General features: G+C 39.8%; 4 protein-coding genes across 4 annotated transcripts in view; 2 read left to right on the top strand and 2 right to left on the bottom strand.

Moving 5' to 3' along the window:
• EDARADD (EDAR associated via death domain) overlaps positions 1 to 13,134 on the bottom strand; it is a 15,057-nt gene extending 1,923 nt beyond the window's left edge. Inside the window, exons 1-5 of the mRNA XM_040058363.2 lie at positions 13,020 to 13,134; positions 8,724 to 8,782; positions 7,470 to 7,509; positions 4,475 to 4,563; positions 1,570 to 1,615 (exon numbers count right to left, since the gene is read on the bottom strand). Of these exons, the coding sequence (XP_039914297.1) occupies positions 1,570 to 1,615; positions 4,475 to 4,563; positions 7,470 to 7,509; positions 8,724 to 8,782; positions 13,020 to 13,050 (265 nt within the window). The 5' untranslated portion in view covers positions 13,051 to 13,134. The remainder of the gene's footprint in view (positions 1 to 1,569; positions 1,616 to 4,474; positions 4,564 to 7,469; positions 7,510 to 8,723; positions 8,783 to 13,019) is intronic.
• A 6,922-nt stretch (positions 13,135 to 20,056) lies between these two features.
• ERO1B (endoplasmic reticulum oxidoreductase 1 beta) lies at positions 20,057 to 49,343 on the top strand. Its single transcript, XM_040059328.1, has 16 exons — positions 20,057 to 20,155; positions 24,565 to 24,684; positions 27,857 to 27,940; positions 28,321 to 28,362; positions 32,369 to 32,451; positions 34,303 to 34,376; positions 37,276 to 37,396; positions 37,487 to 37,533; positions 38,621 to 38,632; positions 39,423 to 39,449; positions 40,843 to 40,935; positions 41,090 to 41,336; positions 42,108 to 42,177; positions 43,307 to 43,393; positions 44,804 to 44,937; positions 45,637 to 49,343. Exons 1-16 carry the CDS (start codon positions 20,057 to 20,059, stop codon positions 45,695 to 45,697), a joined length of 1,401 nt encoding a protein of 466 aa, XP_039915262.1. The 3' UTR covers positions 45,698 to 49,343.
• A 2,037-nt stretch (positions 49,344 to 51,380) lies between these two features.
• Positions 51,381 to 76,546, bottom strand: GPR137B (G protein-coupled receptor 137B). Its single transcript, XM_058419997.1, has 7 exons — positions 76,024 to 76,546; positions 67,515 to 67,564; positions 62,446 to 62,668; positions 58,472 to 58,625; positions 56,373 to 56,497; positions 53,488 to 53,612; positions 51,381 to 51,988 (listed from the first exon to the last, which is right to left on the bottom strand). Exons 1-7 carry the CDS (start codon positions 76,390 to 76,392, stop codon positions 51,877 to 51,879), a joined length of 1,158 nt encoding a protein of 385 aa, XP_058275980.1. The 5' UTR covers positions 76,393 to 76,546; the 3' UTR covers positions 51,381 to 51,876.
• Positions 76,547 to 100,194: 23,648 nt separating this feature from the next.
• Positions 100,195 to 143,335, top strand: NID1 (nidogen 1). The gene is made up of 20 exons (XM_040058950.1): positions 100,195 to 100,401; positions 107,246 to 107,545; positions 108,628 to 108,857; positions 109,493 to 109,920; positions 110,819 to 110,968; positions 112,237 to 112,488; positions 113,601 to 113,801; positions 115,615 to 115,860; positions 116,784 to 116,927; positions 118,011 to 118,139; positions 120,893 to 121,036; positions 121,765 to 121,887; positions 129,054 to 129,278; positions 129,896 to 130,068; positions 132,096 to 132,222; positions 136,122 to 136,293; positions 137,062 to 137,219; positions 138,548 to 138,671; positions 139,863 to 139,975; positions 141,431 to 143,335. The coding sequence occupies exons 1-20, from the start codon at positions 100,195 to 100,197 to the stop codon at positions 141,550 to 141,552; spliced, it is 3,768 nt and encodes a 1,255-aa protein (XP_039914884.1). The 3' UTR covers positions 141,553 to 143,335.
• Positions 143,336 to 144,179: the final 844 nt, after the last annotated feature.

Here is a 144,179-nt window from a genome sequence, read left to right as displayed (position 1 = left end):
AGAACAGGCTATTGTTAGTTTTGTAACATTGCTCACCAGACTGCTTTTTTAGCAAGCCAAGGACAACTTCTGAAGTTTTCAACAAGTTAAGACGTGCAGCAATAACGCTGCCGAAGACACATAACTTCATACAAATGCTTAGATTCCCTCTTAAAGGGAAACATGTTCTGGTGACATCTTAGCTCACAGGTATTCCACAGGCCTTGCAGCTGTTCTCTACAGGAATATGTATGTTAACTCTTCTGTTCTTGTGCACTCTGAGCTCTTGCTGAAGTGAGACAAAACTTTCTTGCATCATTCATACCAACCTTTACTTATACAAACAAGGCAAAATGAATAAAATCCAATCAAATTTCTGGCTGCACTTAGAGGGCAAGAGAGCACCCTATCTGAATGTCATCTTATTTTCTCTGGCTTGGTTGCCAGGGCAAGTTTTGTCCTCCAACAGAAACAGGGAAGAAGGGGTAAAGAAAACACCTCTGTAAAAGGGCAGAGATATAAGTAAACAAAACTAAACCAACCTGCTTCTTGTGCTATACCATCTGGCAGACTATCAAAAGCATCATAAAGATTCCTGCTTTTCTAAGGTGCCCCTGTGTTAGATGCTGACAAGCACTACCCAACTAATTGCACGATCCTAATGCTACGTGATAGGAAAAGCTTTTTTACTAATAGGAAACTCTTAGTCTCTTACTGTTAGACTAAGAGAACTGTGTATCACACACACACAGCCCTCCCCAGCAGAACTCACACAATGATGGGATAAGCATTCATAGCCTACTGCCAGCTTCTGCTCTCTACTTATTATCGACGCCTTAATGAAGGGATGGGACCACTGGTGGGCTAAAAACAATTTATGACTCAGATAAACATCAGCCTCAAAGGTCCTAAGATTTTAGAGTAAGAAGTCAGCCATAGCTGAAATACAGTTGCAGGATCACAAGTTGCAAGTGGTTTTAAAGGTTAATTCGCCAATAAACTACTGCCACAAAGAATGTTTTTACTTTCACACCAATCACCAATTAACTTGTCTTATACATCTCTGTCTCAGCAGGGACAATTTTATCCAATCATACAGTGACACACAATCCTATAGAACTATATCTTAAAACTTCTTTTTACCTTTATAACTACTTCTATATCTTAACCTTTGACCTCTAAAACTTTCCACGACCTAGCTTAATATGTTTCTATCTAAACTACAAACTCACATTCTGGCATGTGGTCTCTAAATTTGGAAGCCTATTCCAAGACCTCTGATCGAACCCTGTATTCTACATGCACAAGGCTTTGAGAATTTTCTATGCCTGGATTTCCCACATCTCTCCAAAGGCAGAGGTACTAAATGTATTTGGAAAGCCCAACTCGCATATATTGTATGGCCTGCATTATTGATCACCATCCTCTTAGAACAAAGGGAAGCTGTAAATGACAGTGGTAATTAAATGAGCTCCATAAGCAGTAATTATCCAGGCAGTTATTTGTTATGACAAATAGCAGTTTTTAAAAAAGCACTTTCAAATAAAACCTAGGACTAAAATATGGAGAACAATAAAGCTGACATATTACCTGAAAGTGATTCGTCAGTATGGTTTTGTGTGTCTTTGTCTTCTGGCTACAAAGCAGAAAACAAATATAAAGTCACAATAAAACAATGTAATTGAATACCAGAATAAATATTTGACTAATTTACGACCAGCAGGAGATTACTTAAAAGAATCCCAAGCTACTTGTGAAGTCAGACAGAGAACATACATATAGTTTTGAGGAACTGCTGACAATCTGCAGTCTTTTCAGGCGGCATTTCCATGCTTTGGCTCATAAAACTGCCCTGTTGGTTGTATGCACTGAACAACAGCATTTTTATTAATGATATGCTATAGCTTTGCATCTTTTGACTAACTCTCTCTTAAACGCCCAAGACATGGTTTTTTTTAAATGTTTTGCAATTAAATAAACAAACAGCCTGTAACAAATGGCAGTAAGGTAGTGTTTTGCTGATCTAAGCAAAGTGGAGAATTTTTTTTTTACAAACTTCCTTACGTACATACAAAGCTTTTTTAGACAAGCTAAGGTGGACAAAGTAGATGTGAACATTTTTGCGGCTCACATCTAACCCTCCTCCTATTTGAGATTAACATACCCTCAGTGGTGTTTCATCTGCTAATCAAACATAATGAAATAACTTAGCAGCCTGAAACTGTAACGCACATTGTAACATTTAAATTCTACTACTTAGCAACCTCTAAAAAATGGAAGGACAGCCCCTTAATTATAGAACTACAGGGAAGCTGCAGCTGCCCTCACTTTAACTATGCAGGTGTGGAGCCAGGTGAAACAGCTTTCTTTTGTTGAGGATTTAAAGATGAAAGTAGAAGGTGATTCTCCCCTTAGACAGCTGCAATGAAGTATTGTTCATCTTTTTGTATTGTCATTCTTCCAAAACTGTAACAGCAAGCTTCTTAATTTTGCAGGTTGTGCATACAAACAAAACTCAATATGTGCGTAACAATATAGTGTAATAAGATACTCTAGTCCTACCTGCTACACCTTCTTTACTAAGAAATCCACTAAAAATAGAATACAGGCAGTTTCAGTTGCTGTGGTGAACTTGCATACATTCACAGTCTAATTATAAAGAAGGTGAACCCTCTCCAAAATATTTACAGACTTTGTTAAGAAAGGAAAAATTTGCATACTGTTTTCAGTATTTCTTTACTCCCTGAAAACTGCAGGACCACACATGCAACATCAAAATGTCTGCTCTGCTCAAGAGAGATCTAACACTGCACATGCCAATCGCAACTGAATAAGCCTTGCCATTATCTTCTAGTAGTTTACTTTTCTACCATCACAGCTTTATCTTGAGAGACCTTTTTAAACACAAACTTGGCCTTCATGGCAACATGTAACCACCCAAAGTAAAAAAAAAAAAAATCTGAAGTTCCTGATTATAGCAATTGTCTCCACTCCCACAAATTCCTGAAAAAGGCAGAATGTTATTACTGAGCCTCAAGGAGCAAATTCCCAGAAGGGTAACTCATTGAGGAGAATGAAAAACTTCCCAGGACAGCTCAGCCTCCCCAGAGATCTACTTCACAAGAAACAAATAAGCAAATTAAAAAACAACAACAAAAAAAGCCCCCCAAAACACAATCCCCCCCCCCAAAAACAACAAAAAAACCCCACAAACAAACAAAAAAAAACCCCACCACCCAAAACAGATACTGTTCACTTAAGTGCTGTCTTGACCTTCATTTCCCAGACTTTATCAATTCATTGAAGTTCAAACCTTATGTGAAAGCAAATGCCTAAGTGTCCTTATGTCATTATACATGCCTTATAAGGCATAAAATGTAAGAGGGGGTAGTACTGCAAAAAGTACAAAGAAAAGCAGCGATACTTACCTGTACCATACATCTGTTTTCAAAATTCATACTTTTACTGATCAGACATTATCCAATTTATCAAGTCAGATGCACTCAGGTTTATTCAAGATCATTTTCTTGTAATGTAATTGCAATAAGACAATGTAGTGTTACTGCCAGGGAAATGAAGGCATTAAGCAAGAATATTTTCTGCCCACAATGAAGATCCAATCCTCCTCTACAGGTCTAATCAAAGCCATAAATTTATGTACAGTCTGAAGATAAGCAGAAAGTTATCCAGCTCTGTGGAACCATTACCACCCTAATACGCCGAATTATCTTTACAGTGATTCTAAACTGCCAATAAATGCTCTCTTCTTGATGATGGTAAGGAACAGTTACCTCCATCATCTGTGAAATGCATACCAAACTCATGTTTGTTTCTGATGGAATTCAGCTGGGACTCTGGCATTAGGAACTCCTTTTAATTCTTCATCTTGCTGGAAAATGCTCATTCATTTCTCTTCTCCAAGTTTTCTGCTCAACCCAAAGAGAATCAATTTGAAATTCAGCAAATAACATTCATTTGAAAGATGATTACCATGGAGCATGGGAGTCAGTCGGCATTGCCCTTCCTATGGCAATGTAAGATTTCACAAAAAGTGGACAGTGTTTCAACTATGGGAAGAGCAGTGTCCCAAAATCAAAGTAAAACAATCTAATGCCTCCCTAAGGGCAAAATCTAGGATTCTTTATTTCTTCACTTCTTCTCTGCCTTATTTTCACCAGAGGGACAGCATGAATGACAAAACTTTAACTCTTTACTGGGTCTTCTTCAGAACATCTGTACATTGATCAAAACCTATTTAAACTAAAAAGTTAAAAAGTACACGTTAATGATAAAGTAATCGCTTTTTTTTTTTTTTTTCCACTCTTCTCCACAAAAGCTCCCTTCATTGAACTCTTGAAAAGAAAGCAAATTTCTGGTCTGTTTTACTGAATAATTTTGTGCTCTCCAGATATAGTCTGAAAATATACTTATTTGTTAACATACTTAATTAACAGCAGTAATAACTTAGTTCACATTCAAGTATTATTTTTCTTACCTGTTGGATTAGGCCAGAATCTGATGTAAGGGTCTTGATGTTCACAGATGCAATTTCCAGAGTAACTTGATCTGTTAGGTATTCCTCATCTAAGGCAAAGAGTGTGAAACACTGGTCTTCCACTCACACACAAATTTAAATAGTAAGACTATCAAAGATAAATAATAGTGCAGGTGTCTAACATAGAAAATTTAACTCCATAGCATGATCAAACCTGGGAATTGCTAGATTAAAAGCCCAAAGTATTACATCAGCAGAGTCTGTAACAATCATGCAGAGCACAACTGTGAGAAGAAATATAATCCTTGAGGAGATTAGATATTAGAGTAGCAGATGTTTTCTAAGCAAACATCACACTATTTTTAAAGCAAGAGTCATGTTGTTCTTTCAGAAAGCTGACTACAGAATATTAACTGAACCAATACAACCAAGTAGGCTGAAGATGTCACAAGTCACTCTAATTTTTGTTTTGCTTTTCTCATCACACTTAAAATGACAGTTAAAATATGTACTGCATAAATATTTATCTTTTATTCTGCCCCTTTGTGAACTGGACTCATCCTACTGATTTCTACTACACAGGAATTTGCTGAAGCACTGAAATAATCCATTTCAAAGTGTGTTTATCAACAGCCCTGGAGTCCACTGAAAAGCACAGCATTCCCTAGTACTGCACAAATGCTATTAACCTTTCAAGCATCACTTCAGCCCTCAAAATGGGATACAAGAGATACATAAACCCTTTGTGAATCTTGTGCAAACGGACAAATTTCACTCTGCAGTAAGGTCCTCCTCATCAAACTGTCTGCATAATTCCCCTCAATCAGGTGCTGACCAACCATCAACAAGAGCTTTAAAAGGGTTATATTCTACATGTTTTTACACACAAGAAAACTTCATGGGGTGACCACATTTGTAGTGCTGGTAGGTTTCCACTTGTTTGTTTAGTGGCAAGATTTCATTGAAGAACCTCTATTATCTTTATAAATCATCACATAACAGAAAGAAGCAATATTTTCTTAACTCACTCAAGCAATTGATCTGAATCAAAGAATTTATCCTTGCAAGAAAAAGAAAACCAAAAAACATTATTCTCCTCTTTGTCTGGTTTTATAAAACTGTTGAAAGATATTTCATTGCCAGTAATGTCAATGTTTAGTAGAGGATCATCATTGTTCTTTATGACTGTAGATCCAGAGACAACAACAAAAAAAACCCAAACAAAGTCTATCTGAAAATGCAGAGCATGGGCATCAAAACTGTGGAAATAATTATATGTGAAATTTGTTCTAAATTTGAGTGAAAACAGAATTATTATCTAATCATGCTAAACACTAAGGTGACCTCTGCAAGATAAAAAGTTCCCTCAACTCTGTTTTATTTCATAATTAGTAGAGGGTGCCAAGAACTTTAGTAAGTTATGGCTCCAAAGTGGCCCATTAATTAATTAACCAATAAAAACAACAGACAGCCCCTCTCACCAACGTACTGTCTGTTCAACCATTAAATCTGAAACACACATAATTGTGTGTTATACAGAATCAGACCAGCACATCTGATACAATATTTAGTTGACAGACTCATAATTCTAAGTTTGTATTTTTTATAGAAATAACTATGAAAAGCCATTCTCAGAGAAAGAATTAGATTCATAGAAATGAACAAAAAGCTAAGACGTATTTGTATCACATTCAACTTCAAAGGGGAAATGTCAAGCTGTATTAGTAACTATATCTTCTTACACTAAGAGGAAGCAAAAATGAAAATTAAATATAAACCAAGTGCACTTCCTCTTTACAGAAAGTGCTGACCTTTCTACTTTTGTCTTAGCTTTCCTTTTTAAATTAGGTGCATTTAGAATATGCAAATTTGGATTTCAAACAACCCTGAAAAAATTGAAATTTAGGAATTTATCTAACTAATTTTGAGGAGGATCTAATGTCACAGGTGAAATAGAAAACAGGACTGGAAAAAAATGTTCCAGTGTAATTGCTTTGGTGCTAATAAACAATTTTGAAGGACCAAACCACCTGCTGGCAAATAAACAGAAACTAGTTTATGACTTCAAATAGTCTTCATCCCACATGATCCTTCCCTGTTGAGCAACACTTCTGAAGAGTGCTCATTTCCTCTTGTCTGGCTTTCTCAAGCCCCAGAATAATCTCCAACTTTTCTTTAAACCCAGTAGTATACTGCTCCCACTCCTCAGCAGAAGTTTCCATTGTGACAAGCCTGGTTTCCTCTGTCTGTCCCACTGCAGACCTGCTGTGCAACACAGGATGGAGAACTCACTACCTGCAGAGTGCTCCTCAACCAAGCCCCTGCCAGTGCATTCCTGGACAAAAGTCAATGGTGAAGCCTGGGATGACAACAAAATACCCACCCCACATGTCAAGGAAACACAAGGAGGATATTCACACTGTAATCCATGTATTTTTCTTCAGAACCTGCACTCCCTCACTCAATTTTTCGAAAAGAAAGGCGGGAACTTGTGCAGAGTGGACTTAATAGTAGGTTCCCCAGTAGATGGTATTAACACCTGCTGAAGGTAAAAGATGGCACGAAGAGTTGAAGGTTATAAGGTTGGGAATGCAGTCAGAGGCAAAAGGCCTGAAAGGTATTTCTTGATTGTATTTCTAACAACATAAAGGCACCGATAGTCCCTTCAAAGTCACCATCTAACATTATGATGTCTCTACCATCTGTTGTCTGAACCCCGTCTTTCTATGGCACCACTGTATTTTCCTTTCAGATCAAGAACCCAGGTCTTCTGATGATAGTTTTAGAGTGACTTTTAGATCAAAACTAAACTTGGGAAGGAAATTTCAGAAGTTAGATATACACACCAAACTGACCTTAAAAATAAAGAGGGCATTGCATTTAAAACATAAATATCTAGCAAAAAGTATGAGTATTTCAATCTGTTGGGTAACACCACTGGTTTTATTGCAATAGCAACACAGATATATGAATAGACAGAATTCACAATACTTACCTTTAGGTAATCCTGTGTCTTGGACAGGATATTTTTCAGTCTGTCACAAAAAGGCAAGAAACACAGATGTTTGTTATTTTGCGTGTAATTGTGCTGGAGAAAGAGTATTTATATACTCTTTCTTTATGTACTTTTGTAAATGCTTAATTATAGTTGTATCTCTCAAGTTGCTACAAGTTGATCTGTTCACCATCACATACAGCAACACTTTTGTGGGAACTGAGATGTTACTAACACAACTGATTAGCACATGAAGAAGTAATAGAGATTGCTGCTTTGCTACAGTATTTTAAAGCTATTTTTCGTGAAGAAACAGGGTTTAGGAAAGAAATTTTGTACTGAAGTAGCAAGCTAATCTTGAAAAGGTAATGCATGCCAGGAGTAACAGACATGGCTGCCAATTCTCTTTTAGCAGATTAAGCTTCTAATAAAATGTTACTGCATTGAAAGAAAAAGAAATATTTTCCCCTTTTGCTCTAAATTTACATAGCTGGTTAAGATGAAACAGGAAACTATTATTACCGAGTTTAAGGAGACAGCTACTGATTCCTTGGCGTGACCTAACTTACGATATCCGAAACTTACCTGCTTCCCTGTGGCCCTCGCCCTTACGTCAGCGTAGGTGTGGCTCTTATACAAAGCCACATTCTAAACAGTTTTCATAGAATTTCGTATTACTTCTAATCCCACCTCGGCAGGAGCCTGGGATGTTTGAGATCCCGGCACAAGCAGGGCTCGTGCGCCAGCAAGCACCAGAGGGCGTGGTTTGGTTCCTCCCGAGGCTCAGCCGGGCTTGCCTAAGGCACTGCTCCTAGATCCTACCTTTGCATGACCTCAAATCAGCTCCAGCAAGTAATGATAGCTTAGTACTGTTGAAATTTTAAGCCCTAGGTGCGTTTTTTTATCCATCCAAACTGTGTAGACAGATGAAGATCAGCACCAATTTTTCTCAGTTGTTGGGACTTTTTTAAATTAAAGAGATAGCACTGCCACCGCCTTTGGAGGTTATCCCATGGACAGCTCCGCTGTTAATACCATCCGGTTCAGCTGATGCACCTGTTGGTATTTTTATTCACACTTTGACTGCACAGGTTAGTAAATTAAAGTTTGTTTGTGCAGTCATACACATAAGCAAAATCTTGTATACACGCTCACAGTTCGAGTTAGCATCCTTGAATGTTTTTTCTCACTGTGGCATTACATAGCCATAGAGAGCTGTAATGATTTCAACTGCTCTAGACCAGAAATACATACCATTGTTAAGGAAAGAGTGCTTGGATCCGTATCCTCCACTGGCTCTTTTGCTTCATGATCTGCAGAAAAAAAGAAAACTTTATCACTGCATAATCAAAGTATTTCTGGCAATTCATATTTTGCTTCTTTGTCTGACCAAAATAAAACCCAACTATGCAGCCATTTATATTTTTATGTCTTATTTCCACAAGAAAACATGACAAAATGGAAGATGTCAGAACTACTAGCACAGAGATGAGAAACTACATGTAATAAGGACATCCAACGCTAACCCCAACAAAAGATAGACTTAAATTAAGATCCTAAACTATATTAAGTGAAAAAAAAAAAAAATCACAAAACATGTCAGCAATAAATAATAAAAATTCAGTACATTTTCTAAAAGCTAAGTTCTGTTCTCCTACTGACAATTTTTTCGTCAAAGAAATAATTCAAACAGGAAACAAACATACCCACCACAACAAAAATTAACACTATAACGAACACCAAATTACAATAGAAAATTGAAAATACTAATTTAAAAATATTTGAGCAAAATATTAATTATTTGTTTACAATAGAACAGTAAAATTAAACTATATTAATATGAAGATAATAAAAAAATAAATCTTCCAAGTACCTGCAGATGAATCATGAAATGTTAACCCCTCTGCATCGATGGCTAAATTGACAAATACTAGTGGGACACTGACCACAAATGCACAGAGAATCTGAAACAAATCTCATACAGAAGTCAGGATTCACAAAACTACTTCTGTAATTTAACATTATTTTGTCATATTTTTCAGAAATCTCTTCTGTTGATAAGTATAAATGTTTTCAAAAATTGAAAACCATTTTAAATTATCTGGTAAAATCTTCATTCTTGTCACTCTTACTCTAAAAGTCACTTACAGCAAGTACACAAGTTTTCAGCTGCAACCAGTAAGAGATGATTGTAAATCAGTATTTGGTGATTACCTTCTATGGAATATAAAAACCAGTAGATTTAGAACAGAATCACAGAAATTAACTACAAAGCACACATTATAAACATTGATGCCCAAAACAGAACAGAAGTTACACAGACCTTATTCCACCCAGCTCAAATTTAGCATGTTTGCTTATTTGGGGACCCACTCCTAAAAATCCACTCAATACAAAAGAACAAGCTGGAGCATTAACCAATGCAAGACAGCACAATAAACTGAAAATAAAAATGGTGGCAGCAGTAGGACAGAGTTGTTCTCCCTCCTGTTTCTGTGAGGCAGCCCCACCAGCAGCAGTTCCTGGGTGTCCCCAAGATTCCAAGTAAAGCTTTTCTCAGTGCTACAGCCCCCAGGAAATCCACAGGCACAGTCCAGGCAGGTGGCGCATGACCAGAGGGGTAGATGACAAGGGCTGAGCACAGTCTTGCACAATGAATGTTTGAAAAAGGCAGGGGCCTATGAAAACACAGTTAAGCATTGTTCACAGTGCCAATTAGGAAGCCATATGCAGAAGAGAAAAACAAACAAACGAAACCTCAATGTTCTTGTCACATGTATTTTTTTGGTAAATATAAAATCCCTGCTCCATAAACATGGTATTAACAACATGTTCTGGATAAAGCCTGTCCTGATAGCAGCAGTCAGCACAAACTCTCAAATGCAGAGAGGCTGAGAGTCATTTGGATGGGAAAATACAATAAACTGGCATAAGACACTGCTTGAGGGTAGGGCCAAAAACAGAGACTCCTAGTGGGAAGTGCAGTGGAAAGCTGCAGAGGAACTGGGCAAAGAGAAGCCCACCCAGTAAAGGAAAGCTGAAAAACAAGGGGGCACTGGGAGCCAAAGATAAGGCTCTAGGGATGAACATCACACCAGGCATCCCTAGTCTCACTGTTTTTCCACTCAAAGCCAGTGGTAAAGCATGCAGTTGGTTTATTCTGGAGGCCTTTCAGCTCCTCAGCTCCTCCTTACAAATTCTTAGATAAAGGGAAAAAAAAGAAAAGAAAAGAAAAGAAAAGAAAAAAAAAAAAAAAAAAAAAAAAAAAAAAAAAAAAAAAAAAAAGGCAACTTTTTCCCATGTAAGAGGAGTCTTGAGGCAGATGAAAGCAGACCCACAGATCGTCCATGCCTTGGTGAACCTCACTGGCTACTGTAGCTACCATAAGGGCTCTGTCCCTTATTCTCTGTTACATCTCCATGACACCACCAAGGTATTTTTACACTGATAACTTACTTTCCACAATCCAGAGGGAAGCACTGAAAAAAACTGGAGAAGCTCAGAGAATACAGGCATTTGAAACAAGGACTTGGCAGACCCAAGGGCATCTCTACAAGAGATGATGGGGTATAAGGGTATACCTCTCATTCCTGCTTTCTAGGTCTCACACATAAACACCATCATGGGAATCTCCATCTTTCCTGCTTAGCATCCATCCTGGAAAGTATTTTAAAACTGTATTTCATTTCCTATATCTCAATTGCTTCCCTTTATTTAATAGTTCTTTATAAAGAATAGTAATTTCCATTGTTTTGTTTAGGTTGCAGAGCAGTACCAAGTCCCCAGTTTTCTTATAAGTGACATGTATGTGTATGAATATTTGCACCCAAGATTACAGACTCCACATATTGGGCTGCAGATGATTCACCAGGGTCTTGTTGACCCCTCATAGGAGGCAGATAATCAGAAAACCACATACCTAGTATTTTATTGTGAATAAGGTAATTCAAATGTCCTTTCTCTCATTCCCACATGCCTCTGTCCCAACATTCCACAGCTCGTGTCATAGAGCTGGACACAGGTGCACAAAGCAGTAGGGAGAAAAGTTTATCTCAGATTTAAACCATCCACAGTATTGCATGCTGAAAGGCCAACGGGAACTGAGGCTATCATCTGACTGTCTGATTTCATGGTTACTTTGACAGACAGCTTCATAACAACATTACCTCACAAAATCACTACCACAGTACTCGCCCCGAGAGGATACAGACACTGGACCACATTTAGTTCCCCACACTTCTGCAGGGAGCCACAAGTGAGTTGACCAAGATGGACATAAATCAGCATGTGGACATTGGGACAGATATAAATCAGGTTCAGTGGTTGTTCCTTTCTGTTCATTTCTGCATCCTGAAACAGCACCTGCACAGTGCTCAGCAGCTGCCACAGCTCTGCCAGGGCCCACCCAGTATGACCAGTCTGCAAGAAGAGCAGCAAGACTTGCACCAATGACCACCTTTTGCCTCTCTTCAATACTGCTACTGCAATGGGGATGCAATGCTCTGCACTTACCAGTGCGAACAGTTTTTCTGCTTTTCACCCTTGCCTTGGAAGGAAGTCTAAAAGTGAGTTTTTGAGACCTTGGCGTTTTGGCCTTTAAGCAGGAGGGGGTTCACAAAGCACCAAGCAGCGGAGACAAGTATTGCCCTGTTACAGTTTTTCTCTGCAATACAGTCTTGACACCACCAGTAGTGAGTGAAACACCTAAAGCTGGCTGTAGTTACATAGTTCAACCATGAACATAAGACCTTTTTCACACCAAGGCTGTCGGGGGCTTACCCTAGCCTTGGACTCCAACAAGGGCTGGGCATCCACACTAATAGTTTAACCTAGCACAACTTAAACAAGTAATCACTCTAATACTAATGTTTGCTCATAAAGATGAACTCTATGATTAAACACAAATAAAAAATGTTGCTTTGACTAGAGGCATGTGAATTCAGATTTGAATAAGAGGAGAAGATATGGCAAATTACACCAGCATCCTGAAGAGCCCAAGTCCACCAGCACTTGTGCATTTTTGTTTACTGTTAACTAATCAAAACTTTGTCCCTGTCTGAGCAGAGAGGTACGGAAAAATCTGTGATGCTGGCATACCACAGGTAAGGTGCTTAAAAGTCATTTGCACCATTACCATAAACGTAGCCACCTGAGCTCTGGGCTTCTAAAAAACCGATTTTTAAAAAAGGTATATTTGAGCGTCGTGTTAACTAGCGCAAACTAAACTACACACTTAATACTGAAGCAGGCTTGACAAGACAAGTTACACTAAATCCCATCAGCAGAGCACATGATAATTTATTACCATACTTAACTGGCGTGCGCGGAGGGGGAAGGGAGCGACTTAAAAACTCTTTTCAGCCCGGCCGGGGCTACGCTCCTCACCTGGCTCCCAGGAGCCACGGCCCCGGCTCTGCCCGGCCCAGGACGGGCGCCGCGGGCCGCATCCCGCGCACCGCCTGTCCCGGAGTCCCCGGGGCCCCGGCAGCGGCCGGCGCCCCTCGGGGCACCCCCGCCCTCGCACCCAGCTCCCCGCGGCGCCGGCCTCACCTGGGGGCAGCGCGTCCTGCGGAGCGGCCATGGGGCGCGGTGGGTCCCGCGGCGAGGAACGCGACGTGCCCGGAACCGCCGCCCCGCCGCGCCGCCCCCTTCCTGCGCCGCCCCGCCGCAGGTAGGGCGCTCCCGGCAGGGACGGAGCCAGGCAGGTCGGTCCCACCCACGGCCGTCCCGGGCGCGACGGCCGCAGGGGCAGAAAGCGCGTCCGCCGGGAGCCCGCATTTCCCAGCGGGAAATACCGCGCTCCCGCGGATACGTCGGGTTAAATCCTCCGTGCGGGAGGTGCTCCCCTGAGTGAAAACGCCGTGTTTCGCTGAGACCGCGGATGCGGGGTGCACATACCGCTCGTCAAGTAGCGCTAGTTCGGGTCTAAAAGCGAGCTGCTTCAGCAATACGAAATCAAGTGCTCGCTCTCCCGTTCTCGCGGACAATTACGCGCGTAAATCACCGCTTTCCGACAGGGAAGGGCGGTCTCCAGCAGGGCTCAAGGTGCAGCTGCAGGTGGCTCGACGTGTACGGACGGACTTTACAAGCGCAAGTACTGCAGAGCAACAATCATAAACTGGACTGCTTTCTCGCAGATATTTAGAATTGGTCCTCTAATGCTACGGGCACATCCGATAGCACGACGAAGTCAAATCTTTGGATGTAATTGATTTGGAACCCCACTGTTATCTCAGGCAAATTCTCTCACGGTTTCGATGTAAAGTAATACAGGCTTCTTAAGGAGGGTCTGTGCATGAAATCACTCTAAATAAGAAATATTATGTATTGCTACTTAGTGTACAGTACAAGCAAAAGTAGCCGGCACAACTGAATTTGCTATTATGAAGATCACCTTTGTGAGCCACCCGGCTCATTTATTAACGAGGTAAATTTGCAGACAGATTCTGTTCTGTTACACTGAGCTCCAGTTTAGCCAAATAGCTTACACTGGCATAACTAAAAGTAGCCTTTGGTCTATTAAGCATTAAAATTGAGTGGTTTTCCATGGATTTTTTTTCATCTCTTGTGCATGTTACAAATTATATTTTTTTAAAAAAAAGAAAGGTATTAAATTGCTCTTATTTCCACAATTTAAATTGATGACAGTAGCTGTCATCCTGTTGTCATGAACAAGCATTTCTCACACTGCAGCCTGGGAAGGCATGGGAGTTATGCACCACCACACCTGTCATTTGTTTTTAGCTAACATCAGTAATATTGATGTTTTTCAATGATTGTTCTTGTATCATTCTTTAATGAGTGTTGTCAAAATCTTTGTTACGTAGCTAACTGACCAGTGCAGAAAGCCAGCAATTATTTTGGCAAAACTAAATACAACTGTATCATAAAAGCTAAGACCAGAATGAGATAACTTTAGGAAATTGCATTCCATAGAACGCTGGATTAATTTTCTCATCAAATTTCTAAACCTAAGTACTATCTGTATCTCATCTTTCTGTAACCCTGTAAGCTACTAAATTCAGCATAACTGATCGTCATGGGAAGAGTTCAGAATTTTGTAAATTTCCACTCAAATGCAGAATTATTAATTTCAAATAGTTTTCACAAATCAAGTCTATGCAGATCTCCTCTCACTCCTTTCCTCTTGGCCCCATCAAAAATACCCAGCCATATCTGATGAGGACAGAGGGTTTTCTCAAAGATCTACAAACTATCTGGTAATATATAGGTGGAGAATTTGTTGTTTGAAATAGCAATTAACAGAGTCTCAAGGGACTTCATATCTTCTGAGCACAAGACTGCAGACAAAACCATGGACAATATATTCCTCTCCAGAAAAATACAACTTCTATGTCCCCATAACAAAAAGAAAAACAAAACCACACACAAAAGCTCCAGACACACAAACCAACCCACTCAAAAAAAAAAAGGCAAAACATTTTTTTCCAGTTGATCCTCTATAGCTTTTCCACATGGAAATAGAGAGCTTTTGTTCCAGATCACAAATGCTACTATGACACAGGAGATCAGTAACATTCCCCATGCCTCCACACGGGTTGCCAATAGTCATGGCAACTGTGGTCCTGCTAGAATTACATGGCAACCTTGTTTATTCTTCCTCATCTGTTTGCTTTCTACATTTCAAATATCTTCGCTTAAGGAAGTTCACACTGAGTAAAATACCTCTATGTCAAGATAAACTCTTTACCCTTCCTGTAGTTCAGGAGATTTAGGAAGAAACCTCCCTGCATTTTCTCTCCCAGTATCTTATAGATAGTTTTTAATTGTCAGCAGCTTCGGACTGCTGCTAGAAAAGTTCTTGAAAATTCTGAGACTGCTTTGGAGTAGGAATAATTAACCAGCAGCTAAAAAGTTAAAACTACTTTCTTTGCCGATAATGATATTGGTCTGTTCTTTTACAGTTCCTTTACAGGAACGTCACGATTTTGACATTTAATTGACAGAAACAGCAGTCTATGGAGAAAATGTAAGAAATGACACGTACCTAGACCATCTTATGTAAGCCTGTGGATAATTTGTTTGCCTGACAGGACTGCATGATATGGAAATGTTCCCACCACTCCAGGAGCTGTGCTGTGTCCAAGTCAAACACACGCCACAGAAACAGTGAAACAGTGCTTTCTCTAGATTGACATGTTGAAACCGAGCCTAATACGATTGATTTCAGGCTGCAGCTTATGCCTCTGCAGGGACTTTAGCACAGTCCCCCTGCCTGGCTGCTTGTTTCCATAGATGTACAATTTAGATGGGATCTGTACCTCATGGTCAGATTTGCTGACAAATAAGCACGCACACTGAAAGAGCAAGTGCACAAATCTCAGGTTTTTAAAACAAGATTATGTATTTTCATCACACCCACTAGCTCAGAAGTTTGACAGAGCTAGTAGACTCATTCCTGCATTGCTCTTCCTTCTTTAAAAAAGTATAGGTACTACAGAAATGACAATACTCTATAGATGACTTCTACTCTTCACTCAGATCATGCTGTTTTAAACTACACCATGCACTTTGTTAACATCCAGCTGTAACACACACACATGAAACATGGAAATAAGAATACAGGTGTACAGCTTTGTATTCACCACCTACAAAAACATCCTAACAAATGTACTTCCTCCCTGTAGTTTGCTATTTTTTTTAATTGCATTCTATCTTTCTTGCTTTTTCCCTCATAGTCACTGGGAAAATATTCCTGTATTTTCTTATTAAAAATTTACCTTTTTTACCACGATACTGAATTTGACATATTGTTTTGCCATTTACAGGTCACACTCCTGAGATAACCCTGGGCATCCATAGGTACTTTTCAGAAGATTCTTACACTCGTTACCACAGACTTGAACATAGGTTGTGGTTTTAAAGCAGACATCAGTAGGTGGGAACAAGATGTCAGCATGGCATGACTGGCAAGGAAACATAACTTGTATCAGGCCTAATGCCAGCAGAACAGAACAGGGGTGAGGGTGTACAAGCTCTTCACAGTAGGAGGCCTGACAGACCACAGAACTCATGTGCCCTGGTACTTGGCTGCTTTCTGTACTTACATCAGGTGGTTTACTGGAAGTTCTTACCCACAGCTGTGCCTTTCTGTATCATTTAAATCTAGACTACCACAAGATGTTCCATTGCTCAACAGGCACTGCCCTCCCACTGCTGCTGTTTGCCAGACTTAAACAGAAGCTTGTGACATATTGATTCTTCTGGTTTACTCTCCTAAGTTTAGGAAGGACTCACTCAAAAGTTAATTTGGAAAAATAAATAAAGGCAAAAGTTTCAAGGGCAAAAAGATTCAAGGGCAAAAAGTTTCAAAATAAAAATCCACATTTCAGATTACTGAAATCTAGTTAATGAACTTAACAGCTGGGATTTATCAAGTTTCTCCTAATGGGAAATGTGGAGCCACCCTGTTTTATCATGTATGTTCACTTAAATCAGTCCATAATAATGTCTTAAGATCCATTTTTACACAGTTGATGCCCATAGATCATTATTTCTGTCTACAACCAGAGTCCATAAGCCCAATTCTGGCAAATAAGAGCTGGCTAAAAAGCACCAATGGAGGTAATACAATAAAACTCGAAGGACTTGATCAGTTTCAGGTCAGAGGCAAGTTTGGTATTTGCTGCATCCACTCAAAGACTGTCTCTCCTGCACCCAGATCTGTGCCTGTGCTAGAGAACATCACAGAGTCACGAGGAAGAGGTGACTCTGACGTGCTTTACTTAATTCTTACTTAAGAATAGAGAATACTGTTTTTAGTTCCCCTGTCCAAGGCTTTCTTCGCTTGCTTGCACATACAAAAACGTTAGTACTTGTAAATGAAACTGTCAACATGTGTAACAGCAGTGCATATTATGAAATCACAGATGTTTGTTCCTATGACAACCACGCTGAAAATTAAATATATAGGCCAGAGTCTTCATGACCACAGCAACCTGTAAATTGTGATTATCCCTCTCCCCAGTAAGGGCTTGTCCTCAGCCCTTGCTAAAATTTCCTAACATCGTTGCAAATTTCTTTAAAAGAAAGAGGCTTAATAGACACTCACAGCTTTGTAATATGCTGTTGGGTTTTGATTGCAACTGTAAGACTGCTCCTTCTGCAGATCTTTCCTGAAACTGATTTCACACAGAAATACTATATTAGGATTTTTATGTTCAGAGTTTTTTAGACATTTTTATGCCATTAGCAAAGTAGCATTCATAGATTTAAATTGACACTAAAACATAAAACTGAAAATACCCTAGAGTCTAGAAAACTGTGTTAAGCTACATTCAGCTCTCCTATCTTAGATAATACTTATGTATAAAATGAATATTTCTTTTAATGCCTCTTAAAATTACCCATTATATATTTTTACAGCCAATTCCTTATCCTTCTAATACGGCAGTAAAAAGCTAAAGCACAACTGACTTCTGATACAACATTTCAGAGGTGAAGAAATAAGGCACCCTCTGTAACTAACATAGAGTGTTCTGAACTGAAAACTATGACTTAAAATTATTATAGTTTACTTCTAACTTTTAGAGTCCTTTCTGAAACCCAAGTGTGCAACAGTGCTTGATTCTTCCGAGGTTTTAGGACTTTTCTAAATACCAGTGATGGAAACTTCCAGAATCAAAAGCACAAAATGTAAACAAACACAATGAATTCACTTTAATCTGCTGAACAGAAACAGTTTCTTTGTGAGAAGTACAAACCACTTGTGATAAAGTATGGAGTACAGATACTGAGAGCAAACGATGGTAATGTAAACATTAACACCAGCTGTTCTGCTAATTTCTTCTCAGATATCTAGCTAATGTATTGCTCCACTGATGCTGGAAGTAGGAATAGGTTCTCATTTAGTCACCTGTTTCCAAATTATAGTTGTACTGCCTGTACTCCAAAGAGGAAAGAAAGGAGCATTTACATCATCTCTCTGGAACCAAATTACTGCCTACGTCATCTTATGGTCTCTGTAATTCCTAGACACCATCCCTTCGACACATTTTCAGCAATGCAAAAATCTGTGACATACTGGCCCCTTAAGGACAAATGTAATGGAAAGCTAATTTGAATTCATTTGTAAATAAATAACAAAGGTCAATCTTAAAACCTTTACGCTCTCTGACTGTAGTTACCCTAGACTTAAAGCTTGTCTCCACACTCCAGCAAAGGGGTTTTCTCCAAATGAAAGGTTATAAGAAGAACCTGAGTTAGCATCTGAATTCAAAATAAAATCCTAATTTCAGCAACCTTGCACATTGCTCACTGGAACACTCAAGTTTTTCACAGAAACATGACTTTTTGCAATTCTGGAAATTAATTATAGATGAACATTTCGCTGTTGGGAGCAAAAGATTGGTTCTGAGCTGTCCCAACAGTGGGGCAGTGGGTCCTGTGGCCCTGCCCAGCTCACCCTCATAGCGCTGGGGCAGGACAGCCCCAGCCTGCCAGGTTATACTGGAGTGCACTGGGATATAAGAAATATGTAGCGGGCCAAACTGGTTTATACAGGTCTGGACTGGGGTTGTAGGGATTGGTTTACACAGGTTTAGACTGGGGTTATAGGGTGATATGCTGAGACATACTTGGTTTGTTCAGTCTAGAGAAGAGGAGGGTGAGGCGAGATCTCATTGCGGTCTTCAACATCCTCACAAAGGAAGTGGAGGGGCAGATATCGATTCTTCACTCTCACGACCAGTGACAGGACTCAAGGAAATGGCCTGAAGCTTAGCTGGGGGAGGTTTAGGTGGGATATTAGAAACATGTTCTTTACCCAGAGGGTGCTCAGGCACTGCACAGGCTCCCCAGGGAAGTGGTCACGGCACCAGGCCTGACAGAACTCAAGAGGTGTTTGGACAACACTCTTGGGCCCGCCGTGTTACTCTTGGGGATGGTGCTGTGCAGCGCTGGGAGTTGGACTTGGATGATCTTTGTGGACGCCTTCCAGCTCGGGGAGTTCTATGATACTGGGCTAAACTGGTTGATACCGGCCTGGACTGCGCTATACTGGGATGGACTCAGTTTAGGCTGGGATGAACGGGGAACACTGGGACTTTCTGGGCCCGACCGGTTCACACGGCTCTGGACGAGACCAGACCGCTCTCGCAGCCCGGCTCCGCCGCCGCCCCTCGCGCGCCCCTCCTCACGCGGCCCTCCCGGCGCCGCGCGCACGCGCCCAGCCGCCCCCTCGCGCGCCGCCGCCACTTGTTTTGGAGGCGCGCGTGGTCCTCTCCGATTGGGCGCCGCCGCCCCGCCCCGCCCCGGCCCCGGGACCGGGAGGGGAACTACATCTCCCGGCGTGCCGCGCGACGGCGGCCCGGGAGCGGCGGGCGCTGGAGCGGGGCGGCGGCGCCGCTGCTTCGCGAGAGGGATCCCGGGCGAGCGCGGCGGAGCCGCGGACAGGTCGCGGGGAGCGCGGCCCCCGCCCGACGGGTCCCGCCGCCCGCAGGAGCGGCCGTCGCCGGGAGGAGACGCTGCTGCCGCCGCCGAGCCGCGGCGCGTCCCTCTCCTTCCTGTGCCGGCGGCGGGGCGAGGGCTGCCCCCTCGCCCGTGAGTCGACGGCGGCAGCAAGCAGCATGAGCGGCGGTGGCGGCGGCCGGAACGCGGCGGCGAGGGCACGGCCGGCAGCGCGGCTGCTGGCGGTGCTCGGCTGCGTCCTGACAGCGGAGGCCCAGGTAGGAACCGGCGGCTGGCGGGACGGTGCGGCGGGGCGGGGAGGGAGCGTGGCCGGCCGGGGATGCCGCTGGCTGTGGGCAGGGCTGCGGAGCCCTGCCGAAGGGGCAGCAGGGCAGAGGCGGAGGTGAGGTCACTTCGGGGGGGTCGTGGGGGCGAGGGCAGCTCCGGGCCGTGTCATGTGCAGGCTCCCCGCAGAGAAATCAGGGAGTCTCTTGTTGGAGTCTGTAGCCCGCGTCCTTCCCCTTCCACACCCTGCAGCTGGCACTTGCCGGGATCCAGCCCGGGGCCGGTGCCGCCGGGCTGCGGGGAAAAGCTGGTTGACCCGGGAACCCCAGGTGGCATCAGTCAGTGGGATATGATGAGCAGCTCTGGGTTGGGTCATGCCCGTGGCTTCAGGCGGAAAGTTCGGTGCCGTGATGAAGTCTGTGAGAAGCCATATGTTCCGATGGTGATGCCAGTGCCAGGGCTTGGCTTGTGCTTAGGTCGTGTCTGTTTGCCCACGGTACAGGCAAGGATGAGAGCGCTCCTTCCCTCTGCAAACTGCCTTCACAGCTTTAGGAGGGTCAATGTCTGTAGTTAGGAGCTCGCTGTTCATCCACCGTGACTGAAGTGGTAGCTGGTGTCGAGTAGGAGAGGCTTTCAGCTGGGCCAAAGGCGTTGGAGTGAGTTTATAGAGAAATACACCGTCCACATGGAGCAAAGCTTGTCCTCTGGATTATAATTTTTCTTATATTTTATAAATTTCCGTGTTGTATAATATGCTATACTGTAAGTGGCCATCCGAGGCAGTGATGACAGTAGCATAGATAACTTTTATTGCAGTTTTTTTGTTGTTGTTGTAAGATGAAGTTGTCTCTGATTTATATTATTTTACCAACTATTTTAGCATAACTAACTGTTAATTGAAATGGAGTTCTCGAATAAGCACTTAATAAAGCGGCATGGGTTTTTTTGTGCTGCTTGGCAGAGAGATTGGTTGTTGGTGTTTCATAAAATTGTTAGCATATTGTGTTCCGAGTTTGGCTTGTGCGGGGAAAGATAAGCTAGCCAGTAGTTCTTGGAGTCATGTTACCTGCGGCTGTTCTCTCATTCTGCAGCCATGGCAAAGTAAAACGTCTAAGGAACAAAACAAGGTGTCCCAGGTGGTCTTCTAATTGTTGAAGCAATTAAAGTACAACAACCTGATAACACTAATAAGGTTGTTTATATGCATAGATTGCTTATTATTATGTGCACATTTTCAGTTTTTTTTCCTTAATATTAGAGCGCTGACTGTGGGGTTTTTTTCAAGATTTTATAAGGAGAAATTGATGCAGGTTGGACATTGACCTTTCTTTCTGAAAGGCTGATTTATCTTGGAGAAGATAAGTTAAAAACTTCGCTTCTCCAGTATAGCTCTGATACCTTTTTGAGAACTAAACTAGTTTTGACAATACCTGGAATTACTTTGATAAGCATATTGGAAATGTAGAAAAAATAGCAGCTACGTAATATCAGATGACTTTTTGAACACAAATTATAGTGCTTTTATATTTTGTTGTAGAGTTCGAAGTAATTAACAGACTAAAAGAAACCATGATACTTGTCCATTGTAATAAAAGTGTGGTAACTTACAGTACAGTTTGACTTTATATTTGTGGACTAAGTTAACTATTGTAGTTCAATTAAAAAAAGGCAAAGTACCAATTGTTTGAGTAACAAAGTCAGTCTTGCAATATGTAGTTTTAACCATGTAGTACACTGTTCTTATTTTGATGTCCTCAATTTGAAAAAAACAAATTCATTGGAAGATCCAGATGTTGACAAAAATGAAACAGCTTTCTGCATGTTCTTGGAGTGTTCCATCATAAGTGAGAGCACTGAAGCCTGCACTTAGGCTAATTAGAAAAACCTCTGACTGGGGTACTTGAAGCCAGCGTTGCTGTTGCATCACTGTGCTGTGAACTGACTCCACTGCTGTGCAGTATTAGTGTTTCATGTATGCTGCTAAAGTATATTATAATTTGTGGTTTGGTACAGATACAGATGAGTTTAATTTTAGAGCATGCTTTCCAAGGATACATTGATTTTGCAATTTTATGTATACAGGGAGCTAACTGTTCCAGTTCTGAAAAAGTTGGGGGGCGGGGGGGGGGGAGGGAGGAAAAGTTAGCTTGCTTGCTCTGGTACTCTGAATAAATTTTTCTCTTCATAATTTCCTAGATCAGTTCTAGTTTTTGAGGAGGTTGCATTTCTGAAACTCCATTGCTCTAGGTAAACTGTATTGCATTTTCAAAGATGCTCTTAGAATTGAGGTATTAATTAAATAAAAAGGCTGCAGCTTTTTATTTTTCCACGAGGATTTTTCACTGAGTGTAACTATTGCATTTATCTGGGACATTTTTCCCCTGAAAAAGCATTTCCCATTTTGCATAGATGGTAAAATTATTTTTGTAAGAGTGGATAGTCTTATGAGCTGGTCATCAAAATAGTTTCCTACTCTTTATCTTCTCAGTCCAAAAAAACTTTCTTGTACTCACCCTATTTATATAGTTCAGTAATATTTGAGCAAAATGTTCAGAGTTATCTTTTTGCCTTTTTATATTATAATGAAATGTTAAGGTGTTTGCTTTGTGCTCTGGTGTTACCTGTAAGGGCTGCACCTTTACAGATTGCTGCCTGTGTGTGATCAGTAAGAAAATTCGAAATTTTAAATGAAATTATTCTAGACTGACATGCATGGGGGTTTTATTTCTGTAAGGATCGTTAATAATAAGTTTTTTTCTTCTGACTTTGAAGTTGGCAGTCATGTGGGCTGTGAAAAAACTATAATTACACATTGGCTCTTTGACAGTTGTTTGCCCGGGTTTGAAGTTGGATAACATTAACAAGACAAGCATAACAGCAGGAAAATTTTTTTGTTAAAGTAACTTTCCTTAAATTAATTTTACTTCATTGCCATATCTGCTCTACAGAATTATGAGAGCCTATTTAGTGCCTCAGGAGAAGTAGGATCTACATAAGGTGAATTTTCCACTGAAGTGCTTTATTGCCATATCCTCACCTCTTTATTCTCACAGAGAGTTGGGGGAAATCCATTTTCTAGGCCTCCTTTATGCTTCATAAAGGAGCAGAAACCCAAAATTTGGTTGGTAGTGGCTCTTTTACATCAAACCTGGTTATATAAGAGTATCTGTTCTGTAAAGTACGGGAGTGATTTATCATGCATAAAACAGATTAGATGTTTTCATAATCTCATCTATGTGAAATCTGTGGAGGGAAAAAAAAAGCCACATGTTTTTTGTCTCCTTTTCCACATAACATTTTTATAGTTAGAAGTTCTTCTAATCCCATGCAAGATATAAGATGTATGGGCATTTCTATTTTAAATAATTTCTGGGCCATAATGGATGTCAGTGAATTTCCTGTCTGGCTGAAGAACAGAAGCAGTAAGCACCAGTGTTTGGTTCCATTCCCTTATAAACATATCTGAACCCTTCAGACATGTTGGTAGTAGTTTAAAAAGCTGTGCCTAAGAGAGTTAGTTTAGATTTATGGGAATTTATTATGTAACTGTTCATAGAATCACTTTTAGTGTCTCACTTCAATAAGACACTGCCAGGGTCTCAGCAAGAGCGTTGCCTAGTCTGCAGCGTTGGTTGGAGCTGTCCTCTCTGCTACATTCACAGTCCTGCTTTCCCTTTCTGTGTTGGCAGTAGAACTTCTGCACTTTTCACAGAGGTGGTCTTGCCCTAGTGCAGTAGCAGTACAGCTTGCTGTCCTGGCACTAGGAGAGGGATGAGACCTGGAAAAGTCGTACTCAGTTTCATGATAGATTCACAGCGTTGCAATGTAGATCCCTGTGCCTGCTTTTCCTTGTATTTATTTGTTGAATTTCTTTGTGAAATTGCAAACTTCTTGGGTACAGAAGAACCCACAGTCCTTTTCCCCGTGCCTCTAAGGAAACTAGATAGTGTTTTCACACTTTGAGAAGAAATATGAAAATAAGATGGCAGTGTGTGATCGTAGGGTTTTTTTAGGCAATTCGACTTGTGAGCATCTGGTAGGAGAACAGTTGAAATGCAACTTTGCTAATATACCACGTGTTTGTAATTTGGAAAATCTTGTTGCTCATTCTTCAGAGAGTTCTATATGCTGAAAGCGTCAACAAATTTCAGGGGTGAAATTGTTAATCTTCCTAACATTGATTTAGTAATACATTTGGAGGTGGGCTTAAGCTCAAAGTGCTACAGTTTTACTTTGAGTTTGAGGTGTGTTACCAAATATTTTGTGATGAGCAATATTTGCTATGGAACTGCATTTCACTAGTATTTCTTTCAATTACCATATGTTTCTCTTGAAAGGATTTTTCTGCAGTTAATATTCTATTTCTATATTAAATATAAATGTTTATGTATTTTTTCAATAGCTCACAGGAGTCCTAGATGATTGTTTATGTGACATAGAAAGCATCGATGACTTCAATACTTTCAAGATCTTTCCCAAAATACAGAAATTGCAAGAACGTGATTACTTCAGATATTACAAGGTACACTTAGAATGTTTTTTCCCCTGAATAATTTAAATAAAATGCAGAAAATATAGGAAGGATTGTGTATCAAGTCAACTTGCCAGTTTTAAGCTGCCTATCAGAAGGCCATAGCTCTTTAATTTGGTTGAAGCAGGTTTTCAGTCCCTGACAGGTTGGTTATAAGTCTTGTTTGCTATATTCATCCTAGAGTCAGTGACAGTAAATCACGACTGCCTTCATTCAATTGAAAAGTGGTAATTTTAAAGATAGTGCCTTTGTACTGCTGCATCTTGAAAAGGATCATATTTTAGCAATTTTATGACAGCTTGCAGTGCTTATTTCCTAAGAAATGTGTGTAATTTGAAATGGAAATATTGCCATGATTTACTTTTCTTGTAAGTTGCTGTCTTATTTCTGATTTTAGTGTTTGCTATCTAGAGAACTGTTATTCCCTTGAAAAATAGGTAAAACTGTTCCTTTTTCAAATAGTATGTAGTATCACTTTTTTTTACTTGAAGCATTTTTTCTCTCTATTACTATCTGATGTGCAAATGAAGATTTAAAGCCTAATATTTCTGTTTTCAGATATGCTTAACTTGAAAGGTAAGTTGCATTTTGACTGAGCTAATCAGGTGGCTGCCTGCCACTGGAGAAAGGAGCTCACACTCCTCTAGGGCAGCATCCTGTCCTTTGCTACTCTTATTTCTCAGTTATGCCAATGCATCTCTTTAACCTGGTAGATATTTTGTTTGGATATTCCGGTTTGTTGTTTGGTAGGGGATTTTGTTGGTAAGATTTTTTGTTGGTTTTGGGATTTTTTTCCCCTCAGGATGCAAAGTCATCTAGCCAATCAGAAATGGGGTGACTATTAACCTCACTCAAGATGGGGTTATGAGTGTGCAGAAGGAGAAGAAAGCACTTGAGTCTTCTCTTTCTAGCCTGAGCAAGCAGTAATGTGTAACTGCACCTTGAATCTCCTGCTACATGAGATAGTTCTAAATTCACTTTTCAGGAGAAACAGGATATGTGCAACCTCTGTACTAATACATCACATAGACATACATAGCAGTGGTAATGACATTCTCCAGATGCAACAGAGAGACACAAAACAGAGTGTGTGAAGATGAGGAGCAACAGGTATATGAGACTTCATACAGCAGTAATTTCATCTTGCAAATTTAGAGCTGTTTGTTTCAATAGTTCTGCAGATCATACTCTAAAGGTGTGCTGCAATCCTGCCTCATCTTTTATGCTGATCTTCCTAATAGATGAAATAGATTGCAAGGGCCTGTGTGCAGTCCACCCAGCATCACACTGCTCTTAGTCCTTCCAGTGGTGGCAGGGAAGAATTTGTGTTGAACAAGCAAACTGAGTCAGTCAGTCAGAACATTCTTCACCCTTTCCTGTTTCAGTCAGCAACGGCTTTTTTGATATCCCTGTGCAGAAGTATGGAAGTGCTTTTCCACACATAAATGGATGTGGAAATCCTGAAGATAGTGTTGTGGTTTAGGAATGGTACTCCTCACCAAACCACGCACCATTCACTCTCATTCCCGTTTGCATCTCCCTCTCCATGCCACATCGGACGGAGATGAGAATTGGAAGCACAAAAGGTGAAGATCAAGATGGGTTGAGATAAGAACAGTTTTGTGGAAACAGCAATGAGATAAGAAAATGAACAGTAACAGCAACAGTCGTAATGACAGGGAGCATAAGAAAAGAAGTGATTCACGTGGCGGTGAAAAGAAATAATCGACAGTATCAGACGATTCCTTCTGCCACGTTTTCTTGACTGGAAAGAACCTATTCTCCTTGGAAGAAAGTCCTTTTCTCCTGCCCCTGGCAATGATGTGAGGTGGTATAGACCTCAAACCTTAATGTACAATTCGGAATGTATGAGATAGTTTTTATTTAAAGGCCAGAGAAAACTTCATAAAGTCTTGCAGAAATTGTGCTTGGTGGTTTCTAAATAGTAGAACACTTCCCAGTGAAAGAAATGAAGAAATAAACATTTGTGTCTCTAGTTTTATACATCAAAACACACAAACTGTGGAAACCTCATGATCAAGAATCTGTCTTTTAATTTATGAAAGGACTGAATAATACTCTGAGTGATAATAATGAAATCCAGTGCCTCATACCCTGAAGAAAATGTGATGTTCTATGTAGACAGTACATTATTGGCTTGATAAAAGTACAAGTGCTGTACAACCTCAGTTTCTGTGTGTACTGGCTTTTAGTGCTCTTCAGTCATTCTGGGACTAGTACATCTTGATTTGTATGTGTTCTTTCTGGATTAATCTGCAGTTTAGGCAGCAGCATTCTTTTATTTACAGCATTCTTCTGTGTAAAAACAGTGGCTGATTAGATACTTATATCTTCCTCTGTGTGTAAGCATTTTTTATTGTGAGAGTTTACTTTGAAGCAGGTTGTAATTTAACCATGTTAGCTGGTCCTTTTTGGTAGAAATTGGCGGGAGACAGAAGTTTTATATAATAGATCTTACTGTGAAGGTGATGTAGAATGTAAAACTATTTTGTTCTTTATTTAAAAAGATATGAGTGAACAAGTACAAAAAATCATTTTGCATTATTTTTTTCTTGGAACAGTGTTTGTGCATTGAATAGAGGAAATGGGGGGAGGGAAGCATCCTAAAATCTCTGCTTTTATTGTATTGGTGCTAGAAAGGTTTGAGCTGTGATGAGAAGATATTTGTCATCACTTCTAAGCAGACATTGTACCATCTGCTAAATGTCTTATCAGGTGTTTTTTTTTTTACTGAGGAATATCTTTAACATTTTAAAATAGTAATTGTTTTTAGTTTGATTTTGAAACCCAAAATCATCCAAGCACTTATTTGAATTAGTAAATTTCAATTTCAATTTAGTAGTGTGAGATTTCATTTTTGCTTTAATGTACTATGTGTTTGTGTTCATTCACTGGAGACCATTATCATTAACAGTTTTACTGGACAAAGCTTCATCTTAAGTATTTAGAGGGACAATTTAAAAGAAATCAAATGACAGACCAAACTTCCCCCCAAACCCCCTAGACTTAAAGTAATTTAGATAATACTTTTTTTTCTTTGTATCCTCTCCTTTAATTTAAAGGATTTCCTGATACTGAGAGCTTTCTTCTACAGTTGCCTCATTTAAGCGTGAATTGTAAACTTCTGGTTTTTTATGTTTAGGTCAACCTGAAGAGACCATGCCCATTTTGGGCTGACGATGGCCATTGTTCTATCAAAGATTGTCATGTAGAGCCTTGTCCTGAGGTATGGATCTAGTAATACATAATAGAAAGAGGGGGTTTGGTTGAAAATTTGCCAGTTTGCAGTGGCTAGTACTATAGTAACTATACTTACTAGTGAGAACTTAAGTAAAAGCAATGAATCTCTTTTCCATTCCAAAAGTAGAAATAGAACCAAAATATTTTATGAACAAAACAGCTTCAAGAATAAGCTCTAACCCTCTTCTAAGCTGTAGCACTCTTTTGCATATAACATGTTGAGAAGGTAAAGGAGCAAGTTCATTTTTCAAAAAATAAGTTTGCTTTGACCTCTATAGGAATGATACCTAATAAGTAGATTATAATCAAGCATAAACATTTCTATGAGCAATGTAAAAGCTGTGATTTTGTTGTTGTTGTTTTTAGAGCAAAATACCTGTTGGAATTAAGGCTGGCAGCTCTAATAAAGTAAGTACTCCTTTATTTTCAAAGTTCTTTCTGATTTTCTTTAAATCTTAATTTTATAACAGCTTTGTGACTTTTTAGTACAAACCTTCAGTGTTTGTATACTGATGAAGTAGTTCAGATAACTGATCAATTCTTGTACGTGGCTTTACCTTTATGTGTAGTAGTGTTTCTGACATAGCTGGTACTGTCGTGTCACTTTGAGTCTGTCGTTGCTGGAGAGCTGGTGCAGACTGAATCAATGAATGACAAGGGACAGCAGTGCATGGCCACAGAATGCCTGATGCCAAATTGGTGCTTTGTTTCTGAATACAGGACACCTTTTAAAAAGCTATAGGCTAAGATGCACAGAGGCAGTAGCAGCACAATCTTTTTTAACAATCATAAAGAATCACAACATCTAATATTGAAAGAACCCAAATGATTGCATTATTTTCAAGAGGTCATTAGTCTGGATATTATTTGGTCATTAGTCTAAAGACAGTTTAGGCCAAAGTGGCCAGTGCAAACTTAAGCAGCCAGTCTGTGCTGTTGGCTTTTGCTTGCATCTCTCCAAGCCATCCTTCCTAGATCACCAAGTGATTCTAGCAAAGCCAAAAAAATCAAGAGGCTATATATGCCTAAGAGGTCAGAGCAGAAATACTACCCTCACATCCTAAACACAATGCCCAGGAATGAGGATTTTCGCAGTTGATGGGATAGTGGTGCCCAAATGAGAGATCTTCCCATTAAACTTGACTGCGTTGTAGGCACTTACCTCTTGATTAAGTATCGTATCTCCATCCTCCCCAGCGCTTTCTATCTCACTGGGCAGACTGAGTGTGGTTCAGCATATCATAAAGGACTTATGGAAAGGACTGTTGGCATTAGATTTAGCTCTCATGCCACGAAACGTTATCAGAGGTGAATCCTTCATTGTGAATTGATGACTTGGGTGCTGCTGTCTGGAATAGAGCAGGCAAGTCTCTCCAAGCTTTAGCTCAAGAGGAAGTCTTGTTTCTTTTATACATACATTGTTAACTCACTCTGAAGTAAAGACTGCCTCTTCATTTAAAGGTTCCTGCAATCAGAGAAGAATATTTCTCACTGACATGACCTAAATGTCAATCGTTCGCCACTCCAGCACAAGCAGCAGTAGCTGTTCTAAAAAGCTGACACTATCTCTGGGCAGCAGATCTTGTGTTTTAGCTGAATAATCTGTTGCCGCTTTTCTTTTTTCCTTGACTCTTTTATCTTCCAAGCTTGATTGTAGAGAAAATGACTCCTGGAATACCATAATGCCTCCTAAAGAGAGGGCTCTAAGACTTTAAAGACTGTTTCAGACAGGATTCTTGTAGCAGGCATTTGAGCTTCCTGAATGATTACTCTTGAGAGCCATAAATAAGTTGTTAAATAGTAACCAAAGAGTGTGCTGTTCTTTAGATATTTCACATAAGCATATCAGATTGGATTTAGGAAGTGAAAAAATGGATGCCTTTTGCTTTCGCCACAATAAAGAAAGTGGGATAGATTCTTTGGGAAGCTGTATGTTTGCTACAGTGGGTTTCCTTTGAGTGGCCTTGCAGGTTGCTGAAGCCAGCTACAGAAAGGCAGGCAATTCTTTCTCTTTAATCTGCAGTAGAAGACACTAATACGTGCTGCTTGTCTGTTAGAGAGGCAGATATTTCTGGGTGAAAATTGTCATCAGAACAGACATAAATCTTACCCATGCCATTTTCTTACTTCTAATGGTTCAGTTAAATGATCTTTTATAGAGCCAATTAAAAATTGACAATCTCACTTAATATCCCTTTTAAGGAAATATCAAATTCATTTTGGTATGAATGCTTTGTTTCAAGGAGTGTGCAAGTACTGGGCTATTAGCTTGTGCTAATTTCCCATTTGGGGAAGTCTTGCACCTTTTGACTTATCTGTAAAGTACTGGGTTTAAAAAAAGGGATGGGTTTTTGTTCCCCCAAGGACATACATGTCTGGTTTCTCTCTTTCATCCTGATAGTGTTGGTCTTGGAAAGCTGAAAATTACCAAAGGCATCTTTTAAATAATGAGAGTTACAATCTCATGAATAGATACACTCATGCTAGAATCCTCTGGAGAGGTTTTCTGTGGCTTCTGTCCAGTTTCCCATTGCTGTTCTCACCTAATGTAGAGGAGCTTGTAAACTTCTAGCTTTATTTAGGCTTTTTTTTTTTTCTGAACAATGACGAAAACAGTTCCTTTGAACCCTCATCTACGGTAAGACCAAGGTTATACTTGTACGGCTTCCCCATAGGAGTGCAGTTAGAGGATGTGTTTTAAATTCTGGACACCACCATAAGACTTTTGAAATAGTGCTGTAGAGGCACGCAATAATTTCCTTTTCTATAGTTCTGTTGCATTTGTGTGGTGAATGTATATTTTGTGGCTAGACATTCAAGCTGTTTTAATCTGTGAAGCAAGGGACAGGATACAGTAACCCTAGGTTACAACATTCGACTTCATAATTTACTTCCTGCCCTTCTCTTTTCTGTTGTTTTTTTCTTTTTCCCCAGTAACGGGCCTTAGGAGATCCTGGTTGGCAAAACCAGATATTTTGTCCTAATCTTGTCAGGGGTCACAGAGCACTCATCCAACAACTGTTGCTGTTAAATACTGGAGAATAGGCAAGGCTGAAAACCTTTTGTTTGGAGACCTGAATGTTCATTTTGTTAGAAACCATAAATTTAGGATTCTAATCTTGGCAAGTAACCTTTTTTCACTTCAGGGTAGGGATTGGTTTGCAACTCTAGACATGCAGAATGTTTACTTCAGCATCTCAGTATGTTATTTCATCAGCAGTATCTGTTCCAGTCTAGGTTAAGGCCATTTCTTGTTCCCATTTTTCCATTTAACATCCATACAATGCTAAAGAATGAGGTCCCATGCCTGTCAAATCCAAGAAAATTGAGTGAGAAATCCTTCTGCTGTTTTTCCTTGTCTTGGTTCAAGCAAATGTGTTTTTAAAAAGCAAATAATTTTGCTTACTCATCTGAACAGTTTTAATTAAAAACTTTCTTTTTGGGGGCAATACATATTGTGGTGGTACTTTACCTCTGGCGTCTTGACCACAGAACTGTCCTCTTTCTTTTAAAATTTATCATTTATTTGTTTTATTAATTGACCTAAGGTTTAATCAGGAAAAAATACTCATACTCCCCCCCTCGCCAATCCAAGAAACCCCAAAAGGAGGAAATTGAGTTTATCTTTTAAGACAGTTCTGTTACTACTTTTTATGTTCCAAAACTTAGAAGAACTTTTTTAGCTTTAAGCTGAAAGACTTAAATTCCCTGCTTACATAACCATATTATTATAGAATAGTGGAATTTAATCTTTAATTCTTCAAGTGTTTTCCTTAGAAGTGTTCCAGAAGTAAGTATTTTAGTGGATTACTTTTTAAAAAATACTTCAGAATCACAGTTCAGCTTATATATTTCAATTCTGTCTTTAAAATAAGCAAAATTTGAGTTCAGCTGAAAAAGCTTGTCTTCCAGACCTATGTGCATCTGAAGCGAGCACATGAATTGGATTAAAGGAAACATGAGGGGGAAGTGGCCAAAACTAATAAATATGAAATTAAATAAAACTTGGGGTGTGATTATACTTGTAAAAAAATAAATAAATTGTGTTTATAGGTATGATGCTGTTTGTCTTTTAGGGTCCTTTTATGAGACTGTAAATAAGTGTCTGAAACACTTCATGTAGGGTGTTTCATAAAAAAGAACTCAATTTAAACAAAAGGCAAACCAAAATATTGACATCTTTAGCTGAATTCCCTGTTGCAGTTAAATTCACAGAGCGAAATCAGCCTGATAACTTAAGTGAAAAAACAAAAAAATTGAAGTAAGAAATGTTGCAGAACCATGTACTGCTTCTAGAATAAGATTTCCCCTAATACTAGGGAACTCACTGCTAAACTTAGAAATACCTTTCACAACCCCTGTTCTTGAGGGTTTCAGTAATTCATTTGCATATTAAATATGACTTTTTTTACAGTATTCAAAAGCAGCAAATAATTCCAAAGAATTGGAAGACTGTGAGCAAGCTAACAAGCTGGGAGCAGTTAACAGTACCTTAAGGTATGCTGTGATTTACATCAACAGTACAAAAATAGTAAGGAAGGAACGTTTTCTTTTCTCTGTCTGATGTGGTGGTTTTTGTTCTTCATTCTTCCCATAAGCCACTAGAAAGTAAATGAAAAATGGTACAAGAATATCTGAAGGCAAAGGTATTAAATGATAAGTAGATTTTTTTTTTTTAAAGTATGCTTTGATACTACTTAATAGAGGTATGTTACAGCATCAAGAGGCAGAAGAAACTTGGAAATTAAACCACCTTTTTTCTGTTCTTTGTTCTCAACGACTGTGCTGGATTAAGGGGTTTGGTCCTGCTTTGTCCCACTGTGGCACTGATGTGCCTGTTTGCAATCATTCAGTGAACCAGATCAGGGAGTTGAGTTACTTTTGTTGTTGGCAAAGTTATTTTTAGCCTGGATCATCTCTCTGATCTTGCTTATTGCATGGCACTGTCAAGGTTGGGTGGGAGGAATTCTGCAGGATGGTGTTGCCCCGGGTACAGAAGTCTGTGAACGGCATCTAGAAAACATAGCACTCTACTGGATTCCCCAGTTTTGAGAAACAGAAATAGAAAAATCAATTCTTCACTGTTAATGGAGGTGTGTGGTATCTGCCCACAAATTTCAGCAGTTCTGCCTGGTAAAGATGTTGAAATTCTTTTCTGTGCCATGAAAAACTGACTGTTTCTGCCTTGTATGTAGTATTTCAGGGGAAGTAAGAAACTATTCTGTTCCATTTCTGTAAGGCAAAAGAATGTGAGACTGTAAATGGAGAGCTAGAGAAAATGCCTTTATGAGAGTAGGGTAGATGATTAAAGCTGGGAGAGGGCAGGTAATGGATCCTGCAATTGGAGGACAAGTTTGTGCTTTGCAAGAAACCCTCCATGTTCTCTACCTAGCCATGGATTATCCTCTGGTTTTGAGTTGTTTTCCTTCATAAGTTGTATTTCTTGTGGTTATCAGATGTTGTCTGTTAGTAATTACCAGAGAATTTTCTCACCTGATGCCAAGTATAACGTCTCCTATTGTGATTTGGCAGAAGGTTAGAAATGTATCTTGTTGTGGAATTGCCTCTGTTTGTAGAGTTGAGCTGGTGCTCATTTGATCAAACAGAATAGGTTGTTTTTGTTATTTCAAGGTGCTCCCCTGCACTGGGGAGCAGAGTTCCCAATCTTAACTTTGCTTACATTTTGCTGTCAGTACTGTGGCATCAGTGGTTCTGTGCTGCAGAGTCACAGAGGAAAGGTTTTGGCACTGTTTGTGTTTCATAGTGTGAGAACTTCAAACTACTTGTCTCTAGTACAGTGCACCTTTGAAAATGCTAGAGTGAGTGGAATACCGTTATTATTAAAATGGCTTAGGACAAATCATATTCATAGAGTACTTTAGCTTTGAAGAGGGATTTAGACATCTAGTCTCCCAGTAAAAAGTAAGGCATTTACAGCTGTAGCTTTCATTGAAAATGCAGATGATGAAAACAGGGTGATTCCTCCCTCCCCCACCCTCAAAGTGACAGCTGCTGAAGTAGTACTTTGAAATGTGTTAAAAATGTATTCTATGAACATATTTTACCAAGCTCTTTCTGAAGGAAGAGAAGCCACTGCAGTTTGTTCAAATAATGGTGAAATCTTTGTCTCAACATTAAGCTGACTTTTGAAAGTATTGCAGTTGATGCCTGCTTGAATCTCAGTGCAATTAACAAGGGGTAGCTCCATATAGATCTCAAGTTTCAGATATACTCAGAATCCACTTCCAAGCTAGATGTGGGTTGTATTTCTTTCAGAAGCTCTTATTGACATTGTTTATTTAAAAGTTTAAGATCAAATGGTTTTTTGGTTTTTTTTTTTCCCCTCAGTAACCAAAGTAAGGAGGCTTTCATTGACTGGGCAAGATACGACGATTCACAGGATCATTTTTGTGAACTTGATGGTAAAATGTTTAAGCTTTTTCAGAGTGTTTGTTTCATTTGCTGTCTCATAAAAATGCAAAAGATCATGGTTTCTGTACAAATAACTACTTCTAAGAAGTTTTAAATTTTTCCCAAACAACAGAAATGTGACAGTTCATATCATACACACAAAGTATGAATTTTCGCAATTTGACAAGGAGCCTTTGGTAGCCTCCCCGGTGCACAGTCACTGTTACTCCTTTTAGAGTATTGAACTGGAGATATTTATGTAAGTAAAAAAGATGGTAAATGGGAGGGTGCTAACACTTTTTTAAAAAGCTTCTTAGAAAAAAAATTGCACCTAGCACAAATATAAGACAAGTGGCTTGCAGCTAGTTGTTTTTTTCTACTAAGAAAAACATTATTATTGTTTTGTTCCTGTTTTACTGTGCTTTGACTGAGTTTGTTCCTCTTCCAGCCTTGCTGTTTTCAAATCATCTCTGCACCCTTATTTGTAAGGACTTTCTTACTGTTAAAACATTAGGATACTAGATTGGGTCTTTCCTCTACTCCACATATGTGAGTGTTTTTATTTGCTTGTAGCATTCAAAGCTCAAAGGAATGTTTTTCAGATGAGTGTGAGAATTCCAAACTTCAGGATTGACTGCTAAAGTCCTTTTTAATAAATACCTTAGAAAGCTTTCTATGCTAGGAATATTTAGGGCATGGTGCTAGATGTTTTCATCTACCTTTAGGCTTATGTTTAGTGTCACCTAAGAAAGTAGCAGCTGCAGTTCTCTTTCAGTACTTCTGTGTCTGATCTGGATGCTTTCTACATGAGCTGTTTCTGTAACAGCTGATGAGCATTACTGTAGATCAGAACCGTTATGTGGAATTATCTGCTGTTGTCTCTACTATCTTCAAGTTGTCTACACGCATTTTTTAGTAATGCTGAGCTGTGAAAGGTATAGTTGAGGAGCATTTCTTTTAGAAGTAATACTATCTTAATATCTTAATACTATCCTGATTCTAACTCCATCTCTCTGTATATCATGCCCTGCTGAAGGAGGATGTCCCCAGCTGTGTTCTTTCAGTGTGGTTTGTTTTTTTGCACTGGCTCTGGTGTGTATCTTTCTGCATGGTAAGCTGATTAGGCTTACCTAAATAGCGGGAAAAGTAAGTTGCCCTCTCCCTGCCACCTCCCACACTGTTGTGATGAACCAGCTTGTCGGGCAAGTTTGTGATCTGGAGCAGGGACAGTGAGAGAGAATAACTACTGGGAGTCATGGGGAGGAAGTAGAAACCCTTGCTCTCTTCTCCTCTCTTCCTGTTGGCCTTAATCATAAACTAGCTAAGGGAATTGATCTTGCTGAAAGAACTTAGTAACCTGGGTCAGCTTTCCATCTCTCTGTTGCATGGCTCCACAGTGCACATAGACTCAGTTGTATGTGGATAACAAGAAGAAAAATGGACCCTGAAGTGATATGGGAGTGTAGGAACTGCTTAGGTTAGCCATACTGTCAAATAAATAAATAAAGCTGTAATTTGACTTCCTCTCATCTGGCACTTGTGTGTCTTTTATCAGTCTCCTTCCTTTGTTTTTGCTGCTGCTGCTGAAGCAATGCTTAACTGCTTATGCAGAACCATCTCTTCTTTTTTAGAGCAGCTTCACTCTCTGTTTCTGTGGCTTTTTTAGTATCTGAGGAAGTACTACGTGGCACTTCTTGGCCTATTACTATGAATAGGTCTCTGGACTTTCAGCTTGTACTGTATGTGGGGTTTGTTTAAGCATGAGTTGGTCTTGACCTAGAATTTCAAAGAATTTCCTCCTGCTTGTAGCTTGAAACTATTTCAGTTTCTACTGTGTGTTTAAGCAGTTTCTATGGTGTTTTTAAGAAATTGTTTCAAAATTTCTTTGGATAAGTTACCTGAAATTTGTAGAAAACTGTGGGCCTGATATTTCTGGGTCTGAAAGATTTTAGCCTCCTAGCAGCTGCTAACTTTTTCCCAGGGGAAAATTTCTCAAGAAAGCCTCTTCTGAAAACAAATTTGGCAAAACAACTATTCTTTCTCAAAACAATCTTTCCTCCAGGTGGTGTTTTGCTGTTTCTCTGGTTTAACCAAGGGGATTAGAGAGGTGTCGTTCCGTGTCACCAATCATGTTATGTCTGTATCAGAACACCTTATAGAAGGTGCTAAGAATTAGACAATAAAGCCTTTTTTCTATGCTCTTTGCCTTCTGAAATATTTGGAGTCTCTCATCTTTCTTTCATGTCCTACAATGACAGCGAACTTCCAAGATGAGGGTATAGCTTTTTGAAAGGCTGCTTAAGCAACATGCTTCTTGTTGTAACCAAGAGATTTGCTCTGCAGTATGCTGAAAGTTTTGGTCAGTTAAGCAGTGTGACAGCCTTTTCTACCAGTATACAAGGATATTTGGAGGAAAAATGGATTTAGCTAATAAATTTACTGTACATAGCCAGCTACAAGATGTACTACTTTTATCTTGTCTTTATTAAGAACCTACTGCATGCAGTATACTCATTTCATAAAAGCAACTCCCTCAACCAAATACTGACAGACAAACTCTAAATTTGGAGGCCATTTAAAACAAAACACTGTCTGTGTCTCAGCCTAGGGTCAGGGAATCCAGTGCATGTCAACTGCTTATGGTAGAACTAAAGAAGCCACATAGATGATCATCAGACATTACGGAAATTTGAGACACTCAGGAGACTTTAGAATAGATTATATACTTTTGAGCTTTTTATTTAGTGTGTATATTGCTGCATTTTTACATACATGGCACTTAAAATCCAGCTGGAAGACACAATAAGATTACATGAGACCTCTTGTTTATGTTCAGTTCTGTGTGAGTGGTTAAGTTAAATCTTTTGCAGTTGATCAGTTAGCATATGTAACAACATTTTTCCTGTTTAGATGAGAGATCCCCAGATGCACAGTATGTGGATTTGCTGCTGAACCCAGAACGTTACACCGGGTACAAGGGACCTTCTGCCTGGAGAGTATGGAACAGCATTTACGAAGAAAACTGCTTCAAGTAATTGGGAGGGAGAGGAAGCCTATTTCTTATACTTGTACCTCAGTTTAGCTAAAAACTGATCTTTGTGTTTTCTAACTTATTTTTTAGGCCTCGATCTGTCTATCGTCCTTTAAATCCACTGGCGCCTAGTAGGGGTGGGTCTTGCCTGTTTTTATTTTCCAATGCACTTCTTTTAACATAGTGACTGTTGCAGTACAAGTAGTACAGATAGAAGTCTTCAGTCTTTAGGTGTGCTTTCTGCTTTTTAAATTTCCTCTGTAGAAGTAGCTGTACATTTTTAATATTTAGACTAAGGCTTATGGTACTTTATTACATACATGCCTAATCTTATCCCTATTAATAGGCTTATTAATGTCAGGTAAGCTGATATGAAAACTAAATTGTATGTTTCAAACTGTTTACTAAGTGTCACACTAGTTTTTCCAGTTTGAATGCACTCCTGTATTCTTGTTTCTTTTTCAAAAAGCATTTCATTTAGTTGCTTCAGTTCATACTTATCCTGGTTTAACGTAGTTGTACGTTTTTCATCCATAGTGTGCAATGTATTTCAAGTGTGCAAGTAGTTGCATTATTTGAAGGACTGGACACTTAGGAAGAGTCAGTTATGTGCAAAAGTGTTTAGAAGAAAGTATTGTAATAACTTTGGATTTGTTTTCAAATTTAAGTTATAAGCTATAACCTGGTGTTTCAAATGAATCAGCTTTCCCCTGTCTGTGTGTCTCATTTCCCTGAAAAATTAACTAGCCAATAGATTCAGTTAAAATAATCACCATCCACTAGAAAATCAAGATATCTCAATATTTATAATTACTAAAAGCTGATATATTGCTGATACACACAAATAGAAAGAACTGTAAGAATGGTTGAATGCAGGGATCAGAATTTCAGGAACAAACACTGGACTGGTTGTTGAACAATGCAGACTAATGACTATGACTTCCTAACTTCTGAAGCTAAAACACAGCTTTAAAGAATATGTGAACCAGCTGCTACTAAAATTTCAATTTCTTAGTGATTTTCATTATTACAATGTGTTAAGTCTTGTGTGGTCTTGAGGAACAAGAATGGAGGGAAGGAACGTAGCCTGGGTTTTTTATATATTAAATAAGGTTTCTTGCACTTTTTGAGTGTTTGTAGTAAAGTGTGTGTTTCATTACTACTTTGTTGTGGAAATTATCTTTTTAATACCTATGCATTTCTTTTCTTTTTTCTCCCTCTAAGGAGGAGATGATGGTAAGTCCTCTTATTTTCCTTGACCTGCAGAAATGAAGTAACCATTAGAGAGTTTAGGATTTTGGATTTATTCACTTTACTGTTATTGAATTAGAGAGCAGGAAAGTTATATTTTTATGCAGATGATTGATCAGAAAATGTTTTTAATGGATTCATATTTTCATTTGGAGTAAGGGGAAGAAGTGGATAAGAGCAAAACACAATTCTCTTCTTGGTTCTTATTCTTGTAACAGAATGTGTTGTAATAATGTTACTATTTTTACCAGAACCCCATTGGTACTGATGTCAGATCCTTTTAAAGAAGAGGGACATTTTTGTGTGTATTTTCTTGAATGCCCTTGATTTGGGGAAGATTGGGAGAGAGTGAGGAGAAAGTACTTGATCTGCCTATGATGAGGCAGACTTTTAAGATTTTTCAGTCAACTGAAAGCTCTTGAGCAAAAGATCTAAGTCTAAAGGAAAGCTTTAGGCAGGTGAAGGCTGTCAGAATTGCACTCTGCCATCATGTCTTTCACCAGCAGTGCAAATAATCAGACTTGTGCTTCCATCCACTGCTGAATGCCCTGACCAGTAGCTTAGGCATGCACGTTCTTGGATTTCTCCTATTCTGTCCCCAGCAGATTTAAACCAACCTCCAAGTTAGCTGCTTCAGTGCCTATTCTCATTTTAATAGCTAAATTATTTAACTTTGTGTCTAGATGGCAGCTGATGTTGTATGCATAGTAACATAAAGATGCTGTAATGTTGAAAATGAATACTCTTCATTTAACTATGTACTTTGTATTTACAGGAGAATCTTTCTACACATGGCTAGAAGGTAATGGCTCTTGGATAGTGTTATATTGACTAGAAGGAGCACTGTAGCAGTTTTTTAATCTCCTCAAATATTTTTCATAGTGTAGAATATTTAGTAAATTGTGCAGAGCTTCCGAGTGTTGCTCAAATACTTCTTACCTTGAGGGTCTTTAAAAGTCTTCTCATTTACTTAGCATACTCCTTAAATATTTAAGTGTTTTATCTTTTATTAAGGGGGAGTTCACTTCATTGCCAATTACTTTGAGTTTTCTGGTTATTTTAGGCATTTAAGCAGAGACATTAGTAGTAATATTGGTAAGCATTATTACATGGAAACAAGCTTTAAAGAACATTAAAGATTTTGGTGGCTCTGTTCCCAGTTTATAATCTGTGTGTTCAGAAGGCAAAGCAATTTTCTTTTTATTCATGTTGAAATGGAAAGTATTATTGCAGTAGTAGCAATCAAAATCCCATTTTGGAGGTGTGCAAAAAATTAAGCCAAATGTACTTAATTTTAAAATGAGTTCATTCTGCCTTTCCTAAGCCTTTACTTGTCTGGTGGTATTGTAGGAAAACATAAATTTACATGCCTTTAAAAACGTAATGTCTGTAAGTGAGGACACATGTCAGGCTCACCGGTAGGCTTCACCATCTGCTATCCCTGCTTCCATTTGTGGAGACTGGAGTGGCAGAAAAGTTGTCCAGACATATTTTTGAGAGGAACAAGCTCTTAAATTTCAAGTGTAGTCTCTAACTTTGGTTCTAATTGGAATTATAAGTAATTTCTGCATATAAATTATATTCTGATATCTTAATGCCACTGTATTTCCGTTTATGCTGTGGACATCTATATTCATCAACTCATATTTTCCAAGGTTTTGTTCTGTGCATTTAAATATTCAGTGAATTTACAGTACAGCTATGAAGAGGTATTTTTGCTGTTTTCCAGTGCTGTAAGGTTTTCTGGGCCTTTCGGTGTTTTTCTTTAGGGGCCACTCCTCTAATTCAGGGGTCACAGCTCTAATTGTCATTAAGATGGGTCACAGTATATTTCTGATTTCTGGACCATCAAAATTCAAGATTATTTCAAATTTATTGCTCAAACAGTGTAGGCATCTTATTTTTGTGTAGCAATTTATCTGTGCCAGTTGAACAGATCTTTATTTGACTGTGTTTACTAGAACACTGAAATAGCAAGCAAAAATGTCAAATGACATTCTTAGTATTACTTTATATAAAAAATAGGATGTAAACTTTTTCCTATGATGGCTTATTAATAAAACTCAAGTGCTATAATTGTAATTCTCGAAAGTCAGCAATGCAGACTTGCATCACTAAAATGTCAGGGTATATTCATTTTAATAAATTATTTCCATTATTTAATTTGGGATCTGTTTGTCATTTTTCCTGGACAGGCCTGTGCCTTGAGAAAAGAGTGTTTTATAAACTCATTTCTGGACTCCACGCTAGCATCAACTTGCATCTGTGTGCAAATTACCTTCTTGAAGGTATGTCTAGGTAAAATTGCTGAACGGAATTCTGCAATATCTGTAGTATATATTTTGGTTTTCCTGAAAATAGTTGGGGTATGCTTAGTTGCTTTTATGTTCTAAATGTGTCTCTTCACTACCCCTGCCCTTTTTTTCTTTTCCCTCTGCGTAGAAACGTGGGGGAAGCCCCGCTGGGGCCCAAATGTGAAGGAGTTCACTCGTCGCTTTGACCCTGCTGAAACGAAAGGGGAAGGACCCAGGAGGCTCAAGAACTTGTATTTCCTATATCTGATAGAGCTGCGGGCTTTGTCAAAGGTCGCTCCCTACTTTGAGCGTGCAGTTGTCGACCTTTACACCGGCAATGGCCACGAGGATGCTGAGTCTAAAGCTCTCTTACTAGATATCTTCAGGGATACCAAGTAAGGCGTAGGGGGTTTTTATCAGTAGTTTGAAACTTTCAGTTATGTTTGGACATGAGAATAGGTGACTCCTTGATAAGGAGGAGAGTGGAACGGAGAAATAAAATTTAAGTAATGGGAGAGATCGAGGGGAGTTTGTGCATTTGATAGGAGAGATTAATAGTTTTGAGGTTTGAATATACCAATCTTTAAAAACAAACAAAAAGCATTCAAAATATCCCAAACAACTCAACACCCTGGGCTACTCCCTGTGTGTTCCGTTTTCTGATTCTTCAGTATAAGGTGCACATGATTTATTTTTAAAAGTAAAGTAGTACAGTCTTTCAATGGTCCACTGAGTAATCCAGCTTTTATCAGACTTAACCTCTGGTGGTTTTGCCATCCCTTCTTCCTTGTATTTATTCCATAATGTTCTTAAGTTCACTTTCTTTGCTCTCCTTTTTGCGATTAGTAACGTGTTGTGTGATTTCGCTGCTGTGCCTAATCGTGGTCTTGCTAGGTAATTGAGATCTGATCAGGCAATGATCAGCTGGAAGGCAAACATTAAGCCAATTTCAGTATTAATTTGAACAAAACTCTGAATAACAGATTTCAAGTTACACTGGTTGAATAGTAAAACTGATACCACTGAGTAATTTTTGGAGGCCTAATCTGCAAAGAATAGGAACTCTGAAAAATATTTTACATTGATGGCATCAGCTGCTCACCAAGCTTAATTGAACACTGTAGTTTATGCCAGCATTTGTTTTGATTGCATTTTGTCTTTATTAGGTCCTTCCATATGCACTTCGATGAAAAGTCCATGTTTGCTGGAGATAAAAAAGGAGCCAAGTCCCTAAAGGTAAAGCTAGTTTTCTGAATGACATCCAAAATACCCATTTTGAAATTAGGCTGTGTTATTTTGGAAAGCCCTTCTGCCTACCACAAACCCACTGCTGAGTGAGGTTTTATCCCTGCCTATTCTAGAGTTGTATCTGAGATGTTTTAATCAATGGTAAAGTTCTGTCCTGATCCAAGCAGGCTGAAATCTCTGGCTTTGTGCCTTGAGTCTGGCATCAGGACTGTGATGGGGCAAATGAGCATTACCAGTAAAAGCAATGGTGCTTATATTTAAGTAGAGTATCTGTTTCACATAATTATCTGGATAAAAGGAACCCACCCAGTCATGTTTGCTTTACAAAATGGTGACTTATATAACATAATATACAGTATAGTCTTGTCTCAATATAATACTTAACATTAGAAAACATAGTTCCTAGACATGGGAGCCTAATGGGAATGCTGTACCTACACATCAGCTTCCAGTGTTAACATGCCACTGGTATAAATTGCAATTCCACGGCTGGGAGTGGTGCTCGGTAACAAAGGTCTGTTTTAATATTTATTCCATGCCATCAGCATTACAAAAAATGATAGTAGAAAAGTGGCAGTGTTTTATCGGCCCAGCCAGTGTTCTTTGGACCTTAAAAAATTGAGATCAGCTTAATTAGTTCTGCACTTTGTTTGCTCCCCCTCTGTCTGAAGTTGCACAGCAACAATTTACCCATGTAGTTTTGAACAGGAAATATCTTTGTGAATTGTAATCTGTTTTTTAAAAAGATGGTTGGTTCAAAAGAGATTTGAATAATGGAAGAAAAAATGGGCAGGGACACAGATGCAGTACTTATAGCTCAGAAAATTTGGAGAAAGTTGATACGAAATTAGTGTACAGAATCCAAGCATTTCCCAGCATATTCTGGGGGGGGATTTTTTTTTAAATAATTAACTGTTAGAAGTGGCTTGGAAACCAGATTCTGGGTTTAGAGTATCTTTGTTATGGCCTGGCTACATAAAGCAATGGTTTTGTTCAGTTTTGGTAAGAGAATTGATATTCTAATGATATTAGATTTCTAATGGTACGGGGTTCTATGGTTTTGTAAAGCTAAGATGTGTATTAGCTTAAGCTTTTTTATTTTGTTTTGAACTGATAGGAAGAATTCAGATTGCATTTCAAGAACATCTCCCGCATAATGGACTGTGTTGGATGTGACAAATGCAGGCTGTGGGGCAAGCTGCAGGTACAGATTATTTTGTGTAGGTGTGTGTGTTCTGGTGGGGGCAGGTCCCAAGAGAAGCATCTATTTCATTTTGGCAGGACACCTCTTACCTTAGCATTTAGGCTTTCTGCACACAGTTGGTCCTTGGGATCCTTACCAAATATTAAAAGTATATATTTAGTTTACCATTAAACATTTAATTTTTTTTTCCCAAAATGTTTATTTCATTTAGTCAACAGCTGTTTACTAAAAGGTAGAGTTTGTGTTCTAAAGGAGAGACTTTTAAAGCAGATGTTTCACGGTGAGATATTACTAACAGTCAATATCTTACCTGTATTCAGTGATCAGATGAGCCTTTTAGAATCACTTATGGGAAACCTTCCTTTAAATACAGCACTTTCTTGTTAGGAAAATCCAGTGGGATATCTAACTCCACAAATTGAGGTCTAAGAAAAAGAAGTAATTCAGATTTTCACAGTTTATGCAGAGGGCAGCAAATGAATGCAAAGGTACACAGTTAAGCTGAAAGTTGAAAACCAGTTTCATTTTCTTGGCACTTACTATTTTTATTTTACTGACAACAGTATGTTGAGACTTGTGTTGAGTCCAGACTGAGAAAAGTTATTTTGGAGTGCCTACTGTACTGTACCACTGCATTGCATTAAACTTACCAGAGTGCAATTTTCAGTTTGTAGCATCAAAAATTTGGTGATCTCTGCTGAATTTCTGGAGTTTTGTTTATCCTGTCCTAGTTAATGCTTCTGATCTATTGTTTTTCCTCCTCGCTAAGAACTAAAAAAGGCCAGATTTCATCACCTATAAAGTTCTCTTGCAGCCAGCTTCTACCACTTTCTGTCAAAATCCAGTAGTTGCTTATGTAGCCTAATTAAAAATGAAAAAAAGAACAGCTACTTCTGTTCTGTTTCCTACATAGAAAATAGGGGTTGAAATTGAAATTGTATTGTTTGCCACGAGGATTGAAGGTGGAAAAAGCACATGTGTTGTGATAAGTCATTAAAAAAATTTAGTTTGACCTCAAAGAGAAAGGGGAGATGTGCTCCTGCAGGAATGGGGCATCTGTAAGGTAAGGGGCAGGAGGGAGCTGGAAGTGTTGTAATGGGCTCATTTTCATATGCATGACCGAAAAGAAAAGAGATGGAAAAGAAGAGATTAAAAGACAAGAATGAAGAGCAAGTATACTTGAGGAAACAAGTGTTCTTAAATAAGTGACTGAGCCTGGTACACAACTGATGTCTTGCTTTTGCATTCGTTCCCTGGTTTTTGTACAGTTATTTGGGTTGAGGATCAGTATGTAAGAGTTGGTACTAAAGTTTGCGTAGACTAGTGTGGTTTTTTGGGGTTTTTTTATGGTTTTATGAGTATTTGAAGGAATGATCTTACTGATGTTAAAACATTGGACTTTTCTTATAGACTCAAGGCTTAGGAACTGCTCTGAAGATCTTGTTTTCTGAGAAGGAAATACAGAGCCTTCCTGAGAATAGCCCTTCAAAAGGTTTTCAGCTCACACGGCAAGAAATAGTTGCTCTTGTAAATGCCTTTGGAAGGTAAAATATTACAACTTTAATAGTAGAAAAATATAAAAAAACTTCAGTATCAATACTCAGTTTCTGTGGGAAGATGGTAGTGTACATCTAGGTTTTTAAAGGCTGAATTACTATCAGCGATGTGTGATAAACTTAATGCCTTCAAACGGAGCATGTGGATTATTAGCCTTAGTCTTCTTTCTGTGTTTGGATCTAATTCATCCCCTCTATCTCAAGTCTCATTAATCTACCTACTACAACATGAAATTTAAGCCTCTTAAATTTGATTTTTTAAATTTACCCCCTACAAATGATGAAAGATTTTAACAGCTTTGAAAGTAGTGTACACAGAGCATGCTTTGCTCATTGTGTTAGTTCTTCAGATCTTGAATGTAACAATCTGTTCGTGTTTAAACAATCTATTTAAACAATCTGATAAAAGAATGTAATAAACTTTACAACCCGTGGTTAGGGATTTTTAGATGTTTAATGAAGGTGGGACAATTAAACATTTGTATAAAACTTTAATCCCTGTCATATATTATGTAAATGTAAAATGGAGAATCAGATAGTAGGCCTTTTGAGAGAAAGTGTATCTTAATTGTGTTAATCTTTGGAACAGATTTGTGTTTGAGGAAAAAATCTAAAGGAAAATGAATGGGATAATTTGTACCTCTTTTTTGCAGACTTGATAACACTTTGGTGGTTTTTGTTTTACAGGCTGTCCACGAGTATAAAAGAGTTGCAGAATTTTAAAGTTTTATTACAACACACTAGGTAATGAAGGTCTTTAACAGGCACAACCTGTTAGTGAAGATCCTTTACATGACTGCATTGAGCAGAAGGAACTGATCCTTACAGGACTCACATGAACTGATAAAAAGTAAAATCAAATCCCAACTTGAATATTTATGTTTAAACTAGGAATGGTTATTAATTAGAAAATATATTTATGAATGAAATATATAGTTTTTAAATGTGTAAATTATGCTGATCTGTTTATTTTTTAAGTTTTCTGCTCACGGTTCTGTTGTACTGAAACTTCATACATTTTCTTATTTCTTTGTCTTTCTGAGACAGCGGTTTTATATGAAAACATCTGTACCTCCACTCTGACTTTGCCTGTCTGGAAGGAGGGGAGTCACTTCTTGTGTCTCCCCATTTACTGAACTTCAGTATATTCTGAGGATTTGGTATGTTAGTTCTGACTGTCAAAAGGAAGGGGGGGAACCTCCAAACAAACAAAGCAACAGATAACAACAACAAAAACAAACAAACAAAACCATCTACTAAAAAGGAAATAAGGCTCTTGCTGAGTTTTAGCTTCTTACTGTAATAATGAAACTTACTTAAAAATAGCAAATTTTCTGAGCAGAAATTTTTTTTCATGCTGGGCTTCTTTGCATCATGGTGAAACCAACATTTTTTTACCCTTGTGCTTTTCAGCACCTTGTTTTTTTTTTTAATTACTACCTTGTCTTTAATGCAGCAGAGTTGACAGAGACTTTTCTTCAGCCCCTTGCTGCAGTCCCTTACCTGCATTTATTTGGAGGTAGGGGTCAGGACAGGGGGAGATGGTTAGTGGCATGCTGCTAGCTGAAAAACCTCAGTCAAACAAATTTCTGTTTAATCCATGTTATTTTCTAATTGTAATTGTAATCACAAGTTTGTTTTCCAAAAATTGTCTTTTTACTGTCTTAAATGTTAAAATAGCACACTTTGGTCTTTGAGCCATGGAAATAAATTTGCTCTTTATGAGTTATGTTTGAGTGCTATGTTAAAAGGTCAGTGTAAAAATAACTTGCCTTTGTAGTCACTTTTAAAAAAGATGCTTTTTAAAATTCATAATCATACTGACATTTAATACACATACTCTATCTATGCAAACCCTTACTGTATCTTCTTTAAAAGGATATTCAGCATATAAAAACGGGTACGTTAATAACATTACTTTCATACAATAAGAAATTACTCATGTATCATTGTCCACAAATGTCAGTGATAACTTACCAGTGTCAAAACAGAATTCAGAAACAGCATTACCATTAGTAGCAGCCAAATATTGGTCTAAATTTAAAATGAAGTAATAATTTCTTTTAAACCAGCATGTTTAAAAATGAAGTTAAGTGTTATGAATGTAGGAAGTGCTGGTGCAGTGTAGATACATCTCTTGTTTTTTAAAAACAAACCTTCGCAAAATTAAGTGCTCTTAAACATTTTTTCACCCTATTAGATACTGAGTGACCTATTTATATAATTGATTGTAACTGTATTGGCTTCCATAATGTGTTCCTTTTCCACTGAAATTTTCTGAAGGCTGGAATACACTCTGGCCTTTGTTTTGAGACTAGCCTCAAATTTTTACCTGACTGGAAATGAAATAGACTATTCTGCTGACACTTGGCTTTTCTTAAAAAATGCTGTTGCTTAAGAAAGTTAGCCTCTTTGTGTCAAACTAGGATATGCTAAATGAAATTTTTAAAAAATAGAAAGGGAAATTAAAAAAAAAAAAATCCAAACCACCCTTACGAAGTTTTGGTGGTAGTTGTACAAATTGGCAGTGAACTGATATCCCAGTGGAAGTTTCTGTTTAACCTCAGAGGTAATTGGACTTGTTGCTGGGGGAAGCTGATGCCAGTTTGGGGATGTTATGTTCTTCCCTAGCAGCCTCTCTGGCCTGTGGGCACCTGTGTCTGAGCAAGTCATCACGGGCTTTCTTTTTCTAGTTAAGCAGAAGCAGGAGGTTTCTAGGTGGATTCACCTGGCCTCTTCCAAGCTCTGTATTTACACCCTTAGAGTTTAATTTCTCTATTAAATTGAAGTGGGAATCTAGGTAAGCAGCTCAGATGTGAACAGCTGTGTTTGGTAGATGCGTTACACACTGAGTATCCAAATCTTCGGAGTAATTGTATGTATTGAAAGAGTGTAATTTTTAATTGGCTGTAAATTCTCTGCCTTTTGGGTAGACCTGCAAGGGCTAGAACTGTAGGCTCACTTGTGTGAGGAGTGCTGTGTAACTGGGATTTATGTGTATTGTTATATATTATAGTGCCTAAAGCTTTAGGCAGGATTTTCTAGTTAAAATAAAATCAAAACTGTATGACTGCGCTGCCCCAGGAAGGACCTAAGTCTCAGAAATATTTCTTCCTCTTTTCCCCTTGCTGTGTGGGGAAAGTGAATTGCTTCCAGCCTCCTCCTGGGGATGCAACTTGCTATTTTTTTTCTTTTTCCACCTGTGCCTGGGTAAAATAACAGACACTGAAGCAGAATCATGCACTTGCTCATGGGACAGGTGAGAGATTCAGGCATGCAGATCCTGGACACGTGGTCCTTGCAGCCCTTGTTTGCACAAGGTTAGTACTGTTAGCTAAGGACATAAAGAGATGTGAAGCTTTTCTTCTTTTCCTTGTGTCATGGGAACACAGGAATGCAACTGAACAGCAAATTGTGTGTGTGAGTTCTGTTGCACCTGAAGGTACATCTCTCTTGATGATGAAATCGGGAAGGCATTTCACTTCACTGTCATCCAAGAGTTAGGACATAAGATTTTTCCCGTAACAAATCTAGTAGAAATAATTCTCCTGTCACCATCTTTTTTACTGTATTTGATGTACATTCTGTGACTATGCTGCCTATGAAGTTTTGCTGTGTGAGTTGGATGATTTAATTCTTTATATGTTAAATTAAATTTTAAAACTTTACAGCTCTGTTTTTATACTAAAGGATAAGGTTAGTTATGCCGTCCATGACCTGTAAACTATTTTAAATTCCAGCTCCCTGTTGGAGATCAGCTTGTCAACACTGTCTGCCATTCATTTCAGAGCAACAGAACATTTTTTTGTACAAATGACACAATGATTGTAATCCCAGAGGTAGTGAGAAGACAAAAACGCTTAATTGTTCCCAAGTCATGAAGACTTGTGTCAAATAGTGAAAAAAGACTTGGTGCAAACTGCATAGGTAAAAAGTAGGGCACTGTTGCAGAGTAATGTGTTCTTCAGTGCCTGTGCAGGTAGGTCAGAATATATATTTAAAATAATGAAATATAGAGACTTGTGTAAGCTGGAATAATAAGTGTTTTCCTAGTTTTCAGCTGATGATCTGTGCTGTCATTGTATGTGCATGAAATACACTGTGCCACATTTTCTTGAGTTGTGTTTGATGGTTGGGTTGCCTTTATCTGACCTTGCTTTGTGCTTTTCTGGGAAATGACCTGTAATATGTTGTAAATAATCTTCATGCTCATGTTTATAAAGTAGCAATCAGCAATTCATCACTTGACAATTTCTTCATATAGCTATCCTATTAAAATGTAATATTTATTAAAATCAAAATCAATGTTGGAACTGCTTATTGAGATCTAAACACTTCTGAATTTTTGCTATGTTTGAAACTACAAAATGCAAATTAAAGTATTTTCTGCTACACCTTCTTTTAGTGGATATGATTTTTGGTGTTTCATTTGAAAATATATTTTTTGCTTTTCATTTACCTTTCAATGACACTTGGTAGCTATTGCATAAATTACTTCTGTGATAGTCATGTAAGGTTAAAATGATGAGCAGATTTTCACTCTCACTTAAATTTCATCCAAAAGATGAAGGTAACCTGTATATTTCTTGCTGGCTACATCGCACTCTGGTGTGTCTGCACATCAGGAATCCACTGTAGAAATATAATATGTTTCTGTATGAATATGGCCAAATTTAGCCCCTACTTAAGTCCAATTGTTTTAAGAGGCAAAAAGATTTATTTAGAAATGAAGTCTGTTCTGTCCCTTTCTCAGAATAGCTTATAAAATCAATTTTGTAAATTTTGTTTGTTTCTTTGTTCATCCAGTGGGGCTCTTCATCTTGAAATTATTTCCCTGAAAGGTTCTCTCTATTTCTTTCCATGTATTATTTTTAACAAATTATCTTACTGAAAACTTGATAGACATATTTCATCCCCAGCTTAGGTAAGTGCCTGTTACACAGGCATAAAATTCCCTCTCACATTGTTTAAATTAATTACTGTAATTGGTTACTGTAACCAATTAAATCCTCTAAGACACAGGAGATTTGAACAACAATGTGAGAGAGAAGATCTTAATTTTATTACATTTAATGATAAATTCCACTTTTTTGCATGCATACTATGGCATAGGGCTGAAGATTGTTCTCAGCGCAGAATTCTCGTTAAGTTTTTGCTGTGCAGTTGTAACTACTGTGAACAGAATGAAATTCCTGCAGCCTTCTCTTGCTCTGGGTCTTCAGGCAGTTTTGTACAAACATGATTGTAGGACTCCAAAGGATTTAATAAAATTTTGGTTCTTCTTCTAACCCTGTGGCACTTCTTTTAATCTGACTGATAGTGTAATTGGCTCTTTTTCTTCAATGAATATATGTGAAGAAGGCAATGTAAACTTTGGGAGGGGAAATAGTTTACTTCTGCTGGAGGCAAGGCTTATGCTTTGGCTTTACCACAAAGACCCCAAAAGCCAAAGATGCTGTGGAAGTCTTGATGTGGGAGTATGGCACTGCTCTGCCTTTGGCTCTCAAGCAGATCTGAACAGATCTACTCCCTATCCCTTCTTTTTTTCTACCCTGTATATTCTCTGTGAAATGTACACAAGCATTCTCAGCTACTTGTATTCTCTGAAGTCGAGCATGAGGAAAACATGAAACCCTTCTACCATTTGGGGATGCTGTAGCACACCTCAGAATGGAATACTTTTATAGAAGTAAAGATTACTAGAAGTAGCATGTTTTTCTCCTGGGGAAATATGGATTGAGTTATAGTATTTGTTCCACATAGGTAAGGAGAAAGAGATGCTGGGGATGCAGAGTTCTTCACTGCTGAGAACTGGGCAGAATAAAAAGACCTGAAATAGAGTCAGGATTCCTGTTTGCCTTAGCTTAGCAATGATTTTAGGCTTACTCTCTGCGATGTCACATCCTGGAATGGTATTTATCCACCATTTCCCCCCATACCTCACTACATTTATCCCTGAAGATACAAGGCTGAAGCACAGCTTTTCTGGCTTGCATGTTATATAGTAAGGCACTTTTGAAGTTTTTCTGCTTTACGTACTCCTGGCTCTTGTTCCATTCCCACACTGCAATTCCCAGGTTCTTAATAAATAAACAAGTCTGTAGTGTCCTATGTATCCCTCTCCCTGGTGAGGTACTTGACTATCTCTTCTATATAATATATAGATCTGATTGATGGACTTGATTGCATAACTTTTAATTTTTCAAGCCTACAAATTTTCAGCTTGTTTTGCAGTTCACAATGCTCCAGTTGGAGCAGATGCCCATCTCCACTCTTCTGAGACTGTCCCTAAAGCTGCTGAGATGACACAATTTTCTTACTTTCTTAGAAGAATACAGGGTACAGATAATTTCTAGCCTCCAACTATCGCAGCATACAGAGTCAGCAGTGATATCTAAAGAGTAAATTTTGTTCTCAGAACATAGCAATAACTTGAAGAGACAGTATTTAATTGGGTTGATTTTTTTTTTTTTCTTACAGGCTTTGATGTGCATGTAAAAATTGCAACTGTCATGCATTTGAAAAATCTATTCATGTGTTTACAGTATATTGATCATAATCATGTATTTCTAACTTTATACACAGTGTAAAAATAAAAATACTTAGAAAATAATTATGCCATTTCACTTCATGAAATTTGCTCTTTTAAAATGAGCATAAAAATGATTAAATTATACCTTCTAACAACTCTATTCAAAGCCAAAATCCCATGGCTTAGAACAGGGTATTAATTGGAACAGTCTTCAAAGTTTAAATCATTAGCTTATACTTCTCCTTGAACTATGAAAAGCTCATGGCAAGGTTCTTCATTTATGTGTGCATAGGAAAATCTCTAAAAACCAAAAGGTGAAGAAAAGTTGCTAAGCTTTGTTTTTCAGAAGATTGGTTTTAATATTGGAATGTCCTAGATGCTGTAGTTGATTGAAGTTAAATTGGGCTTGGCCGGTCTGTGTCCAGTGCTGGATCTTGTTGGAGGGATCCTATGTAAGCCATGAAGCTGTTGTTCTGATGGCTCCAGTCATAGTAGTCTGGAGAGAAACTTAGAAAGAAAATAGAAGAATTAATAACTGGCAGGTTAGTTCTGTAGACACGTGGTTAAAGAACATTGGGAAAACGCAATCATGGAGACACAGTTCTCATGCTGAAGTGCAAAGCACAGGCAGCTATTTATTTTTCTGATCTGTCAATTATTTTGGCCCAAGTGTTCATTTTCTATTTCCTGATTCTCTTGGTTCACTAAAGACCCTCCCCTTTCTGATTTGCTGTTCCAGATGGTGTTGGAAGATCCCAGAAGTGGTGCTGCTTATCCCTGCCAAGTCCTGGTAGTGCAGGGACCTTTCAGAGATCTAAACTTCCCATGTCTGTGTCCCAGAGGCCAGGACACAGTTTGCAGCTCTGCCATGCTGCCTTTTCTCTCATGAGCAGCATGACAATGTATGTGGCTGGTTTAGTTTCCAATGGGAGCTGTGCAGGTGTTACCAGTGTGGCTGATTCCCTGATGGCTCAGTAGGGAAGAGAGGGTGCCTCTGGCTCTAGGCTGGAGAATCAGACTGGCTCAAAGCACCTCTGGCATCCTCTGTGGGCTTTGTTACTATGTGAAAAACATTCATACAGGAATGCCATGACTGATAACTGTAAATAGTGAGTGTGCAACTTCACTGAGCCATGGTCTGGGCTCACAGACAGTGACTACACTGTCTCACCTGAATGAGTGTCAAGAGCTAGATCTGGGTTATGTTAACTACAATTGGCAACTTAACCAGCATTCTCAGTTACGTTTATTCGTGTCACAGTGTAGCTACAGGAACAACAAAGGGATAACACGACTGAGACTCCTTTCAGGGCAGGATAGAGTTCTGTCACTGCCTTTCCTTCTTTGAATTGAGTGCTACCATTTTTCCTGTGAACTTCTCCTTCCTGGACAGGAATCCTTACCTAAACCTCACAGCTGTGCAGAGAAGACAATGTTTTGCCCGTTCTGGGTTGTGTGGGATTTCAGCAGTTTGGTGGATTTTTCTAAGCTTTCAACAAGCAGATGCTCCCTTCAATTCAGGTCACCCTCAAGATACTTAGCCATGTTACAGGGCGACATAAGTTGAGACGCTTCTCGCTACAACCGTCAGAAGCTGCTGTCTGTGCTGTTCAGCTTTTCCCTGCTCTGCCTGAGCAGGGAGAGAGCTGTTCTTCTAGACAGTCTTGCTCTCACACTTGAATGAGTTAAATGGCGCTTCTGAAGCCACTCTTGGAAGAAATAGAGGATAAAACAAAGTTCTAGCCTGAGTTTTTCAATGAGCGGTACATTGGTACAATCTTAAATTATGTAACAATTTTCATTCTTGTGTCTTTATAGTGTCTACGGGGCCCTGGGATCCCCACAGTCACTCAGTGCTGCCCTTCCACTTCAGCTTCCCCTCACCCTGCTGGGATTTATGCAGCAATTGCATCTGGACAATTTACATCCATCTTCTGTGGTGTGTCAGAGTTCCTCCTCCTCCAATTTCTGTTTTGGGAAGCAAGAGGTTCACGTCTGTATCTCACCTGGCCTGTGCCCCCTGTGGGGCAATATTCCAGGCTAGATCATCGTCACTGTCGTATCTGCGGGGGTTGTCGAAGAAGTAAGATCTGGGACTGAAGCCGTGGCTCGGGACCATTCCTGCGCTGGCCTGAGGGAAGGGAAACCTTTGTCAGTATTTGCAGCAGCTATCAAATAGCTGTTTATCAATTGCTTGGTGCCTGGCTTCTAGAAGAAGTTGCTGCCAACCTACCTTGTGGTTTCAAAAATAAAACATGCAATTTTGCATTGGCTGAAGACAACAGAAATAATTTTGTATTTACTGTCCATCTCTACCAGCATAGCGATATTGATCTCAACAGCTTTTATTTACCCTTATTTCTTAGCTAACACCTGACCTTTTTCTGAAACCGCCCTCGAGCCTGCATTCAACCTTTCTGCTGAATTCCTGTCCATCCAGGACCCTTCATGCTTGAAGTAAGCAGTAGGAAGCAGCCGAGGAGCTGAGGGAAACATATAAAACATCTTAAAGAGATTTGATTTTTACCTCCCACATTGCTATTACTCCCTCCTGGTGCCTTACCTCCCTTACCACAGGAACTGATCATGTTGAAGCTTGGCATCCTGTTTACTGAACCCACATCTGAAAAGTCCCTTAGGCCCTCACCGAGCAATTTCAGTATCTACTCTATAGTGCTGTGAGGGTCAAATCCTGAGGTCAGGTCCTTTGACAAAACAGGGAAAGGAGTGTACATATAACTTTCATTTACAAAGAATTTTCACTTTATTTCTCTGTGAATCAAAACAGAAAAACATGCAAGATGCAAAAAGTCACTTTGATTCCAGAAACAGCATGGAGACTTCTAAGAACCCACTGAGCCTCGACCACTGATCCACTGCTCCCATCCCCAGGGACAAGGGGTTCTCTGTGCCTGTGGACAAGCCAGGATGACATCTTCTCTCTGGCCTTAAAAAGGAGAGCAGTTTGATTTCCCCCTTTATTTTATGTGTTAAATAATTTTGACAAAGATGAAATGAAGATAAGGTGCATCTCTGTCATGCCCCCATTTCCAACATTTGTCTGGTTTAAGGTATGGCAAGGCAAAGGGCCACATGCTGTTGTAACCCTGTGTCAGCACCAGAGCCAACAGACAGCTCACTCCAGGCTATAATCTCTTGTGGAAAGGAGTTTCATATTTGGGCAATGCTGAATGCAGGATGCCTCTACTCAAACCTTTTGTTTCTGAAGCCCCAAATGAATCATGAAACCAAAGAACTACTTCTCAGGATTGTTTATTATTAAAAATATAATAGCTAATCAGATTTGTTATGATTTTTTTAAATAAAGGAGGGTTTGCTTTAATTCTAACCCCATGCTTTCTGCCCAAGTAGCAGCCTACTGAATACATGAGCCTAAAATCCTGCGGGCCTTGGTCTCCCTCTTGTGGCAACCTCACACTGAAATTCAGTTTTCTCTTGCTACAATCTCTTCATTTTTTGTTCAGTTCTACGTATTTCTGGTCCTCCTCTAAATATTTGTCCTATGTGAGAAAAAAAATCTATATATGACCCAAACCATGTGACAGACAATGTTTACCCTAAAAAAAGTATCCATAAAAGAAGTGATATCACCAATTTCCTCTTCTGAACTGTGTCTTTATGGAGATTTAAGGCTTTTTGCAAATCACAATGCAAAAATATGTTATACGTATTACTGCAATGCTCTTGTGGGAGAATACTGCCTCTGTTTGAGCTCTTGCTTGATTAGGATTCCAAGCCTTCATGGGATCAGCTTTTTGAAATGAGTGATTAGACCACTTCCCTTATTTTCATTCTCTGTGAATCTCCCCCACACTATACAAACTTGGCCACCAGGTCTAGCCTTACTAAGCCCACTTTAAATGAAATGAGATCTCTCTGTGGTCACTTTTTAGAAGAAAGGACCTCTAGCCTGTGCTTAAAAACATTTCTTCTCTCTGCAGTTGTCCTGGTTAACTCCTAAGCAGAAGTGAGGCTGAGATGTTTTTGGTCATGGGCACCGGGATCCATGGGGTTTCTTAGTGCAACGTCAGGCATTACTTCCTTGTTCATCTTGGCTTTATCATTGTCTCTGAAATATGCACAAGGATAAAACCCATCACCTTCTCCAAAAAGTTATTCTATTACTTGCTTCTCTTACTTGTGTATTTACCATTCACATCCCTTTTGAGTAATATTAGCTTTGGTTTCATTTGGCCTACAGAAACAGATGTTGCCTCAGTAATTCTAGTGAGGGCTGGTATTTTCTCTGTGCCTGTCTACCAGGTCACCTGGAGTCATTGCCTACAGCTATAAAAAATGCTTATCCATCTATTAACTACCTAGATACTAATGACACTTACTGGGAATTATCCTTTCAACTCACACCTTAATCTCTGGTCTTCTGAAATAGCCAGCAAGTCAGCAAGTGCTTATTATGGCCACTGGTCTTTGACTTGGAAAAAATTCAGTGGGTACAGGGCTGAAAAAATTCAGTCTATTATTTTATAACCCTGTTGAACAGTTAGTACACAACCATTTTCACTGCTATGCGATGAAAGATGCCAAGTTTGGGTAATAAACTCCTTTTCCACCGATTCCAATAAAGTGCTGTATTATCTCAAAGGGAAGTTGTCCCTACCCTTAAGAAAGCTCCTGATTTTTAAGATAAACTGCCTGAGAAACACCTGGCCTTCCTTCTGGATAAACACGATGTGTTTCATTCAAGAGGAGTTAGCATAAAGAAGTGGGAAGTTTTGGTTGCTTTTATTCTGCCAAGGACACATTGAAAAAGAGAAGTCAGAATATAAAGAAGAAAAGTTCCCTCAGCAGCTGAGCCCTTCAGACCTGCTTGGACATTACATTGGCAAGTACACTAACAAATTCCACTTACTAGATCTTTCGTAGGATTTCGGACACGGAAGAAATACACAACCAAGGAAGTAGGCAAGAGCTCCCAGACGAAAAGGATCACTCCGAACACTATGTAACCTGCATCTCCCAGCTGACATTTCAGATCTGCCTGTTGGAAAGTAAAAGAGTAAAGTGTTTAAATATAAAGATGGCAGCTCATTTAAAAGTGCAGGAGACAATGCCAGGAATTCCATTCAGTAGAGCCAGATTAACCTGGCTAATGATTAAAGGCAGACTAAAAAAAATCAATATGTTGTCTCGGGTACATGATTTCCCTTTCCTCCTCCTGCTATCTTTCCTTCAGAAATATCAGTTTAATGCAGGGATCTTCCCAGCTTAAAAGCCTGGCAAGCAATCACTTGATGAAGGGATCAAATTCAGGTAATGAGACACTAGTTTTCCAGTCCTTTTCCTGCTGGGAATAATTGTAAAGGAACAATCAATGGTCAAGGGCATTGCTTTTAAAAATGAAAGGCTTGGGTCTGTTCAAACAGGTGCATATTCTAAGGCTGAATAACCCTGCTGTCACTGCAGCACTAGCTGTGATCTCCTCTCTAGATCTCCACCATTGCTACAGAGAGCAAATCCTGCCCTTTCATGTGTTTTGTACAGAAGAGAAAAGGATGCTTCTGAACGGTGACCTGAGGCAGTACTACAATAATTTATTGGGCTGTAATTTTAAAAGTGACTTTTGATTCTGGTACCAAATGGAGTACCCACTCCTTAGTTCCAGGCCTTTTACATATAGCTCAAGTAACTTACCCCCAAATCCATGCAACCCTAATGTCACAAGCCAGAAGAGATGTTCGAATAATGCAGTAGTAACTCAAGGGCTAAAAAGCATTCCAGTGAGCTCCCAGTGAACGACCTCTGCCTCCAGAGGGCAAACAGGACCAAGCAGTCTGGCCACACCAGCCCCTGTTACTCCAGACTGTGGGAGTCAGAGCAAGAACCGTCCCTTACAAGGGATCAGCAGGAGCAGCAACAACTCCTCAGGGCTTAACAAGAGACAAAATGCTTGATTCAGGAGACAAGATAGAGCCTGATGTCCTTTTGCCTAAACCTGTGTGCCCTAATTCCACTGGCAACACCTGCAGTCCTCTTCTCTGCACTGCAGCAGGGTTGACTAGATGTCCCTCGACAGACCCTACTCAACTAACTCATAACAAGGTCCTCAGGGCAATCCTGTCCTACTCTCTACCTACTTCTTAATTAGAGTCTTAACTGCTGCTCAACAGAAATTCGTTCATGGCTGCAAGTTTGCTTGGCCACCCTGACAATACAAGGTCCTTTCTCCCAGTGGCTGGGAGCACAGCTTTGGGTCTGCAGGTGCTTGCTGATTGCAGGGGAGACATGGGATTTTGAGGCCAAACAAAAGATACTTGTGAGTCAGACCCAGGCATCCCATTTTGCCTAGCCTTGAAAGAGCCGGAAAATACATTTTTCAAAGCAGAGAAATGAGCTAGATGCTGAAATTTATTAAAATTCAACAAAGAATCCCCTGCTATTTCCTGTAGTGGTTTTATTACTGTTAGTTTTCAATGTAAATTGTCACTTGCAATTAAAGGTTGGGAAGAGTCATAGACTTATCCTCAAACTACAGAAATCATCATGCTAATGCCAGTAAATTAAAGTAAATAACCCCACAACCCTGAATGGCAGTGGGAGATGTTATGATGTCTTAGAACTGAGCATTTCAGTGGAATCAAGTACTGTTTTTTCTGCTTCTCTAAGTACAATACATTCTTTATAATGGAAAAAATACCTGTCTGTTTTAATAAAAGGTGCTCTTTCTTTTGACAATAAAATCAAGGTAAATAAAAGATTGATTTTTTAAAACTTATTTGTCTTGTGGTTCCTTGTTTTTGGTTTTTTTTTTTTTTAGTACAGAACTGGAGTTTTTATCCTTATGCCAAAATTATCAGAAATTTGTATTCCTGGAGCAAAACAATCTTAGTGCACTGAATTAAAAAAAAATAAAATTAGGGTTTGAATATACTTATTCCTCTAGTGCTAGCATTTAGGAAGTCAATCATCAGATAGAGAATGAGGTTTTCTCATTAGCCAATATTTTCATACTTGCCTGATCCGACACGTTGTACCAATCATAATCAAAAGAGTTGACTTTCTTGGTTTGGGAAAACGATAAGATGAACAAGTTGTAACAGGCTCGTGAGGTATAAAGTAGTATAACAGTCACTCCTATACTTGTCACCTGACAGACAGATGAGCCCTGGAAAAGATTTAAGCACAGGTTATTATTATTCGTAAGGGAAGTTGAGAACAACTTTGCTTTGCATGGACTTTGAGAGTTGTTATGCTACTCTGTCTCTTGCAATTGATTTTTTGTCTTTCCTTCTTTAGCCATTATATCCTATTCTATGTATATTCCTGTATTTTATCAGCACAGTGGCTTCCAGACAATGGTAGCAGTTCCAGCCCTTACCAAGATGGGTTGTGACTAATTTTTACATTTTATTAAACAAGTGCTATTTTTAGAGCAGTGAAAACAGGTAAGACCCACACTTGGTATGAGGTGGAGTGATAGAATTCAGCCTTCAGCTCTGCACTAGCTACAGAGCATCCCATATCAGATGCTGGCTAGCATGATGCAACCTTCCATCTTTTTACAACTGCTTGCTTTGCACTCATTTCATGAGTACAAGAGCAGGTCATAACAGTCAGCAGTAAACACAGCACAGAGAGGAACAGAACATCCTGCCTTAGCTAATGTCAATGCAGAGGAGACAAAGTGGAAGCACAGCCTATGGGCAGAGTGACGGCGGCAGGGCAATCTCAGTAGCAGCTTGGGCACAAGGGGAGGAATGGGACTGCAAGCGTGAAATTGCAACTGTTCCTAAGCCCTAGAGAGACAACTGGACAAAGCAGGGAAAAGCAGCGAGAAGAGTAAGTCCCTGGCCACTATGTCAAGCGGGCAGGGTCACTGTCAGGGGCTGAGACACCAGCACAGGAGTTGTAGCAGGAACAAAGGATGGAAGGAAGGAATCCAGGAGCCATGGCTGCAGGGATCTGTGTGAGTCTGATCAGAAAGGCAGGCAGGAGTACAAAAATGGGACTGGCTTTGAAAAAAACTCAAAGTAAATTCTTTGTAGTTGGCTCTGGAATTGTTCTTTGCACGGCCAAAGGAGGAAGGATGGATTTGAGTGCTGTGTGCCTTTAGAGGTAAGTTGCCTTGCAGTAATTTGCTTCTCTAGCCCTGCCCTCTCCTTCTCCTGGCAGACCCACACCAGGAGGATGGGTTGCTTTCATCTATGTGAGAGAAACAGGCCAAGAGAGAAGTTGCTCCTCCCTGCCACAGGACTTTTAAAGCAGTGCAGGAGACTGGAAAGTCTGCATCTTATTTCCTCTGCTCACACACTCTGCTGCCAGGTTTGCAGCTGAGGGGCAGAGGTTCAAAGCACTGTGGCCAGCAGAGCAGACAAGGCAGAAGGGCTAAATAAATATCAAGGGAAGTCACCAAGCCACCATGTCCTGAATTCCTGAACTTCAGGAGATTACCAGGGCTCCAGTGCTGCTCACCCACGCTGTTGGCTATCGACCCTGCAGCTTTATTGACCCAGCTCCTCAGTCTGCCCTCCCCAGTGAGGATGAGTTAAGAGGAGCTCAGGGAGTATTTTTATAAAGCTTGCAGAAAACAAGCTTGCCTGTCTTCCCAGCAAAATTACATCAGTTCAATGAACAGCCAGGCTCCAAAAATACCCAGTGCAGACAATGTCTCTGAATTCCAGTTTATAACAGCCTGGAAACACCACAATTCACCTGGCCATAACCTGCAGCCATGTCAGAAGTGAGCCAAGAGACTGCAGCTACTCAGGAATTGAAGGCAGATCCATAGCAGGCAGTGGTGAAAGCTGTGGCAATATCAGCAGGAAATGCTTTAAAGAGGAAACGTTTGCTAGGCACTACTTGACTGTTCTCCTTCAATACTAACAAGTCAGTGGTGCTGTCATGGAAACCGAGGGAGAGAGAGCAGAGAGAAGCTGCTGACTGGCACATACCATACCCCAGCTCCGTGGCATTTACAGATTGCAGATAGCAGAAGCAAAGAGCAGAACGGGGTTGGTATTTCCCCGTCCAGATTTCCCTACATAGCTGTCATTCTTTAACAGTTAACAGCTAAATGTGTAGAGATTTAACAAACTTCCATCCCCCCGAATACAAAAAAGGGGATAAAAGTGTCCTGGTTTTGCTTCCAGTCAAATACACTTAGTGGGTCATTGAAGGGAGAGGGCAGCAGTGAAAGTAAAAACAGAGGAATCGTTTTTCAGTCACAGGCCCCTGCAGAAAAGAAGGGGAGCCCCAAGCAGGGATTGTGTCCCACCACATGATGCATTTGGGCAGCACAGAACCGGCCCAAGTCAGCACCTAAGGGCAGGGCTGTGCACGTCCTTGGTGCTGGCACAGCCCTGGCACAGAGCACCAGGATGGTTCCCCATGCCAGGGTGTGGAGATGAATGTGTTTTCATTTGCAGTCAGAAGATACATGCCAGCAAAAGGGAGATGCAAATGAAAGGCTGCCAGTACCGATGCCCACTTACATGCACCACAGAGCATGCATTATCTCCAACACTATTTCTATCATATCACTGCAGAGAATGGATTTTTCTTCTCTAGATATTTTTTTGGCATAACAGTAGCAGATAAAACCAGGATGTTTTATTCACTGCCAGTTTCAGTCATCTGTATCCCTAAAGTATGTCCAGTCAAACCCTACTGGAAGTCCACAGAGGAACTCCCATTTCAGGTCAGCAGAAAGGAGAAGCAAAGCACTCTTTAACTCTCATTTCCACATTCAAACTTTCATCAGCTGAGTGTTGTGTCTTTTCCTGTCTGCAGTAATGCTAGAGATTTTTGGGTTTTGTGAAATAATTTGGAGTAAAGAAGGTTGGGTTTCCTGCAGGAGGAGAAAACACAACAAAACCAAAACCAAACAAAACCAGAACCAAAGCCTCCTTTAGGTTAACACTGCTTTGTTACAGAGATTTATGCTCCTGTGATTTGCAGCACAAGAAAAACTTTTCTTGCTGATAAAAATAATCCATTACAAGTGCCCTTTGGTCAGCAAATGACAGGCTTGAAAGAAACAAAACTGCGCTGTGTTTTTAAATCCTCTATCCAGCCCTGAACTTTTAGTTGTTGTGCAGCACGACCAGATTTGGTTAAACAGGAAGTGTACTTATTTCATCTGATTAAGTAAATGTAGAGAGGAATTCTATGGTAAGGTTTTCCTAAATAGCAGCTGGACCTCAGATTTTTAAAGGATTTGTTGTGGTAATGGCAATGTGCTATTGGTTAAACTGATAATTTACATTTAATTTAACTGTCTTTTGTAAATGCAAGGACTTTTGAAAGCCCAGTTTCATTATATATAGATACAAAGCATCTTCACTGATTTTCACGTCACTGCATGCTTATGTGATGCCATCCAGCTCCGTGACCACTGAATGTCCAAACCTAACAATATTTCTTTAAAGAACATCTTGGAGAGTAATAGGAGACACTTTTTAACCCTTTTCCCCAGCTGAATAACTTTTAATATATTAAGTCTTTTAAAACCTATTCTCACTATCTATAGGAAGATATATAAGAACATGCAAATACGTAAAGGGAGATTCATATTTCTCTGTCTGGCTTATCTTCAACATGCCGCTACCTTAAACAGTTAACTTAGTCAATGATTGGATAAGCTGAAGGATTTTTAAGTATAGGCCACTTCTGTGTTGCAGTACTGAAACGAAGTGGTCTCCAGACAAGGGACCCAGAGAAAGCAGTGTCCGCTTGAAAAAGAACCGTGAGAAACTGCAGCCAAAAAGTTATGCAAAATCTGCCTCAAAAAGACATATTTGTGATCACTGGTTTTAACCAAAAGCTTCCTTACTACCATTTAGTATTTAATTAATGTACTGAACACGATGGCCAGCCGAGTGCAGGCTGTGAAGTTTAAGGGCTCCAGCTCTCAGGCTTTGTGACTTTGCCTTGCACTGCCCTTGTATCCCAGAAGGTACTTGAAAAGAACTGAAAATGTACCTTACCTTGGACTCCAAGTAAATGTTGGCTAAAGACATCTTGGAGATCTTATACAGGCAGATGGAGAGTGAAACAGCGCACAGCACAAACAATGTGTCATTAATTGCCACCCGGACTGAGACAATGATTTTTCTCTCTGAATTCTGTGTCCTCACCAATACTGCACATGTTAAATTCACCAAGAGGAAGAGGAGACTTATGAAAAGAGAAGCCAGGTAGAGGGGCAACCTGGGAGAGTGAGAAGAAAACAGTTTTAGCAACATTTTTCAGCAGATGTCAATCATGAGATGGAAGTTGCACTCTGAGAAATGAAATCTGCCACAGCTGACGGAGTAGCCAGCTGCCTGAGCCAAAATCAAAGTGCTCCAGATTGCTGGAGAGATTAACCTAGCTCATTTCAAACCTGTTTTACAGTTACACAACAAGCTGTAAGTAAATTAATATCAAGCAGCAAAACGTGGAAGACTGCAGCAGAAATACAACAGCACAGTTCTCAAAAACTACTTTTAAAATATGTGTACCTTCTTAGATCGTAGACTTCATACACAGCACAAACCCACTGCCTACTCACTCCCAGAAAAAAACTTATCTAAAGGCTGAGTTGCCTGGAATGGGCTGGTTTTGACCCTGGTTTTACTATACCACCACTGCCATATAAAGCATCACTGACTGTTAAGGTTTGCCATCAGATATCAAATTAGGGAAGTGTCTAACAGCAGGAAAAATCTCCAGGTTACTGGTTCCCTAGCTTCCATCTCTGTCTCTTTTCTTAAACAATTTGGTCATGGTCAAACTCTTGAAAGAAACACCAAGAAATTTAGCTATGCATATTGATTCTGGGTTGGCATCTTGCCATCTAGGCCAGGGAAAAAGTGTGTTTACACAACCACTAAAGCACATCTGGAACCAAAATGTGGCAGACAGAAGCTCAGGAGTTGGACTGTTTTGATCTGTCTGGTTTTCTCCCAACTTACCCAGTGCTGATACCTACAATATAAGCATACCATGTAATCAAGGTACTACAGGGTATGTTTTTGGTTTTTTTTTACTGCTTTTAATTCCTCCTTATGTCTACACAAACCTGTGGGGCTTTCCATTAAAAAAAAAAAAAAAAAAAAAAGAAAAAAAGGTATGTTTCCATTTCAAGTATTTGCTTAGTTCATTACCATTGCTGACCAAGGCAATTACTGATAAGATTCATAATCTGCAGTCACTGCACAAGAATTTTTGGCCATAGCCTTTCATGCCTGTTGGGAACTTTGAATTTGGCTGACAACAAACATACAGACTGTCCCTGAGGACTCTGGTTCTAATTGTTTAACAATACTTTACCCAGTGGGGATCTTTTACTTTCACACATTCATGTTCTTTTGGGTTAGCATTAATGCAGCTACAAAGCTGAAATACAGCTGGCTTCTTTTCAGAGGGCAGGAAAGAAGGAGATACAGCGTTGAGATATTTTAACTGTGTTACAGGGAGAACTGAAAGCCTAAAATCTTGTGAATCAATGCCTTTCTTTCCAGCTATATCTGGCAGTGAGCAAGGATGCTGTCTTTTCCTTGCCAGGCACGGAAATTCCCTCTCAGCAGGAAGATTGTGCTCATTCTTAACTTTCCAGGGCAGGGCTCTGTTTTTAGGATAAGCAGCTGGAGGCAGTTCCTTTAAACCTCATAGTCTAATGCTGGAAATATTGCACTCCTGAAGCTCCTCTCTCACACGGTTTCCTCTGTAATGGTGGTACATTTACAGCTTTTATTAGTACCTCAGAAGTCTTTAAATAGTGGTCACATGCCTTCCTTTCCTTCCCCTCCCGAGGTCCCATCTCTAATCCCCTTGGGGGGGGGTTGTGAGGAAAGGCACACTCCTACATCTGCCTTGCTTGTGGGAGGGTAAGCACAATGCCCTCCTCTTGCTCACTTAGCCAGAAGCACCTTCTGCTGCAGCACAGCCTGCATGCTGGCATGCAGCATCAGGCTGGCTTGCAACCAGCAAGGCTGAGAGGCTTCCAGGCCAGGCTCCTCCTTTGCAGACTTTAGCAAGAAATAAAAAAAAAAAAAAAGGTGCTGTCACACTGCTGTGCCCACGAGCCCCGTTAGTGCCGGGGTGAGCTCTCGTGGCCGGTCAGTTGTGCAGCTCCTCACCTGAGGATCTTCCAGCCCCTTTTAACGTGATGTGGCCCAGGAAACAGCTGCCTGATTTGCAATGCAGTAGAAGCACTGTTGCTGAATTTATGGAAAAGCGCTGATAGAGATGCAGGCCGTCTTTCTAGGGGAAGTTTTAGGGTCTCAGCAGATTAAAGGCAGAAAGTATCTTTACAATTCAACTACAAGGGCACCTACAAGACATGAAGAAGCATACGGAGTTTTATAGAAAACAGAAAAGCAGGGCAGGAGAGGTGCTTCCAGATTGCACCAGTGAAAGCTCAAGTGGAAGTTCAAAGGCCTATTGTGCCTAGTCCCCACTTTGGGACTACTCTTTAAAGGAGCCCTGCATAATCTGGTTTGGCTGAGGAAGACACATGCCAGGCTGTTCTGCTCTTTCTGTGTCAAGCTGAATGTGCCCATAAGTTTTTCTTTGAGCTGAAAATCAAACCTCAGATAAATGCAGTGAGATTTGCCTTGTTTACCAAGAAGATCTGTTTGAAACTACTGTATTTTGTATGAAGTGTCTGAGGCTTGTGTGTAACAAGACATGCACTCATAGCACAGCACGCCTCATCCAAACCTGGTGACAGTGAGAAATCCCCAAGTCCAGGGGGACAGGCAGAAGGACTGTTTGAATACGAAACTGGGCTGGCACAGGCTTCACCTTGATCTCTTTTACTAATATTGTGAAGGCTGTTCTGAATAAAGTTTGCTTAAGATTCTGGATCCCTGATAGTATTTTATCTTTTTTGGGTTTTTTTTTTTGTTTCTTTGTTTTTGTATTGGAAATGCTTCTGATTTCTGAGACCTGTGTAAGTACACAGACAGCAGTCCTACCTCCCAGTTGCCCCTTATTTATGTTGCTATCATCTGTTGCAAAAATGGCAATACCAGGCAATAAGGAGTGACACCTATTAATGAAAATGGGGGGAAAAAAATCATAAAGTGGACATTCAGTAATGAAAAATCAGATTCAGTAAGTGCAGATTCCAGACCTGTCTGAAGGCCTTGCATCTTTCCATCATTCATCTCTCCCTCAGGATCTGAGCAACCTGATCTAATGAAAGATGTCCCTGCCCACGGGACATAGGTTGGACTAGATGATCTTTAAAGGGCCTTTCCAATATAAGCCACGTGAGTCTATGTTCTTTCACTAGCTTGTTACAATTAATTCATCTGTGGGTGTGCACATATTATATCACTTTAATTGCCCCGTATAAGATGGGAAACAAGGTCAGCTTTATTAATATAGCTCTTTTAGACAGACTAACTGCACTAATGCTGAAATCTAGATTTTAAAACAAAATACAACTGAAAACACTTACCAACAGAGCTGGACAAGAAAGAAAAAGCTAGGCTAGATCCAGGAGTGACTTGTATTAGAAATCCAGTAGGAAAGAGTCAGGGTAGACATGGAGTTGTCATGAGGAGGGTAGTCTGTGCATGAGTAATTGTAGCCACAGTACATTTGTGTTTAGGAACACAAATGCTCCAAGAGCTACATGCAGGTTGATAATGTAGTCACTTCATAGGCATTGACTAAATGCCACGAACTTCCTGCGCTTCAAGAAAGACATTTTCAAGCAGTGTTCAGGAATAAAGCAGTTCAGGAATCAAGCATCAGTAACAGATGAGGTTCAAAGCTTCTAGCTCTCAGCTCTAAAGCCCTGCAGGAACCTGTCCACAGACAGTCCTCCACCACCCCGACCTGGCTCTGAGCAAAGCGATCCTCTTGGTCTCTCTTGCCCGTGTGCCCCATGAGGGGCAGGCACATCTGCTCTGGAGGGACCTGCCTGGGGTGTGCTCTGCTTGTCTGCCAGCCCATTCTCCTGGATTTTCTGCCCACAGGAACCAAAGTGCAAAAGGGGGGTCCAAAGCTGCAGTACAGCCTGGAGTCCACATTCCCAAGTCAGCCATCACACCCTGCATATCCCATGCCCTCCCCACCTCAAGCCTGCTCTCACTGTACTGCCCTTATACCAACCATGGTTCCCAAAGCATTGATACAGGTGACTGCCCCACAAGCTGTATGAAAACACAGTAGGATAACAAATTTCTAGAGCAAGGACAGTGATAATATTTCCCCTCTTGATACAGTACTATGTTCTCCTAACAGTAAGCAAGTAACAGGTCAGATTGCAGTTCAAAATTATTCTGTTTTCCTATCCTGAATTCATATTGTAAATTCTTTCTTTAGAATGGAGACAACCTGTCTCTCTCTCTCTCCTCCTTCTAACAGCATTGCACAACTGAGGCTTTTAAGTATTGCCACAACAAACATTAATTTATTGAGCTCTTCCTGAGCTTTCTGGACATTACTGCCCTTTGGGGTTCTTTCAAGTACGTCCTGACATCTTCTCCTCCACAACAAGATGCCAAATGAATCTCCCCACATAAATGCAAATCTACCATAACCTCAATTCTATGGAGTCAGGGGAGGTTATCTATAAGCTCCCAAACACATCACAAAATTGAATCCATTCTCCCTAGCTCTTTCCCTTCACAACTTGTCCGTCATCTTCCCAAATTTTTAAGACTTCTATTACCACTGACCTCACAGGTTAAAACATACTCACTCCCACTCATTCTTGTCAAAAAAAACAAAACATCACTCTGCTTCTTCAGCACTGGATCTGAATCTACTTAGTAAAACAAATGTTAGGAATCAGTAAAAAAATTCCCAGGGTGGGTGTTTTCTGCTTGCATTTGAAATATTTGCCTTTGAAATATGTGACTGTCTAAAAATGATCATAGCGTCATGAAAGGACACAGTCTCCTAAAGGTGTGGAAAAAGGTAGCTTCAGAACCATCACCATAAAACACTGGTATACAAATATGAATAGATGAAATATGAGCACCACAAATTAGAAAAGATGCTTCTCAGCATGGCTGCTCTTCTTAACCGCATTAAATGTTTGCATATTTCTTACCTGTATTTCAGTAGCTCAGGGGAATATTTTGACTTAGCTTTGAAAATCACCTGCAAAACAAAAAAATATTGCATCAAACATAGCATACATGTCAGCAAAGAAAAACACTGTGAGTCAGAGCAATTCTGTCTCACAGGCCACAAGACATGTCATGACAGGTTTCATTACATAACGGATTTGCATGGATTGCTTATCCATAGCAGGCAAGCTCTAACCAAAGTACTAGAACTACTCAGCAGTGATCAGATGCACTTGTATGCAAATTGTCTACACTACTATTTTCACTTACTCTGTTTTAGGAATAAGGTCCTTTTTACCAGTATTAATAAAAGGATCAATGCCAGCATAATCATAGAGGGAAATTATTCTAGGCTCTTGCATGACCTGACAGTACATGTCTCTCACAGAGACCAGCTCACACCAGGCCCAATGCTCCCAAGAAGAGCCCATCATGGTACCCTGGCCTGAAATTAGAGATATACTTCTACATTCATGTACATTGCCAAAAAGATGCCATTGAGAGCCAGACTCATTATTTTACTCAGAGGTATCATTTGGCTTCTGCTGACTGTCTTTTCACTGGACAACAATATGTGCTTTTACAGAGAGATAGTTCAGGCCCAGCAGTTAGCTTGCTGTACCAAAAAATATAAAATACTGACAAGTTTTCTGTAATGTAGCTAGGTGCCATCAGTCATAGTTGTTTGCCCACCATCAGAAATATACAAAAATATATTACCATATTTTGTATCTTATTTATTAAAAAATTACTTGAAAGTATCACTGCTTTTTTATAAGCTAACATGGTTTCCAAACAAACTTAGTTTACGAATATTCATTTAAACAACAGCAAAGCACATTGGTTACTAATATTATAAAACCCACATGATGTATGACTTATTCTGGGTTGTTTCCCAATAATTTTCTCCTCGTGTTATGTTATCTTATCCATTTACCTTGGTTTTGCATGCCCTTTAGTAATGTTTGCATAATATTTGCTATGATTATTATGCTTTCCCAAGGAAACAGGACTTAAATGATCACAGTGTGACTGTAGACACGTGTCTCCCTGTCAATCTCTTTATCTGGCCTTTACTAATATTAAAATACTTCATAAAACTGATGGGAAAATGCTTGAAGTATGAAAGACATGATCCTTTATCACCCTTCTTAAAATCAGTGACTCAAAGGAAAAAAAGAACTCTGTAAATGCATCTAATACATGTTCCTCTGTGAGGAGAAGCCTACATAATGATTCTACACATCACCCAACAGGAGAGAGTCTAAAGAGCAAAATATTGTAAGAAATTCTCCAGTTATGGGAACAACTGAGAGTCAATCATGACACATAGATCTGGAGAAAATCAGGCTCAGCTTGTTCCAGAGCTCCTGGAACAACTTGTCATTTAACTCCTATTCACCATAAACAGCTGCCTTGACACGGAAATCATTTTTGTGATGCATCAGCCTGCGTAGCACTAGCTGAAGCAGCAGAGAACACTGAGTTTTTCAGCAAACTGAGAATAAAATTGAAAACTTGGGGGAAAAAAGTCTCAAAAAATATTTTGCAATAATTGATACCGTTTTCAAATAGATAACATCTCTGATAGTATCCCTTATTGAAGAGTTTTGTGATTCGTTCTCCAAATTCCTGGATCGTGAAATCTCACAGGAATTTGGGAAGAAGTTTTAGGTTGTTTTATTTACTTGCTTTTGAAAGGAGAGGTACAAGGAGCTTGCAAATGTTCTGCAGTTTTCCTGTGCATAGAGAGTAACTGTCACTTTCAGAGGAGGGATGAGGTTCAAAGTAATACCCAGATAACTTTTTGTACAAGATTTATTGCCTACCCTGCTTATTCTGGATGGGAGGGAGGAAGCAGATTCCTGACCTCAATGAAACTAAACAAGTAATCCTTGTTTTTAGGGGCATTCCACAGTCCTCACCTACTGTGAGTAGCACTTATACACATTGTTAATTTTGACACTTTTCAGGAGTTGCACTGAACAGAAGAGTTCAGAGCCTCTGGAAAGAACTTCACAAGACAAGTGATTTCCAGGGGGCAATGAGTTGTTCTGGTTTCACAAAACCTAGCAAATATCAAGTTCCTAAATACCATCTCCAGTGGTTCCCCAAAAATGATCTACTCATCCTTCCTACGTCACAAAGCCCTGTCACATAAACCAACCAACCCAAGACCGCTGCCCAGCAAAATCTCCATGGATAACTTAGGTAAAACCAAATGTGATGCTCCTGCTGCAGATCCAACAGGATCTCAAGATTCAAGATCACCAAAACAGCTGTTACTGTGATTCTGCATTCGGTGAACCTGTCCCAGGGGATAGATGTTCTGAAATTTTCAAAGCAAAATGACCACTAACAAACAAAATAAACACTGAAAAACAAAAAAAAAAAAAAAAAAAAAAAAAAAAAAGAGCTATATAGAATGAAAGCTACACTTTAAAGCATGGGGAATTCTTACTAATTCACTGCTAGGCAGGAGCACAGGCAGCCAGATTCTGCCACCTTTGCTTAAACACTGATAGGGCCTTGGTTCATGCGTAGCCCTGCTGGAAGCAGTAGGATTGTCACATAATAAAGGCTTGTTCTGTGGGAGTAAGGATGTCAGAAGCTGATCTCAATATACCTTACATACGTGGGTGCAGCTTCTTGCTTTTAGCATTTAGCTCAAGAGACTGGTTGCTCAATGGCCCCTCCTCGCAGCAGCGTTGAGAAAGCTTCCAGTCAACGTCTGAGTCATTTAAGTAAGTCTTCCAGCAAAGCAGAGCAAACCAGACTATTCCTAAGAATAGACTAAACAGTGAACAGAGAGCAGGCTCTTATGAAAAGATCTTTCAGAGAGGCCCAAGATGAACATGGAAAGCGCAGTGAAAGTCGTTGTTAATTTTCTTATGTCTAAAGGGTTACTTTTTAGTCTTAAAAGTATTTCCCCTTCTGCTTGTTCTTTGAAGACGAAATATCCTGTTTTGGCTCTCTGTTTCTGCCAAAGGGTTGGAAACCTCAAATGAGATTCTCACACCCCCTCCTCCACTCCCCTGAGGTATATGTCTGGCATATAAAACTGCAGCAGTTCAAAAGGACTCCAAAATTTTCTTCATACAGCCAGGGAAAATTCCCATTGCAGAACTGATGTAAACAGCTGACCTTAGAGACATTTTACCAGGCCCCAGGAGTGGGGATGGCATGAGACCCATCAGCAGCCTGGCTGCAGAGAGCCCTGGAGAGCTGCTGGGCAGCACAGCAGGCAGACAGACAGGGCCAGGTTGCTTTAGCTGATGGAGGTTCCAGCTAATCAGGAGCCACTTTGGCTCTATGAGTGAAAGAACTGTCAAAGCCAAGACAGATATTCCTAAAGCAAAAGAAAAATAAAATCTCCCTGGAGCAATTTTTGTGTCCGTGCTCTGATTTAGCCAAACTGATGTGATGGGTGACACAAACCTCTGCTGTACCTCCAGTGCTAGCTGATCAATTCACTTTTACAGGATCTACAGCTCAGCTTACCTAAAAGACTCAGGTAAATGCTTGTATATGTCTCAAGCTGGCCCTCTGCACAGGAATGAAGTTCAGTGTTATTTACCACTCCTCACCTGAAAAACCCTATAAGAAACAAAGCATGCACCTTTCCTTCCCAGTTCCTTTCACTACAGTCCCTCTCCTCCTCTGTTACACTCCCCGCAAATTTCCCTTTGAAACCTGAAAATATGCCACAACCTCAGCAGCAGCAGCAGCACATTTACCTTTCTTCTGCTGTGTATCTTTCAGTCCCAGGCCCACCTTCCCCTTTCTCTCTTTCTTCCATGTTCATTTTTTTATTTGGATCAGATTTCCCAAAACAGGCAAGTTTTCAATCTACTCTCTAAATTCTACACAGTTTGTAAGGCCTACAGACATGGGCAACATGACTCACCACCATACTCAATCTTCCAAGAATTGGTAAAAGTAGTCCTAAAAGGACAGGGATGATTGTGGGGGATGACAGCCACAATAAACCTTCAAGAGTAGCTTTCCTATCAAATTATTTTCTAAATGTATACATCTAAAGCTTGTTTTAAATTAATAATAAGCTTTATAATATAGGATTTATTAATCTCTGCTAAAAAAAAAAAAAAAATATCTCCAAAATAAAAAAGCCCTCTCTGTTCTCTCACTGGTGAGAACTTTCGAAATGCTATCCCTCAGTAATTAGAGAATGGGATTTTTTCTTAATTCTCCTCCCAGAGCTAACATTTACTCTAGTTCCACTGAAATACATGAAAACTTTCTGAAAGCCTTGTGCTGTTTTTACCCCACCCTGCCAGGCATGGCCAGCTCCCCTCTGAACTATCTTACTCTGTACAACTTCCCTTCATTTGAAAGTCCCTGATTTTATCAGCACTGCCTGGGAGGCAGGGTAAGCTTCTCAATCCAGATGCCAAAGAAAAGGGAGGATGGCTGGGGAGGAGGAAGGAGAGGTAAAATCTGCCTACCAGCCTTCTCCACCCATACTGTCTCAGAGCTCTTTAGCTCAGCACTACTTTCCCTTAGTCCTGGAGAAGTTCCCAACCTGACGACAAAACCTAGAGCCCACCCAATTGTTTCCTGTGCTTGGAAGCAAGGGAGGCCTGGGATTTTCAGTGAAATTTATAGCTCACGGTCTTTGGCCCTGACCTTGTTCTTTGAGTCTGTAACCCTCCATCCGAGCCTCTCTCCTGCTTCATTTGTTTTCTGTTCCCCAGGGAAATGCAAAGGCTGAGCAAACAGGACAAAGTGAAGCAAGTACTTCTTTGCCCACCCCTCACATGCACCGAAAAAGGCAACTCATGTTTCTTTCCCAGAGCCTCTTTAACTCTTTTACCCACAGCACTAACTGTAAAGCCTGGGGACTCATCTCAGTGTCCCCTTGTCAGGGACAGGGAGGATTTGAGAAAGCAGGACATAAATGAAAGACTACCAAAATCCTGAAATCCTCACATTCTTCGTTATCCTGGGATCTCTCACTGTGGGATCCTCCACTTCTCTCCCTTCAAAGTGGAAAATACGTTATTAAGCAAAAAATAAACCCTTGGAAGCTCCATGTGTGAGGCAAATATCTCTATGGGATTTTTGGTCTTTGGAGGTGGAAATGCACTTTGGCTACCAATCTGGTGAATCAGGATCAGCGAGCTTCTTTGTCTTGGTACAGTGCAGTTACTTGCTGGTGTTGTGCTGCTGTTTTGCAAAAGTGCCACTGGATCTCATCTTCATTTGAGATTTATTTTAATGATTTCCAAGTAGGCAGAGGCCCTACTCTCCAGAGAGGGTAGGCAACACTATTATTTTTCTTTAGAAGGGAATGACAGACACAGGATTCATTAATTCTAATACATTGACATTAGAAATCATATTATTTTTCTCCATTATGGGATCAATGAGAAGAACTAATATTCTATTAGCCTTATCTGCACCACCCTTTCTGCTTGCCCTAAGTAGGGCATTTCAACTGTATCAAAGGACCCTGAACTTGTCTCTTAACCCAAAGATCCCGTCTTGAGTCAAAACTATTTTGATTCTAACTTCCTTTCTGCTCATAGTTACCCAGCTTTAGCAACCTGCCCCAACACATTAGAGGTTCTTCTGCTGCAGCTGCTGATGCTCAAGTCTGGGAATAAAACTCTGCTGTGCTGATGTCATCAGGGCTTATTTGTCTTGCTCCACATAAAACACAGCTGAAATTCCCTATGGCTTTGGGATACCTATTAAAAAAGAGAATAGTTGTGGCTAACTTTCCATCAAGTTCAAAGGTGCTTGTTATTCGAAAAACGCCCTCGAGCACTTGCCAAATGAATTTTTTGTTTGGCCAGGAGGACTTGCAATATTTTTTGAATCACTTTTTTTCTTCTCACATCTATGTTTATAAGTTTTCCTAGCCACATTTAGGAATGGTGGGTGCTGAACGGCAGAAAATAAAAACCTACGAATTTCAGAGACCCACAGGATTTGTTCCAGTGCTCTGTACCGATACCATACGCAGATCACTTCTTTCCCTCTAGATAAGGACCAGTGAAAGAGCAGGGGTTTCATGCAATGAGACACAGCTGAAGACCCTTCTTGCCCGTCTTCTAGAGAGTAAAAGGATAAAAGTTGTTTCTAAACAGGTCTGTGAAGTTTTAAGCCATTACTGAAAACAAAATTTTCTCTCTCCACCCCTTTCACACTAGTTCTTGCTTGCCTACTGTGGCAACTTAGATGTACATTAAATATAAGATGCTGAATTTCAAGCCAAACCACCTTTTAATGGTTAGAAGTCAAGAATTAATAACAGTGAATTAAAAATATATGCACTTATTCTGTAATATATTTGCAGAATGGCTGTGCTTGTATTTCTTAAACCTTTGTTTCAGCTAGGGAGATATTTGAGATTAAATTTCACTGACAGCAACTGGCTCTAGAGCAAACAACAATACTGATCTTATGTCTGCCTACAGTAGCCCAAGATATTTAAAGATTATGACTCACATCACAAGCTCTGAAAGTCCCTTGCAAATACTGTTTCAAGAGCCTCACAGCAGCTCTTCAAGACAGGTAACCATTCCACTCTTTTTCTGAGGGGCTCAGAGGAAGATCATGAGGACTCAGGATGACAAAGCATCTGTCTCAAAGGCAGAACCGACAGCCTTAGCATTTTTTCTGTTTCCAGCCACTGACTTGTACTTCCTGAACGCTCTCAGACAGCAACGCTAAAAATAAGTGAAAAGGACATATGTGTGCATTCTGAGTGCTGTCTTTTCAGATCTTCCTTAGACAAAAGGAATGTTACCTGCAGCACTAAGCCTCCTGAGCGCTGACACTACTGCACAGCCTGCTGTGCCCCCCCTATGCTCGCTCCAGCCCAGGCTTCTCTTGGCCAAGAGCCAGGATGCTGCATTCTGCCTGCAGACTTCCACAGCAGTCCTACACGTGTCTGAGGGAAGAGTCTGACCTAAGGCTGTGACTTAGTCCCAGCACTGTGATGGGATGGACTGTGTGCTGATGGACAATTGGCCCTGGGAAGTTGCACAGTTATCAAATGAGTCTCACAATAGGTATGGGATAAAGCATAGGTCACCACATGCTTGAGCTGGATTTGAGTAGTATGCAGATGAAAGGTTCCTGTAATCCCTTAATATATTTCAAGTACCAGGGAGTGGAGCAGGGTGAGTTAGCAGTCGTTTCAGACAGTGAATCCATGAAAGCAAACCTAAGCACAAAACCAGGTATGCGGTTCTAAGTATTTAATACACTCTACAACTCAAGTGATCTTCTTGCAGCTGTCATGCTTACTACTGCTGCTTTTCCAGCTCTGGGAGAGCAGCCCTTGCATGCAGTCTGACATCTCCAGTCAGGCTGTTCAGAATTGATAAGGCACTGTAAAACACCATGGAGACTACAAAAGCACCAACCCCAGGCACCAAGCTGGTTCCAAGTGGGGCACACAGCAACACCCAAAGCATCCTGAGCACTGCCTGGTGTGCTCCAGGGCTGGCTGATGCACTCCTGACCAACTGCTCCTGCACTGGGAAAGTGGGCTTTGATCAGGGCCACAAGAGTGCAGGTTTGGCACCCTGCTCCAGGCACTACAGTGGGATTGAGGAGATAAAGAATCAAGTCTCTGCCCTCCTGCAAGTTTCCTGTGAGATCTTAGGCAAGCCCAGCAGCCTGTCTTTGTCTCAGCATGGCAATATCCCATCCTTCAGCCAAGTACAAGATCCCATGCTCGCCATAATATTTCCAAGCACCTCCAGCTGCAGCAACCTGGAGCCCTGTGCAGCTTAACTCATCCAGCTTCTTAGATGTCCTGGGCACAGATACACTCTAAAGACCTCTTCCTGAAATGGAGATACTATTTCCTTTACCCCACTAGACAGGTAATTTACCTTTATATCAGAGAGTCCTTGAAATAGAGGGTGTATCTGCACACAGCACTTAGCACTTATCGAACAGAGTCAAAGCTGTTTGTAATACAGATTGTTACAGGAATCTGGGCCCACAGCAGGATTCCATCAACAGTTTCAATTGTTATACACATAACAGAAATCTCACTCAGAGACGTTAGCCAACTTAGGAAAAAACTGGGACCGAGGCTTTGTTGCTGGCAAAATTAGACATTACAATTCTGTCTGCACACAGAGATCAAGTCTGGTAAGCCAGGAGGTTTTTAAAGTCTAATAACAATAATAAGGCATAGTAATAGAATGACATTTTGGGTGTCCAGATTCCTAGCCCTCCTATACATTTTTTCTCCAACCTTTGAATTCTTTTTATAGACAGTAGACATGTTAATTGATATTCTCACAGTGATCACTTCAGGCTCCGGTTTCATTGTAACACTGATCGCTTGCATATAGACCAGAAGTTAAAATACCCAAATAAACAATTGACATTTCATTTTTGCATTGCCAAGGTACATTTGTAAATCACATTTTTCTCATGATGCTCACACAATAAGGCTTCACCATTTAGCTAGATTTAATCAACTAAATATCTGTTGCTTACCTGTGTGAAGTAAAGATTCATCAGGGTCAGGGTGAAAAACTGGAGGCAGACTGGGAAGCAATAGAGAAGCCAGAAGATGAAGGGGCTGAGAGAATTTGCTGTGACAAAGTCTTTGAAGTAAAATGAAAAGAGCACTGTCCTAAGAGAGGCCCAAAACAGGCACAGAAACAGAAAGACAGTTTGATAACTGAACCTCTTGTGCCTGTAGTGAAGGACCAGCCAGAGCTGGACGTAGATGAACACAAAAAGCAGTGAATAAAAAACAGTATATACAATGGTCAGGCCCAGCTTCACATACGGAGGGACAGCTGGCGTCAGGGTCGGCGGAAGGGTGTCATTTTTCAGTGGGTCCCACTCAGGGGCCTCCATTTGATATCGGGAATCGTCAGAATTATTTAAGTTTGGCTGCCGCTGTTGCCTCCTCCTCCTCCTCCTTCTCCTTTCATCTTCCTACAGCATAGGAATCAAGAAAATGAAAGAAAACAAGCTGCACTTCCTCTTTGGCAGCTCACTGTGGGCTGGTAGCACATGATCACAATTCAGAATGATTCATTAGGACTGCCTTTGTCAGCAATTGGCAGGGAACAGCTCAGAAAGCTGCTCTTTGCTGATGGCTCTGCACAAATCTTTACCATCCTCAAGAAACAAAGAAATCCATCAGCCCCTGAACAGTTTACTGCTAATTTTTTCCCTAAGGAAAATTATCTGGATTTTAATTAGTTAAGTAATGTTCTATTTTCTACAAGTAGCAAGTACCTGACACTTGCCCAGTGGCAGCCACATCATATCTTTGTAGGATTTTTTTTTTTCTTGTTTCCTGTTTAACAAGTACTTCATTTAGTTGCATTTTGTTAAAAATCATTTTTAGCACCCTCACGTACTCCTGAAATTCAAACTGCTGTATTAAGCTGCAGCAGCTCAGCTTGGCATTGCAGAAACCTTTGTGTTTACAAAGAATTACACAATTGGCACAGCAAATCTAATACACTCAGTTTCTTCTTTTTCTTATAAGATGCTTCATTAGAACGGGGGAAAAGGTGCATCAGGACTTCCAAACCTAGCATGTACAGGAACAAAATAAAACCTCCTAAAGACCTAAATTCACCAAAGCATACATGCAGCTACAGGTTCTTTTCTCCTTGGTTGCTTTTTACCATCACTCTGGAAACAGCTGGCTGGACATGCCTTCTCACAAGTGTGCAGAGGTGCCCTTGGGATGAAACCTATAAATTAATAGGTGCTATGGCAGGCTGATGGGTTTGACTCACGGGGGTGAGAAGTGAGAACTGAAACTGAGTGGTTTAGACATTTGTAGTGTGGTCAAAATGCTTCATATATCTCTAGGTCATGTATAGCACCTTCTACCATATAACAACAAGATTTTAAAAGTTACTTTGTCTATGGCTGGAGCACTGTCATGTGTTTCTCTATAATTTATAGTAAGCTGATTGCAAGAAGTGCTTATTACCTGGACCAATCCCCAGGGAAGACCCCATATGTCTGGTGAGCAGTGAAAAAAGATTCCTGTAGCAGAAGAGTCCATGTAAAGAACTAACACAGAGTACATGATATGCAGAAACTGACACCTATCAACCAAAATAATGATTTCCACTATTAATGCCTTGCACTAAGAGGAGTTCAAAACTACTATTTTGTTGAAAAAGACAATTATCATAATTGTGCTTATTAATATAAATACAATATATAAAAATTTTGGGTATCTATCTAAAAAGCTCTCAAAGTGAACCCCATTCTGCCCTAGAAATACTCATACTGAACCATTAAAGGTCTGTTCAAAAAGCCAAGGTTAGGTACCAAAACTAAAGCAGTATTATTTTCAAGGTGCTGACTAAACTCAGGTCCCATTGACAGCAAAAAGATTTGTGGGTTCTCAGTGCTTCTGTGTTACCCTGGTTTTTCTGAGTTTCTTTATTAGCCTTTTGATTTTCATAGATGGAGTCAGATCTTTTAGATACTGTAGAATATTAGAGCAGTTTTTCTACCTTTCCCACAGAAGTAATATAAACAAATCCTTTGTTTTTCATTCTCTGTCCTTTGTTTGCATATTTCTAACCTGAAAACAATTGTAACTGACAACTGGTCTGGCCACTGAGGCTGAGGGGTGGAAACCCCAAAAAGCCAATCTTCTGCTAGACCCACAAATGTATAAAAAGTAAAAATAAACAAAAGGGTCTCTTCTCTCCGCTCTTTCAGCTGGGAGCTGGATCAGAAGAACCTCTGCAAAAATCTCTTGTCTGTGTGTGATTGCTTTGTGTGTCTTGGTGACATCTCCGTAAATCTGGTCATTGATTAAGGTTTCTAGATATGATTTTAAGACTCTTACCAGGAGCAGCCTGTCTTGGAAATCCCAGATAAATAGCTTACTGAAGCAGGGTGATACACAGCACTGGGTGATGGTCGATTTGACTATGGATAGAAATGTACAGAACAGAGAGTGAATAAGGGAAAGATGAGAGAGGATAAGAAAGTCTAAGCACTAAAAAACATGTACATCTACAGAGGTATGTTAGAGCATACAGAAAAAAGACTTCTATGGCTTCAGTGCAAATAAACATGGACTTAATTTTGAAGTAGCACATGCTCCTAGATTCTGCATAATTCCTGGGGGAGAAAAAAAAAAGAAAGAAAGAAAAAACAATTACTTGATACCAGGGTAGGACACGGAAAACTGTAAGATTCATTATGAAAAGATGGGGAGGTAAAAGGCCTGAACGAGAGTTTAGAAAATATGTATAAAAATAGGATACAACAAATTATATTTCAGTACATACGACAGTAGGCTCCACCTCCCAGATCAGGAAAACATCTCCCCTATATTGATACATACTTCCTCCTAGCAGACTAGGAAAACATCTTCCTAGCCTTCCCCAGTCCCACTAATAGGCCATCCTTGTGTATCTGTCACTCTTCACTACCCCAGTGCACACATACACTCTCTAGAGGCCAGAGTACAGCAATAAAAATTTCAGTGGGTTACACACCACCTCTCTGCTCTCAGCACAAACCTTCTGATTATGCTTGTGGCTATCATTAACCCACATTGGCCATAAACACTCTATTGCTTTTTATCAGTGACCTATAACAACTCTTCACAGCTTGTGCTGTAAGACTTTAACCTGCTGCATGGGGTTAAGGCTTCCACCACATTCGTTCAGCAAGAGCCACCAGAATTTTAACACTGCCACATGCCTGAAGTATTCTATAAACTGTACAGAGGAGCAGAAATCCATTTTCCCTCAACAATCTGCTGGTTTAGTGTCCTTGTGGATGTGATTGGCAGCTCATGCTTTGTGGGAATGTGTTGTAAACACCTACAGAAGAAGCCGCTGCCTCGGTCAGATGTTGCCAAGGGACAGCAAAAACAGTGGTCGCATAGACTGTGCCCCAGACAAGTGTCCTTGACATTGGTGAGCAAAGGTTGGTTATGAAACTCTGCATTGCAGCATTATAAGAAACCTCTTAATACACCAAACTTCCCGTGCAGCTCTTCAGTGCTTAGGAAGTTCAGCCGCTTTTTGGTCTTCAACAGTCCTGCTCCTGTCTGTGGATGTTGGGCAATTCCAAAAGATCTGTTTGTGTTACTGTTCTCTTTCTAAGGGCCATTGGTCAAAAAAAGAAACTTCACTGAACCGCCAGTGTTCAGAAAGTTGCTTATCTAGGCTGTCCCACTGCTATTTGACTTGAACAAAAGTAGGCAGCATAAAGTGTCCAGATTCTATGAGTTGAACTGCTGCCCCTGCTCCTGTGCAAAGAGATCTGAATTCTCATCTTTGATGTCGCTTGCAGTTCATGAATTTCCTGGCAAGACTGTTAGCACTCTGCAACTATGGACTCTCATTAGTGTGCAGTTCTAAAAATCTTATAGTAAAGGTTTTGCAGAAAAATGCACTTCTGAGAAGGGAAGAAAAGAAAGCAATTTAAGATATTGTTAGACACTGAACCATCTTCATATTTGATTTTATACCGTGGTAGTCCAGAAAACTTGTCCATAGTTAGATGGGCAGGTTTTTTAATTCTTTTGAGGCCTCATGATTTCTTGGATTGTGTTTCTTATAACTACCAGGCTCACATGGTTTAAACCTGAAGTACTAAATAAAGTACCGTAGCTGGACCTTAAAGTCTGTTCTTCAAAAGTTGCTTTCTCCCAAAGTTATCTGCAAAATTGTGAGGCCTATCTATTCAGTTCCACCCCAGCTGAGATATACCAGGAGAAGTTATCAGATAGACAGGCCTCTTGCCAAAGCGAACCAAAATAAACTGATATTCTGGTTCATTTTCTTTTGCTCCGCACCCCATGAGGCCTATGATTTCAAAACTCAACAACAACATTTTGAAGTAAATAATTCTTCCTATTTCTATGCAAAAAAAAAACAAACAAACAAACAAAAAAAAAACAACAAGTGGGACAAAAATCTGATGCTGAACAAGATCTGCCAGGTATCTGGTGGAGATTTCGGAGTGTTGATATTCTGAGTTAGGCAAAGGGTATAGATACTGTGGGATTCATGATTATCTAATACTCCCAAGTTTGTCACAACACTTACACTTTGTCCTTTTTCATTATGTGTCCCACAAAAGTATGAGCTCAATTCCTTGCACTCCGCTTATTTCAATTTAAATAGTCTTTTGAATAGACAAATTCCTCTGAAGTCTTTTGTAATGTGGCTATTAGAAAAGAGAAATTTAACTATGTGGTGTAAGCACACACCTCCTGCATCTAATACTTAGGCCAATGTAATTTGGTGCATTATATGACAAGATGTCACATTTCCTGAAGAGGCATGGTGGCTAGGATGCTGAAAAAAATGGACATTTCCTTTGAACATGTTCAGCAATCTGATTTAACTACAGGGCAAGCACCTAAACTAGTGCCTGCTCAACGTGACGGATGAATTAGCCAATAAATACCGAACCTGTAACCTCATTTGTCTTTGGATTCTGAGAGCCTTGTTTGAAGCTTTTTGAATGCTGCTGCATTCAAGAGCGTACATACTTAGGCTTGGAAAATACTGCTGATGGGATACTTCTGTCCTTCATTGGGAATGGGCTCATCTCCAAGTCATGGTCTACGTCACCATCTTTGGGATCCAGCGTCTCTCTGCCATTCAACATTTAGCAACACTGTTAAAAGTCAAACAGAGGGCTGGGAACCAGTTTTCTCAAGGGAAAAAAATGTCCTTTCATTGCTGGGCTTTCTCTGTGCCTGGGCATGTTACATTTCACTATTAATCCTGACACAGACCTCTTACTCAAAACATGTCTAAATAAAACCCTCATAATAAATCAGGATTTATTATTCTAATCTCATTTAGGTCATACAGTGGCGTAAAACAGTACAAATGTAGGGCCTTAACCCATAATCCTCAAGGCAGCCAAAGCTTCCATTGGCTTCGCATGAAGTAATGCCTACGCTTCGAGGGCAGAAGCTCACCACACAAACTAATCAGAGTAATGCAAATACCTTTTAAAGTAAGAAAAGTATGGTTTCGTAATTTCAGCCCGTACTTGACCAGAAGAAAACTTTCCAAAATACATTACTCAGTGAATAGAAGATTGAAAGAGACAAAGTCTGGAAACAGAAACATCTGAACATGAGTGCCTTTGTTTCATTTTTGAACTTAGTCTCTGTTAGGCTGGTTGAATGTCGATTTCAGGCTCTCTTGCAGACTTTTACATCATACAATATACAACAGGAGCAGTATGGAGCTTGGAGTTGTAGTTTGGATTCCAGACTGGTAAGAAGGTCCTGCACACCCTGAAATTTCTGTGTGGCTTGTTATTTGGGATTTAAAGCAAGACTCAGCAAACTGAGACCTAAGATTAAAAAGAATCAAAAATTATTTGTTGTTTTTCGCTGTTTAAATCACTCTTTGCAGCTTCCAGTTTCCTAGATGCCTCCATAACCCAGAAAGACACTTTGAATCCTTGCTAGCTCAAGCAGAATATATCCTCTCCTTTGCTAGCCTTCTTTGCTTTCTTTGACTTAGTGTTTACCAGCTTCTTTGCATCCATCCCCAGCCCCCACTGGAAAAACCCATCAAAAGGGAACTAAAGCAGTTGGGCATTTCCCTTCAGTGGGGATTCCCTTAGATAGTTCTGTCAGCTGGGTATGAGCTGATTGGAAAAAAGAGGTGGATTAGATGTGTACTGATAATACAGGAAGGTGGGTTTGAGTGCTAAACGTTATTTGGCCTAGTGTCTGGGCATTTCATATGACCTGTGACACTTCCCAGAAGGAAACATGTCTCCTCTTCAAGAGAATCTTAACAGGTAAATAACAAAAGTCCATTTGAAAAGGGAGTATTTTAGCCACATCCAGGAAAGCAGGTTAATTAATTTTCTTCGCATGGCTTCTGATACTTAGACAATATGAAGCCTCTGGCTCACAGCTAACAAAACCCTCCATGTTAGGAAACACCCGATTCAGCTCTGATTATCTGTTCATTCAAGCAGCTGAGGATTCAGCTGTGAAAGCAAAAGTCCAGAATCTTGCTTAAGCCAGGTTAATGTCTCAAGAGGGTTTTTTACTCGGGTGTCCTAAGTCTATGCCAGTTAGCACCGACATCCAGGCTAGCTCTGGGGAGGATGAGGATTATGTTGGGAAGTGTGCTCAGAGACAGGCTGAGCAGCTTGGTGTTCCCTCAGTTTCTGAAACTGGGTTGCCACAGCTGAGCTCTGAATGTGGCCACTGCAGAGACTTGTCAGCTGCAGGGCTGTCCTCGGGGTATTGATGAAGGCAGATGTGTTGGTGAGGGACATCAGTCTAGCCTTTCTGGGATATAAAAACAGGGTGGAGAGGGATAGCCACTGTAGCTGGAAATAAAGGATCTCACCTAGGACTGCAAGTTGATGTAATTGGGCAGAAGAACAGAATTCCTGAGATACCTGTCAAATTCACAGCTCAGAGATGCATTCCTAGAAGATGGGCTTTCTTTGATCATTAGTGAATCTGCACTTAGGCATATCTGGAAAGACCTGAGACACCTTTGTATTTCCTGGGCTAAAACCAAGCAGTAAACAAACGTTTCTAGCCAATGCGCATTCAACTTTTGACAAGTCATACTGAGCCAACAGCGTCCCTCCTCGCCCCGCACGTGGATCCTTCGGATGTCCTATCCCATGCTCACCCTCGTGTGTTTGTGCTGGGACTTTCCCGCTGCCAGGGGACTTGTCCAAGCTGTCAGTCCACACCCGAGGGCAGAGCACTGCGGTAGCACCGCCAGCTTCGATGCGAGGAACGGGACAGAGCGGCCCCTTATGTGGCAGCGGGCTGCCATCTGCTGACCCCCAGATCACTCTGCGCCCAAACCCGCTCCGAGGGGCCTCTCTGTCAGCGGAGAGCAGGTGAGCACACCACGGAGGAGTCTCTCGCCTCAAGCCTCTGTCCCTGTGTGCCAAGAGGGAAGGGGCAGAGAGCGGCGCCGGCGGCAGGAGCGGGACAGGGAACGCGGGCGCGGCGGGCGGGCCCCGCGCGGCCCTTCCCTCAGCGCGGGGCGGGCACCGCCGCCAGGGCCGCGCCTGCGGAGCCGCCGCGACCCCTCGTGGGAAGTGGGGAACGGCAGCGGTTCCGTCGGCGGCTTCCTGGGGGGCTCCAGTCCCGGCTTTGTTAGGGTGGGGGGTTTTTTGCTTTTGGTTTGGGCTTTTGGTTGGTTTGTTCGGGATTTTTTTTTTTTTTCTTTCTCTTTTCCCTTCTGCTTCTTTTTCTTCTATTCGCTGAGATGAACACAGAGATCGCAGCTGCTTGCTTTCCCCGCCGGCTCTGTGTGCGCTGAGGGCATCTGCTTTTCCGCAGTGCCGGCCTGTTTTCTCCATAAAGCTCCCCTGGAAGAGAAACAGAGGTTGTTACGTAGGTTCATATCCCCCAGCCAGCTTCATTTAGCCAGGAGGTTTCCTGTCTTGTCCAGCAGCTTTTCCGTATTTACCCCTGTTGCAAAGCAGTAACCAGCCTTGTCCTGATTTATTCTGCAGAGTTCTACTTGTCTGTGAACTGTGCCTCAGTGGCAGAAATCGATTGACCCTTATCTCCTCCTCCTTAACATCATTAAAATGCATTTATGTGAAAATAATAGCAGCCGGCTTAACAAAATGTTGGTTTTATTGGGGAGAAGTGCTAAGGTTGTATTGTATGTTCATAAACAGAACTGCATTTGTTTCAAACACAGTAAAATAAAAGGTGATATTTTCATGCATGCAATAATCCTCCCAGCTGTTTATGTTTGTTTTATCGTGCAGAACGTTAAGTGCATTCGACTTCAAATGGCCCAGCTGAAAAAATTGCCTTAGTGGGTGGAGCAGAGAGTCAAAGTGTAAAAAAAGAAAATAATGGGGAAAAAAAAAAAAAAAAAAGAGAGAGCAAGGAGAAAGTTTGAAGGAACAGAGCCACAGATGTTTTTACAGGAACGACATTAAAGAGAAAATCTTCTTGGAGACTGTAAGTGACATTTTGTAACCTTTGGGGAATTTTTGTAAAATTCTCACGAGGAAGTTGTTTCATGATACCATCATGTGGATAGCAAAACCTCTGTCTTTTTCATTTCTTTTTGTAAAACCAAGTCTATGTAAGTTTATTATATTAAATAAGCATCTTAGCCATTATTGTGACTTAACCCCAGCAAGCAACTTATTATACTAAATCCAGAACACTGCACTGTATCAGCTAAGAAGAAAGTTTACTCTATCCCAGCCAAAACCAGCGCAACTACAATTATAGTTTCTTAATAATAATATTTGACAATTAATTTATAATAAATCATCATTATAAAATAAAACCACATGATATAACTATATTAATATTACCCTTAATATATTGCAAAATATAATTAAATTATAATTTATAATTTATAAATTTATAATTTATAATTAAATTATAAATTATAATTAAATAATAATTTACTGTGTCTAAGCATTAAGTAACAAGATATTCACTGTTTAAATATCAGGACATGATGTAATTAAGGTTGTCTCTGCAAGTTTTTTGGACACCATTGCAAGTGCTTTGTAGTTTTACCTTTAGTGAAAGTTTTTCCTCCAGGATCCTTACTTAGGAGGACAAAACGGTAATGCAACAAATGTTTTAGAAGGAACGGGAGTTGTTAAAAAATGATATTGTTGGTTATAAGGTTTAACATGTATGTGAGCTGAGGTTTGGTAAAATGAGGGTTTGCATCAAATCATATCAGCTCTTTGTGAGTACAGGGTGAGGAGAGCTGAGGAACTCTGCAGAGAGGAGAGGTTAGAAACTATCCAGTGGTACATGCTGTGAAACAAAAAGGAACAGAAAGATTTAACAGCTGGGATAGAGGGCAGGGAGTAAGTATTTAGCCTGGACATACTTCTATCACCTCCAGCTGTGCTGACTGTAGTTTATTTTGGAGTAAAATCCAGTATAGTACAATGGCAGGTTTCTAATCCTTTTATAGAATGGACAACTTTGCAATAAAATGACTTCAATCATGTTTACTATTAAAATGTTTTAAGAGGTGTGTTCCTGTGTGCAGCTATATTTGCTTCATCTTACCTATGTCATTGCAGAGAATGTTTCATCAGAAACTGCTGGGTTTTGGGATATTTTTCACATTTTGTTGCCCATACTTTTTAAAGCAGTAATACTATCACAATCTCAGGTAAAGAAAGGTGATACAGCCATGTGATTAATGAATAGAAAAAACATATACAGAATTTCAAACTACCTTAATGAAAGAAACTGAACATTTGAATTTGAGTTTTATTAATTGATATGAAATGTTTCTAGATTTGCATAACCTAATTTATAGGTTTAAATGCAAGAGATGTAATAAAGAGGCCTCAGCCAACAGCATCGATGACAGCTAAAATCAAAAGCGATTTTAAGTGATTGGCAGTTCTTCTTGGTATTGCTTGTCCCAGCATATATCCTGCTAAGTATTGGGGGGTTTGAGAACCACAAGTATAGAACTGTAGCTCTTCAAGGTTTATGGCACTTGGCTGTTTATTGCACATTGCTGTGTGTCCAGTGTTCAAAAATCTTAAAAACATGGAGGAGAAGAAGGGAGGGAAGGAAGGGAGGGAGGAAAGGAAGGAAAGAAGGAAAGAAATTCCAGGACTGTATATTCAAAGGTAGGCTATGCAAGCCTCTGTCTATCAGCAGGCAGCTTTGGTTACAGTCTTATCAAATCTGTTTAAACAACACACCTATTTTATTAAGTTTAACAATAATTTTTGATTAAGGGAAGCAAAGTAGTAATGTCAGAGAACGTTTGCATTAAAAAAGTGTGATTTGGCAGTCAGAAGACAGCAGGGAGGATGCACGGTCCATTTCTCCCTGTAAGTGAGAACCCTGTAAGTGAGTAACACAAAAACATTCAGTCCTCCGAGTATTTTCAGAAGACAGATTAAAAAGAAATTATTTTTATTTGTTAAGTTTACGGAAATTTGTAAAAAGAAAGTGGTTTCTATTAAAAAAAAAAAAAAGAAAGAAACATTAAGCTAGTTATTTTACACAGTGTATCCTCTTTATGAAAGCCTTATAGCAGTATATCAAAAATTAATTTCATGTTAGAAGGAGTGAGATATGTTTTGAGATATATTTTTTCCTGCAAGATGGAGACCGTGGAAAATGATCGACCATTTTAAATTCACTGAGAGAGATATAAATATTTCCATTGAATTTTGACATAGTTGGCTATATATACAAAGCAGCTGAAAATCCTGAATACTCAGTAGTAACAAATTTTATCCCTTCAGGAGGATTTCACTGATATAAACTTAGCAGACTGAGTATGTTAGCTGTCATTATATATTCTTTGCTTTTATTAGTGTCCACCTCATTTTTAACATGTTTTACATTAAAGCAGTTTTATGAGGATTTTTAAAAAATTTGCCTTGCTAATACTAAATCAGTGTATTTTGAAACTCCTAGGAATCCACACACTGCCAAATTAGTAAGAAGCTTGAGCACTACCAGAATTGGAGTAAGTAACTTTACTAACAGTGCCACCACTTGTCTCTTTGGGCAGACACATAATGTTGATTTTATGCCCCCACTTAGGGACGTATTTCTGTCTTGGAAAATATGACTCATTTCTTTGTTGAAGTCACTTTATATACTGATCTCCCTCACATTTCTGTGATATACTGGCTGAGGATCTAATCAAATGAGAATTCTTACACGTGGTTAGGATGTCCAGGAATTTGTGCTAAGAATTACTCTACAATGAAGATGTATTCAGCATCCAGCTACTCAGTATCCAGCTACTCACGTGAACTTGAAGACGGTATTTCAAATGCTGTCTATCCATATAAATATCCAAATCCATGTAGTTACAGGGAGGAAATATTTCCCAGTTTCAGTCTAGGTGGTTTTGGTTATGCAATTGGTAAGAATAATCAAAATTAAATATCCATATCAGCCAGCTCTTGGAATCACTGCTACTCTGCATGAATGTACATATGCTAAACTAGAAAGAAAATGTCCCTCCCAGCCCCCCAAATAATTATGTCACCAGATTATGAACTGATTTAGGTAGGCCATTATTTTCAACATCAACCTTTATGCTTTTGTTATTGGACACCTCAATATAAATAACGAGTTTCTGTAACTACACAGAATAAAAGTTTTTAAATCACCAATGTATAGGTGATCTTCAAAGAGAAAGAAAACCAGTTAAAATAATGTCGAATGTTCTTAATCAGTCACTTCTTCTAAAAGACTTTTTGCAAGCTGCCATACACAGAGACAGCAGGTCTTCCTCAAGTGCACTGGCTTAGGTTGTGCTTTTTTGTTGTTGTTTGGTTGGTTGGTTGATTGATTGATTGAATTTTGCACATATCCAATGTCCAGAAATCTTGGAGGAAAATATATGGCAACAATTTATAATAATTTCAATAATTAAATAAAACCAATAAAATTTAAAGAGTTTAACTTTTAATTACAAGCTCAGAAATAAGATTGGTAATTTAACTAAAGTTCTAATTAAGATTAGTCTGTTTGGGGAATATATATTTTCATGTATTATAACGTTGTTTACGAGTCTTTGTAATCAACACTAAAATTAAGTGCTCTTTCTGTGCATAAGCTTTAAAGTCCCTGCCCTTGCTTTTACGTCGTGTGTGAGTGTAGTGACTGGAGGCAGCTGGGGGCCGCTTGCAGAAGGCATGACCTATTAGTAAGTCCAGTAAAAAGTGTGTTTCTCTAGATTTAAGCTCCGATCAGCCCCTTCCCTGAAGGTGTCTTCATGGCAGGGGCCAGCGGAGGGTGCTGGTGTTACTGTTCTGCAGCCGAGCACGATGGAAAAAATCCCAACAGAAAACCGAGGGCAACATTGTTCTGGGAGTACCGTGTGCCAGCGTGGGGTCCTGTGGCTCCCCTCCCAGCAGGACCTGTGCGAGCTCCCACCGGCCACAGCCTCGAAAATCTCTGAAATGGTTAATAATGGTTGATAGCGAGCACCGTCTCCGACCGCAGGAGGTTGGGAGCGTGAGGGGAGCAGCTTCCCTTGAGAAGGAGCCTGCAGCAGAGTGCTCCAAAAGGCTGGGTGGTAGGAGTCTGTGGTTTGTCTCACTTTCAAAGTGTAAGGCTTGACACACTGGCAAACACAGCCACTGGACTCAGTCTGTCACGGCAGGGGGTTCACTCTGCCTGTTTCTATTTTGAAATATCTTTCTGGAGCTGCACAACAGAGGTTTACATCCTTTAGCATAGAGTCATAGACCATGCTGAGTTGAAAGGGACCCATCAGGAACATCGAGTCCAACTCCTGGCCCTGCACGGGAAATCCCAATAATCACATAATGTGCCTGAGAGCGTTCTTCAAATGCTTCTTGGACTCTGTCAGGCTGGTGCTGTGACCACTTCCTTGGGGAGCCTGTTCCAGTGCCTAGCCACCCTCTGGGTGAAAAAGTTTTTCCTGATATGTAACCTAAACCTTCCCTGACTCAGCTTCATCCTGTTTCCTTGGGCTTTGTCACTGATCACCAGAATGAAGAGATTTGTCCCTGCCCCTTCGCTTTCCCTCATGAGAATGTTGAAGACCACGATGAGATTTCCACTCAGTCTCCTCCAGGCTTTGGCTGCACAGTGCATCCTTTGTGATGAGCTTTTACTTCCCCTGTGATATTGTAGACTCTTGGCTGTTCACAAGCAATCCTAATGCCAGCTTTGAAAAGTCACCTTTTAGAAGTTGCAAAGTACGCAGTAATAAAAGTGTCCTGTACTGTACCCTATTCATGCTGTATAGCATATGCTTGAATCTTTACTGGTTGGCTTCACAGGTGAAAGACCTCTGCCAGGGAAAAAGCTGCTGGAGCTTCTGCTTTGCTGTAGCTGCAGTTTGCCAACTGTCCTGAAGTGGAAGCCTGCAACACCAAGAAGTCTTTAACACTCACTGAATAGAATCTGAAGACAGATATAAACTACTAGACCTAGGAGGCAGGAGTCAAGCTCAACAAGGGATAACTTCTAAAACACAAGGTTTAATCCTCTTAGCATCTCTTGTGTGCTGTTGTCTTCTTGGTTGGAGCTAACTTCACCCGGTTTTTGCTCCTTGCACTAGTACCAGTGCCCTTGTGCTCAGCAACACAAGCCTGCCCATTCCTTTCATTTCTTTAAGCGTCCTTCCTTATTACTGAGTAGCAGCATTTCTCTTTTATTTAAAACCAGCAGATGCTCATTTAGAGAATTCACTCGTCTTAGTCAAGCGCTGCTGGAGGTGAGAGAGATCTTTGATCAAAGAGGAGATCCATTTTATCCTGCAGGATGCCAAGACCAGCAGGATCAGCAGACCCTGGGTTTCATTTTTATGGCTGGGAGTGCACACATGGTTAGGCAGCAGTCCACCTCTTGCTCCTTTGCCTGCAGGACGGGGTAGCCCAAGTTGTGCTCTTCTTCATCACCAGCCCCTTCTTGAAGTCATCAGGGCAATTTGCACAAGCAAATGCTGGTCATGACAGGCCTTAAATTTGTATCCTCTGCCCTAAAAGACTCAAATTCTCTTTCGCTTTCCCACCATCCTTCTCTCATCTGACTCCTTTCTGAAATCCAGGTTTTCTTCTCCCTGGTTGTTCCTTCTTAGTTGAAAAAAGACACCCTGTAAGTATGGAGTGAGATTACTGAGGCCAGTGGAAATCCAACAGGCTTTCTCTTAGTCCTGGGTCTGGCTCTGCCACGGCAGGAGCAGCTGAGAGCAGCTGGTTCAGATACTGGGACAGTAACAGAGTTGTTACTCTGCTGAAGCAGCACATGCAACAAATATTTATGTCTGGTACCAAGAGGGGAAAAGCATGTTCAGAGAAGACAGGCTATTTGGAAATGACAAATGTCCTGACCTCAGGCAAGGCTGAGCAGTCTGGGAGGGATTTCTGTTTAAGTCAGTCTGAAAACTATAGTACACTGTAGGGAATGTTCAGAAACCTTAGAAACTAGAAAAACTATTACCATTAGTAGCAGTGAAATAATAAGGATAATGTACTTGTAAGTTCTTCTGTACATATAGCATATATGCTGTTGGATATATGCCCCAAGGTTGCAAATACTCTGGCAGAAATGTTCACAGGTTTTGGAGAAGACTTAGATGCATGAAACATGCAGGCCATGCTGATGAATATCTGGAAAGAAGCATCAGCAAGCAAGAAAACTAAGTTAGTCTTGGTCATAGTTTGCCATGTAAAATGGACACAGTGCTCTAGGAACTTTAAAGGTAAGGTTTTATTCAGGCAAGAATCATACCAAGCAGAATTTCCTCTCTAATTTTATTATCTCTACCTTTGTATTTTACTGTCCATGAATAAGAGGGTTGTTTGAACAATACTGCACCGTCAAGGGTGGTTTTATGTTGCTGTATTAAGTAAATCTGTTTGTTTTATTTTACTCTGAAGCATACATCCTGTTTTCAAAGTAATGGCACAATTTATGGACAACAGAAACAGCTTGCAGATAATTCCTCCACCACACAGAATGAAAATGGTTGCATAATTGTTTGTATCTTTCCCTACTTACCAAGCTGTAATTTGTCAGCCATATCCTCCCCAATGGGGCTGAATTTGGCAGCCAGCAACAGAATCCTTTGTTACATATTCACACTAAAAGACTTTACTCCTAATTTTTCTTTGGGATCATTTTTTCATTAATTTTTGCTGTGAGGTAGCCCACAGAATATCTCAAGTTGGTGAGCTTTTCCTGAGACTTGTGAGCTTTAGAAATAAAGCACAACTTCACACTCCACATACCCATAGAGAGAGTAATTAGCTGAAATTGGATTTTCTTGGGAAGAAACATGGTCTTCTCCACTTTAGAAAGCTGCTTCTTGTTGCTGGGAAATCTTCACTGAGTTTCCTATGTGTCTTCTGATTTGCCAGCTGGACAAACTGTATTTCTTTGGTACCTTAATTTTTCTCTTTGTGAAGTGGAATGACAATAAATGCTTCTTAAATAATCAGAAAAGGTTTTGAAATTTGGAAGAATAGGAATCTGACAAATAGAAAGTGCTGTTGAAACTATTACATCATGATTTTTGGGAATATTGTACCATGATTGCTGTGTGAAAACCTGTTACTGTTGCAGGGAATAAGCCACAGAAAAAAATACATTTTGGATAAGGCAAAGTCCTGTTCTGAGTACTTATATAACTGAATTTTATTTACTAAATGGAAGAAACAAAGGACAGCAGATTTCCCTCAGAAAGCACACAATGCTCTTGTTTGTTCAAATGCTGTGGGTCATTCTTCAGAAGTTAGTCTACCTCCTCAGATGATAAAAAGGTTAATATCCACTCCCCCAAAAAAATCATTTTGTTTAAACTTGGGTCCAATGTAGTACACTTTTTTTTTTTCCCAATTATTTGTTTTCAACAATTTAATTTTTTTTTTTTTTTTCAGACTATACAAGGTGTTACACAAGTTGAATAGGAGTGGGTAAATGGCAATTTCATATTGTATTTAATGGCTCTAAAGATGGATGTGTTGCTGGATAGGATGAGCATTTTAAGGGACAAATGCATTAAATACATAAAATCAGCAAATAACGATTATTATATATTTCAAGAAAAACAGAGAATTAAGGACCAGACGTACTTTTGTTTTGGATAGTACCTTTTCTTTCCTGTTATTTCCTCAAGTTTAGTGGCCTTACTTGTAAATAAGTACAACTCATGCTGGCAGAACTGTGCAACCGTGTAACTTTGAAAAATCTGCGCTACTGGAAAACACTCAAATGTTTTTCTTCCAGGAAGTTTGAGGGAATCATAAAAGATTTACAATTAAAGGGAAATAGACGTGAGTTTCTCTGAGAAAGAACTCAAGGAATGAGAACTGGTCAATGAGCCATAAAGAGGGTCAGCCCTAAGATCCCAAAAGGTTAATAAAAGACTCTTCTGAAAAAAAGATATAGAAGGAAACTCGGATACAGATAACCAGTACAGTGTTAAAGGCCCTTGTGGGGAAAAGGTAAAGGAGGAGGATGTTAACAGTCAGTTCAGAGACCCCAAGGGAGAGAAGGCAGGACAAGTGAGGTCATTTAGTCAGAAATCTGATAGAGAGCCACAGAGCAAGAACTAGTAATTACCTGAAAAGGCTTTGGTAACCTTTCATTTGCTAGTGTAGCTTTTAAAGTTGTAACAGTCTTGCTGTCTCTCCCCCTTGACAAGCTTAGAAACCTGCTTCTGACTGCAGGTACACAGGTACAGCTGTGTTGCTAAATGAGAGACGGCCAAGGATCTGCCTCATGCACTGAGCCCTTGAATATCAGAGCTGCCCGAGCTGATCTCCTGTCCGCTCCAAAAGGTTCTTTCCATGACAAAACACAGAGCGGTCTGGCGACAGTTTGCTCCCAGGACCATGCTCAAAAGGCAGACATGAGCCACTACCAGACTTTGTTCTTGCCCTTTCTCATCTTCCAGAGCTAGCTTAAAGGCTTTGCAACTTCAAATACCTGCACAAACCCTCATGTCACAGGCTTTGGTATGTGACACGCCCTTAGTTTTGTGCTTTAACTAAACCACTGCTGGTCTCTGTAATGGTTTATTTTGTTTCAGAATACACTGAACAGGAGTGGGGAAGAGGGGGAAGAATGAAAAAAGATGTGTCTTTGGGCTACAGTAGTCCAGCAGAGATTGAGGGCTAAATGCTTTGCAGGGTGGACGCTCCAGTGACGTCTGGGGTTAATAGTTTGGACACAATCCACTCCTTGCTACTTGAGCCTCAGGAAGAATCCTCTGTCCCTCTCCCAGCTGAGTGTGTAGACTGCACAAGGAGTTTGTTTCTAGCAACCTCTTGTAGAAGACTTTTCTTGCTCTCACCCTGTCACTTCTCCAGTGAATAAGTTATTGTGTCAATCCCAGGGTTTGCACATCGTGCCTCTTTTTTCTTTCCCCCCCCCCTCCCCCCCCCAGGGGCAATGTAATTGTTTCTGTGCTGAGTCACTTTAGTGCAGATCCCGGTGTTTTATTGCTGCTCTGTGGCAAAACTATAGTGTTACATCCTAGTCTAAAGCACTAAATGCTGTTTGGGAAGAAGTGAGTGGGCTATTGCTTGTATGAGTCTGCAGATTCCAAGTGAAGCAATATAAATCCTTGGGTCAGAAAGAATAAATAGCTGTAATTCATGGAATTACTCCTGGGTCTTTTTGAATCTGGACTGTTTCAAGTCAGGGTAAAGTTCACAGTTTTTACACAGTTTAAAAAAATGAGCAAAAAAAATTTTCTTTCAGCATTAAAATGTTTGGTGTGTTGCAGCCAGCTACATGCATTATGTCCAATATTTTAAACATAACTTACCCCAAGCACACAAATTTGGTCTTTAGGTTGAAAATTACACTCAGTTCTTGAATTCGCACATGTCTAATCTAAGAATAAATTATTATATTTATAGCACCTCATAACTAAAATTTTAATTCAAGATACTGGAAAACTTATGAAGATGAAAACAAAGAAAAATAATTTTTTAAAAAATATGAAACTAATTAATTGATATCCACCAGTTTTTACTACCATTTTGTGTGGTGTGATTACCAGAATTGTCAATCCAAAATTTTGCCTGTTGACAATGTTCTTAGAGTCTAAGGTTATAATTCAGCCATTCTCAGGCAAGTTTGGACTTTAAGCATGCAAACCCACCCCTGCCCCTGCAAATTATCTGAAGCTCACAGATAAATTTCAGTAATTTGTAAGAAGCTTTGGGGTATGCTGACCAGATTCCTGAAGGCAAAAATCCTTTAGTATAGCCAGCTTTGAATGGCTGACCAGGAGACATCAGGAAATATTTACATCCTCTTTTGGGAAGGAGGAATTTTCTTTCCCAGTAGACCTTGACCAAAAATGAAAACATTTACAAGCAACCTCATTAAAGAAAATATTAATACCTATTGCTCAATCTAGCCAAGCATGGAATTATAGGGAACTTTGTTCTTCCTCTCTGCAGGGCTTTCACAAATAGATCTACATGTAAAGATAAACCACAACCTAATTTTGAGACCAGGCAGTTTTTGAGAAATTGATTAAATATTTCTTCCCTTATCTGGTCCTTTTGTAAAAAGCAGTAATTAAAACTGTTGGTCTGTGCTGTACTACTGCATCACCTGTCCTGAATGAAAGTCAATTTCTCTGTTTTACTCACAGTCACCTAACAATGATAGATTCTCCCTAGTGAATTTCACTAACTTAGGCAATGGTTTCCAGTCCAGAAAAATAATGTATAATACTTTTTCCCTGTAAAGAAATCATTCAATAATCATGGGGGAAAGCAGGTTAAGTGTCTTTCCTGAATTGTTGAGAGCATTTAGACTCATCTGAGAAACCATATACTCTTTCTAAATGACAATTGTTGCAAGATGTACCAGGCAGAGAATTCAGGCAGAGACAGACTCTATGGGGCTGCCTGGGTGCTCTGCAGACACAAGAAGCTAATGTGAGAGAGGAATTTGGCTGTCACAGGAGAGACTGTGTCCGTGTTTCACACTTTATTTAGCCCTTCTGAATGTTTGTAGAAAAGTTGGAGATGTAACCACTTGTTAGTGAATTTCGAGCTGCCACCAGCATCAGATCAGTGCTTGGCCTCTCTTTCTGATTGTCATCTAGAAGCTTTGCTGTTGAGACTCAGTGTGGTATCTTTTTTTTTTTTTTTTTCTTATGTGTTACATCTGCACCTGAAATTCATCACAGTCAAAATCTGGATGCCACGTAAAAGAGAATACAACATTTATTATTGCTTTTAGTTTGGGAGCACACTCAATCTGAAGCAATGGTTAAACTTGAGATGCACTAAATACCATGTCTTCGCCAGACCACAAGGATATGTATTTTCCATGTGTGTAATGTCTTTGTTCTGAAATCTGACACAATCATCAGTGGATCAGAGTAATTATTTCTTTAGTCTTGGAGAAGATAGGCTGTAAATGATACCTTTTTCATAGCTGTCTTCCTGTCCCATTCAAATTGGTTTTCCACATCCCATTCCCATTGTTTAAAAAACAATTTTCCTTCATATTGTAACTGTTTTCCGTGTGTATGAGAAAATGATCATACATTTTGTATTCCTGTCTTCACTGTGTTTTTTAAAATTCCGAAGTAATTTTTTTATTGTCTGTTTGGAGACTTTTATGGCACAAAGCAAAATCTTTTAGATAATAACAAAACAGTAAGACTTGGAGTAGATGTTAGTGCTGAGCTGAACATTTGAATAGAAAACTAACTGTATGTCTTCTGGCCCTGTTACAACTCTCTCTATAGAGAAGTTCTAGAATTCTTACTGGGTTAGAGAATCTGTTCCTGGAAGAGACCAAACATTAGGATGTAAGAAGGATATTTTGAAAAAATATATATATTTAAAAAGTAATATTTTTCACATGGCTACATGTCAGATGGGAGGATTGTAGGGCTACATTTGTTTGTTTGTTTGTTTGTAGGTGTGTGGTTTTTTGTTGTTGTTGGGGGTTTTTTTGTTTTGTTTTGGTTTTGGTTTATTTTGTCTAGCCATTTTACAATGCTGATATTTTTCTGTTCCATTTTCCATCTAATTTTTCCTAAATTTTAAATTGGGGTAAAAAAAGTGTTCATGACTCTGTACAAGAATAACTTCCCGTTTGAGGTTTTTTTTTTTTTTCTGTCCCCTATGAATACACTTACCAGCTCTAATAATGAAAGATAGAAATAAATTAAGACAACCACAGAAATACAAAGTGTCTCCTAGCACTAGACCTAAGGGGGTCTAAGAACTTCTGTTCCTCCTATGCTCCTTGCCCTGCTCCAGGGCAGATATCTGCTGCTGCTGTGTACCATTATATCAGAGCAGCATATCTCTCCTGTACTGGAGAACTTTTAACACATGGCCAAGTGTTAACACATCCCTATTCATGCCCAGCTGTTCTCCAGAACAGGATATGAGTTTCCAAGGAGATTGTCCTGCTATACTGCTGCTCCTTTTTCCCCCTACAATAGCTCTGCATGAGAGAAAAAGAAGGGATTCTATACTCTGCCTTAATCTAGAGGCCAAGATAGACTATTGCCATTCATGTGAACTCAAAAGCATCTAAGAGTGCCTCAGAATTAGTTTCTTTCTGTAGAGACTTCTGCTGCAAAATACACTTTTTTTTGAAGATGCTCCAGTTATGTGCCCTCCCTGATGATACTGGCTCGTGTATTACAGAAGGAATCTCATCGTGTCCCACTCTTGTGAACAATGAACATTAAGTTCTAAGATGGAGTGATTTAAATTTATGATGTGCACTCCATGATCTTCCTGTGAGCCTTGCCTTTGCTTCTGACTCTGATTCCCATGACCTTGTCTCTCAAAAAAATGCTCCTTCTCAGCAGACCTCAGTACTATGCTTTCCTGCCAGTATCCCAAATACTCAGTTCTCTCCAGTTTATTACCACGTGGTTACTCTGTCCTTTGATCCGTCCGCTAAAATGCTTTGTTGTCGTTTGACAGCAGAACATCTTCATGGGAGGCCCAGGCCATTACTTTCCTTACTCCAGTCATGCCAGCAAAGGGAACACTAGCTCCATTTCCTCTGTTCATGGAACCTGGGGAGGGGCTTGAGAAGGTCAGGCTTCTCCATATCTCTACCCCCTTTTCCCAATCTCCTCACATTTAGCAGTGAAATTCTCAAATATATGTGTGTGTATATCTGTGAGCTATTTTAGCACTGTATGAACATAGAAACTCAAATCTGTTGGACTGTCTCAATTCATTGTTAAATGCAGAATTATTTCTTAAGGTCTATTGTTTAGTGATCTGATCAACCTAGTGTTGACTTCTCAAAGATTTCTATCATTCTGCTTCCAGGTTGCCTTATGCTCTATGATTTATCTGAAAACAGACCCCACAGTAAAGAAGCATTTGCTGACACATGTTTTCTTTAGTTCTTTTAGTTATTTCTATGTCCTAGTTACCTGCAGTCCTTAAACTCACCCATTTAATTCCTCCATCTGTTTGCTACCACTCCACATATTTGAGTTGGAGATGCTCCGTACCTTTGAAACATGATCTTAATCACATCTCCCCATTATCATTTAATCAAGTACACATGTTCAGTTCTTTAGTAATTTCTTGTATGCAATTTCCTTTTGTCCCCTGATCTTTTTTTTCTGGTTTCAGTCTGAATTCTCTCCAGTGGTGAATTTCTGTGACACCTCTGATCTCACAAGCAATCTCTGGAAAAGCAGTGTCATTATACAACTTTGGAAAATGTCACCTCCCTGTTACAAAATAAACCTGGGTCATTTGTTGTACAGGATCTCAGTGGCTGCTCAGAGAATACTGTTGCTTTTTAAACTGCTGCCATATCTGATTTGTTATCCAATGAAAATGTGGAGTTCTTGGTATTTACCAACTATGAAAGACCTCCTGGAAGGTCTTTCTCAATTGTGACATTCCAGTTTGCATTTAAATACTGTTTTCCCCTTCTTAAATCTTGATGAAGTATTTTTCATTCTCCATTCTGGTTGGAGTTAGCAATTAATATCTCCCAATTAATTACAACACAAGTAAACATGTTTTTCCATCCCCTTTTTAGGTTCTTATTGAAGATGCTAGAAAGGACAACGAGAAACTTATTTTCTTATCTTAGAACTAACAATCCTTAATACTCCTCACAGTGGGAGCTGTATAGAAGGTAAACTTGCTACTACAACAGAAACATTTCATCCTCTTAAGGTTAAGTATAGACTAAACAATCTCAATATGCTGACTAATGGACAAAGGTCTACCCTAACATGGCTATTACCCCATGTTTTAAACATGCAGATGAAGATATTTAACTCTTGAGCCTTCAAGTCTATTTCAAATTTACTGCACTATGTTTCCAGCTTCCCAGTGGTTCTTGTCCTTCAAATTCTGGACATAATACTAGGAAATCATGTGAATCTGACAGAAAAATGTTACCCCCTCAGAATTTTCTTCTTTCTTGTCTTTCTTTTCTTGTTTTGCTTACATCTTCCTTTTGTTGAGTCTTACTGTTGTAGTAAACATGGCTGTGGAAAACATTAAGCCTAACAGAAATTATGCTCTTGTGAATGCGTATATGTGGTTCTGGTGTTACCATGGGGGTTAATTTAGGCTTTCTCTGTGCTATGGAGGTGTGTTGTACAAGAACCTTTAGGTTCTGCAGATTTGGAAATGGGTGGCAGGTTTGTAATAGGAAGATGATTTTGTGGTGGAGGCAGCTGGCGATATGCTAGTGCGCACATTTAATGTAAGAAGCCACAGTGGGATTGTGGTTAAGTGTTGATTTGTCAAATGAGGAAAAAGATACCTTGGCTAGATAGTGAGTCATCTTTGTGGGTATGTCTGTGCTCAGATATGGTGGTGATCCTGCCTAAAAGCTGCTCTTGCGGCAGTGGTTAGCCACCTATTCCTGGATATATAGAGAGCCATGGATTCCATGAATCCACAGTCACTGTCTCAGAGGCTCTGAAAATATGGAGGTGAAAGCTGCACGTGAAAATACAGCAAGAACCCAAGCAGAGCAGACTCATCTTCCTCCCAGACCTTCGCACTGCTTTGTCTCAGTGACTGTTTTCGCTGACATACAGAACCCAATAGTTAATAGTTGTTGGTGGCAATGGTGATTAGATGTGTTTCTTCTTTAGGCTGGCATGGTTATAGCTCTACCCAGGAATGTCTTGTGCTCTTGCAATTTGCCAAATGCAAAATCACATTACTACAAGGTAAAAAAACCAAACCAAAACAACAAAAACACCGCCCCTTCCCCCCAGGGATTTAAAGAAAGTAAAAGCCATGCAAAAAGTATGCAGGTAGCATTTTGGCTGTCTTTCCTTGCTGTAAACAGATAATTCTGTGGACATATCACAGCATATACTTTACTGGCCAAGATTTAATCCTTAAACACTGCTGTCCTCACTTGGAAGCTTTAGGAAAAACATATGAAATATGACCATTCTTCAGTTGCTTCTGGGTGTTCCAAGGGAGCAGGACTACACTATAACCCAAGAAGTAATAGTCAGATGTAATATATTTTTATATATCATATCTATTTTCTCTGTGTTTCATATAATCTGTAATTTTCTGTTTGCAGATTTATTTTATTTTTTTAGCTTTGTTTTACAACCCAAGGCAATTCTGACATGGATGGTGTTAATTTATGAAACACGTTCCAATGTATTTATTCATTTCCCCAAACAATGAGCACCTGGTATCAAAATTGTTTCAGAAGACAGCATGGGGATTCATACTTCTGTTTCATGTTGATTTGGGTATTTGGTCCGAGTGCGCTGGCTGTTGAGAAGTACTGCAGCTGCTGGAGTCACTTTGAGCTCACATTTTCCAAACTAACGCAGAAACCCCACCGGCCCTGGCGGAGAGCCGCGACGCTTTGAAAGCATCTGCCGGCTGCCTACGATCCCGCACCGACTGAGCTTCCCGAGTTTCGCGCCGCACAAGCGGCGCTGATCCCGACAGCGGCCGAGCGTCCCCATCCCCGAGCGCTCCCGAGGCTCCGTGCCCGCGGGCTGCACGGACGCCTCTCGGCTCAGCGGGGGGAGCCCCGGACCGGGAGCGCCTCTGCCGAGCGCGCCGGAGCAGCGGGCGCGGCCGCGGGGGTCCCGGGCCGCCGTCCCGCCCGCCCCGCGCCGCCATTGGCCGCGGCCCCCCCGCTGCCCCGGCCCCGCCGCCCGCGCTTATAGCGGCGGGACGGCGCTGCCGCCGGCGCCGGGAGCCGCCGGGATGCGCGCCCCGCCGAGCTGTCCGCGCTGGGCGCTGCTGGCCCTGGCGCTGCCCGTCCTGGCGCTGCCCGCGGAGCGGCTGGCGCTGCTGCCGCACGGCGAAGATCGCGGCGATGCCGCGCTGGAGCCCGGGGACGATGTGAACTCGGCGGCGCTGGAGCTGAACACGACGCTGCGCTTCTACGGCGCGGCCGTCCGCTCCCTCTATGTGAGTGTGGGGCCTCCTGAGACCGCCGGAGGGCCGGAACCGCTCCCGGGGACTCCTCGGGGAGCTTTGCGGGGGTGCGCGGTGATGCTCGTGGGTTCCGTGTGGGTCGCGTGAGTGCCGAGGTCAGAGGTCGGTCCAAAGAACTTAATTGTTCCAATTGTGTTCAGTCAGGAATCGGGGCCGTGTTAATAATCCCTTCTCACACTGCGGCCGGGGCAGATTATTCGAGGTGCACAACCTCCGCTGGGAGACAATGCAATAGATAGCGGGAGCGTAAAGAGAATGCAGTAGATTAGCCAGAGTGAATGCCATCCCCAGGCGTTTTCTGCACTCGTACAGAGTATGTTCAGCTCAGGAACATCCTCGTTGTGGTCTGTTTCGTGTGTTTCGGCGTGCCAGAGTCACAAAACTGAAACGGGGTCTCTAACCAGCCGCCTAACATATCCAAGACTTGCACCTCTAGGTAGTGGGAGAGCTTTCTGTTCCTTAATATGTTGGTAGCTCTCAGGTGATCATTGTTTTAAGAGTCTCTTGAGTGGAGGAAGTCCATATCCGTAGTAATTGCAGGCTTTGAGCTGCAAGCACATCTCAGCCTTGTGTGCATGTCTCACAGCTGAATCTGCATCCCAGAGTGGTGTGTGCATGTTTATAGCTGATGGAGGGTGTTCAGTGTTTGAAGGTGGGATTGAAAACAGATTGTCTGGAGCAGAGCTGCTCAAAAGCAGCCATAAGGAAAAATTTAAAATGGCAGCATGTCTTCAGAACGCTGCAAGGGTACTGCTCACTTTATCATTGCCTGGTTTCCCCTGAAGCCCTGTGTAGGCTAATTGAACATGCTGAGTAGCACGTTTAGAAAGGTTTGGGTAGGGAAGGCACAATGTGTTCAGTGCATTAATCTGGTAAACTGAATCTCACCTCCCTGTCCAGATCAAGCAGTGTGGTTTAGTATCATGGATCTAAGATGTAACTCCGTGGAGGGTACAGCTCAGTAACCTACACGGAGACACTCGGGAAACTTGAGCTCTGTGTGATTGCAGTCGTTCAAAAATTGATGTAGTTCCCAGGCACTTGAGTCTGTTTCATGGGTATTCACTGAAGATGTAACTTGCTTGTGCTGACATTTAAGTTACACTGCTTTTCATTGTTCATACTGCCACTACTTAGATAAATCCTGAAATCATATCTGAAATCTAAAATTTTGAGGGATTCAGGTTATGCTTCTGTGGAAAAATGGATGTTGTTCACTGAAGCTGACTGAGATGAAGCATTTAGTGGAGTTCAGGCTTGTTTGACCCTTAGTTCATTGTCTTGCCTTTCTGTACTTTAATTTGGTCACTGATTAGTCAACCCAAGTAAAAAGATACAATTTTTTAAAGCACAAACATATTCTTGAAAGATAGTGGACTGTATATTCAGCCACTGAGAAGCAAAGAGAACAAGCGGCATGTCGGGTAAGCGACAGAGACAGAACAGAGCTTTCAAAGAGCAGTAAATTGATTAACTGGTCTAAGTTTCTTTAGTTTAATGATCCTGTTACTTACTCCACCCTCAAAAAGGAACAGTTCTAATTAGTTTTTGCCCGAAACAATACCCATATAGAATATATTTCCAAATCCCTTCCAGGGCTCTGCCGGCATTACTCAGTACTAAGGATGGGCAGTTTTAATGAATGGCATTCCAGTATCAGTCTATACACTATGCAGAGGCTTTTTCTTGCACTGAATCTGGCACAAGTACTGCAGAACAGAAGCACAGTACAAACTTCATGGGGGTGGGGAGAGGAGACGCATACCTGTTAAGGAAATGTGCTGAGCAGTTTTTAATGCGTTTTCACATTATACATTTTTATTATATATTGGTAGCGTGTACTTATGAAGCTCTACAATCTTGCTTGGCTGGAGTTTCCAACGTGTTGGTAGTAAATATTATCGATCTGATACAATTAACATTTAGTGCACATAATTTTATGTAGCAATTTTATATGGGTTCTCTTTCTATCTTTTTTAACAGTTGAGAAGCTGAGTTGTTTAAGTTAGCTATACATGAATAGAAAGGCAAGGGATTCTGTGAAGTGATTGTTTAGTACCAACTTGTCATAAAATCCCTGGCAACAAAACCTTTTCTCATAGACAGAAGAGAACACTTTTTTTTCATATAAGTGGAAACAGACTTTCCCAAATTCTAATCCTCAGTACAGTGCTTTTGTATGTAAGATTTATAGCATTGAACTCTATCACTAGCCCATACTATTCTATTTGTTTCAATAGCATACTTTTATTAAGGCTTTTTTAGTTTGCAGTAAAACTCACTGGTGTGGAAAAATGCAAGGATTAGGGGTTACTTCTATTTAGGAAAGAATTGAGAATCCCCTAATGCAAGCTCAGTTCAATTTTTTTAATCCTTACTTTTATTAACTTCTTAAATTAATAGTTGGTCATGTTTGCATTAGAAAACTTTACTGCTTTAAGTCAACTGTCACTTCATTATAAAAATAAATCCAAATTTTCTAATTTTTTTTTTTTTTTTTTTTGTGCAGAAATATTCAAGCCCATAAAATGCCTAGTCACTGAACAGGGAAAAAGTACCTCATTTGTTAGAAACTTTAATTTTTTTGTTGTACACACAATTTTTCTTTTAATAGAAGTACTTCCTTACTTTACACTCCTCTTCTCATTTGGTTTTCAAGGTGGACCTGTAATTGTGTGTGTGTGTTATTGGTTCTGCTACAAACCACAAATGTATGTTAACTATGTGTGTAATCCAGAAGTTTAACATGCTAAAAATACATCTGTGTTAGTTCCTGTCAATTTAAATAGTGTTATACCCTAAAAGGAAAGATGTACTGTAAAGCTGGTCTTCAGACAACGCCCACCTGAGGCCTCTTTTCCCCCCTTTCCTTTTTGACTGGAATGATGCTTTAATGAAACACAGTACTTACCCCAAATTACATCCCTTTATTTTGGGATTCACTCTTAAACCTATGTTTGTGACCTTGAAAGAAGCAGGGTGAAGTTAGAGGACTATTCACCATCTCTGTCAATATAAATGTATTCTTAAATCTGAAAGATGAAACCTTTTTTTTTTTTTTTTTTAATTGGTGTGTTTCTTTTTTGGCCTTAAAAATCACTGCATGAAGTGAGCAGCTTGTTTATTTATTTTTGTGTGATGGCTTGCAAATGGTTTCTGGGTTGTAGAAATGTTCCCTTAATATTTAAAACTGAACTTACTCACTTAAAAACTTTCTTTTAAAAATGGAGTTTGCATCTCCTTCATAAAGTTGCTTCTTACACTAAAGGTTTTAGCAAATAGGAAAGGAATATCTGGACACATGTCACTAAGAGGTGAAAAGAGGAGAGCCATTTCTTCTGGCTTCTGCTTTATTCTGCAGTATTAACGAGCCGTGATTGTATTTTCTCTTAATGCTGTTTTAATCTCTGCCATAAATGGAGGATCATGAAGCTGCAAAATCAGCACACACCAGATCTGATGAAGAGCATGGAATTTGTTTAAAATACTTCAAGCACCAGTCGTCTCTCACAAGAGGATTTAGGTGACAGTAAGGCTGTTTGTGTACAAAAAAATGTAAGAAAGCAGAAGGAAAACTTGCACTAAATGTATTACTTTAAAGAGGGAGTGCATCTCTTTGCTAAAAGGTCTTAGCAAACAGACTGTAATGTCCTCCATTCTCCATCCTGTCTTCCAGTGGTAAAGTATAATTGGTGGGTTTTAATTTTCAGGTCATGTTTTAGCTTCTCTTATACAGAAATTTTCTAGTGTACAGATGTTGTAGGAGTTCTGGGATTTTTTTCTGGACTAGATTTCTCTTACATGTCCAACTCCAGTTGTTTGGTCTGTACTGAGGTAACCCATGCTCTCTTTTTAGTTCTTTATTCCTCAGATTCATAGTTCACCTTAGGATCTGTGCCCACTCTCAAGTCATGAATGAGTAGTGTAAAAATTATCACAATATTCAGCTTCTTCTCCCCCTTTCTAAAATGACCTGCTTTTCCAACATGTTTGCACAAGGTATTAACTGCTTATATACCTTAGATATGCTGTTCATGCATAAAGCCATCTCACCTATTTTTTTTTTTTACGTGATCTTAATGTTTTTAGTATTTTACACTCTAGCTGCCAATGAAATTATACGTCTGCAGAAAATAGCATATGTCAAGCCACTTTTAAAATAAATTCTGATATGCTGTGGGAACTCTTTGCTAACAGTTTGTGATAAGCCATTATTATGATTATCCAGTTATACACTAGGCTGATTGACCAGTGATCTGTGGCATGGGATGTGCTCTGACCCTCTGGATAGCGAAAGGAGAGTTCGAGGTATAGGTGTTTCTTGTGTATGGAGGAGTGATTTTTATCATGAGTTCTCATAGTACACTTCTTCTGATTAATTGTATGTAGTAGCAGTGGTCCAGATTTTAAAGATGTTGCCAAGGCATTTGCAGCCAGCACCCTTGATGGGCTTGCACAGACCGTAATTTCTCTGTGAAGAATGTGTGGCCTCCTACTGGCCTCCTTGTTTACAAATTTATAGGGTGGAAAAGGGTGAAGAAATATATGGGGACAATAAGAGTGATCAAAGACAGAGAACTGCTCTTACACAGGGAGTGCATGGGTAGCCTAGGGGTCTTCTTTCAAGAACAGAAATTATATAGTGGGAGAGACTGGGTAGAATTTTTGTATGTCCCAATACAAAAATTAGGGTCATCAAATGAAGCTGGAAGCCAGACTGAAAGCAAACAAAAGTAGGAGGGACATGAGAATATGAGTCAAATTCATGGAGTTCCTTTTTAACGGATTTTGTGGATGCAGAAGTTTATATGGGTTAAGGGAAGACTCAACAAATATGTGAAAGGCATCTACTGAGAATGAAAACCAGCCAAACCACAGGGAGTCCCTTGAGGTGGATGCAGTTGGAGGCTCACTGGAGAAGTATGTGCACGTCCTCTTGTTTTGCTGAACCTGTAAGCTAGCGGGTACAGCTGGGGACAGGCCACTGGGCTAGGTGGCCTTGCAGTCTGAGTCAGTAGCCATTCTAACCCACTTCTAGGCATTCTAGTAAAGATTTTATCATGTTGACAATATCTTGACTGTGCAAAAAGATCCAGCAGCAGTTTGTTCGTCTTGGACTCACAAGAATCCCTGTGAATGAGATAAATCTGTGGGAGATTGTAGGTTTAATTTCATAGGTTATATGATATTTCTGGGATCTCTGTCCCCTTTTGGGTCCCCTGTGTATGTGGCAGCAGGTCTAGAGGGACCTGGGTCCTGGCTGCCTGCAGGTAGTCACATGTGCCCTGTTACTAGGTAGTCCAAGACTTGGAGGTGGATTTGTGTTGTTGTAGAGCCGTTCACGACGTACAGAATGACACGGTATCAAGTTATCAGAAGGCTCTTGTTTATTATGGCCGCATGCTTGCTGTCTTTTATACAGTTTTGACAAGCCTCATGGGCAACTTGAATCAGTTAATAGCTTTCTTGTTAATTATTCTATTGGTTAGTAAACGGTATTTTACTTGACCATCAAATCTATCTATTCTTGAATTGTTTACATGTTTCCTTTACTGATTCTCATGGGACAGATCCCTTGTTATTACAGGTGCATTTGTTTTTCACCCTCAGAAGAGATTGTTGTGTTAAAGAAACTTCTCATTTTCAGAACAGCTTCATATGGAAACTAGGAAATTGCTTGTTAGCTGCACTAGAAAGAAATGTCAGGCCAGCTATGGCTCTATCCACAGATTTGTACATGGCTGAGTCTGTGCCAAACACAGCTGGTGGAAGGGCCCAGCACAAAAAGCTCTGTGTGAGCACTTGGTGCTCTGCCTCAAGGCCTGACACCTGTAGTCTTGCTCACTGCCTGTGTGTGTGAGAGCCAGCTCTGGTTTGCCAGTGGAGTTTGGCTGTCACACTTGGATGTGCCCTAGCACCCACCTGTATGTATGTATTTATCTCTGTTTTAGTCAGAGGTGGCTGACAGTGAATCATCATCTCACAGATGGGTTGAGTCTCCCTGAGCCATTACCTATGTATTTGCAGACCGAGAGTTTCATTTCTGCACGCAAATTCCTTTCCCCACCCCCTCTTCAAGTATTAGACCCATTTTCCTATCAGATTTGTCAAGGCACTCAGCTGTAAAGGAATTTATAGGGTGGCCTATATCTGCTGTGGAAGTTGTCTCCTAGACTCTATAGCCTCTGGTATAAGAGCCTCTGTGTGCTCACAGCATGTCTGAAGCGTGAGCAGCAGCTTGTTGTTAGCCTTGCACAGTAGCAGAGAAGTTCCTAGGAGGGTGGTTGTAGTGAAGTGAAAACTAAAGCAGTCCTGACCAGGCAAAGAGAAATCTGTATGTTTTCCTAAAAGAATTTCACTTGGGCCTTTTACAATATATAAGCATGGAGCAGTTTTTTGGGGGTTGGCATCTATGTGTGAATTAGTTCTTTGCTCAGAAATCCTGTCAGCTTCTGAAGCATTGGTGGGAAGGGTATGTATATCCTTGTCAGAAGAGACAATAGGTGTCTGAAATTTAAATAGCTAAAATCTTTATCTAAGGAAAAAAAGACTGTCCTACCTGTAAAGCTGACCTCTGATTTTGGGCAACCAAAATCGCAGGACTCCTGACATGGGATAAAAAACCACAGCTTTAAAAAACAGTTTAAAAAAAAAAAAAAACACAGTTACTTTTTAAAACAGTAACTTTTTAGATACAAAACCGACTTGTGATTAAATGTCTTTTGGAATCAAAATTAAAATACTGTGATCTGGAGCACATGTCTGGGAAACAATTGTATGAACAGTATTTGTGTTTTAACTTCCATATTTTTATCAGGTTACCACTAATGGGATTATTGCAGTGAATGAACCCTCAAGTGAAGAAAAATACCTTGGTCAATTCCCAGTGAGTTTTGGGGCTATTGCTCCTTTTATGGCTGACCTGGACACAACAGATGGACGTGGAAATGTGTATTACAGAGAAGATTCATCCTCAGATGTCTTGCAACTTGCATCAGACTATATCAAAAGAGGTTTTCCTGAGTCTGGTTTTGATCCCAACAGTGTTGTTATTGTTACCTGGAAGCTTGTGGCTCCTTTCCAGCCACCAGGAGAAGATCATGCTTTGGAAGAGAAGGTGAATATTAATCAGAGCTTTAAGTCATGTCGGACACATGCTCAGCTAAATTGGAACACTGTAACCTTTTGCTTTGAAGGCTTGAACTTCTTTGTGTTTAAATGGATTCTGCAGACCTAAGAATGTATATTATCGTTGAAAAGACTAGCAAGATAGGAGTTCCCAGAACTTTTACTTGAATTTTATTTTAATAATGTTTTATTAATTCAAAAGATGATGCTTGACACTACATAGCTGATTTTGCTGTGTTTCCTGATGACTCTTATTTTGAATGCTAAATGGGTTGTGATAATAACTGAACTAGATTATCCTGACCTCCCTCTGTGCAATGTAATCCTGCTGGCTTGCATTTTTCAGCAGCCTCTTAAGTCATTTTGACATCAAACTATGTAAAATCAGATAACCGTATGGACTAGTGGGATTTTAAGCCAATTCTGAACAGATAATGTTGCATTCAGAAAAAGCTCATGTTTTGTAGTTGGTATTGGATTAAGAAACAGTTAGAGGTTATTTTTATATTATTCACAAACAATTTTTCCCTTTTCAGGTACTATCCTGCAAGGATATATAACTTTGTACACCATCATTATCAAAGTTGATGAGAACATTACTGTTACTTAGCATATCTTTTTATGTCAACAACTGATTTCTTTTGCTGAACTTGGCACAAGCATTGTGTTTATAGTAACAATTCTGCACCCTGGTAGCAACGAACAGCTGATGTCTGAGGTGCTATCCCAGTGGTTCCTACAGGAGGCAGGAGTGGGAAAAGACTTGAGCAACATGAAACTTGAACTATACTTTAAACATTCTGATTACAGAATTTTTTATTTAGTCTAGCACATCACTTCTGTTATTTTTGGGAAATGAAATAGCATCCTATAGCATTACAGAACTTAAAATCATTATGCTTTGGGCAGCCTATCTGACTATTTCCTACAGATGTAGTTTACTTTTGATAATGTTTTCTTGTTAACAAGGATTCTGATTTTCATTTTGTGTTTAAGCGTGAGTAAAAGAAAATTACTCTTTCTTGACTATTTTTACGTGAATAAATGTGTATTAATTTTTTTTTTCCACAGAGAAACACATTCCAGGCTGTCTTAGCCTCTTCTGATTCCAGTTCCTATGCTATTTTCCTTTATCCAGAAGATAGCTTGCAGTTCTATAGCACATACTCCAAGAATGGCGATGAAAATATTCCTGCTATGGTTGGCTTTAGTCAAGCCTCTACAAACTACTACTTTTGGGAAAAGCCAGGATCCTACAATGTCATTGCTAATGATGAAGACAGCATTAGAAACCTGTACAAGTATGCTTTTTTCTTTGCTTAAACTCCTCAAGAACGCATCAGAGTTGTGTGGTTTTCTTAATTGTAGCATGAATCAATGCGAACTAATAAGATCCCGCTAGCTATTGCATGAGAAATCACAAGGTCTGCCACTGATAAATATCTACCCCCTTGAGGACTTTGGTGTAATTTGTTAAAAGTCCATATTCCCATTGTCACTGGTAGGAACTCCTGTATACTTAGTTCTTATAAAAATAGTACTACTTAGACTTCAACTTTTTATCATCTATCCTGGGCAGGTTGGTTTTGTGTGTTTGTGTTTTTGAAAGAAGAAGTGTACAAGCAGGAAAGGGAATGAGTTAGAAAGTTTCAGGAAGTGGTAGCAAGATCTTTACACCCCTAAAATCTCTTTCTGTTCCCACTGCTTTGGAGACAAGCCAGAAATTCTCAAGAGAACTCTGGGTGAGGAGAAAAAAAAAAAATTACCTAAATTGTCAGGGGTTCTACAGCTGAATAAACTGTACCTGTAGGTAAGTATGTAATGTAGATAAGATAATTAGACAGTTTTGTGTTGGCACTTCTCAGTGAATAACATTGTGTGTAGGCTAGAAATACCACACAACTTGCTCTATTTGGCATGTGCTTCTCTTTGACAGAAGCAGCAATGCTGGGAAGCAGGGCGTCTGGGTGTTCGAGATTGGTAGCTCATCTGACAGTATTGTGCCTGCCAAAATCAGCAATATTTTGGAGAGCATCGAGCCCAACGAAGAAGACCAGGAGATGACTTCTAAGCCCTTTATGTCTGACTATGGATCCACTGAAATAACACAGCAGTACATCACAAGTAGTACAGACAGCACTGAGGAGGATCAGCACCTCGTCACATACAGTGTTCCTCGGTTAGACGCAGAAGACTTTCTGACTCCCTACCAAGATGTAACAGGAACACCTTCAACGGAGTCTTTTTACAGTCCTCAAAATTTCCCGACAGCGAAAGCTCCACCTCGCCAGTTTCGAATCCAGCAGTTCCCCCCACAGCCACCTCAAGTCATAGATGTGGAAGAATTTGATGAAACTGGAATAGGTAAGGTCTTTTGTACAGTTCAGCTTCTTCTAACATGGACAGGCTGAAAAAAAAAAAAAATCAACCAAAAAAACCAGGTGAAAGAAGTTGAATTAAAAAAGAAACAATGTTTCCTTCTCATTAGCTTCCTGTCTGAAAATCTGGACACATGTCATAAGTTTGTGTTATTGGATGTTAGTGGATGTCACTGTCAGATGCAGTTCTCGTCAGTCTAGTAAACCAGTTCCCTAGTCAAGCTCACAGACCTTTCTCACATGTACTACTGAATACAGATGATTTAATAAAGTTTGAGAATAGAAGCTGTCATAAAATTTTTTGACTAGGGTTTTATGGCCTCAAGTCTTAAAAAGATGGATTTAGCAATTCTAAGTTCTAATAAAGTGTTTCTAGACATTTCAGAGTAATGTGACTGCCCAGATGTTAATTGAAGCAGGTGTGAGAATTGCTATCTCCATTAAGTAACAGGGTAAAACAAGATTGCAGGGGGCATCAGTTGCTGCATGGTCCTGGGTACTGTACTGATATGTTTTGTTCTAAAGTTGGGAAGTCCCTTTTTGTTTTGATTTGGAAACAAGGACAAATTAAAATTATTGTGTTTAGCTTTGACAGGAATTTTAACTGATCTGTGTTAATACAGATCTGCTGAAGTCAATAGAATTAAACAGTTTTCTAACTAAAAAATTGATCAGCTGAAGCCCTGACATGTTCTGGAAAACAGTAGAAAGGTATTTGCATATTGCAAGGTTAGCCACTATTAATTGCAAGAGTTCATTTTCCTTAAAGAGAAAATGAGAAGCTGATCAAGTGAGTCCAGAGATACTTTTAAACTAGTGCAGGGATATATGTGAATACCACTGTAATTACATGAAATGTAAACATCTGGTCTTATTTTCCACAGTGTTTCGCTACCACACAGATGTCCAACAGACCTGTGCTAACAACCGTCACCAGTGCTCTGTGCATGCCATTTGCAAGGATTATCCCAACGGGTTTTGTTGCAGTTGTATTGCTGGTTACAAAGGAAATGGCAGACAGTGTGTAGCAGAAGGTAACTGGTTTGAAATTTAGATACATAAGCAGCAATTACGTGTGGCATTCTTGAATGAGGTGACCTGTATTCAATTCCAAAAAAGACCTGATAAAAAAACTTTTTGAAAGGCTTATCACTGAGATATAGTGGAAAGCATTTGAATCAGTGAGCTCTACTTTTTAAAAATGGTTGTTTTTTTCGGTTTTTTTTGAGTGAAGCAAGTTATTTTGAGTGATCAATTATATGCTTTATGCATTTTAATGTGACTTTCTAGAAAAAATAAACTTCTTGTGTAACTGTCATTTAAAAGAAAGCATAACATCCAGTGGTATTTCCTAGCATTAGTTGCTTCATTAGCATGAAGTTCCAACGTGTTATAATCTGATATGACCCTCACTCTAGAAATGGACAGTTCAAAGTGATGAACAAATTGACTTTGATCATCCAACCAAAGAGCATGACTCTGCTTTGACTCTTAAGCTGCTTTACTAAAGGATGATCTGCCAGATTTATGTTAAATACCCCTTTAAACTTTGTTCCCGCGTAAAATGCATAAAGGAATTTCTTACGTATACACTTGTAATCCTCGTAGTGATTTGGCCCAGAGTACAGATGCATTTCAACAACTCAAATAGTTTACTGCAAGACCGTGTTTTATAAACCAGGAAAGCAAAACCTAATACTTAGCTTTCAGTTCATAAAATTGAATTTTCCATAGAAAGAAAAGAAGGCTCTGATGATAATGAAATTTAAACTTCCATGTAGGAAGTTACATGCAGCAGAAAATTAGCAATCCAAAATAGCTACTTCTGTGTAACACTGAGTCTTCAAAATGGCCAATAGTTGAGAGCCAAGAAATGTAATAGGTTAGAATAATAGGTCAATTATTCTAATGCCTAATCGCGCTAGTCTCCTAATAGGGAAGGAAGAAATTTGCATTCAGTGTGTACTGATATGAAGTGTGATCTCAAGTTTCTGTCTGCCACTTACTGTCAGCTATACTGTAACACTGTTATGAAGTTATCCTTGCAAACAGAACTTTCAGTGAGGATAAGGGGCATCTCTTCAGGTAAATTTGGCCATTTAATCATCCACATAAGACAACACACATGCACTTACCTACATAAGCCCGTGAACACATGACAATTTCTTGTCTGAACTCCGTGAATGTTTGTTTGCTACTTGTCTCGACACGGAACAATGAATATTGTGAACACTATGGACATGTTCCTTGGAGAGTATGAGAGTACTGTCAACCTGTTCTGATGCTTTGTATTGATTGCCAGGTTCTCCTCAGAGAGTCAACGGCAAGGTCAGAGGAAGAATCTTCGTAGGAAACAACCCCGTTCCAGTTATATTTGAGAACACTGATCTCCACTCCTATGTTGTCATGAACCAAGGGCGTGCCTACACTGCTATCAGCACAATCCCAGAGACTCTGGGGTATTCTTTACTACCTCTTGCCTCTATTGGAGGTATCATAGGATGGATGTTTGCTGTGGAACAGCAAGGATATAAAAATGGATTCAGCATTACTGGTAACTTCTGAAATAAAATAATGTTCAAAATGGCTATGCTTTCCTCTGTCTTGATAGAAAAGAAATATGTACTTAGAAGCAATATAGGGTGAAAACACATCTATTCTGAGCTGCCAGTTGTTTTTTTGTGATCAAATTTCTCACCATTTTTCTTGTTTACAATATATAGACAGTAGACTTTTTAATTTACTGTCAGTGTACAAGAACTCAGTGTGTTAGAGAGAAGATTGGCTTGGCCAGTTTCTGTTCAAGAAAGAGATTATTAAACAGATCTCTTGTAGGGGGGTTGTTACTAGAGTGTACATAGTTACTAAAAAAAGCTTCTCCTACATCTTCAAGAGATTTAACATGCCAATTGCCTGACTGTACCAACAGAGCAAAAGAAAAATTATAATCTGACCTTCTGAGGGTCTGAAACACTTTACAGGAACAGCTGCTGCGTGACATGCAAATGACTCTGTTAGCTAGTTTGAGGGAACCCCCTGATCACAATTCGAGCTTTTCGTAAGAGATTAAGGCCAAATCTGTTTGGTTGTGCTGCTGTGAATTCAAGCTGTAGATTCAATCTGTTCTAGGAGAATATGTGTTTCTTTTTAAAATTTTATCCTTTACAGACATGTAATATGAATTTAGTTGAACACAACTTTTTTGTTTGGGATTTTCTTGGACTTGGTATGTTTGAAGCTTGTTCTGGAATTAACAACATACATTCCATTTGGTTTTGATTTGGAAACAGATATACTGGATTTTTAAATTTTTTTTTAAAAATCTCTATACTCCTAATACAAATTTTCTCTAAAATGTCCTTTTGAATGGTAGGTTAAAGCCTACTGCTATTAGCTTGGTCAGAACTTCCTTTTAAATTTAATAAAACCCTCCTGCCTCAGGTTTATCATGTTCAGTGCTTAAAAAATTTGCTTGCAGTATCTAAGTATATTATCAGTATACCTCTGAAAGTTATTTCATTAGAAAGCAAAGACATTAGCAATTGTGCTACATCAGAACTTGCAGACAATAGTAATTTATATTTTATCTACTAGAAGCAGTATTTGGAATAGGAGGAATCGGAATCCTCTTTTAAGTTTAGTGTTTAACTAATTCTCTTTCTTTAGGTGGTGAGTTTACACGGCAAACGGAAGTAACTTTTCTCCACAACAATGAGAAGCTGGTTGTAAAGCAGAAGTTCAGTGGCATTGATGAGCATGGTCACCTCACCATCAGCACAGAAATAGAGGGCAGAATACCTGAGATCCCATCTGGGGCATCAGTCCATATAGAGCCGTACACTGAACTCTACCACACTTCTAGTTCTGGTAAGGTTCCATAAAAATGAAATTATAAGAAAGTGCACAAACCAGAGACTAAGACAATCTGAAAAACATTATTTTATTCCCTTTTTAACAAGCGTATTTAGGACCCTTTGACTTATAGAAAGTTGCTTTTTACCTCTTAGGAAAAGGTTTCAAAAGAAGGTGGATTTTGAGTTGGACAATGCAAATATTTCTAATCTTTTCATTGAAGAAGTACAAGTTTAACTTTCTCTGAACTGTTGTTTGCAAAATACTTTCAATTTCTCTTTTTGTTGGCCCTTTTCTATGCTGTTGATGGCAGTGTACAAGTATCAAAGTTTTTCTCTATACATCCACAGCCCTTTAGTAGGAGCTGTACTGGCATATAGCTTTTTGTGATAATGTCATTAAGTGAGCTGTAATCTTTGATGAGACTAAACCCATTATTTACCACTCACATAAACTTCATTACAATGACTGCAAACATTTATCAGTATAATTTGAGCCGAATTTTTGCAACCAAATGGAAAATTACCTCTTAATTCACTTATCTGTTTCCTACATTGTCTCTTCAGTACTCCTCTCTCCTCTCTCAGTTCCTTTACCACAGATCCTAGGTTTCCTAAGAAAACCATTCTGCTTTCACTATTTACAGGGCAATCTTGTTTTGCTTACTTATTTTGCTCTGCTCTTCCTGGATAAAATTACAGTTGTTCCAATACAGAAAGTAAAGAAGTGAGGTTGGAGTGTTGCTGCTGGCCAGCCAGCCCAGCTGTCAAAGAGCAATACAGATGAAGCAGCCCGTGGTGCACCCACGTGCACATGAATACTGGAGAGACTGCACTTTTCTCCAAGGGAGGGCTTTTGGTTGTTAGAGATAGAAAATGGTGGGGTTACCTTGCCACTGCCTTATATTCACTAATGTCTAGGTTTGGTAGCTGGTGCTGAACCCACTTGTGCTTTGCCTGTTGTTTTGGACTGGGAGTAGGAGGAAGTGGAAGCAACAGGAAGCTTCTGCTGTGTGCTGAACAACTTGAGAGTTTGGGCAGCATCTGCTCTACAGAACAATTGCCTACTTGGCAGAAATGCTGTTCCCATGGAGGTAAACTCAGAGGCTGGAAGGAGGTGTCCCTCAGGCTGGATTTGATTTACCAGGACTCAAACAGCTGCAATTCTGCTGTCCTATGGCGTATCTAATGGACTTAGCAGAAATCCAGCTTTAGCCAGCTGTTACAAGTGGATTGGTATAGGTGTGTTCTGGTGTCCAAACAAAGAACAATGGTGTTCTGAGGACCTTTCTGTTGGTGGGAGGATCCACAAGCCCAGATCTTTTTGAAGAGTTTTGTTCACCATTTTTCCCAGTATAGAAAACTGTTGTGAAGGAGCTCTTAGACATGCAGCTTCTTCAGGGCTCTGTTAAAATCCAAAGCTATTAGCCTACAATGAGCTAAAAGTGGGTGTAGTTTAGGCTGGTGAGATGGCTCTTGTCCTTAGCTTGGAGATCCATTAAATAAATCCACTTAAAGGAACCTCTGAGTTTGCTGAGTTGAATTTTGCTTTCATTGGAAATGGACTTGGAAATCCACAAAGTAAAGTTGAATTTCTAAAATATGTCAAAATAAATCAATTTACTCATTTCTCAGAGCCATGATACCTGAGAACAGCATAAGCATGCTCAAGTGCTCGTTCCTTTGCATGGAAATACATCTGCTTTCAAAGCCTCTAGCCTTGACATTCCCATTTGCACTACACAGACTGCATCCCAAGTCTATGGATAGCATTTGACAGCGTGCTTTTGGTCTCTGCTCTGATCCATGTGTTTGCTGTCATGTCGTAGTGATCACTTCATCGTCCTCGAGGGAGTACACAGTGACAGAGCCAGAAAGGGATGGAGTTGCTTCCACCTACACGGGTGCTTATCAGTGGCGCCAGACCATCTCCTTTGATGAATGCATCCACGATGACACCCCTCACTCTGCTCCTGCCACTCAGCAGCTCTCGGTGGACAGTGTGTTTGTCCTGTACAACAGAGATGAGCAGATCCTGCGGTACGCCATGAGCAATTCCATTGGCCCCATCAGTGGTACGTAGCAATTGCAAATTTTGCTTTTTCTCTTTTGTGAGTAATTAAGGGCAGTTATCCTTTTTTTTAGCCTGCCCTAGCTGGATGTTAATGAGTTAAATTAGTCAATATCATTATTTGGTAGCAGTCCAGGTCCACCAGAGGAGATAAATTGAACTGTTGAAAATTTGTGTTTTTAATTCAGAAAGAATATTTAAGTGATGCTCTATTCTTGAAATTCACTGGGGTTTATGTCTAATTCCTTGAAATACTCTCAATACACCACCTTGAATCTATTCCCACTTGGATGCATGGAGTATGTTGTTTATCTTTACCTAATTTGTAGTTCCTCTATTAATTTGGGTGGGGGGCATTGTCAGAGAAGACAGCAAAAGAAGGGAATAAGATTTGCCATAGATGAGTTTCTATAGTTTATCTTGAAACATGGCATTTTATCTTTTTGAATTGTAGGCAGCTTATGAAAGAGTGTTCTTTTGGATGAGCTATCCAAGCTTGCAGTAACATCAAAAAGAAAGCAATGAGACAATTTGAAAATGCACACTAGATGAATATAAAACCAGGCTGTGCTCACTTTTGTTTGTTACAAAATAGAGTTCTGCTAGTTAAAATGAATAAACCAAGCTGTTAAGAATCATGTTTTGAGTGTAGTGTCAGTGACTGGAAAATGAATTTTTCTTTCTGTCTTGTTCTTTAGAGAGGTTTTTGTGGCTCTTTTTTAACTCAGTAGTCCTTTGTACAAGTAACAAGGAGTACTGGGGCTATTAAATACGTGTCCAAGATATCACCTGCAAGGCCCCTTCTTCCAGATGCAAAAAGTATATTTCCTTGTTTAACGTGTGTTATGAGCAACCTCCTTCCTGGCCTTAACTGCGTGCTATTACTTGGACAGAGTCATCAGGGCTAAATATGATCTCTCTTGCCAGATGGTTCTGCTGATATTAACCGGAATCCTTGCTACACTGGCACTCATAACTGTGACACCAATGCCGTGTGCCGTCCAGGAGCTGGAAATCGCTTCTTCTGTGAATGTTCGATTGGCTTCCGTGGAGATGGAAACGTTTGTTATGGTATCAGAAGACTTCAATTCGTTGCCAAATGATAGCTGATGTAGAATTTATTTTCCTTGGGGTGTATTGACCCTCATGACTAGCTGTTCCAGCAAAATAAACTGTCCTGAGAGGCTGGTTTTAAGGTTAGAGGGTTGCTGGGCTGCACATCTCAATAATCAAAGTAAGCAAGTTTGACTGTCTTGAAGAGTATGTTTTCGTATTTTGCAAAGCTTCTTTCCCACCCAGTTCATCTTTTTATAAAACATGTGGGAACTTAGTTGTGAGAAACTTACTGTAATGCAAGTTCTGTTTAAAATGAGTCAACTAGGTTAAAAGTTCTCAGGGGAGATGAGGAATAGAAAATGCACGTGCAAACAGAGCGCAGATATATGCAATTCATCAAAATAATCTTTTTCATTATCTGCTTTGAAAATTCATTTCTGTTTGAAACCACACATATTTCCCAGCTGTGCCTAGCTGTGCATTCCTAGTGTATTTGGGTTTTGCCTTGCAATCAAATCACAGCACTAATATTAGTTTTCAAGAGGTGAAAGTCTGTGTTAATGAAATGTGTCATCCCTATTACCTAAAAGAATTTGGGGGGGGGTTGAAACCCAAAGCACAACTCTCCTTCCACTCCAACCCTTTAATCAGCTTGCAAATGAAAACAACGGCATCACACTTCCAGTTCTCTGATGCTGTGAGTTGGGCAGCAGTGGTTTAGAGATGTGTATGAATAATGAAAGGGGAAGTCTTTCCTGGAGTTCATGCTCCCCCAGTAGTTATCATTGCTTCTGATCACCTAAGGCTGCATTTTCTTTGGCTCCCCTTTCCTCTGCAGTTTCCTGTGCCTTCCCCTTATTAGTCCATGATAGAACTTCTTCTGGTTTGCTTTCTTCTTTTTGGTGCAGATTAGCTGAGGACACAGTTACCTCAAAACTTATTTTCAGGTTATTAATATACCTCTCTTAAGAGGTATGGTCTATGCAAGCTGTGACCCGAATACAGAATACTGCTATTAACCTAGAGTTCCCAGTTTCTGTTTTTCTGGCATTCACATTAAATGCATTTTTGTAATAACCAGGATCCTTTTGACCCTAGATATTGATGAGTGTTCAGAGCAGCCAGGGCTGTGTGGAAGCAATGCAGACTGCAGCAACCAGCCGGGAACCTACCGCTGCGAGTGTGTTGAGGGATACCAGTTTGCAGCAGATGGGCAGACTTGTGTTGGTGAGTTTCATGTTTCTTAAAAGCATTGCCCACCAGCCTTTGGGCTGTGATCCATCTCACAGGGACAGAAAACAGTGCTTCATGATTTGTGCTGATTTCTAATGTGAGTGGAATTCAGGAATTCAGTTCATGATTACTGGGTTTTTTTGCATTTTGCGTAAGTGCTGTGCTTTTGACTTTTGGGTGATTTCTGTTTTGTTTGTTATGTCTAATCTAGAGTTCAATTTAACAGATGAGATTTCAGTTACAGATTCATCCCTTGGACAAGATAGTGCACAGTTCTAAGCTAGTGTATGTTGGCTGTTGCAGACTTTTTTTCTGAAGTGATAATTTATCACGATGAAAAGGAATTGTAGCTGCAGATCACTTCACTTTAAAATCTTTGCAATTGGCTCTTAGCTCATTTTTAATGAACTATTAAATATCAAATTCAGTAGTTGTCACTGAAGTTGTCACTGCCTGAGTTAATCTGTATTTGCTAGACTAAGGTTGTCCTAACAAGGGATATCTTTTGCCGCTTTGCTCTGTTTTTCACTCAAGTTGTAGAAACTCTTTTTGAAAAAAGAACTCCACAAATGGTAGATAGAAGAGGGATAATGGCAAATAACAAAAGAGGAATAATGACTCTACCTCTAGAGCTGGATAGGGAGGATAAGATGGAGATCAGATTCTTTTTTTTTTTCTTGTTAGAATTTTTGTCTTTGCAATCTGACAGTAATTCCATACCAACAAAACCTATACACAGTCTTCCAGTATGGCTGGAAGTTCCTCTTTCTTTTGGAAAGAAGGGATAACAGCTGAGGATTTTTTGCTTCTGCTGTGGCAGCTTTGTGGTGGAAGTTTAGCTACTCTTTGATCAGCTAATGCATCCAGGTCGTTCCTCATTATAGCCAAGACTGTTCTTCAGCAAAGACTGAGGAGTCTTGATCTTACAGCGGAGGGCTGCAATACTTTCCTTGAGTTTGTGACTTTGCATGCTGTGTATTATACTCTGTCACAAGCCAAATTTCTCTGCTCCAATAAGAATTACAGTTCGTGTCTCTTCCCTAAGTCACAGTGTACCCTAAGTGTCTTTGTTGCAAAATGGTCAGAAAAAAAGCTCCTTCTACCAAGGCCACTGGAAGGGACAGGGTGAGATGTGGAAGAGCAGCTTTATGTTCCTTCCATTATGTCCAACACTGCACTTTTGTGATTTGGACCTGAAAGGGAACATTCTTCCCTCCAGCCATGACCTCACCAGCTTCACTCTACCACTTTCCCATGAAGCTGATGTTCCACTTTTAGCAAGTGCTAAGTAATTCCTTGCCCAGCTTGAAGAATTTCAGTTTGATCCCTTCCTTCAGCCAAAACTGAATTGCATTTCTAAGGCTGAGGAGACGGAAGATAAACTTTAGTTTCCCAACAGATTGAAAATAAATGTCATGGTAATCTTTTCACAGTAGAGGGTCTTATAACCTACAGAGAATTTGAATCCCAGAGGGGGAACAGCAACCCTCTGTGCTTTTGTAGGTTGCTCTGCGATACCAATTCTGACTCAGCTTTTTTGGAACCACTTTTTTTCATACCAGCTGTGTGATTCACTGGGTAGCTTTATAAGAGAGTTGTAAATAAATCTTGTCCTCCTATTTTTAGGATGAGAAACAGAAAGACTTGGGGATTCCCTTTGCGCTCCAACTCTTAGCTTATGTATTTATAATAGTGTTCCTAATGAATTTCTTTTTAATCCAAAACTTACTCAAGTTATTAATGATTCTAACAATGATGTCATTTCCTTCAGAAAAACTGAAAAAAATAGTGTTTTCAGATATGGCTCTGATAGAAGATTTCTGTTATTTCTCTGTTGACACTGTGGTGGTTTCCATCTGTGCACTGTGATGAAATGAGCATTGTAGAGTCTCGTCTTGGCTCCCTGTCAAATTCTTGTCTTTCTTGTGTAAGGACAGCCTCAGTGTTACAGCAGCCTCTGTTAGAGCAGCTGGAAGTCTGTTCCTAGATGTACACACTGGACACCCTATTTTCAAGCCCAAAGTTTTTGTAGCATTTTACCTCTTTCTTTTCAAGTACCATGGTTTCCTTTCCTGTTCCCTGATGTCACAGGTAAGCATAGGCAGAGCTGCAGCAACTTCCTGAAGCAATTTATGTGCAAAGAGTGCAGTGCCTTCAGAGCCCCAGCTGTCAACATGAGAGAGTTATGAAAAGCTGCAGGTCTGGTCCCAGATCTCTCCAGTAGTTGACAAATATGTTTATCTCCCATTGTGAGTGAGTCACAGCTCCTGTTTGTTGCCAAGTGGCAGCAGCTCTGGGTCAGTACTAGGTTAATGTAGCAGGCCATCTAAATAATTCCCAGTGCAGTGAAATGGCCACTTTGCTAACATGTGAGCTAGCTCTGTGAGATGCCTTACATTTCTTCATTCAGGACTTCTTTTCATAAACAAAGCTGATATACACATTAGGATCTGTCACCATGGTAGCTTTTCTGCCCCATTCTATATTAACAAGCACCTGTGAGGTGCTGAGGACAGCCATTTCATTGTAAAACATTAATCAGATTTAACACCACTGAAAGGGGAGATTTCAGGGGAAAAAAATAAAATAAAATAAATCCCAACTCCCAGAGCAAAAACCCCTCTGCTTCCTTTCTTCTCTGTAATCTTTCACAGATGTTGCTCTCTTGCATGAACTTACTATGAGGCTTAGCCTTTGTAAAGGAAAGTTCAGATTTTCATCTCCTCTCTTACCCATTTAACTTGCAGCTGTGGAGTATGTGGTGAACCACTGCCAGAGGGGCACACACAACTGTGACATTCCTCAGCGTGCTCAGTGTGTGTACACCGGAGGGTCTGCCTACATCTGCACCTGCCTCCCTGGCTTCTCCGGAGATGGGCGCGCCTGTGAGGGTGGGTAGCGCCGTTTCTTGTGGGGCTTTTATGCTCTTCACTGCACTACTGGGCTGGTCTTTACCCTGTCCTATACCTACTTGTCATTTCAAGTAGGAAATTTCATAGTCTGAGTCCCTCAGCCAGGAATTTTTATTAAGCATTTCTCTTTCTGTCCTCTCACTTTTGAATTTACTCTTTGATGTTTGGTCTATAAGAGGTGTGAGATGAGATAACTGCAGAAATTGCAGTAGTTGCAGCTACAGACCTTTGTCTGCTGCAACTGTTTGCACTGTATTGGTTTCAATTATTAAGGTGGTGAAGCAAAATGCTCAGACCCTGTAAAAAATTTTGCATTCTGTTTCATGTCAGTCTGAGAGCAGTGGGGGAGCAGCCTTACCTAATTACATGTTGGAAACATGGCTAGCCAGATCCTACTTCTCTTGCTATGTTAAGTCATTTCTTTGGGACATATGGACATATATGTCTAAAATACTGTGTGAGTAATAATGCTTGTTACCTTTTGGAATAGGAGATTTGTTGAGCTAGAGAACCTAAAATACAGGCATGCTTCCCCCTCAGCCCCATTTTTTATCTCCCTTGCATTTCTGTACTAGATGTATTTCCAAAGAACTGTCTGTATGTCTAATCAGATAGCTTGAAAATGTGACAGGTTTGTACTTTATTTCATCACTCTGACTTGTCCATCAGAAGGCACAGTCACCTGAGACTGATCTTTTCTTTTGCAGATGTAGATGAATGTCAACAGGGCCACTGTCATCCAGATGCTTTCTGCTACAACACTCCTGGGTCCTTCAGCTGCCGCTGCAAGGCAGGTTATCGTGGGGATGGTTTCCGATGTGTGTTAGGAGGTAAAATTCTATAGTTCTTGAAAGTTGGACCAGAAATATAATTTGGGATTTGGGGAATATATATCTTAATTTGGTTCCCTTCTGAAACACAGCGCCTACTGCCACATTGATGTCTTTAGTCTTCTCAAGCCTTTCAAGGTTAGGGCTTTACCAAGCTTACGTCAAAACTGTATCCTGACTGCAATCACTTTTTCATTATATCCTGTTCAATGTCCCATTTTATGTTTTGTTTACTCTGTCCTCAGCAGTTTTCAGCCCCAAGCTGATACTATCTTTTAAAGTTGCCTTGTGTAAAGGTTTGACCATGGGGTGATTTGGTTTGCATACTCAGCAATCACTTACCATAAAGTACCTGGAATTGTTGGCAATGCAAATGAATGCAGTGTTTACAGGAGAAAAGTGAAAAATGAGACCAAAGTCACAAGGCTCTTGTCCTGCAGTGAGATCTAGATGCCTACATGCCACATACAGCCTACGGTCCAGAAAGACTACAGTTGCCAGCTAGCACTTACTTGTTTCTGTATTTATCCATCTTATTCTCTGTTCAGGAGAAAGTTCTTTACCTTCACACTTCTGTTTTTCCATTGTACCTTAAACCTTGAAGTATAAAACTCATCTTGAAGGTATGCATAAAAAAAAGAAGGAACACTGGAGCACAAAGCAGCATTGTTATTCTACTTTAATTCAACAGCATGGCAAACCTATGGGACAGCACTCAGCTTTTGTAGATGGTGAATCTTTCATCCAGGAAATAAAGCCTAACTTCTCAGTATATTCAAACCCAATTCTTCTTCCTCTAAGATTCTTGCTGTTGGGCATTTCTCAACAGACCAAAAATCAAACTGTGCAGTCAAGAGTAACAAGAATATCCTAGGGCCAAAGAGAAAGAAAGGGTTTGGGCGTTTTGGTTGGGTCTTTTTGTTTTTTTTTTTTTTTTTTTTAATAATGGGGGTGCTTGCTTCAAGGAGCATTTCTGTGTGGCATGATGTTACTACCTGAGACTTAATACTTTTATCTTGCCTCTATATTCCCCAGTTCTGAATTTCTGACTCTTTTTTTTTTTTTTTTTCTCCACAATTGCATGCTCAGTTTTTGAACCAAAAGGCAAAGGATTTTACAGAAGAAAGGAAAAAAAAAAACAAACCCACGAAGCTGATTCTAGTTTTAGATTATATTTACATGACACTTCACCATGTACACAGTAACCCATTATGTGAAATCAACCAATGCTTGTAGATTTTTTTATCATAGGTAAATTTCAGGAGATTTTGAAGTATTTCATTCTGAGGCATAGCTTTCACCGCTTTGTCAGTCTTTTAATATAATTTTTAACTAAAATTTCATGCATAATCACCCATGTGTATTTTCATTTTAGTGCCAAATGAAAGGGGAACTAACTGGTGTTTTTGACCTGTGTCAAAATATTTAGCTAACTATCCAGCTAATAAAAACAAAATTATTTCTGCTAGAGGAGAAACTTGATGTGAATAACTTGAAGCAAATAAAATCTTAAAGTTTCCAGTTCTTCAGGCAGAATTGTAGAGGCAAAAACATTGCTTTCATGCCACATGCCCTTTGTAGATGAAACAGGTGGTTTTGTAGACTGATACGTACAATCAACCAATTAACTTGATTACAAGGACACAATTTCTTCTGAGTATATGCGATGATTTACTTAAGTAGATGGGGGCTTTGTATTATTTTTAACACCTTTTCTTAGGCAGTGGTTAGTGTGTCTACTAAACTGCTAAGCACATGGTATTATTTTGTAGTAACCTTATTTCCTACTTCTATACACTCCTTCACTTTATGTGCTCAACACAAGTGTGTCTTGAATTGGGATTTTTTTTCATGTCACAATTTTAATAGTAATAACAAAATATTTTTTAGAGTTTTGTATCTACTATTCTAGTGGGTGAAGATCTGCCAGGCTTTGTTAGTCTTCATCTATGCCTCACTGATAATTTTTTTAACAAGGTTTTGTATTAGAAGACATTTTAGAAACACTTGTATCAATTATCTCTGCTTACTAGATGTTCTGAGCAGTAAAAAACCATCTGTGTAGATAAGAAGTCTCACTTTTGCTGAATTGTGACTGAAGTACAAAGTCTTTGTGTTGTTCAGCTAGTCTGCAGCATTGGTGATGTTCACAACATAGTGCCTGCTCCTTTTCTTAGAGTTAATAGAACAATAGCTGCCCTTGGGGTGTCATCTGTTGCTGAAGCTTTAGTGCTTCTAGAATGGATAGATCCATCAGTTAATCATTGCCAGGGACAGAAACAAGCTATACTTTCTGAAACCTCACAAAAGTAGTTTAGTTTACTCTAGCTCTCAGTATGTAAAGTATGTTGTTTCGGAATGGAGATTGCGGAGGAGGCTGTATTGTGTTCAGCTGTAATTAGAGACCCTTTCTCCCCCTTTTTGCCCACTAAGGTTTTGATCTCATAAGCCTCAGTGTAGTAACTGAAGTTTTTTCCTGGTTGTTAATAGCAGGGAACGTTTCATTCATCCAAATACTCCGTTCTTTTTGCTGTTCTTTGTTCCAACCCATGTGTACAATTACTTGCTTGTTTGGTGTCTTTATTATTATATGAAACCTACTGTTGAATCTCAGTGGCAACTCTTGGAACAAGTAGACTAACAGGCAAAATGGATTTGAGTCACACACATGGGAATGGCTGTAGGAGTGAACTGGCAGGTTAATGAAAGAGTTAATGATGCTGGAATGTCCTGCTGCTCCCAGCTATTAAGAAAGTCTGTACTTCATTATTTCCTCACGCTTCATTTTTCCATTTCAAAAAAACCAGATGTCTGAGTGTTTCTACCCCTGCAGACCCCAGACACTGTTTACTAAACAGAAACAAGCCTGGATTCTTGGAACTAGGAGCTGTTAAGAGCTATTCTCTGATCATCTGTGTGCAACTGGTTTCACATGAGAAACACACTTACCAGGACAAAACTGTAAGTGAGGAATTACAAAGGAAAATGAAGGGACAAAGGGAAGCTTTTCCATTTGGGTTTTTAGGTTTTTTTTTTCTCCAGCATCTGAGGACAGCAATTAAAAATATCAATATAAATCTTTGAATGAGAGAAATCCATACATCTCACTTTCTCATCCTTTTACTCAGCTTCTATCTTTTTTAAGAAAAGTCCATAAATAATTTTCTACATTGCTGCGACAAAAGCAATCCTCTATGACTAAAAAATACTTTGAATATTTGTATATGACTTTAGTTTGGTTTTCACTCCATTCTGGTTTTTTCTTCACACAGGTGAGAAATGTGTATGTGTATGTTTTTCATCTCATCTTTCCATATTCATGCTACTTCCATTTTCATTTTTACGAATTCCATAATCTATTTCAGTGACTCTTAAAATCCAGAATGCTACTGGTAGTTTGTTTATCAAATGAAAAAAAAAAGTTTAATATTCATCAAATACAAGTTGATTCTTCTGAAGAAGGATATGCAATTACCTTAAGTTCAGGATGCACCATTCCATGTATCTAGTCTGACTTGTACTGTGTTCTACAGGACACAAATTCTTCATCACACCTTTGTTCTCTGTTTTGCTCTACAGCTTCTATCTTAGGAGCATTTTCCTCCTCATTCAATTTCTCACTGTTCTCTTGAACTGTGGTTGCCAGAGCTGGATGAAGTCCTATCCTCGTATTCTTCTCTACACCTGTATATTCCCTCTGTATATGCTGAATTCTTTTTTATAGCCTCTCACAATCCCTACAGTGCTGAGTTGTGATCCGCTGATAGCTTTTTCAGGTTGTAGTTTCAAAGATTATTCTGTCTTTAGAGGCTTGTCTACACAGTTTATTCCAAGAAGTATGACTTTACAGTTACATCCTGTCCTTCTCATGTGGCATGTTTCACTTCCACAAATGATGCAACCCATGGTTGTATATCTTCCTCTGGAATCCAAATGATGAAATTAAATTTCTTAATATGGACATTTAGAAGCAAGACTAAGGTAATATGGGAATTTACTAAAGATACCACTACTTCATGACATTTGACTTCTGACTCAGATTATTTCTTTCAGTTTTTAATTATTTGCCAGTTTAAGTGCTTAGTTTCAAAAATGATACCATCCTGTGGGCATAGAGCTCTATAGGAAAACACAAAGCTATTAGGTCAGTGTATTACCTTCAGCAATCAACTGCACCAAAACCCAGTGAGGACAGGGTTTTACTTAATTTTACAGCAACTGCTGATTGGTAATGTTTAGATGCATGCATTGAAGAATACTGTAATTTGATCCTGCTGTTAATGAAAATCTGGTGTCACCCCTGCTTTTTTTCATCAACAACGAATACCTAGGTCCTGCCTTTACTGGTTGTTTCCTCTCTGGCAGAAGGAACTAATCCTGCTGCATACCATTTTTATCATCATTGACATAATCATTTCCCTGGCCTTTTAAATGTGGGTTTCAAGAATAGTAAGAACCTCCTGAAAATCAGGGCTAGTTATCCCTGTATATGAAGCCTTGAAGCAGGCATGGCTTGTTTTCCATTTGCAACAATCAGGCACAGTAATAGCAGCACCATTACACCAGGTAGATGTTATTTGCTCTTGGCACTACCAGTTGTATTTAATGGACTTTTTCTTCATGCCAATCGTGAGATCAGAGAACTCTGCAAATGCCAATCGTTCTGTATCTTTGAAGAGTCTTGACTGGATGAAATACTACTTACATTAAAGGCAGGCTCGCAAAGAAACCACATTTAGGCTGCTGTAGTGAAGGAAATTTACTGGCTCTTGGGTTTGCGTCTGCATGCTGGCTTACAAAGTGTCCCTTGTGCTACGTAAATATGTGCCCTTTCTTGTTACCCACTTTGTCTAGCTAGTGCTATTAGCTCATCAAGGCAGGAAATGTGCTTTATTTGTTGTGTCAATCTCATCTTTCAAACTCTGTCGTAGCTAGATTAACTTCAGAGGGTTAATGCAATTTAAAACTGAGTAAAATCAGAGCATCTTCTCCTTGATGCAAATATTTTTATGCAAGTAAAAAATCAGCATTGATGGGTTTTTTAGAAAGAACCAATCATATGCTCTGCCTTCTAGAAATTCAGTACTAATTTTGAAAATTATTTTATTTTGACAAGTCTCTTGACTTTAGTGTTGTTACGTGCATAAGCAGACCATTTGTGAGATTGGTCTTGATCACTGCAAGATTAAGTTCTCTTAAAAAATACAATCAGAATTCCTGAGTAAAATCTGCAGATATTAGTATGAACATTGTCTTGAAATTAGAACAGATATTGATGTTTCAAATCACCAAAAATGCTAATATATTTTAGGTGTATCCACTGGGTCCTATCTGGGAGTGTATACCCTCCTTCCCATAATTCATATTCAATATTGATTTAAAAATTGGTTTAAAAATGGTATATGCCTTATTTTTATGAGTTTCCTATGCAAAGAAGAAAAGGAATAGTTTCTACCTTTGTTTTTATATCCTACTGAGGAGGAGTTAAGAGTTTTTCTCAAAGCTCATAGGAATGTAATTATGAATTTTTTTCTGCACTGCACAAAAATGTGCGTGGGGTAGTTTACCAATACTCTGTGTTCTCCCTGCTTTCTCCTGTGAGCAGTTCCTATAATGAGAGTTTAGAATAAAAAAAACTGGCAATACCATCTCTTTACTGGAGTCAACATTTCTTTTACCTGCATACTGCATAGGACACTGAATACATGAACGCAAAATCTGAGACAGATAATGGAGGCCGTCCCACAGGGCCTGGTTTTGTAGGTTGATTCAAGGCTCTCCACCACCCACGTTAAAAGTATTGCCAAATATTTCAGTTGTTCAGTGGGCTGTTCTCCAGTCATTTGTATTTCTCTAATTATGTCCAGGTGCATGAAACTTGTCCAAAGCTTTTTCTTGTGTAACGAGTTTAAATATTAATAAAAACCTCCCTTCTTTTTTACAGAACATAGATTTACACCACAACAGTTTGTAGATGCATGGGATTAGCTTTTTGCTCAGCTGAGGTCAGTCTAGTCTGAGCCACACAAAATTAATCCTGGCCATCAGCCAGTGTGGAAACAAGGAAAGGAATAAATGGAAGTGTAATGTTAAAGACTCTTCAGAAGACAGTTTGTGCTAAGTATTTCTAAATGTCTGTAGAAATCATCAACAGGGAGAAGATACCATCCCATAACTATATCTGTCTCTCCCAGGGATCTCAAGTGTATGGTAAAAGCAAGCCAGATTTCTTTGTCTGGAGAAGGAAATATATTATTTTTATTGTATTCTTTTAATTTCATGATATTTTTTGGCTTCTAGAAGATATATTGATCCAGATGACTTTCCCTACTGCATGACAGATAATATAATAAGAAGGTGTAAAGTTTAGTTTAGACTATTTTGTAAAATTGAAACATAAAGAGCCATATCCCTGAATGTCCTGATCTGACATCTGAAAAGTTTCTTTCCTCTGTAGTCTCTGCAGTAATATATACGCATGTGGTGTAGCCAGTGTGCATGCTCTGTTTCTCTGTGCTTCACCAGGGAGTGCACAACCTGTCCCTGCAACTCCTTTCTTAGATCCAGAAGAATCAAATAATGCTCAAAATTCGTAACTGAACTTCAAAAACCTAGTATACATCGTAGCAATGAATTGCTTCACTTCCTAAGATCTGTAGAGAATTTGGCATCTGCCTCACGTTGTGGTTTTCTCTTGCGGCTTTGAAGGGAATCTCAACTTTTAGCATTACAAAAGACCTTCAGCTGCTGTAGGGTCTGTCTAATTAGTCACATTTTAAGGCCCATGGATAATTGCCAATGAGTAGACATCAGGGTCAAAAGTCAGAATGTTCTTGCTCATCTGCTTCAAGGAGATCAACCATATTTTCCAGCTCCTGTTTATGACCCTTCAATGAAGGAGGGGACCTGTTTGTTCTCTTTTAAACAAGGCAGTGAAAGATAAAACAAGTTTAAGGCAAATGTGTCACACTTACATAGGGCAGACTTGTTGAAGCTGTTCTGAAGTCATATGCCTTCAAGGTTTCTAACAGTGTCATGTTCCACTAGAGGTAAAAATTCTTGTGTATAGGTGGTCAACATATGTTAATTGTTAATGGACTGTAGTTATTAGCTAAAACAGAAATATTCACTGGGGTTTGTTTTGTTCTGTTGTTTTTTTCCCCCAGATGTAGAAAAGACCAAATGCCAGCATGAACGTGAAGTAGCTCTTGGCAGTGGAGGTGCTTTCTTCCCGAGGGATGTAAGACTTGGTCACTTCATTCCCCAGTGTGATGAGCACGGGAATTACCTACCCACTCAGTGCCATGCTGGCAGTGGGTATTGTTGGTGTGTGGATAGGGATGGAAATGAGATCGATGGCACCAGAAGCGGTCCAGGAGTTCGACCACCATGTAAGTGGCTGAAGCACTTGTTTCTTGTGGTTATCTCCATCTGAGTGCACTGTCTCCCAAATGTGGGGCTTAGTCCTTCCCTGAGATGCAGCACTAACTTGGAGCAATGCAGATTTCTGCTGTCCCAGTGGTGGTATGTCTCATGCCCCAACACACACTTTTCCTTCAGCTGGGGCATCTGGACAGCTGTGGGAAGTTTCTGAATAAGAAGAAGGTTTTCTTGCTTCTTCCTTGCCTTGAAACAGTGAGAGGCCCAGATAGTCTTTGCCCTCTGGGAGCTGTAATAGCTGACTTGCCTCAGGAAATGAAGGATGTTCCTTCCTACGTCTTCCTCACTTGAGCTGAAAATAAGATAGATTTTTCTAACCATTTGAAGCAAAGAGCAATTACAGAGCCAAACATGAAAAGACGTATTATGTCATTTGCTCCTTCTCTGTCATCCAAGGGGAAAAATTCAGAAGCTTTCTGCATCTGATTGTAGTTATTAATGTCTGCTTATAGAGCTGTTTCCTTCTAAGAAGTCTGACTGTAATTGTGTCCCTGCAAATAATAAGGAGCCTTGTTGTGCTGTACAAGCTGATTTTTTTTCCCCATCTGTTTCCTTCTCTATTAACCAGGTCTGAGCACAGCTGCTCCTCCTGTTGTCATTGGGCCCTCTGTTCGACCAGACACGGTACCTCTGCCACCAGGAACGCACTTGCTTTTTGCCCAAAGTGGTAAAATTGAACATGTTCCACTAGAGGGAAACAATATGAAGAAAAATGGTGCAAAGGCCCTCTTGCACATTCCAGTAAGTAACTTACTATACTAAGTCCATGTTTTTTAGAAGGTCCCTCACAAAGCTGAAAGCTACTGTTTGTCTGCATACCTCGGTAATTTAAGTTAAAAACACAATTTTTACTCTTCATTAAAATTTCGGTATCCCATTAATTTGTTACTGAAAATTCCTAACCTGATTAGTCAAAAATCTTAAACCTAAGGCATTAAAAAAAAAAAAAAAAGTTTCCTTTTCAAGAATGGTTCACAATAGATGACAAGACAAAAATGTAATCTCACATGCCTCCAGTAGCTCTTCATATAAACTCCTCTCTATTCACACTTCTATTGGTTTCTGACTCTAGTATAAAAGTTTAGGAGACCTACAATAGCAGTAGGTGGGGAGGTCCTTTTTTCCATTCCTTCTCCCTCAAAGTTTTTTCCTAAGTCCTAAGGTATTCCTATTTTCTTCAATCAGTTTTCTCCACTTCTTGGCTACACATATATTTTTCTTTCTTTTTTTTTTTTTGCTTCCTTCCCCATGTGTGAGAACCCGGTGGGTGGTAGATCTTTCCCATGCTTCTACTACTGTCTTGATAATCTTTTTTCCTAGAAAATTAATTCCTGATGCTGAGAACCTCTGTTTTCCACCACCTGTGTCACATGCCAACCCTTTTCACTGGCAGTTTCATCACATTAATTTGTTATGCCCAAGGCCTAGGATGTCTGTTTTCATTCCAGTGTTATTTTATTTATAATAGATGGCAATATTGAGTAGCATACTGATCTCTTCTTGTGTGTATATATATATATATATATATATATATATATATATATATATATATAAAAATACTGAGTAGTTAGTAAATCAAATACTGGCTAAATTACACAGATTCACATCATTAAATAGTACCATAAATTTCTGTAATGTAAGGGTAAAATCCTTCCATAAGGTTTTATCCCTTATGTGAAGTGCTTCTGCAATAACATAAAAAATAGTTAAATGCTGTGTAAAAAATGGTGTAATAAGGCTGAAGGTAACATGATTCTGAATGCTTGTCACCTAGTCTCATTATTTACTTGATCTAACTTTAATTAATTAATTAGAAGTATCTTGAGGAAAGAACTTCCAAGACGTAAGATGAAATTCTTTCTTGAAACTTTGAATGCAAAGGAAACTTTCAGTCTCTGCTAGCATTGTTGACTTTGTGTTGTCTGTGTTGCGTATTTGCAAAGTGGTACCAGAGATATTTAAATTGTTCTGCAACCCACAGAATTAATGTACAGTGATGAATAAGTGCATCTGTTTTAATTCATGGGTTTGGAACGTCTTTTAAGAAGCTGTGTTGCAAAAGCGGTGACGGACTTGGGAATCCATGTACAGCTGTTGTGTTACCCTGATAGTCTCTTTGATTTGCCTGGAGGTGGGAGTTTGAACTCTAAACTCAAACTCTATTCCTATCTTCTTTCTGCCTGAAAAAAATGCATATAAATATTTCTTGTTGCTGAGAGTACTCTTTCCACCAGAATGATTTATGCAGTACTTGTTTAAGCTAACTTTTATTTTAAAACCTTACTTTGCTAGAACTTTTTAGAGTCAAATGGTGCTGCATGGGAAGCGCAGCCATAATGCATGACTTGGATTTCAGTGCAAGTCAGATTTGATTGAAGTCATTATTCCCCTTTAAAGGGAAAGAATGAGAGGAAAAATGTACATAAAGGGGTAGCATAGTAAAATGTCAACATGAACTTTATTTAGATGGCGTAGCTTTATAGGTGGAGCTGTAGAAGTCAGACAAACTCTTCAGTATCTTCAAAGCTTCTTTGAAATAATGGTGAATGATGTCTGCTAGTTAAAAGGGACTTTTAACTGGAAGTATTTTTCTAAGATATTTGACAATGACTGTTACCCAATGATTTTCTCGGCCTTTCCTCCCCATTTCCCACCTTTCCTCAAGAAGTTTGTTTCTTCAGGCTTGAGACTGAAAAGCATAAGTTAATGCTGCTGATTAGTAACTGTTGTTTATCCTGAGCTGATCTAATTTGCCTGTTGTCCAACAGGATAAAGTTGTTATTGGAGTTGCTTATGACTGCGTGGACAAGATTGTTTATTGGACAGACATCAGCGGCCCTTCAATCAGCAGGGCCAGCCTGCATGGTGGGGAGCCAACAACCATAATCAAAACAGGTAACAGCACAAAATTCTTTCCCTTGCTACTCCCTAGGAACACTATTAAACTTGAATTTAGTAATATGTACTCCTAGATGTTGCCTAAGCTAACTAAGAGTTGTGTTTATATATTAACATGGAATACCATCAGAAGGTGTCTTTGATTTTTGTTCTGGAAAGCAAGGTAGGTGCTGGATAGCTGAGATTTTGTTATATGTAGTATTTTTTTCTCTCCTGATCTCTGCCTGTTAGCTGCCTTCTCTGCTGAGAAAAGACTGGTGAGCATGCATGAAGACTGAAGAGAACTGCTGTCTCTTCCTTGGCTTGGGGATCAAACAGCCAAAAAGATTTTCGAAACCATTTCAGCTGTGATTTTCCCATGCCTGCCACTCAAGTTGTAGCACAGAAAGAGACTAAAGCCACCTTGTTTGTTTTTTACCCTTTGTAGTTGCTCAAGGATTTGAGAATTAGACTAGAGGGTATAGAGGAGTTAGTGCTTATCCAGTTTGTGTCTTTTTCTTATATACGAGACTGCTGCTCACTGCAGTCCATGTTAATTTTCATTAGAAGGGTTGAGTGCAAGCCCATGCATCTTGGATGTTAAACCCTTTTATTGATTGGAAAGGGCTAAGGGGAAGGACAGGTTTAGGGATCAAAGTGAATTGTTGGGGGAGATGTCACTAAGGAAAAACTACAGCAAAAGTAGCTGGAGGCACATTTTAAATACTAGTGTCCTCAAGGTCCTATAACACCTGTAAAGCCAAGATACTGGAAAAGGTCACCTTTGCTTTGAATCCTTTGTGGGCATTGTTACAAAAACTTATGAAATTATTTTAGAAAAATGATCAGCCAGTTATAAAACTCTACAATAAATTTAGTTCAGTTTTCTTTGGATGTGTAGAGAATCACTGCCTGGACTTTGTGCTTTGGAATAGTCACTTTGTGAGACTCCATTCAGGCTCTTAGGGACAAAAGATAGATGGGGGTGGCTTGGATCCTACTACTGTCCTAGGAAGGAAAAAGGGAGAGCTTAAGGCCATCCTTAACCATTCCAGCAGTTATGGAGCTTCATATTTCTAAAGTACTTGATAGCTGAGGTATTTTATAAAACTTCTTTTTCCATCCTAACATATTTAATAAGAAAGGGTCTCTAACCTGCAGTGAAATCCTATGGTTGCCTGTGCAACTTAGAAACTCTGCAGGGAAAAAATTTTTGCTTTGCACTATTAATGACTTTTTTTTTTTTTTTTTTTTTTTTAAGAATCTGCACTCTTAAAAATGGGGGAAGTTACTATTGCTAAAAACTTTATATGGGTATGAGTGTCTGTCTGATGAGTGTGTGTGTAACATTAAAAGTCTTACAATATATAAAATGTTGGAAAATTATTTGTGAAAGCTTTCAGCTAAATTCAACTGATTATTTAAGGTAATTCAAGATGCTTCAGTGCCACACAGAAACCTCATGAGTTTTGTCTGCTGTTAAAAGATATTGTGTGTATGAAGCTTTCTCATTAATTATGTTGTTCTGTTGGTTGCACAGGATGTGAATACTTTTCCTGAAGAGACGGGGAAAGATGTTGCACTTCACTTTTTGTATGTTAATGGAAATTTCAGTAAGGAGTCAGATCAAAATAATATTGAATATTCAGCATTCAAATGGATTTCTTCTATATGAGCCAAATCAGATTTCATGAAATAGGAAAATGCCTCCCCTTCAGAAGACTCATGAGAATTTTTTGTTGTTGTTGTTTTGATCTTTGCCTTCTTCCTCCTGTGAGCTCCAGCTGCTTTCTTCAGTTCATGCGTATTTTTGTGGAACGTACTACATTTTGGTTGGGTTTTTTTTTAAAGCTCTTGTGATCCAAGTTGTGCTGCTTTGCAGAAACACTGTTTAATTGTGGAGCCCCATCCAGTTCTCCTACATCCCTGCAGCTGTACAGGCTGTGGAGGCTTTCTCAGCTCTGCAGCTGTGGCAGCAGGTTAGGACGGAGAGCTTTCCTCTGTGGTAATTGCTCCAAGTCCCATCAGCTGTGCGTGTCTGTACAAACCTGCCCTCAGGGACAGAGCCTGAGACTGTGTCAGGCTTGAGGACAATATAGCAAGAACTATCTGTGCCTCTGAAAAGGCTGGTGATAAATGAAGCCTTTAAATATTCTCTTATCACTCCCTCCATGGGGCATAGTTTTTTCTGGCTTATTATCAGCCACACAGAAGGGACATTTACTTTAGACTTCTATAAATCTCCTAACATATAGCTGACATAAGGAAACAAGGAAACTAGTCAGGGAGCAGGGGCTCCTGGGAATCAGTGACAGCAGATCTTTTGCCTGCTGCTGTCTTCTGTTTCCTAGAAGAGTCTGGGAGCTCCTCCTATACCATTTGGTCAGTAATCTTCTGATCCCAAAGGCTGGGGACTGTTGCCAACGTCACCTCACAATGCAGCCGCCCTCAGCGGACTCTGCCATTAGCAAGAGAAGAGCTAGGAGCGTTTGAGTGTCTAAAGTATATGTGAGGTGGTTTCTTGCAACTGACAGGTTTAGCTCCACAGAAGCACTTAGAGAAATAAAGGAGTGATGTGAAGTCAGTATAACTGAGTCAAAGCGTGCCCAAGGGCCCTCAGGAGGAGTAAAGAAATGCCTAACATTTACTTTCTTGCCCACCACCCCTCCCCTCTGGCCATGAGCTGTGAGTCAGAAAAACAATGAGATACATCTTGTTCGTTCCTTTCCACCTCTTCAGCAATTAATATAAGTAAAATGTCATGTGTGCAGATAAAGTGCTAAGTGTAATCCACTTGAGTGGGAGAGCAGAGGATGCTTGAACTGTTGTGCAACTGTGATTCACAGCAACATCACTGAAGCAAAGTCTAGAGAGCCCTTCCCGAAGTTCTGGGCCAAATGCCTTTTCTCCAGAAAGGTTGCTTGTGTCGCATAATATTTGTTTAATGGTTGTCAGTGGATAAACTTAAGAATTAAAAGAAGGCTAATTGGCCACATTCCATTTGAAAGGTGCTTTTTTTCAACAGCTGGCTGGGAGAAAGGGTCACTTCACCTCTTTTGCGGAGTGACCACGTACAATTCTTTTCTTTTGGAACTGAAATGGAATGAAAATACTTTTGTTTTTTTTTTTTTTTTAAACTTGTCTTTGGCTTCCTTAAATTCTGCACAGCCTGCCTGCTCTTTTTCAATGGAACATTGAAAAAAACAGCAGTTTCTCATAGTGGCTGAATTAAGCTTTATAAGTTTTTCTTCATCCTGCATCCAAGTTAGAAATTACTAATGCTAGAGCAGTAGGGTCATTATCTGCTATTTCCTGTTGCTTTTGGAACAAGTAAGTGCTCAAGAGAAACTGTGTGCATACAGTGCTAAAATGTGTTCCAAAAATAATAGCTCAGCAAAAACAAAGAATTGGATCTAGATTGTGTCAGTTAGTTAATGTCATTATTTCTAGAGTTAAGAATTTGATTTAGTTTGATTGTTGCATCAGGTAAACTTAGCACAAATTCAGTTTTCAGAGGGATGCTGTGTATGCCAGTACTAAAGATGGAGAAATATTAAAGGTTATAAAATCCATTTTATGGCGTTCTAAGGGTGGTAGAATAAGATTTTGACACTATCTGCTGTTCCTTTCTCTATTATCAACTCTTTCTATGCTTGTCCCACCAAGTACAGTTCTATGTGTGGCAAGTTTGTGCTGTATGGAGTTTTTCATTCTATGTCTTTATGAGAGTTTTGTGTATTTGAACTTTGAGGTAAAATGCATGTTCCTCTTTCAAGTGATATAAAGTAGCTTTTGTTGGACCACAGCCAGAGCACTGAAGAAAACTTCTCTCTGTGAAAGATTATCCTTATGAGGCTGACACAGTGTATTAGGAATAATAATAACGCCTAGGAATGTTTTTCTCTGTTCTCCTGCAGACTTGGGAAGCCCTGAAGGTATAGCTGTAGATCATCTAGGTCGCAACATCTTCTGGACTGATTCTCAACTGGATAGAATAGAAGTGGCCAGGCTGGACGGGCGCCAGCGTCGCATCCTTTTTGACACTGGTTTGGTGAACCCCAGAGCAATTGTTGTGGATCCTGTGAGAGGGTATGGACATGTCGTCAAGAAACATGTGCAAAGATGATTTTATTTATTTGATTATTTAATGGACTGAGGAGAGACCCTGTGTTCCATGCAGAACCCCACTGATGGAGAAGGGCTCTGGGTTCAGGTCAAGCATCATGGACTTCCATCTTACAGTAAATTGTGTGTGTTAAGGAGTAAACAGCAAAGGTGCCATTGAGGGGCACAGAATTTACGTCAAAGGAAAAAAAACCCACTACCACTAAAAGATGGCTATTAATTGTAAAACATCAGAGAGTTAACAGACTTCTCTGGGGATCTCTGCTGAGGATAAACTGCTCTGATTCCATTGCGTGTTGCTTACTTGGTTCACTGAAAAGAAAAATACTGTTTCAAGTGGGTCCCAAATGTATGCCAAATACTCTTGCTTTAGCCTGAGCAGACTAGGAAGTGAGATGGAAGAACTCAAAACATAAATGTACGTTTCGAATGGCCCTCAGAACTGTTGCAATAGAGATCTTTTTGGCCGGCATTTTGATCATAAGCTAAACAGTGGGAGGAAAGCATTTCTTCTGAAGTCTGTGCTTGCTCCTTTTGTTTTTAATGTTTTTTTATTTGCTACATTTTTACTACATTTTTTTGTCCTCTATATCAAAATGTAATATGGCCCTTCTTATTTGTTTAAATGATTTGGGGGCTCTGTGTTACTTTTGTGCTCTTAGCATTTTCTTAATTACAACATTTTTTGAGATCAGCCCCTGTCTTAACTCTAGCCTTTTTCTGCTTCCTAAGAAACTTGTACTGGACTGACTGGAACAGAGAAGCTCCTAAAATTGAAACCTCATACATGGATGGCACAAACAGAAGAATTCTTGTTAAAGATGATCTTGGGTTACCAAATGGTCTGACATTTGATCCTTATTCCTCAATGCTGTGCTGGGTAGATGCAGGTAAATGGAGGCGAAGATATTTCTTGTAATTGTAGTAGTGTAAGCATGTCCAATCCTAAATTATGCACAGCCATAGCTTTTGGCTTTAATGATTTACTCATAACTATTCACATGAGACTGTATACAAGCTGAAGGATTTAAATTCTGATCACAAAACTTTCTAGGAATGCAACAGCTCTATGCCTGAGTGTCTTGTATGTGGCTATTTTTTTAGGTAGTGCTTAGGGCTTTGTAGTCATTGTTAGTTTAAGACTAGGGAAAATCCACAGATTTATCTAATCTGCCCTACAGAATGTCATCCTGGCACTATTGTTTTAAGGCTTGTAACCTGAGGCCAAGTCTGGCTTATATTTGACTGAGGCAAGTCTTGAAAAAACAGTGCACCCAAAAGCAATGCACCCAAAAGATCAAGGGATTAAAGTTCTGCCACAAACCTATTGTTAGTTTTGTGACAGTGTCTTACCAGTGGGTGGGGGGAAGTGTGATTTTAATTCTCATTTAATTTTTATCTTTTAGCATCTTGCTTCTCTTTCACCCTGTAGACTCTGGCAGGAATGTCTCCCTGTGGAGGTGCTTTTTACACTTCAAGTCACCTTTCAAATTTTGGATAAACTAAAATGGTCAAGCTCTTTTTCACTGTAAAATACTTTCTCTAACCTTCAAATGCATCTCCTTCTGCTATATCTAGTTACTTTTTCTTTCTTCCTTTATAGTCCTCACATTTGCACTGTCTCCTATTTTGTCTAATTCTGAAACACATCACTTAGGAAAAACCTACAGGTGTTTACATTCATTAGCAGTGTTCCCAGCCTGTAGTGGCTTTGCAGCCAGATCTTTTTGCACCCTATTTCTGTCTATGAGTTATGTTCTTCCTGCAGACTCACCTTCATGGCCCAACCCAGCAAACATTTCAGGAACATGCTCACCAAACAAACTTTGTAAAAATGTCTTCCAGAGGAGGTGGAACCAGTTAGTGGCCGAAATATCCCTCCAGAATGGAGGAGGCTTTCTGTCAGCTTCCACAGCAACCCAAGGACTCTGGAATCCATAGCAGGAATCTCAGCTTGTGAGCATTGACCATGGCTGCGAGACAGCTGTTTCTTTAACTTCAGTGGTGTGCTGAGTAGCATTAGCACCCGAGTATTTAGCCATTCAATTCTTGGCACGTGCACACATGTGATGTGGAGGAAGGCTTTGATTAAGAAGCACACTGAAAGATTTCCAGGACTTTCCACCTCATTCTTGCTTGCATATTTGTGGTTGTCTTTCATCCCTGATGAGAGCTCTCTTGTTCTGATTCAAAGGCTTAATTGTTTCACTATATCCAGGTACCAAGAGGCTGGAATGCATGAACCCTAATCAGCTTGGTCGACGAAAGATTGTTGAAGGGATTCAGTATCCTTTCGGTGTTACAAGCTATGGGAAGAATTTATACTATACAGACTGGAGAAGGTACATTATCTGCTAAAGAAATTATGGAGTCCTATTATCTTTTTTTTTTTTTTTTCCCTCCCTGGTAGAATCTGAAGGATATACTGCATTTCTTATGCCTGACCTCTCACACATTCCTGTTTTGTTGCTTTCCTGGCAATAGCTGATGCAGGGTGGAGTGGATATGTAGAGCTGACCTATTGATGCTGCCAGTTAACTGATTTTTCACTTTTTAGCATAGTGATTTGTCCTTGAAGAAAATGCTTTTGACACTGAACATTCTTGGGAAAGGAGTGGGCAGTAACTTGTTTCTCTATAGCAGCTGCATTGTAGAGGGCAGACATCCATCACTCTTGACTTTCTATGCCCTATATTATATGAATATTCAATTTAAAAAAAGGGGGGGAAAGTGTTCACTAACTTGATGACACTTTATTGCAAATGCTCTAAAATGTTACCATATGAACAACACTTAAAGGTTTACTTAAACTTCTGGGAAAAAAAATCCAGTCCCTGCATTTTAAAATAAATATTTTTACTTGATGTAAATGGCTTTATGGGCTCTATCAGCAAACTCTTACCCAAATGCCTCTATCAATTTCAGCAGCAGTAGCTATTACTGTGTGTGAGGATTTCCAAGTTAGAAACTAACATCTGGGAAGTGCTATTCTAGAACAGGCTCGAAGAACAGTGTGCTACAGGTCTGTCACTTGACTGCCCTTTTATACTGAAAAAGGAAAGATTGCTTATGACTAGCTGGAGATCAGGCTCCACCTGAAACACATCATTGTCCATAACTGTTATGGTTAGTAGCTGCAACGTCAGCTATACCACCATACTTGTCAGAGGGGCAGAATGTGAAAAGTGTGCCAAAACTACCAACACGTGCATCCTTCCTGTAGAGGGACATTGTTCTGTATTGGAAGTACCTTGAAAATTATTAAGGTGTCTCCTTGATAAATTTCTTAGCTGCCTAGAGTGAAGGTCATAGCACAGTAGGTTTGTCCAGGAAAGGTTATGTCTTGGGGGATTTTGCTTCTGGTATCTCTTCCTGATAATAAAAAAGAAGCAACTTCAAATTTTCTCCACTTTTGGTTTTGTTTTGGTTTTTGGACTGGTTGGGATTTTGGGGGGGATTTTGTTGTGTTGTTTTGTTTTCCCCTATACTTTCACCTTATCTCACTTCTATATATTTTCTTCCACCTATGGCAGGGATGCTGTTGTAGCAGTGGATCGCACAATTTCATTAGAAAATGATAACTTCCAGCCTCACAAACGCTCACGACTCTATGGAATCACCACAGCCTTTGCTCAGTGCCCAGGAGGTAATCCAGATGATTCTTGAGTTTTTACAGCTGTATACCACCTTAAAGTATAAATGAACTTAGTAGCAGCTCCTGTTTATAAGCTGCCAACTGATTTGGGTAGTGAAGATTTGGGTTAGTGCTTAGATTGCTGTTTAGTAAGAGGTTAAAAGCCACCTAATTTCTTTTCCATAAAAGCAGTTGTTGTAGTTGCCACATGAAACCAGAACTGGAGGGGGAGAAGGGGCCTGTTTTATCCATTGTGGAAGGATGTGTATGATTAAGATGAGCACCTGACCTGTCAAAAATTCTAATATATCATCTTCTGAATTGAATGCTATATTCATGGCTTGGGCCTCATTCACTTATTAAGTTTAAGCTACAGAAATATTATGGTCTTTCAGATGTCCTTAATGAGATCTAGTGTTTTTCAAAATGGAATGCTCAGAAAACAGCAGGTGGTAGAGTGGCTGGATGGAGCTGGCCCTTCTGCTCTGTTGGATGTTGAGTTTTTCAGATACACTATTGAAAGGAGGAAGAGAGGAAGCTGGTACCCTTGAAATATAATTTGGTTTTTGTGGAACAGCGTCATCGTGCAGTTACGTTGTTTGTAGTAAATCACAGGAGAAGCATTCACTGGTTTTTATTGCAATATGGCTGGAATTATAGGAGTTATGCTAATTTTACTTTGGGACTAAAAAAAACCCTTAGGATAGTTTCTCTTCAAATTATTCAAAATATGCAATAAAAATAATATAGTGCAAATTTTGGCTCAGAGCTTAAAAATACAAAGAGATGTCATAATTAAGAAATCAGTTATGTTGTTATTAATAGTAAAGTCACAAATCCATTTTGGTAGGCAGTGTAAAATTAAACAACCTTGTGTGCTCTGAGTACATGCTGATACCTATAATATTCCGAACCTTGCTGTCATTTTTTTCTGTGTCTTATGTCTGTTTCAAATGGTCTTCTGGATGAATGCCTTCCCTCTCTGATGCACACCTTCTGGCACTGACTTCTCTTTCACTTTACTCTTTAATGTTAACACTTCCCCAACCACCCAATTTATCTGTGCTTGTTTTTCATGGATCATTCCTCTGTCTTTGTACAGTTGCTATCTGAAGATGATGTTCTGTAGCATTTTTGACTTTGTTCATTTACTCACTCCTCTTCGTTCTGTGACCATGTGGCCAGTTTATGATGGGTACTTTAGGAACAGCCCACTTGATTCACATTGCCTCTTTCACTCTGATATCTTGATCTTTCTTTCATGTGAATGTCAAGTTGACACAAGGGATACGGCGACTCTTGTCTCTCCAAAGCATGGTTTTCTTCCACTCCTAATCTCATTATGGCTTGTTTCCCTAGGGTAGCCATAAATCTTAACATCTCTTGTACGTGTCTGTTTCAGATTTTATTGTGGGTTTGTTTTTGTTTTTCTCTGAGGTTTTGCATCTCTATTTTTTTTTTTTCCAGGACATAACTACTGTACAGTGAATAATGGTGGTTGTACTCACCTCTGCTTGGCTACCCCAGGAGGCCGTACTTGCCGCTGCCCTGACAACACAGTTGGAGTAGATTGTATAGAAAGAAACTGAGCATTAAAATAAGCTTTTGAGCAGCAGACACCTTTTGGAAATGTGCTGCAAACAATTCACTCCTATCAACACAGTCAGGCCCTAAAGATAAGTGCTCCATGCTGCTGTGACAGCAAGCCACAGTGCACATATGCAGACACACACACGCACACAGAAGCTGTTTTTGTAGCAGTTAAGTAAGACGGAGCTGCCCAGGTTGGGTCCAACTTCATTTTATTCCTTGTAAAATTATCTGTTTGCTTTTAAAGGTAAGTGTGGAGGCCTTAATTGCATCTGCCCCAGACAGGAAGGATGTGTCTCTTGGCAAAATTGAAGCAACAAAACACAGAACAGAGTAAAGAGAGTGGAACTACTCAAATCCTGAGAATTGTACCTTGGAGTGCACAGCAGTTTTCTGCAGAGGTGGTATGCTTAGCCTATCAGATATGTGGCTGGGCTTATCCCTAGCTGGGAAACAATCAGGGGGTCCCAAGGATGAACAGTTGAGGGGGAATATCCAGTAATAGCACGTATTTACTGCCCAGCCACATTCCTTCTCACTACCAGTCCTTTCACTTCAAAAACTTGAATCTCAACTTTTGACTTCTGTACTACAGAAGTACTTTATCCATGTGTTGTAAGGATTATAATTCTCACCCTGGCTCATGTGATCCTTTCCTACACTACGCGATTTGTTACAGATAATCAACACTGTTTAGTGGATATATCTGAAGTTTTTGTTAGGTTTTAAGAGATAGATCTTTCTTCTGTTTGTGGTGGATTCCTGAGTAGTTCCCTAAAAACCACTAAACAAAATTTAGATATTTTGAACAATTGCTGATAGATCATCAAAGAACAGATGTTGATTCATTGGGCGACAAGTGGTTTTAAAGAGATAGTCACATTTGTTTTCTGAGAGGTTTTAAAACAGTATTTCTATGTTTGATTCTATTAAGCCTCAAAGTGTCTCTGAATTCTATTTTAGCAATCTTTCTTCTTTAGCAAATCATGTCATGCCTTTTTGTAGACCACAAGAAACCACGGCAGTTAAAATCTGATTTTCAGAAAGCTCACTTCTGGTCTGGTGCTTAAAAGAAGAAAATATAATGGTGCCCCATTTATGCGCCAGTGTTCTGAAAATCAAAGTGAAGTTGATATCTTTATCAATCACCAGTGAGTTTGGAGAGGGAAAATCCAAGTGCATACTTATGTCAAATTAGCAGTACAAATCAGGGAGTGAAGTTTTGTTTCCCCACTGTGTGTTGGGAAGGAAGCTTGCCTGCAAACCAACCTGTGGCAGAGCGAAACAGGACTTTTGAGGCTCCTCTCAGAGCACATTCCAGTGTGTCATGATCAGAGTAGTAAGCTAACATCCCCATTTCCTGACTCCCTCTTCAGACACAACGGTGACAGTTTTAAACAGAGCCAATTCTGAGTCTTAACTGTGTGAAATCTTCCTCTTTAATTGTATATTTATCATAAAATAACAAAACATATAAACATTCTAAAGACCATTTTGTATAACTTTTTATAACTTTTAATTCATTCTATTCATACACTTAATCAGATATGTCTTACTGTAAATATCAAAAATTTGTTGAAATGAAGGTGCTTGATAACTCTTTCTCCAGAAGTATTCACATATCTGGTGAAATATTAAAGTTTACACTCTGTACAGGTATCTACAGTACAGTCAATAAAAATGGTTGGTTTTTATTTTCTATAAAAAAGAATGTCATACCTGCAGAAGGAAGTGATATGCATTGTTTCAAATATACTTTCTTGTGTTCTGGTTTTTAGCTAACTCTACTGATGGTACTTCTCTTCCAAGATGCAGTATTACATTCAGGGGGAAAAAACTGCTGTTGGAGTTTTGTACTCTGGAAGCAGTAGGATACGTCAAAACAAATACATGAGAGTGCTTGAAGAACACAGGGCTTTTTCTGGTTTGACTCCATCTTTTTGCTGGTTGTAAATTCTTGTTTACCTCTGTCAAGTAAGCATAATTCAGTTATCCCATACTTCAGACATCTAACAGTGAAAATATAGAACAAGGGCAAGAATAAAAAAGGTAGAATTTATCCCTATGCTCAAAAATGCCCCGGTGCTGGGTTACTGAGTAATAGGGTGCTTTGCAAGGAGAATAGTTCTGGGATCCAAAAGCTGGCATTTGGCATTACAGCACGAGATTACTGGTGATCTGTTCTGGGGACTGCACGTGGAATTGGACTGTATGAACTGATTTATGGTTGTGTTTTTTTTTTTTTTTTTTAAATTTGTGTCAACACAATGTTCCTCTTCATGCATTATGATGGTTATTAATTTACTAAACACTACTCAGCTAATTCTATGCAAATCAATCAGCAATGACAAAGATGTCAGGGAAAATATACCTTCTAGTGTTGATGTGTGAGCTTCTGAGTAGTCTTTGTAGCACAAAATGAGAAACAATATTACTGTGGACTGAGTTTCTAGACTGAGGAACTCAGGTATCATATCTGGGAGTAAGTAGCACTAAACCAGGGGAATCTTCAGCAGATCCCTGTCAGTGGTGTAGATGTGACAGTTTCCAAAACTTCAAAGTTTACTCAACTTCAGCATTCCAGTCCCTAGAAATGAGGAACTTTTAAAAAGCTCTAGCATGATGG

This window comes from Hirundo rustica, chromosome 3, assembly GCF_015227805.2.
Source record: "Hirundo rustica isolate bHirRus1 chromosome 3, bHirRus1.pri.v3, whole genome shotgun sequence".
In the NCBI taxonomy this organism is placed as follows: domain Eukaryota; kingdom Metazoa; phylum Chordata; class Aves; order Passeriformes; family Hirundinidae; genus Hirundo; species Hirundo rustica.
Note: the sequence above shows the minus strand (reverse complement) of the source record. Positions and strands in the feature narration are given on the sequence as shown.

What these genes read in the sequence shown, in the direction of transcription:
- ERO1B (XM_040059328.1), top strand. Translation starts at nt 20,057, where the DNA reads ATGAGCGGCGGTGGCGGCGGCCGGAACGCGGCGGCGAGGGCACGGCCG. An exon ending in AAGGAGCCAAGTCCCTAAAG is followed by an intron (nt 42,178 to 43,306) that starts GTAAAGCTAGTT and finishes TTGAACTGATAG; the next exon opens with GAAGAATTCAGATTGCATTT. An exon ending in GGCTGTGGGGCAAGCTGCAG is followed by an intron (nt 43,394 to 44,803) that starts GTACAGATTATT and finishes CTTTTCTTATAG; the next exon opens with ACTCAAGGCTTAGGAACTGC.
- GPR137B (XM_058419997.1), bottom strand. Translation starts at nt 76,392, where the DNA reads ATGGAGGCCCCTGAGTGGGACCCACTGAAAAATGACACCCTTCCGCCG. An exon ending in CAACGTGTCGGATCAGGCAA is followed by an intron (nt 56,498 to 58,471) that starts GTATGAAAATAT and finishes TCCAACAGGCAG; the next exon opens with ATCTGAAATGTCAGCTGGGA. An exon ending in GAAATCCTACGAAAGATCTA is followed by an intron (nt 53,613 to 56,372) that starts GTAAGTGGAATT and finishes CCCTTCCCTCAG; the next exon opens with GCCAGCGCAGGAATGGTCCC.
- NID1 (XM_040058950.1), top strand. Translation starts at nt 100,195, where the DNA reads ATGCGCGCCCCGCCGAGCTGTCCGCGCTGGGCGCTGCTGGCCCTGGCG. An exon ending in AGATGGGCGCGCCTGTGAGG is followed by an intron (nt 121,037 to 121,764) that starts GTGGGTAGCGCC and finishes TTTCTTTTGCAG; the next exon opens with ATGTAGATGAATGTCAACAG. An exon ending in CTTTGCTCAGTGCCCAGGAG is followed by an intron (nt 139,976 to 141,430) that starts GTAATCCAGATG and finishes TTTTTTTTCCAG; the next exon opens with GACATAACTACTGTACAGTG.